Genomic DNA, 143,405 nt, shown 5'->3' on the forward strand with positions numbered 1-143,405 from the left:
AATAAAAATAAGAAGACAGGATTTTGAATGTTTTCCCCACAAAGAAATGTTAAATGTCTGAGATAGACATACGTACCCTGATTGGACATTACAATGCATGCATGTATCAAAACATCCCATGGTTCCCCATCAATTTGTACAAGTTTTATGTTTCTGTTCAAAGTGTTTAAAAATAAAAAAATTGAAAAATGGCAAGTGGTAGCAAATGACTTATGTAAAACACAGAAGGTGAGGCATAATTCGTAAACCCTTGGTAGGCCAACTCAAGAAATTGTTTATAGGCTTCTAACATGAAAACTTAATACTGTTATTATTTTACTTTCAAAAACTATGCCCTCTTGTTGTCTAAAGTACAAGCATTATAGAATGTGGAAAATAAATTGTGTATATATCCTCTTCAACTCTTGCCTATAATTCAGAACTGCTAACTGCCAATTGTTGACAAATGTACCAAAGAACTGAACAGAATGTGACATTCTCTAATATGGGACTCTAGGTGGAGCATCTGACAGTCACACTATCTCCAAAGAGTAACCCCAGGAAGTCACTACCACAGGACAGACATCACAACTACAACATGCCACTCCTTCATGCACGCTGCACTTTCTCATTGGGATTTAGTGACAAACTACTCAGAGGCAAGCCTGACGTATCTGTTAGGGACAGCCAGGTGGAGCAAGGAAATGCAGGGCCTTTCATTCCTGGTCATATTGTTTAATGGTTGGGGCAGATGAAGAGACACACAAGATATAATAATATGAAGTCACTCTTTATTATGAAAAATAAACAACAATATTGAGTGGGAGAAATGCACAGAACAACTGGACTGCTAGACTGTCATGTTACTGGGTCTACAAAAGAACTTTGGCATCTTGGATAGCCAGATCTTTATTTATTTACTTTGACAGGCAGAGTGAACAGTGAGAGAGAGAGACAGAGAGAAAGGTCTTCCTTTGCCGTTGGTTCACCCTCCAAAGGCCGCCGCAGCCAGCGCATTGCACTGATCCAAAACCAGGAGCCAGGTGCTTTTCCTGGTCTCCCATGTGGGTGCAGGGCCCAAGCACTTGGGCCATCCTCCACTGCACTCCCGGGCCATAGCAGAGAACTGGCCTGGAAGAGGGGCAACCGGGACAGAATCCGGCACCCCGACCCGGACTAGAACCCGGTGTGCTGGCGCCGCAAGGCGGAGGATTAGCCTATTGAGCCACGGCGCCGGCCAGATAGCCAGATCTTTAACCCCAGTAATGGGTATGTCCTTAGGCTGGGGAAAAGAGAAACAAAGATGATGTGGATGAAGACAATATCCAAGGGCTCTTTTTAGGGAATTTGCTTGAAGGCCTCCTCCGGGATCCTGCCCTGCCTCTGGAGGGAAGGTGTTGGTACATCAGAGGAGTTAGGTGCCCTAAATTTCATCCTCAGGCCACAGCCTACAACTTCCTATGATCCAAAACTTCCACCTTTTAGCCACTTGCTTCCCAGACCTCACCTGGAGCATAGTAAAGATCTGCGCAGCTGTGGCATAGTTCCACTCGTTGTCTTCAAGGCACCTGGAGTGGGAAAAGAACAGGTGATGTCCATCACTACCACAGCACACAGCGTGCTACTCTTTCACCCATGCTCTTTTTTCACTGGGACACGTGTACCAGAATAAGAACTGTTCTTTTTTTTTTTTTTTTTTTTTTTTTTTGACAGGCAGAGTGGACAGTGAGAGAGAGAGACAGAGAGAAAGGTCTTCCTTTGCCATTGGTTCACCCTCCAATGGCCGCTGTGGCCAACGCACCACGCTGATCCAATGGCAGGAGCCAGGTACTTCTCCTGGTCTACCCATGGGGTGCAGGGCCCAAGTACTTGGGCTACCTCCACTGCACTCCCTGGCCACAGCAGAGAGCTGGCCTGGAAGAGGGGCAACCGGGACAGAATCCGGTGCCCCGACCGGGAGTAGAACCCGGTGTGCCAGCACCGCAAGGTGGAGGATTAGCCTAGTGAGCCGCGGCACCGGCCAATAACTGTTCTAATGATGAAGACCTTTTGAAAGCCACAATGTCTGTCACTAACATGCCCACAAGAATTTACAGCAGAAAAATAGAAGTATTCAAAACAAGGAAGCCTGGTACACATTCTTTAACTGAGAAAACCACAAGTGGAGATTCAAATGATTTCCAGTTCTCATTATAGCTCATTTTTAAATTGAGTTATAAGGCACATAAACAGATTTTACCATTTTAAAGTATACAATTCAGTCATTTTCTAGTATATTCACAAAGACTGTGTAACCATCACAAGTAGTTCCAAAATCTTTTTTGTTACCTGAAAAAGAATCTCCTTAACTGTTAGAGATCATTACCTATTCTTTTTACCCTGGACACTCATGACCACTACTCTGCTTGGAGTTTGTATGGACTTGTCTGTTCATGTATTATACAATATGTGGTCTTTTGTGACTGGCTTATGTTATTCTTTTTTAAGATTTTTTTATTTATTCAAAAGGCAGAATAAAAGAGAGAGGAATGGAGAATGAGAGGGAGAGATAGGAAATTTCCATCTGCTGTTTTATTTCCCAAATGGCTGCAACAGCCAGGGCTAGGCCAGGCCAAAGCCAGGAGCCTGGAACTCCAACCTGGTCTCCCATATTGGTGGCAGCGGCCCAAATACTTTGGCCATCATCCGCTGTTTCCCCAGGTACAATAGCAGGGAGTTTTATTGGAAGCAGAGTGTCCAGTACTTAAACTGGCATTCAGATAGAGGATGCCAGCAATTCAAGCAGAGGCTTAACCCGCTGGTCCACAATACAGGCCCCGTGTGGCTGGCTTATTTCATCTAATACTTTCAAGGTTGATCCACATTATAGCATGCATCAAAACCTCACTGTATTTTATTTCTGAGCAATATCCCACTGTATGAAGATATACCACATTTGATTTATTCATTTATAAATTGAGGGACATTTGAATTTCCATTTTGGGTTATTATGAATAATGGTGTTATGAACTTTGTGTACAAGTTTTTGTGTGAACAAATTTCACCCCAGATGATAGAATTGCTGGGTCATAAGGGTAACCCATATTTAACATTTTGAGAGACTACCAAACTGTTTTACACCATCATTTTCCATTGTCACCAGCAATATATGCAGATTCCAATTTAGCTATATCTTTGCCAACACCTGCTATATTAAAAAAAATAGCCATCCTGGTGTGACTGACATTGCATCAGAGTGTATTTTTGATTGCATTTCTCATTTAATGCTGTTGAGTAACTTTCCTTGTGCTTTTGGACATTTGTATGTCTTTTTTTCATAAATGTATATTTGGACTCTTACTCATGTTAATTCATAGCTTGTTTTTTATTATTGAGTTCAAAGAATTTGTTATATTCTGTATACAAGTCACTAATCAGAAATATAAATTGCAAATATTTTGATTCTTAGGTTGCCTTTTCACTTTATTGATGTCTTTTGATATAAAAATATTTTAATTTTTGAAGTGTACTTTTTCTTTTTTGCTTGTGCTTTTACTCTCATGTGAGAAACCATCTTCAAATTCAAGGTCATGACTATTTACTCTTCCATTTTCTTTTAATATTTCTATTGTTTTAGTTATAACTTTAAGGCTTTTGGTCCTTTTTTAAAAAAAAAAACAGATTCATTTATTTGAAAGACTGCGAGAGATGGGGCCGGGGGAGAGCTTCCATTTGCTGGTTAAATCCCTAAAGGGCCACAATGGCTGAGACTGGGCCAGGTTGAAGCCACAAGCCAGGCACTCCATCCAGGTCTCCCATATAGGTGGCAGGGCTCCAAGCATTTGGGCAATCTTCCACTGCTTTCCCAGGCACAGTAGCAAGGGGATGGATTGGGGGCAGAGCAGCCAGGATCCGAGCCAACACTCTAATATGGGATGTTGGCATTGCAGGCAGCAGCTTAACCTGCTGCATCACAGCACTGGCCTTTTGTTCCATATCAATTTTTGTGTATGATATGATATAGGAGTACAAATTCACTCTTTTGAGGGTTGATATCCAGTTGTCCCTGCACCATTTGCTGAAAATTTGCTGAAAAGGTTCTACACGTTGGCCTTTTTTTTTTTTTTTTTTTGGAATGCTGGTTGAAAAATCAACTGATCATGAAGGTAAAGATTTTTTTTTACTCTCATTTTATTGTATTGGTCTGTATGCTTATTAGTACTGTATCATCTAGCACTGCTTGATTACTATAGCTTCGTAATAAGTTTATAGTGACTTTATAGTGAGTCCTCCAACTTCACACTTCTGTATCAAGATTATTTCTCTATTCGGAGTTCATTATATTTTTTGTTTGAATTTTAGGATAAGCTTGTAAATTTCTATAGAGAACTCAGCTTAGATTTTAATATTAATCACATTTGTCTTGAATGAATATGTATATATAAACTTGTGCTTATTATCATCGTAACAATATTAAGTCTCCCAATCCATGAACAAGGAATATTTTTCCATTTATTTAGATCTTTAAAAAATGTGCTTATACAGTATTTTACAGATTTCAGAGTATTTGTTAAATCTGTAGGTTATTTCTTGATGCTATTATAATGAAATTTTTTTCCTAATTTTATTTTCTGATTGTTCATTACTAGTGTAAATAGAGTTGATTTTTGTATATTGATTTTGCATCCTGAAATAATAACGAACTTGCTTATTAATTTTGATGTTTTTAGTGGTTTCCTTAGGATTTAAAATAAATAATATGTTATCTGAACATTACATTGTTTAAAATTACTTACATTATCACAATAAAATTAGTATGGAAGCATAACATCCAAAGAGTTATTTTTACAAATTACCTTCAAATCTCCATTTTTCATTCCCCTCTCCTCTCAGATCAAGCCTATCCCCTGAGACTCCCAGCACTCACTTCTGAGACCACTCCAAATTCATCCCAGACTGGGTGGAGAAAGCCTTCACCATTTCCATCTTCTCTTGAGAGAGGGTGGGCACAGAGCTGGAGAAGCATGAGGGCAAGGGAGTGGAAAAGGCACTCTGGGTCTCTTTGGGGCTGGCATTCCTCACAATCAGCTTGTCATTCACAATGCATATGCTGTAGGAAAGAGGGCTACTCAGAAAACTGGAGGAACGGGCAACCCCATGCTCCCAACAATGTTCCCATTTCCACTGCCACATAGCAGCCATATTCCTTCCAAATCCCAACTATACCTATACCTACCTCAAAAATGTCCTGGGCTGGTAACCTTTACCACTGCCATGGAGCCTACCTTGGAAACATTTTCTACCAGCTTCACTAGATTCATGTATCTAACCCCAATGCATTTACACTTTACAAAAGAAATGGACCCTCATCCTCATTTTAAAAGGAAAACAAGGGCCGGCACTGCAGCTCACTAGGCTAATCCTCCGCCTGTGGCGCCCTGTTGGGGCGCTGGATTCTGTCCCGGTTGCTCCTCTTTCAATCCAGCTCTCTGCTGTGGCCCGGGAAGGCAGTGGAGGATGGCCCAAGTGCTTGGGCTCCTGTACCCGCATGGGAGACCAGGAGGAAGCACCTGGCTCCTGGCTTCAGATCGGTGCAGCACGCTGGCCGTAGCACCCATTTTGGGGGGGGTGAACCAACTGAAGGAAGATCTTTCTCTCTGTCTCTATCTCACTGTCTAACTCTGCCTGTCAAAATAAAAAAATAAAGGGAGAACAGGGAGTCACAGAGAAGTTTTTTTTAAACTTGATCAAGGTCACATAGCTAATTAGTGAGTGTTGAAGTCAGCAAGATAATTCAGAATTCCGACTCCAGAGACCACATACTTAAGCACTAATCTAGACTTCTCCCTGGATCTACCTGTTGGCCTTCACAGTACTGAGAAGACCCCAAGACTGTACTATCACATTCCTGTATCATTGGCTCCAGGATGAGAAGTGTGTTCTCTTGCAACCCACAACACAGCACTCACCTGGAACTGCTGACAGAAGCCAAGATGAAGATCCTGGTGAAGGCACGAACAATACCCGGGGACTTTCCTTCCACTTCAATGATAACAAACAAAGGTACTCACTTAGAGTCACACACACTTTCCACACTCGCATGGTGGTCCAGATTCATGATCTTACCTGACACTCTTGTGACACCCTGAAGGGGGTCAGATCAGGGCAACGTTTCACTAGTAATCAGAAGGGAGTTTCAGGGACTGAGAGGACAATAGTAGAAATAATCAGCTCCTAATGACAGGATCCTCCCACATGTGTGAAGCATGAAGTCATTTGATTTATTTTTGCAGCTGACTGACTAAGAAATTGGCTTACCAACCCCATTTTGCAAATAAGGGAAGAGAAGGGCTATGTAACAGCCCAAAGTCTGCAAAGCAATAACTTGGAATGAGAGCCATCAAACTACAGTTTGTGTCCATAAAACCTAAGTTATGTGTTGGGGCATGGGAGAAGAAGAAAGATTGAAGGGGAAGGAGCTGAAAGAGTCCTGTGAAGGAGCCCTGGCAACATGAGGAATGGAGGATCTGGGGAGTGGAATGTAAAGATACTCACATTCCTTGAACACACCGCTGACAGAAAAGCAGAGCATCATTTCCTGAAAGTGAAGAATGGTAAACAAGGGCATTCATGCTCTCCCCCAAACTTCCTGCGTACATCTAGGTTTCCTGAGCTGCCTGAGAGAGGAAGCAGGTACTCACTGTCTGAAAACACAGGTCCACCACACAGGAGCTGAAGTCATGCTGAGTTCTGGGCAAGACACTGAGAGAATTCACAATGTCATGCTTTGTGTGCTTCAGCAGCTGCCTCCGCAAGTCTGTGGAGCAGAAATGAAGAGCAGAAGCTGCCATACCCTGGCCCATATACCCTATTACTGATTCTTTTACATCCCCCTTTCCGTGATGGTCTTTCCCCATTATACACTTACATGGGTCCTTGAGCTTCTTCATATTCCTGCTATACTTAAAGTACTCCCATAAGCTGCTTGTAGGGGAAAATAAAAACAGGAGGTGGCATTTTCAGGATCTGACCTGTACCCCTTGGGGAGTTACATGGCTCACATCAGAGTCTGAGCTGCCTTACTTACAATGGATCACCACAGTTGAAGGGGATGGTCAGGGAGAAGCAGGCCTTTTCATGGTAAGCACCAAAGAGACCCCGTCGATCTCCAGAGTCATAAATCACATAATACCTGTTGGGGAGCAATGAAGACAGTCTACCTCTGCGGCCTGGGTTCTCAAAGGACTTTGAAAACTCTGTTCAATTCATAGGCAGCCCTGTTCTTAGGGTAGCCTGTCTTGCCCCAGCCCTTCTCTGCCTTGTGGTCTGAGGGTACATACCGAAGCAGAAATTGCAGGATGAGACTCTTCAGGGTCTCAGATCCTTTATAGCTTTCCTGAAATAAAAAGACACCTTGGAACAACGTGGTTGACAAAACCTCCCTCTAATGCTTTTGAAACATTTACTTAAAGGGAGAAATGTGGGGAGGGGTTTATAATCCACTGATCCACTCAATGCCCACAATGGTTAGGGCTAGGCCAGGCTGAAATCAGGAAACTGGGACTCAATCTGGGTCTCCCATGTGGATAGCAGGGACCCAAACACCTGCTGCCTCCCAGGGTGCTCATTATCAGGAAGCTGGAATCAGGAGCCAAATCCACACACTCTGATATGGAGTGTGAGTGCCCGCAAGTGGCATCTTAACCACTATAACAAATGCCTGTCCCACACATCTAACCTTCATGGGTTCCTCCTCACCTTACAAGGTTTTATTATCTCGGGGACTTCCATATCAATTGCAATTGGTGGTAACTCCTTTCCATCCTGGGAGAAGGGAAGAGGTAGTCATCAGTATACAACAGGGAGGTGGTGTTGGATGAGCAAGGAGATGAACAGGTCTGAGGGGGAAAAGGGCTGGATCAGGTGAGGTGTGAAATAACCTTTGATAGTCAATCAGCAAGACGACAGTTGACATCTTCACCAGTGGATCTTGGGAGTCTAGTATTATATGCAACTTTTGAGTGAAGGGAGAGGGAGACGGAGAGGCAGAAAGAGAGGGAGAGGGAGTTAGTTTATGGTCATATTTTACCAGAAAGAGTCCATTTCATCAGGAATCCGGTTTTCCTAACTTGTTGGGGGGAAAACTGTAAAAATCTAATCTAGGCAGATCCCAGAAAGATTCAGGGAAGTTGTGGAGGTCATGCTTTCAAGAAATGATAATGACGAAGGTAGGTACTTACCAGGCGTAATAACTTGGGGAAACAATTCCGGATGGCCCTGTTCAAAACCAAAAATTGATTGAAATGATTGATGAGTCAGAGTTGCATAGCCTCTCCCTGTCTGCCTCTCCTCTTACACACTGGGTAGCTCTCCCTATAATGATCTAACCCCCTTCTTCCAGGTCATGGTGAACTCCACTGGGCGTCCAGGTTTCTTTCCCCTCGCCGCCTCCATTACTTTCCAAGAAACTTTGGAAATGCTCTTCAGAGAACAAGAAAGGGGTGAGAGCCCAGGCCTCTGCTACTTCTCAGAGTGTCCACCATTCTGTCAAGCATGGACTGGACAAGACCAGCTCATCCCCCAGGGATGGCCCAGGAGGCGGCTGGGTCAGGGAAGGGAGTGAGGCAGGGCTCTGGTGGCAGGAAGAGGAAGGCATAGGGACGATAAGAGAAAGGGAGGGAAGGAAGGTAGGCCAGGGATAGGTGGGGGAGACGGAGAGTAGAGACAAGGGAGGGAGAGGAAGCAAAGAGAAGAGGAAGAGACTTGACCATGGTAGTGGGGGTCAGGGAGGAAGAGAGCAGAGAGTGGCTTCCCTGCTGTAGCCCTTCTCTTCAGCTAATGCTGGGTGGACCTGAAGGCCCAAGATAGGCAAGAAAACAGGCACCTTTTGGGCTGGAGCCCCTGGAGGCAGGTTGAGCCTTTGTCACCTGTATGAGGCCAGTCTGTCACCTGTATGAGGCCAGTCTGAGCTGAGCATGGCCAATAGAGTAGCCACAGGAGACCTTCCTCACAAGCAGTGAGGGGTCAGGGCCCAGGTCAGCACAGGGTAGAGGGTCCTGGAACCTTCTCAGGATCACCATGTTCTCTCCTCCAGATCCCCATGCAGCTGTACTTGAGTCGTTGGTGCCTTACCCTAGGAAACGGACCCATCATGGGCTCCTAGGGATCCCCTGGAGGACGTGGTGAGGAAGAAGGGAGGAGTGGTGCTCTGGACAGGCCTGTCCTTCTCAACTTCACCCTCCACTGCCCTTGACCTCCAACCTGTGCCTTGAGAAGTCCTTTCTTACTGCAGCTGGCCAGCATCTATCTGACCCTTTGACTCAAGGAACCTGAGTTCGTCCTGAAGGACAGCCCAGTTTCCGGCACTGCACCAGAGGAACAGACGTCCTGCTGCCAGCCACCTGGAGCCTCAGCCTTTAGTGTCAGGCATGAAAGCTCCCGTGTCAGCCTGGAACAGGCAGGGAGGACCTCTCTGGAGCAGGGGAAGGAGGGCCCCTCTCAGGACAGGGGAGGGAAGCCAGCCCCGTCTCAGTCCAAGGACAGGAAGCCTGAGTCAGCACGAGGCCCTGGGCTGGAGGACCCACCGGAGTCCATGTCTCCAGCATCTCTGTCCCTGGTGAGGACAGGGAGCCCTGCTTCCCGGAACACAACTACGGGAGGGTGTGCTGGAGGCAGCCAGATGTACAGACGGGAGAAACACACCCGACCAGGTGGAAAGGGGAGCAGCTCAGAGCTGAGGGACAGAGCAGAGGGCAGGGCCATGGACTTCCCAGTGGACCAGGGCTGCCTGCCTACAGGTGGCAAGTGTTGGGGCAGCTCAGGCTGTGGGGGATGAAGGTCCCCACGAGGGTCAGAGGCACCACCACTGACCTTACGTAGGCAGCATGGCTAGGGAAGGTTCTGCACAAGGGGTTCCCTTCCAGCCACAGCTCTTCCAGATCCAGCTCTTTCACCTTCTCCAATTCCCATGCTGTCCTCAGCTGAGAGATACAGGGAGAAAAATGCAAAAGGAGTTCCAGGGAGAGAGAGATCTAGGCCTCTGCTCCTTTAGCTCTCCTCCCTCTCCCACAGGTACTTTTGTCTGCATGTTGTCACCTTCAACCCCTATTCCATCTGGCTCCCTCTTCTCACCTTGTTTGCAGAGAGGTTCAGGATCTTGACTTTGGGCACCTTCCCTATAATGTCAGACAAGCCATCCAGCTGGTACAGCTTGTTGTTACACAAATTCAAGGACAACAGCTTTGTGGGAGAAAGAGTTAGAGTGATAGCAACTATCCAAGAGCCAGGAAGAAAATATTTCCCTTTCACCCAACTCTTCTATCCTTATATCTAATAACTGGGCTTAAGGCCTCACCTCAGAGAAATTCTTTTCAATGATCTGCAGGGCAGCAGTCATACATTTTCTTTCATCCAAGATCATGTCAGTTTCATGGCCTACCAAGTCTTCAGGAAGTCAAGAGAAGGGTATCAGCAAGATGGGGGCAGGTTCTGACTGTACCAGCACCAGCCCAACCCCTCCCCAGGTTGTCATCCCCACATATTCCCTCTGACTTCACACGCCCTGAAATTACTGCTGTCAGCCATACCTCGGTCAAAGCTGAGGCTCTGGAGGTCAAGAGCTTTCTGGGAAACATCATATCGTTTGTTCATGGTCAACTGCAGAGACAGATAGACAGCAGGACTCTGAGATTAAATGGGTGATGGTCACACAGAAGTCAGAAGGGTGGAAGAACATGTGAATCTGGGAAGTGGGTGCACAATGTGCCTTAAATCTGCATTACCATTAGCACCTCCATTTGCTCTGGCTTTAAGTTAGTCTGCACAGAATGAGTTTCAGTGGAAGGTTCAACAAGGATAGATATCTGCAGGAAGGAGAGGCAGAGTAAGCACCAAGACTTCTAATCCGAAAGCAGCCAACCAGCCCTTGGCCTGTCTTCCTGCCTTGGGAATCAACCCAAGGAATGACTTCAGTCCATACCTTTTGATTTTCCTCATCATAAATCTTGTAGTTGATATCCTCCAATGTCGAGGCAGTGCTAGCATCCTGAACAAAGAACTCCACTTGATTTCTGACATACCTGAGCTATGGGGAGTGAAGGCAAAGCAACAGTCTCAGAGTTCAAAACTCCTGCCAAGCCAGGCCTCTCCTCCTCCCCTATGCCCACTCATTTGGCTTCACCATCTTTTCTTACGTTGATTGGGGTGAAAGGGACACTGCAATAGCTCTGGATTGAATTAATTAGCCATGTCTTCTCATACTTTATCCCGTAGGGAATCTAAGTGTTAAAAGAAGGGATGGGAGAGAACAGACAGTATGGAATTAGCCTGGAGAACAGCCCCAACCAAGTGTTTTATCCTGACCTTGCATTTAGTTTTAGAAACTTCTAAGGTAGGGACCACTGACATGATTTCAGTTCTCTTTTTTTGCCAGACATGAGTTTCCTGATTGTTCTTTATCTCCATTTCAACATTTACCTCCCAAATAATGAAATCCAAATGTTCAAAATGATCTTTCTTTTATAAGGTTCCAATAGATTCTATGTACTGAAGACCACACTTGGCCCTCTGACAAGGACTCTAGAGACTGAACATCCCCACATCCAGCTTGATCTAAACTGAGGCATCTAGTGTGGGGCTGCTTCATCTTTGCAGTATTTCCACCTTTACCTTTGGACAATCTTCCCTGCATTCCTGCAATTAGCCTGTTCTCTTTTGTATTTCTTCTGTGTCCCTACCCTTAAATGGTCAGTCCCTGTTTCCCAGCAAAGTACTTAGCATCTTTACATGTGATCAATAGAACTCTCCATGACCTGCCTTTCCTGAAAATTGCCTGGACTCTGTCAGGACACTTACTGTTATCTTGAACAATTTCCTCAGGGCTTCATTATCTGTATTTGCTGTCACAGCTCCCTCTGGAAGAATTCTATCTTGATGTTCATAATGGCATTCCATGCTCCTAATTTTGGGTAGGAAGGTAAAGGTGTTGGTACAATACAATAAAAAGAAGGTATCAATAAATGTGAAGAAATGCTATAAAATCCTCTATATAGTCCTAACTCACTTTTTTTTTGTCAGGCAGAGTGGACAGTGAGAGAGAGAGACAGAGAGAAAGGTCTTCCTTTTCCGTTGGTTCACCCCCCAATGGCTGCTGTGGCCGGCGCACTTCGCTGATCCGAAGGCAGGAGCCAGGTGCTTCTCCTGGTCTCCCATGCGGGTGCAGGGCCCAAGCACTTGGGCCATCCTCCACTGCCTTCCCGGGCCACAGCAGAGAGCTAGACTGGAAGAGGGGCAACCGGGACAGAATCCGGTACCCCGACCGGGACTAGAACCCGGTGTGCCAGTGCCGCAGGAGGAGGATTAGCCTATTGAGCCGTGGCGCTGGCCATCCTAACTCACTTATACAATTAAGACTGTTCAACCTTTACTCCACTTCTGGCATTCTTCAGTTTTTTCAGTGAGAGAAAATCACACACAGTGAAAGAGTTGCATGGTTCCAGGGACTGCTTCATGCCAATGAGGATGCCTGGTCACTTACCGTCTTAGCTGGGGGTTCTCATGGACATCCCTCATCATCCTGTTTCGATCCTCCTGGAGGTTTGAAGACAGAAGCTCACCCACAGCATGTTCATAATGAAAGTTCCCATGGTCAAATTTCCCTTGCAAAGAATCTTCATCATCTTTCTTTTTTCCTTGAGGACAGCCACCACCATTATTGGATTCTGAAATTCGGAACAATAATGCAAATTTAAAGACACATCAGTAACCATACACCGTGAACCGATTCTTGGCCTAGTATCATAGAAAGTACAATTAAACTACCAATCTGCCCTAATGGAACAATCACACAAAAGCAAGTAAGAAAATTCCCAGACTTGACAAGATATGAAAGCCTATTCTCAGAGATGACAAAATTAAGGAAGAGGTCTTGAAAGAGAAGGTAACTGTGTGGAACTCCATTTAGAAAATGGAACAGGCGGGCGCCGCGGCTCACTAGGCTAATCCTCCGCCTTGCGGCGCTGGCACACTGGATTCTAGTCCCGGTCGGGGCACCGGATTCTGTTCCGGTTGCCCCTCTTCCAGGCCAGCTCTCTGCTATGGCCAGGGAGTGCAGTGGAGGATGGCTCAGGTCCTTGGGCTCTGCACCCGCATGGGAGACCAGGAGAAGCACCTGGCTCCTGCCTTCGGATCAGCGCATTGTGCCGGCCGCAGTGCACCAGCCGCAGTGGCCATTGGGGGGTGAAACAACGGTAAAGGAAGACCTTTCTCTCTGTCTCTCTCTCTCACTGTCCACTCTCCCTGTCAAAAAAAAAAAAAAAAAAAAAAAAAAAAAAAAGAAGAAGAAAGAAAGAAAGAAAATGGAACATGGGGCCGGCACGGTGGCGCAATGGGTTAATCCTCTGCCTGCAGCGCCGGCATCCCATATGGGTGCCTGTTCTAGTCCCGGTTGCTCCTGTTCCAATCCAGCTCTCTGCTGTGGCCTGGGAAAGCAGTAGAAGATGGCCCAAGTCCTTGGGCCCCTGCACCTGCATGGGAGACCAGGAAGAAGCTCCTGGCTTCGGGTTGGCACAGCTCCGACCGTTGCGGCCACTGGGGAGTGAACCAGCGGACGGAAGGCCTTTCTTCCTGTTTCTCCCTCTCACGGTCTATAACTCTACCTCTCAAATAAATAAATAAAATCTTTAAAAAAGAAAGAAAATGGAACAGGAATTTATAAAGAAGAGAAGTCATTTAGGAGTTAGACTGGACATTTGCCACATAGCAGGAAAGCATCCAAATTTTGCCTTCTTTCATGCTTCTGTAATCTCACAACCTCACCAAAATTGATAGGCAGAATCTCTCTCACACCTCCGAAATCCATCAGCCATCAAATTGATTTTGTTAACGAGCATCAAGTATAGTTTCTTTTCTAGTAAAAGCTTTAAGGAGCATCAAGTATAGTTTCTTTTCTAGTAAAAGCTTTAACGACCGGATGAGTCAACACAATAGCCTCCTACACTGTCTCCCTGCCACAGTCTTGCCTTCTGTTTAAAATACGCAGAATGGACTTTCTTTTTTTCTCAGCCTGAAATGCCTTTCAGCATTTCTAACTTTCATTGTTCTATAACAAGCATCTGAACAATGAAATGAAGTGACAGGTGTTAACTACAATTTTCAAGTGTTTAGAAATTTTTTTATAGTCAGAGAACATACTCTGAATAGTTTCAGTTCCTTTTGCCTGGTTGAGGTTTCTTTGAAGATCCAGAAGATGTTCTATCCTTGTGAATGTTACCAGACACCTGAAAAAAAGTGTATTCTGCAGTTGCTGGGTCAAGTGCTCTGTACTCATATGAGGAGTCTTCAAAAAGCTCATAGAGGGAGCTGGCCCTGTGGCATAGCAGGTTAAGCCACCACCTGCAGAGTTGGTCATCCAGCATGGACACTGGTTTGAGTCTTGGCTGCTCCTCTTCTGATCCAGCTCCCTGTTAATATGCCTAGGAAAGCAGCGAAGAATGGCCCATGTGCTTGGGCCCTGTACCCATGTGGGAGACTTGGATTAAGCTGTTGGTTTCTTGCTTTGGTCTGACCCAGCCCTGGCCATTGCAGCCATTTGGGGAGTGAACTAGCAGATGGAGGACCTCTCTCTCTCTCTCTCTCTCTCTCTCTCTCTCTTTTTCTGTCTCTCCCTAACTAAATCTTAAAAAAGAAATGAGGTCTATGCTTTCTCTCCTAAAAAAAAACCCCACAGAAACAAATATTTGAACTAAATAAAAACAATAGATTGTATTCAAATGAGCAAAAATAAGATTGATGTATACTTTTTTTTACCTGAAATAATGGCAGGTTCAAACATTTAAAATTATATATCCACAGAAGTAAAGTAAAATGACTGCAGACCTAGAACTCTGTGTTTACAAAATCTTATTTTTCAAAAATTATATTTAAATAGATATTTTAATGCAAATAACACTAGGCAAATTTGTCACCAGACCAGCCAACTTAATAAAAAGTTATCATCAGACCTTAGAAATATAATCCTCCATGGAGGCATGTAGATGCAAGAAAGAATGAATAATAATGACATTGGCAAATACGTAGGAAAATCTAAATGAGTACTGACTGTATAATACAGTTGTAACTTTACTGAAGAATTTAAATCAATAAATAATAAAAATGCACAGCAATAAATTGGGAGGGGTATTAATGGGGTTAAAATGAGTGATGATGTCTGTGTTGTCCAACTAAATGTAAAATAACTAATGTACATTAGTCTGCGATAAGGTAAGAATGCACATAGGAATCTAAAGAGTAAAGATTACAAAAAATGACAAGTCAAATCGAAAAACAGATTATGGGGTGGGCATTTTGGCGCAGAAGGTTAAGCTACCACTTGGGATACATGCATCCCATATCAGAGTGCCTGGTTCAAATTCCCCCTTTCCCCCTCCTCTCATTCTGCTTTCCAAATAAATAAATCTTTAAGAGCAGAAACTATAAGACTAGATCAAAACCATCAATTTAATCAAATACTACTTAAAAGGGACATATATATGCAAAGTATAATACTACAGAGAATCTGAAAGCAATAGTAAAAGACATGCTATTAAAACACTGAACAGGGCCAGTGCTGTGGCACAGTCGGTTAAACCATTGCCTTAGACTCCAACATCCCCTATGAGTGCCGCATCCCCCATGAGTGCCTGTTTTGAGTTCCAGCTACTCCAGCTCTGATTCAGCTCTCTGCTAATGTGACTGGAAAAGCAGCAGAAGACAGCCCAAGTACTTGGATCTTTGCCACCTACATGGGAGACCCGGATGGAGTTTCAGGCTCCTGGCTTTCACCAGGCCCAGCCCCAGCCTTTGTGGCTATTAGGCAAGTAAACCAGCAGATGGAAAATCTCTCTTTTTCTCTGTTACTCTGCCTTTCAAATAAATAAATAAATAAATAAATATTTTTAAAAATATCATTGGTGTAACCAATAGTAAGAAAAATATATATAATATACTTTAGGTAAAAAACACTACTAGACAAAATGAGATATTTCATAATGATATAGATTAAATACTACATTAAGACGTTAAAACAAATTTGCACCCGTCTTTAATGTAACCAGCCAAAACATGCACATCAAAAATTGATAGAAATAAACAGAGAAATTATACACAGTAGAAACTGACAGAAGTAGATGGAGATAGGTATATCCACTGTCTTAGTGGGGAATTTTAACACATCTCACTAAGTGACAGAGAAAACAAAAAGACAAAAAATCTCAGATGAAGGTTTAAACAACATGTGTGACAAAATACACTTAGCAGAATTCTGCATGTAGCAACACAAGCAATAATCAAAAATGGATCATATGCTGGACCTTAAAACAAATCTCAAGAAACTTAAAGGGGTAAAACAGTTGACACTGACTGGTTGCTGTGAAAATTCAAAGGTACTGGTGGCTTCTCTGTTCTTCCTTCACCACCAGTATGAATCCCAAGATTGTCCATTTCCAGTTCTCCCCAGAGCAGAAGATACACCACCCCCAGCAACAACTCAAACTCTGAACTTAGAGTACAACATGGTCCAGACCTTCTCCCTAAGGCAGAAGAACACTCCAGCTCAGCCGTCACCATAGCCACAAGAGGTGAGTTTTTCTAGCTGGGGCTGGGGTGGATGTTTTAAGGCCCTGTGAGTTCACGTCCTCAAGAGAGTGAAAAACTGCCTGGCCCCCTAGCTACTCCCCATTTCAAAGGGAGTCTGTTGGGTGTCCTGTAGGTTGGAGTGGAGCTGGAATCCCTCCCTGCCCTATGGGGGTCCTGAGGCCAGGGCCTCATACTGGTTGACTCACCCATTTTGTTTCCTGAAGGCAGTGACCTGTCACCAGTGTCCTCACCGGCTCTTTTGAGGACAATCTGTGTGGTCCGGAGCTGGGGGCTTGGAGAAGAGTGAAGTGTGGTCCTGAGGGGAACACAGGCGGCAAATCACCTTTCAGGAGCACAAAAACAAGATGGAGTGCTTACAGGAAATTCTGGCCACAAGGGCACAGAGAGGCAAGACCTGGAGGCCAGAGCAAACTTAACTTTCTGTTGTGACTGCCCTCTCAGTTTGCTGCTAGCTTCACTCCCAGGAAGTCTTTTGCTACTGAGCCAACACTGCAAAGGTAGTTAGCTACAAGGAGGAGGCCTGGGCCCCATCTAATCACTACAAATGCAGGGAACTCCCCTGCCAGGCCCTGCCTTGATTTCCTGGCACTGTATTCTTTCTTGGAACACAAAAGAACCTTTTTACTTGAATAACAACTAGTTCCTTGCTCCCCCTGATGTTGCCAAGCCTTCCAGAGATGTAGGAGTTTGTCTGGAGATAATTAAGATGTTACATGGACAGACACACAGTGAAACTGAGGTCTATTGAAGGCAGATAATGCCAACATTCATAACATTAATAAACTCTCCCAACAATACTTAATTTACTTAAAGAGGGTAAAGTTACAGAAAGATATGAAAATAGCCATATGACAGGAAATAATTCCAGCCTATCCCAGAAATATATAAAGAAAATAGTGGGGCCAGTACTGTGGCACAGTAGGTTAATCCTCTGCCTGCAGTGCAGGCATCCCATATGGGCACCAGTTTGAGTCCTGCCTGCTCCACCTCAGATCAAGCTCTCTGCTATGGCCTGGGAAAGCAGTGGAATATGGCTGAAGTCCTTGGGCCCCTGCACCCATGGGAGACCTGGAAGAAGCTCCTGGCCCCTGGCTTCGGACTGGTGAAGCTCAGGCCGTTGAGGCCATTTGGGGAGTGATCCAATGGAAGGAAGAACTTTTTCTTTGTCTCTCCCTCTCATTGTCTGTAACTCTACCTCTCAAATAAATAAATAAAATCTTAAAAAAAAAAAAACAGAAAGAAAATAGCAAGCAAAATTGATGGGCACTGGAGGGAGGTGGGGGAAGCCTTTTACTTAAAAAAAGTAATATAGAGGGGCCGGCGCTGTGGCATAGCAGGTAAAGCCACTGCCTCCGGTACAAGCGCCCCATATGGATGCCGGTTCTAGTCCTGGCTGCTTCTCTTCCAATCCAGCTCTCTGCTGTGGCTTGGGAAAGCAGTGGAAGATGGCCCAAGTCCAAGAAATAGAAGAGGATACCAAAAAATGGAAAAATCTTCCATGCTCAAGAATTGAGAGAATCAATATCATCAAAATGTCCATTCTCCCAAAAGCAATTTATAGATTCAATGCAATACCAATCAAAATACCAAAGACATTCTTCTCAGATCTGGAAAATGTGATGCTGAAATTCATATGGAGACACAGGAGACCTCGAATAGCTAAAGCAATCTTGTACAACAAAAACAAAGCCAGAGGCATCACAATACCAGATTTCAGGACATACTACAGGGCAGTTATAATCAAAACAGCATGGTACTGGTACAGAAACACATGGATAGACCAATGGAACAGAATTGAAATACCAGAAATCAACCCAAACATCTACAGCCAACTTATATCTGATCAAGGATCTAAAACCAATTCCTAGAGCAAGGACAGTCTATTCAATAAATGGTGCTGGGAAAACTGGATTTCCACGTGCAAGAAGCATGAAGCAGGACCCCTACCTTACACCTTACACAAAAATCCACTCAACATGGATTAAAGATCTAAATCTATGACCCATCAAATTATTAGAGAACATCAGAGAAACCCTGAAAGATATAGGCACAGGCAAGACTTATTGGAAAAGACCCCGGAGGCACAGGCAGTCAAAGCCAAAATTAACAATGGGATGACATCAAATTGAGAAGTTTCTGTACTGCAAAACAAACAGTCAGGAAAGTGAAGATGCAACCAACAGAATGGGAAAAATATTTGCAAACTATGCAACAGATAAAGGATTAATAACCAGAATCTACAAAGAGATCAAGAAGCTCCACAACAACAAAACTTAAGAGATGGGCCAAGGACCTAAATAGATTTTTTCAAAAGAGGAAATCCAAATGGCCAGCAGACGCATGAAAAAACGTTCAGGATCACTAGCAATCAGGGAAATTCAAATCAAAACCACAATGAGGTTTCACCTCACCCCGGTTAGAATGGCTCACATACAGAAATTAACTAACAGATGCTGGGGAGGATGTGGGGGAAAAGGGACACTAATCCACTGTTGGTGGGAATGCAAACTGGTAAAGCCACTATGGAAGTCAGTTTGGAGATTCCTCAGAAACCTGTATATAGCCCTACCATACAACCCAGCCATCCCACTCCTTGGAATTTACCCAAAGGAAATTAAATTGGCAAATAAAAGAGCTGTCTGCACCTCAATGTTTATTGCAGCTCAATTCGCAATAGCTAAGACCTGGAATCAACCCAAATGCCAATCAACAGAAGACTGGATAAAGAAATTATGGGATCTGTACTCTATAGAATACTATACAGCAGTAAAAAAAAAAGAAATCCAGTCATTTACAACAAAATGGAGGAATCTGGAACACATCATGCTGAGTGAAATAAGCCAGTCCCAAAGGGACAAACATCATATGTTCTCCCTGATCTGTGACAACTAACTGAGCACCTAAAAGGAAACCTGTTGAAGTGAAATGGACACTATGAGAAACAATGACTTGATCACCCTTTGTCCTGACTGTTGAGGTACAATTTATTATTTTATTCCTTTTAGTATTTTTTTGTTCTACTTAACACCATTGGTTGAACTCTATAATTAACACATCATTATTCTTAGGTGTTTAAATTTAATTGAAAAGAGTTCCCTGTTAAATATGAGAGTGGGAATAAGAGAGGGAGGAGATGTGCAATTCGGGACATGCTCAAGCTGACTTACCCCAATCATAGAGTTAGAAACATGCCAAGGGATTCCAACTCAATCTCATCAAGATGGCATGTACCAATGGCGTCTCACTAGTCAAAGTGATCAGTTTCAGTTCATAATTGATCATAATAATAGGATTAAGTGTCAAAGGGATCACATAAACAAGACTAGTGTCTGCTAATACTATCTGATAGAATTAAAAAGGAGAGAATGATCCAACACGGGAAGCAGGATACACCCAGACTCATAGAATGGCAGATGTCCTAAATAGCACTCTGGCCTCAGAATCAGCCCTTAAGATATTTGGATCTGGCTGAAGAGCCCATGAGAGTATTTCAGGCATGGAAAGCCAAGACACTGGGGCAAAAAAAAGACCTAAATGAAAGATCTCCAAGATTCCAGCGGAAAGAACAGGCCATCAAAGAAGGAGGTACCTTTCTCTGAAGGGAGGAGAGAACTTCCACTTTGACTATGGCCTTGTCTAAATAAGATTGGTGAACTCAAGACGCTTCCATAGCCCTGGCAGCTCATGACAAGAGCCTCAGATGAATATTGTCTTTATAAATAAGAGTATCATTTGTTAAATAAACAATGGGAGTCACTGTGTACTTACTCCCCATATAGGATCTCTGTCCTTAATGTGTTGTACTATGTGAATTAACAGTAAAACTACTACTATAATAGTACTCTATACTTTGTGTGTCTTTGTGGGTGCAGTCTGTTGAAATCTATACTTAGTAAATACTAAATTGATCTTCTGTGTATAAAGATAATTGAAAATGAATCTTGATGGATAATGGAATGGGAGAGGAAGTGGGAGATGGGATGGTTGTGGGGAGGGGAGGAAGGTTATGGGGGGGGAGCCACTATAATCCAAAAGTTGTACTTTGGAAATTTATATTTATTAAATAAAAGTTAAAAAAAGAAAAGTATGTACAAGGCATATACCTAAACTGCCCTTATAGAAAAACTGCATTTGTCCTGCATTTTCATAAACAGCTTGCATCTAATAACACTGACAATGAATTTTGGAGCAAGGCTGAAGTGTGTAAAACAGATTTGAAAGACATAAACTAGCGATTAGCACTGTGGAGTAGCAAGGGAAGCCTCTGCCTGCAGTGCTGGCATCTCATATGTGCTCCTGTTCGAATCCTGGCTGTTCCACTTCCCATCCAGCTCTCTGCAGTGGCCTGGGAAAGCAGTCAAGGATGGCCTAAGCCCTTGGGCCCCTGCACCAGCATGGGAGACCCCGGAGGAGGCTCCTGGCTCCTGCCTTCTGCGGCCATTGTTGCCATTTGGGGAGTAGGACAGCAGATGGAAGACCTCTCCATCTCTGTCTCTGTCTCTATCTCTGTCTCTGTCTCCACCTCTGCATCTTTGTAACTCTGCCTTTCAGATAAATAAATAAATATATTTTTTAAAAAAAGACATTAACTCTAAGACTTTAATGAAGTACAAGACCTAACTTCAATAGCTGTTATGAGTCTTCGTGGAGAAATATATTGAACCTACTACACAGAGTACTCTGTAAAGAAAGAGCTTTGTAAAAGTGCTGGTTGTGTTCCTTCCACACACTTCACAACATATGTAGTATTTAATGACACTTTTAAAAACATGACATTCCTGAACATTCCAGAGTGAAATATTCAAGTCTAGGAACATAATTCCTACTCTCTTAGCTAGCCTACACAGTAACTTTATCCTACCTCTTCCACTGTAAGCAGTTTTTAATCTAAAAATGCTGTGGGAATGTGGATCATTTATACAAGTTGTATCTTTTCATTATCACTTAACTCTGACCATAGCCTGCTTTGGAATTAATTCCTACTATAATTTCTTAAGCTCTGTTGCTTCAGGAAGGAATTTCTAAGCTGATCCAATGATGCTATTAGAAATAACCTTTCATTATTTTCTTGTCCACTGTCTCCCTTTGTTTGAAGTGACCTGGTGAAGTTTGGTTAGCAGGAGCTTTCAGAAACTTCAAAAAACCCATTCAGAAGGTTAAGTTGTTGGAAGGAAAAACTGAGAGCCTAAAAATATGTAGGAAAATTCCATGGGCTTGTTCAGAACTTGCTTATATCCTGGACTTAATTAGCAACAATGATCTCTAAGAGAAATGTTCCCAGGGCCAGCACTGTGGCATAGCAGGTAAAGTTGCTGCCTGCAGTGCCAGCATCCCATATGGGCACCGGTTTGAGTCCCGGCTGCTCCACTTCTGATCCAGCTCTCTCCTATGGCCTGGGAAAGCAGTAGAAGATGGCATAAGTCCTTGGGCCTCTGCACCCATGTGGGAGACCTGGAGGAAGCTCCTGGCTCCTGGCTTTGGATCGGGGCAGCTCCAGCCATTGCGGCCAACTGGGGAGTGAACCAGCAGATGGAAGACCTCTTTCTCTCTCTGCCTCTCCTTCTCTCTCTGTGTAACTCTGACTTTCAAATAAATAAATAAATCTTAAAAGAAAAAAGAAAGAAAAATATACCCTGGTCCACTGTTGGTGGGAATGTAAACTGGTACAGCCACTATGGAAGACAGTATGGAAACCCCTCAGAAATCTGAATATAGACCTACCATATGACCCAGCTATCCCACTCCTGGGAATTTACTCAAACCAAAAGAAATCAGCATAAAAAAGTGTTATCTGTAGCACTATGTTTATTGCAGCACATTTCACAATAGCTAAGATATGGAATTGACCTGATGTCCATCAACTGTTGACTGGATAAAAGAAATTATGGTACATATACACTACGGAGTACTATTCAGTTCTTTTCTCTAATTTGTTTTTTAAAGACTTATTTATTTATTTGAAAGTCAGAATTACAGAAAGGCAGAGGTAAAGAGAGAAAAGAGAAGTCTTCCATTCACTGATTCACTCCCAACATGGCTGCAATGGCTGGAGCTGGGCGGATCCGAAACCAGGAGCCAGAAGCTTCTTCCAGGTGTCCCATGCGGGTGCAGGGGTCCAACCACTTTGGCCATCTTCCACTGTTTTCCCAGGCCATTAGCAAAGAACTGGATCGGAAGAGAAGCAGCTACGACACTAACCAGAGCCAATATGGGATGTTAACCAGCACAACAGGCCAAGACTTAGCATATTATTCCACAACTCCAGCCTCAAGAATTATCTTAACACAACATGCAATCTTTGTTTCCTAGGCCAGTTCTCAGATTTAAAAAACTCTCAAAGTTAGGACACCTAACAAAGGCGAAGTTTTTTTTTTTTTTTTTTTTTTTTTTTTTTTTTTTTTTTTTAACTACGGTATTTAATCTTTTGAGGTTTTAGGACAAAGAAGTGACAATCTTATTTATTTATATTAAATTATATTTATTTATATTAAAACTGCTAGACCTTGAAACTAGGCATTCTGTCTATATTTTTCGATATGCCAGTGTTTCCAACTGTGTCCTGTTATGAAGAGAACAAATTCTTATTGAACTGATGAATAAGCACATTGTTAATTCTTAAGACTTTGTTTTCTAAGCACTCAAAACCTAACAAGGACTACAGAGATTACAAGAGAATATCTTGAAAAAACATTAAATTTCTTTAAGATTATCAGGGCCAGAAGACTCCTAATTAGCCAAAATGCAACTTAGTAGGGAGTTTTTGGGGACTGAAGAGAAATTTCCCATATTAGAATCTTCCTGGAGAATGGCACTGCCTTATAAAGAGACAGTGGATGATTAAAACTTTGACTGCTTTCCTCATCTGGGGTAGAAATAATCCTCAGTTGGGCTTCCCAGTGAAGTCTCTGAGAGGGGCAAGCTCCTTAGCATCCTGAGAAGAGTGCTGGTCCTGATTTGCATCAGTCCCCATTACCACATCTTGGGAGAACCTTGGTGCTTGTCATCCTGAAAGACCTCGAGGCATGATGTCCAATTAATAAATTTGGAATGCCAGCATGAATACCTCACAACTTGTCATTTGATCCCATCTTCCTCATGTCCCCAGACCTCTCAGGACAGTAATGGGTGACAGGGTCACCAAGGAAGGCATCAATCCCTGACATCTAAAAGTGAACTCTCAGAAGGATAATTTGGAATATGACCTCCAATTTACATTCAGACCAGGTGGGTCTGAGGGTTGTGCCCCAGTGGGACATGCAGGAATCAGTAGGGTGACATTTCAGGAGGTGGTCATCAAGCAGACCCAAAGGTAAGGTTTGCATTTTGAACAAGTCATTGAGTCCCAAAATGCTAGATACAGCAAGTGTAGAGTTCATTGCAATGGAGTTGGTAGGACAAGTGGCAGAAAAGTAAACAGAGATTAGGACCCTGTCTCCAAGGGAGGACAGTTAGAAAGTATTGATGCTGGCAAAAGAAGATGCTGAATTTGGTAGTGCCATAGAGGGAAGATGAAAGTAAGCTTAATGAGTTGGCCTCCTACAAGGAATGGATTGTAAACCCCACCAGCTCTTCTAAGACAACTGCCAGATTGTAATTGGGAACCATTTGAATCTAGTGATATAGAGGGAACCTCTCATCACCCCAAGAATGGAGGATCCATGGTACCCAATCAAGAGCAAGATTCTTGCCTGTCAAGGAGGTACATAGGTTAAAATGCACAGCAGAGTAGTGTCTCCAATGTGAGGAATGGGAGAGATCATCACTTACCTATTAACACCCTGTACCCCTCCCCTCCCTTCCTCACTGGCTCACCATTAAAGCTGTTATCAGAAAGTGAGTCCAGGTTCTTGATGCTGCCACAAGAAAGAATTCTAGGATGTATCAGGGTTAAGTGTTAATTGAGCAAGCAAGCCAAGTTTATTGTAAGCAAAAGTGCACTCCCAAAAGTAGGTGAGCAGGCAGGTTCAGGGGAAAGAGCATATATGACCCAGGAGTCTGATGAGGTTTTTCTTTTATGTTTATCTTATAATGATGGGGCAGGAATGGGAAGGAGAGTTCTGAGAATAAGGTGGGATTTTCCTGGAATAGAGATGCCACATATTTTCTTTCCTTATAGGATCCTTTTGGATCTGTCATGGGGATTTGGGAGGCAGGTCACAGCCCAAACAGCAGAGTTCTAATGATATTGTACTAAGCCTAAAGATAACTAAGGTAATGAGATGACTGGACTGTACAGCTACCTTTTCTGGGACATTTGCCAACCTTGTAGTTTCTGAGATTTTATGATATGGAAAGTTCTTGAGACTTCCTGGGACATCTGGCATCTGCTCATATTTAGCTGTGTATCTATTCCAATAGGCTGAGTGCAGTAAGAAGTGAGCTGAACAGGAGTATTTGAAGGGTCCAGGAGGTTTGGTTGTGTCCTCTTACTCTCTGATTTGTCCCCCTGGGCAAACACCACTACAGTTTGTACTTGGCTCAGTGTTCTGTGCAGGCACTGCTACTCCTTTTGCACATGGCATGCTCAAAAATGGGCAGTATTTCTCACTACCACCTCCCCATGAAAGTCATATATCAATTGTTGTGGGCGATTCTGGGCATATGTGCAGGTTGGAAAAACCTGCTAATGGCACTGAAGGGAGTTACTTGTGATTAGAGTTTAGGAGATTCTTGCTCCTGATTGGCTGGGAGTTGGGTAGGGTGGCCTTGTAGTTGCAGGTGGGCAAATGGATACATGGTCACATGGTGAAGTTGGAATTGGAAATGTAGCTGGATGGGAAGATGGAGACATGGTCGTGTAGGGTGGGGCCTGAGTGTTTCAGTCCAATCCTGTTTCACTTGTGGGTATTTATATGTCTGTTTAGGGGTCACTAAGTAAGATGACCCAGTGATTATCACTGGCTTCAAAGAACAAGGCTGGACATATCACCAATAGCCAAATTCCAGAATAAAAGCCAAACTTGTAACTATAAAAGTGAATACCATAATGGCATGAAGCAAGGCACAATAGTCTCGCCTTGTCTGTGGTTTTGCTTTCCATGGTTTCAGTTACCAATGATCAAGTGCAGTCTAAAAATATAAATATATGTCTTGACTCTTTGAAGCGATAAGAACACAATCACATAATTATTGTCGCAGTATATTGTTATAATTGTTCCATTTTTTATTAGTTACTTTGTTAACCTCTTATTGTGCTATCATGTATATGCAAGTGTAGAAACAGGCATAGTATGTATCTTCTCCAAAAAAAAAAAAAAAACAACCCTGTTTACCATTGTACTGAGACTAGCAATAGTCAAGCAGTCACAAAGGTAAAAAATGTAGTTTCAATATACTTCTCACAGAAGAGTAAAATGACAAATTCACAGGAAGTCCCATAGGTTTAGAAGTCAAGCAATAGAAATTTTATATCTGAACTCAAGCCTGAGGTAGTCAATGATTGGAAGCAGTAGCTGAAGAAGTATAATATTTTTCATAAATAATGGACCCACATTATTCTTTCATGAGTATGTTAATATTAAAACATATTTTTCAGGGTTGATGAAAAATGAGATTGAATATGGAAAGTGCTGAGTTCAGTGCAGTGCTTGATACAATGCTGGCATTTCACAAACATCTCTTACCTTTCGCCTTCCATAACTGTCAGTATGCTTCCTTTTTCCATGAAACTGGGACTTACACGGGTCTCTCCCTCAGCTTAAATAATTCATCAACATGTATTTTATTACTGTAACTATGGCTTTACCACTTGCATCTTTAGATGATAACATTTCAAATTAAATTTTCTTGAAACAAAGGCAAACAAAAATACTTCTTATTCTCAGGAGATTCTAAAGCTTCCTGATTTGCACCAACATGAAATTATGGTATAAAGTCATCTTTAATTGATTTTATAAAATCGACATGAATGTGTAACACTGTGATTGACCTATTTGGCTCCTGGATTAAAAAATTGAAACAAAGCACATCAATAGAGCTTGGAGGTTAATGCCAGGCCAAATAAGCACTTCTTTCACTGAAGGAGAGTCCCATTCCATAGAGGAAGATAAAACAGAGCAAGAAACGGTGCTGATTCTAATTTTAGATGAAACAAAATTTTTTGATTGTTCGCTCTATGTCATCCAAATGTTTCCTCTCTTGTGTTTATAGTTTAATCTTTTGTTCTAGCTCTTTGATCTGTTGAGATACAAGAATATTTCTGGGACCGGTGCTGTGGCACAGTGGGTTAAAGCCCCAGCCTGCTGTGCCGGCCTCCCATATGGGCGCTGGTTCGAGTCCCAGCTGCTCCTCTTCTGATCCAGCTGTCTGCTATGGCCTGGGAAAGCGGTAGAAGATGGCCCAAGTCCTTGGGCCCCTGCACCCACGTGGGGGGCCTGGAGGAAGCTCCTGGGTCCTGGCTTAGGATCAGCTCAGATCTGGCCATTGTGGTCATTTGAGGAGTGAACCAGCAGAATGGAAGACCTCTCTCTCTCTGGCTGTACCTCTCTCTCTGTAACTCTCTTTCAAATAAATGAAATAATTCTTTAAAAAAAGAATATTTCTTTTACATTTCTACTTTTCAAAAATTTATTCCCTATTTTTAGCAATGATTTCTTTTTTTTTTTCTTTGACGGGCAGAGTTAGACAGTAAGGGAGATAGAGACAGAGAGAAAGGTCTTCCTTTTTCCGTTGGTTCACCCCACAAGTGGCTGCCATGGCCGGCGCGTTGCAGCCGGTGTGCTGCGCCGATCCGAAGCCAGGAGCCAGGCGCTTCCTCTTCGTCTCCCATGTGGGTGCAGGGCCCAAGGACCTGGGCCATCCTCCACTGCACTCCCGGGCCACAGCAGAGAGCTGGACTGGAAGAGGAGCAACTGGGACAGGACCGGCACCCAGGCCGGGACTAGAACCCGGGGTGCTGGCGCCGCAGGTGGAGGATTAGCCTAGTGAGCTGTGGCGCCAGCCATCAATGATTTCTTTCTTGTTCTCTCAATTTATACAAGTATTTTTCATATCTTGTGACAAAAGGCTTATGCTTGTATTTTCTTTTCTGTTCTTCCTATTAGTTTGCTACACCAAAGCTATTCTAGGAGTAGACTGTCAATATAATATTAGTAAAAATATGGTGAGAACTTTCATGTCAGTTACATGTCTAGATGATACACAAGACCCCACCTGATGCTTTATATGCAGTTCAATCTATGCTTATGGGCTCACTCAGAGGAACTCTAGCTTTTATAAGTGTGCTATTTGCTCACATCCACAATATTATTTTTAAAAATATCTATGTATCTACCTCCCTACCTCCCTATGTGAAAGGCAGAGGGAGAAAGACAGGGAGGGAGGGAAGGAGGGCGGGGAGAGGAGGGGAGAGGAGGGGAGAGGAGAGGAGAGGAGAGGAGGGGAGAGGAGCGGAGCGGAGAGGAGAGGAGAGGAGAGGAGAGGAGAGGAGAGGAGAGGAGAGGAGAATGAGAATCTTCTACCCACTGGTTCACTCCTCAAATGGCTACACCAGCCAGAGCTGGGCCAAGTAGAAGCAGGAGCCAAGAACTCCATCTGGATCTCCCACATAATGGGCAGGGACCCATTTACTTGAGCCATCATCTGATGCCTTCCCAGCCACATTAGCAGGAAGCTGGATGGGAAGTGGAGCAGCCAGGACTCTAACTGGCACTATGATATAGCATGCCAGCATCACAGGTGGCGGCTTAAGCCACTGTGCCACAATGCTGGCCCTCACAATTTTCTTTAGTTTTCACATTTCTAGCTTCTCCAAATTAGCAAGAACAAAAACTTATGAATTTTGTAGAGTAATAATTTAGGACTTGTAACAACAAACAAGTTCATCCCTTCAGTGTCTACCAAACAAAATACTCACCGCAACCTGCTGAATACAATGTGGGCCAATCTCCTAGACTTCCTACAGCTTCATTTTTCTAGTACAGAATTGTATCCTTTCCTGTCAACCATCAGGAAACTACAACGTCAAATCACGGGAAATAAGCAGCAGGGGAATCCCATCATATAAAATGAATTCTGAGTCCTAAGTCACCACGAAAGCTCAAAGGCAAATTTCTATCATTTGCCCCAATTACATCTTGCACAATTGTTAACTGTACAATTCAGAACTCATCACACTTTCCAGTATTAGGAGGAAAGAACTATAGATGCTATCTGATCCAAGCTCTCAGTCAATAAGACAATATTGGTAATATTCATGAGTTTTTTTATTTGACAAGTAGAGTTATAGACAGTGAGAGAGAGAGACAGAGAGAAAGGTCTTCCTTCCGTTGGTTCACTCCCCTAATGGCCGCTATGGCCGGCACTGCGCTGATCCGAAACCAGGATCCGGGTACCTCCTCCTGGTCTCAACTCTTGCCATACTATGCAAACCAAGCAAGCCTCATTTTCTGTTTATCACCTTTCATCAGTCCTATCTTATCTTAATTTCTCTATTCCTGTTAACATTTGTGGCCTAAAGCTTAATTCAAAATCAATACTGTTCACAATTCTAGCCAATATTATTTTTTTAAAAGAGAGTTACAGAGCAAGGTAGAGACACAGAGAGAGGTCTTCCATCCACTGGTTCACTTCCCAGATGGCTGGGACGGCTGGAGCTGCGCCAATCTGAAGCTAGGAGCCAGGAGCTTCCTCCGGGTCTCCCACATGGGGTGCAGGGGCCCAAGGACTTGGGCCATCTTCTAATGCTTTCCCAGGCCATAGCAGGGAGCTGGATGGGAAGAAGGGCAGCCAGGACTAGAACTGGTGCCCATATTGGATGCCGGTGCATCAGGCCAGGGTGTTAACCCCCTGCGCCACAGCGCTGGCCCTGCCAATATTATTGATATAATATTACAAATGTATTAGTATTTCTCACTGTCTTCATTGTTGTAGGCCAATTTCAAAGGATTTAGGATGATTGTTATTCGTCATTACACACTGAAAGTTATAATAAATAACTATTTTATTTCACTTCTTCTTCTTGATTTTCCTTGAAGAAAATCACTCATCAAAGTGATCAGTTTCAGTTCATAATTGATCATAATAATAGGATTAAGTGTCAAAGGGATCACATAAACAAGACTAGTGTCTGTTAATACTATCTGATAGAATTAAAAAGGAGAGAATGATCCAACATGGGAAGCGGGATATACCCAGACTCATAGAATGGCAGATGTCCTAAACAGCACTCTGGCCTCAGAATCAGCCCTTAAGACATTCGGATCTGGCTAAAAAGCCCATGAGAGTATTTCAGGCATGGAAAGCCAAAGACTGTTGCAGTTATCCAGATGACAAATAATGGTGGATTAGACCTTATTCATACCACCGGGGCTGTTGAGAAGTGGTTGGATTTTGGATGCATTTTGAGGTGGAGCCAAAATGATTTCCTGATGGATTGGATATGTAGAGTTAGAGAAAGGAAGGTATTGCAGGTGACGTCAAGGTTTTTGGCCTGAGCAGATGGACTTGCCATCAATCAAGGCAGGGAAAGCTGCAGTGTAGAAGAAATAGATTTTGTAGAAAACATTAAGAGCTCAAGCTGTGACGTTCTGAGTTTGAAATGCCTATTAGACATCCGAGTGGAGGTTCTGAGTACACACTTGTCCATATCAGATTTAAATTTAGGATATAGATCTGGCCTGCAAATGTGAATTAGAAAGTTGTCAACCCAAGAATTAAAAAAATAATGTATTTATTGGAAAGATTATAGTTACACAGAGAGGAGAAGGAGAAGGAAAGAGAGAGAGAGAGAGAGAGAGAGTCTGTCTTCCATCTCCTGGTTCACTCCCCAAATGGCCGCAACGGCCAGAGCTGCGCCGATCTGAAGTCAGGAGCCAGGAGTTTCTTCTGGATCTCCCACGTGGGTGCAGGTACCCAAGGACTTGGGCCATCTTCTGCTGCTTTCTCAGGCCACAGCAGAGAGCTGGGTCAGAAGTGGAGCAGCTGGGACTCGAACTGGTGCTCATATGGGATGACTGCACTGCAGGCAGCGACTTTACCTGCTATACCACAGTGCCGGCCTGTCGCTCCCCCTCTTCGTGGAGGAACGACACAGGACCCTGCGTTGTTCTTTTGTCTGCTCTGCCCTCCCCGGGTTTGCTGCTGGTTCTTCCCGGGTTAGCTACCGTCCTTCCACCTCCGTGGAAGGGCGGTTCCCCCTGCCACTTTCCCCACTTCCGCGGGGGAGTGGCACACCGCCGGCCGGCTCTCTCGGGGGCTGCTCAGATGTCCCTCAGGTGTCCCTGGTGCATGTTGTCTTTCTCCTCCTTTATAGTCCTCTTCCACCAATCCCAACTCTGCTAACCACATGCCGAGCACGCTGCTCTCCTGCAATCAGGAGCAAGATCAGCTCCTGCAGCTCAGTCAATCAAATTGGCGAGAGGCAGCTGCATAGAAGCTGTTTACTCCTCTCCCAGCGCCATATTGTGGGAGAGCAGATGCATAGAATAAGTCTTAATTCCAGTAACTTAGTCTAGTCCGAGTTGCTCCCCACACCGGCCCCCAATTCTTTTTTAAATAGCCATTGGACTGAAGATCATCATCAAGGGAATGTGGCTAGAAATCGCTAGAACAGGGACTGAGTTCTGGGGCACTACTATTGTAAAAGGTCAAGAAACAGAAGAGCTAGTAAAGGAAACTGGGTAGTAGCCAGTGAAGTTGAAGGAAACACGAGAATGGGGTGTTCTAGGAGCCACGTGAAGAAAGTGAACCAATGAGAACTCACCATCTGTGCCCAATGCTGCTGATAGTTAAAATAAGATGAGGGATTCAGAATTGATCATTAGATTGAACAATCTGAAAGTCATTCATGACCCTGGCAAAAATAATTTCAGAGAAGCAGAGGTGGATCCAGGATTGGAATGTGTTCAAGACAGAATTGGAAGAGAAAAATCAGAAATAGTGAAATAAAGGCAACTTACAAGGGGGGGGGGAGAGTATTCAATCTGGGTATCTGGGGAAGACTTTTCCTGAAAGATGGAACAGACATCGCAAAGGTCCAAAGACAACAGTGACAGTGCATTGTTTGAGGAACAGCAGGGAGACCTCAGCTAGGGTAGAGTGAGTGAGGAATAGGACAGGCAGAGAGAGGGGGTGGGGTGGGGAGAAGGATGGCCATCTGGGGCTCCCTCTTGACACCAGACTGATGTAGGTAGAGGGCCTGAGGAGTGCAGTCTCAGGCCAGGAACACTGTTTCAAATGATGCCTTATGTTGTGCATGGAAATGTACATCTATGCCACCACATGTCAACTAACAGGAGACCATGGAGTGCAAGCTAAAGACACAGTACTACCTGCATTTTACCATAATGGCTCTAAGATTCTGGGAAAATCTCCAGAAAATGACCTTGAACATTTAGTTCTTTCAAGTAACTGCTAAATCCCTACTTTTGTCTCCAGACTGTTGAAAAATTGTGTTCAATTGTGGCTTTGTTATTTTGATCTACAAATATGTGTTTATCCAGTCTCCTATTGAGAGAGCAAAGTGCTAGGGTCTGTCTGCTATTATGTCCAGGGCCCAAGAAAGTAAAAAAAAAAAGTGACTTTTACTAGGAGAGCACCACTGTCACAGAAATGCATAGCTGTGGGAGTGGATGACTCTGAATCACCCGTCTTCTCCATGAGCACCCTGACTCCATGACCTGCCAAGCACAGAACAACACTGACTGTGGCTTCCAACCCCCCGTTCAGTCATCACGGCTTACCTGTGCTGCACAGCCTAGAAAAAGCCCAGAGTCTGAGCACAGTTCAATCAGCTTGCATCTCTGAGTTCCAGACGTTCGATGATAACTGAGCACCATGTGTTCTACTTATCACAGAGGCCTTGTTACCCCCGGAAATCAGAAAAGACAGGGACTGGGTGTGGGGGGATGGTGTTGACTATGTCATCACCAAGCCCCTGTAGCAGGGGTTGAGAGAGTGAACTCAAGCCTCACAAGGCTAAAGCAAAGAGTAGGGAGCCCGCCAGTCCCAGTGCTGCTTGTCCGACTGCGGATGCAGCTCCCTGCTTAACGCTCCTGGGAAAGCAGCAAGATGGCCCCTGCCACCCACTTGGGAAATAGAGTTCCTGGCTCCTGGCTTGTGGTCATTTGGGGAGTGAACCAGCAGGTGGAAAATCTGTGTGTGTGTGTGTGTGTGTGTGTGTGTGTCTTTCCCCCCACTTCCTCTCTCTGTAACTCTTTCAAATAAAGAAATAAATAAATCTTAAAAAAATATAGCGGAGGGTGGGGCAGGGAAGAGAGTCTGGGAGCCCTCGGCCAATCAGAGAAGGCTGGGGCGGGGCCTGCCGCGGGCTTTATAAGCAAAGGGTTGCAGGCGGGAACCCAGCCTGGTCCTGAGTGAGCCGCGGTGCACGCCCAGAAGGCCGCTTTTGTCCCTTCTTGCGTCCAGGTGAGGCCGGGCGGCCCCGCCGTAGCCAGATGGGAAGGGGATCGGGAGGGCGCCGGCCCGGAGTTGGGAGCGCGGGAGGGGTCGCACCTTCCAGGCCGGCGGGGCCGAGGTTGGGGGTGGCGTGTCGCGGGCGGCGCCTCCGGGCGGCTGGCGCCTTTGTCTTCCCGTGGCGCCGCCTTGGGCGATGCCGCGCCCTCGCGGGGTCGGGCCCTCGGCGGGGGAGCCCCGAAGCGGGCGGCGGGGCCCTGAGGACGGGGAGGCGCGTGGGGCCTCCCGGCAGCGCTGGGGCCGGGGCCGGGCCCTGGCTTCCCCGCGCGGCGGGCGGGCTGGGGGGCGCGCATCGGCGGTCGCGGTTGCAGGAAGCCGGAGCCCAGCCGCTCCCCACAGACTGGCCTATTGTTCAGCTGGTTCCGGCTTCCTCTGCTGGAGACTGGGTTCCGGCTCGCGGCCGCCCAGGGTCGTGGGGGAATCTCGAGCGCAGGGAAGCGCTTGGGGCTCTCCGGCTGCCTGGGGGCGTCCGCCTTCGGTTCTGGGCCCGCGACGGGACGGCTGCGCCCCGGCCAGGGTGGGGCCGGGCACGCGCGCGCGAGCGCTGCCTGCCGGCGCCTGCCGCCTCCCATTGTCTGTTCCCTCCGGGCCCGGCGCTTCCTGGTCCCCGGCCGCGCTTCTCCGAGCCTCCTCATCGCCCTGCTCGCCCGTTCCAGAGAAAACCTGCCGAGCTAGGACTCGGCTCTGCTCGGTTGACTGCATTCTTTGGGGTCCTGGGGCTGAGCCCAACAGCTGGCCCTTCCTGCAGCGTTTACAAACAAATGTGTGCCACAAGCAGCTAGTAGGAGACGTGCCATCACTTAGGATCAGGGTAAATACTCTCCCTCTCTCACTGCAGCCCCTTAGGCTACTGTCTTTGGGCATTTAGCGTGGCAAGAAATGAGTCCAACTATGCCACGCTTCTTTGTGTGCTGCCCCCATGCCAGCCCCACCTCCACCCAAATCCCCAAGCAGAGTAATTGAATGGAAAGTGAAGATGCTCAAATAGCGTGTCTCCTGCTAGCAAACTCACTCCCTGGTTAACCCACTCTTCCTTTTTCCGTCTATGGCTGTCTGCCCCTGGGCTCCTATCACCACCATTTTACCTTTGCAGACTCTGATTTTAAGAGTCAGACATATTGGCTCTGGGTTTCTGGTGTCTTGGTAGGAACCTGATGCAGTAGCATTGGCTGCCTTTGAGAAATGGCCTACTGATGTACAATTGAAACTGTTCTCATAAAAATATGACTTTTTAAACATATCATGCTGTTTTCCTATTGAGACCAGAAGGTAAAATATACAATAAGTGTGAGAATTATTGGGTTAACTTTTTAATCTGATAATATTTCTACCAACTAAGGTTTACATTTCTTTCAGTCTTTTAGCCAAGATGAGTGACAAGCCAGACTTATCAGAAGTGGAGAAGTTTGACAAGTCAAAACTGAAGAAAACGAATACTGAAGAAAAAAATACTCTTCCCTCGAAGGAAAGTAAGTCATGGGGTTTTCTAGTGGAGACAAACAATAGTGTGAGTTAATAGATTCAGTAAATAAAACTGTCTTCTAGTAAATGTTCCCACAAAGTCAGCAATAGTTAGAGAATTATTATCTTTAATGGAACAGTTAAGACTATTAAATCATTGTCTTATTTGGGTTAAATAAAAGGCTCTCACATGGCAGGCACTAGTAGTAATGGGGGAATAAAAAACTAGCTTCTTGTTATAAAATTGCAAAGAAAACCATTAAAACCAATCTTGGAATCTTGGACTTTAAAGAAATATTAGTTTATCTGACAGTTTGAGTTTGTGATTATATCCCTAAAAAACTCAGGGACATTTTTTTGTCATGTCCGCTTTTGGAGTTCCAAAATTACTAAAAATGTTCTGAAAATATACATACTGCTAATAGTGTAAGGGCAGATAAATCTGAAGAAAATGTTTCATGTGTTTCTCAGTTCTAGAATAATATATGGAAAATGGGCAATGCGTAAACCTACCTCTGAAATGAGGGAGTGGAAAAGTTGATGGGGGATACATACAGTTGATGTGAATTCTGGCTAGTGTTCATATGGTCATTATGCATTCAACATGCCTTTGCATTCTCAATTTTAAAGCACATTTGACAGACTTTAATAACTTACCAAAGAATTCTTTTGGAAGAAACTGAACTTTAATATTAGAAGAATACTCTCAATGATTTTTTTTTTCTTTTTCTCCCTAGCTATCCAACAGGAGAAAGAGTCTGTTCAAACATCATAAAATGAAGATCGCCTCCCAAGAGCAAATTTCAACATTGTCCAAGAGTCTTGGTTTTGGGCTTCTCTTTTGTAAACTTATGTGTTTGTAGAGATTTTAGGCACATTCTGATTTCTTATCACCTATGTTCCCTTGCAAAGAGGTCACAATTGTCCCTTGTTTCCTTAAGTTCGTTTTTAAACTTTCCATTTATTATATAAATTCCAGATGGCACGTGCTGTCATTCTCACCATTCATCTGCACCCCTGTAGGATGAGCCAGTTTTAACCTTCTATAAAGATGCTTCCATTACTTCATAATTTTCAGGAAGTTGCATGGTTTTACAGCTTCTCATGATTTTATGTTCATTTCTAATGTAAGAATTAAAATTCTAACTATAAGCATTATTTGAAACTGTTGTGGTTTATTCTCTATAGTCTTCTAAGAAATTAAAGGTACATAGGGTGCCCTTTTCAACCAAACAAAATGGTTGATGTAAGGCCATTTTTTGCAGGTTATTCATGTGAGAAATATTCTTTGTCCAGGTCCAGGAGTTCCTAATTTAGGGATACTAGGTATTTTTCTCCCTAGAATTGGAATCAAAGAATTCGAAAACCTTAGAAAAGGGAACATAACTCATAACACAGAGATGAAGACAGAAATGTAGGGTTTGAAGAGATCTACTCAAAGTGAATAAGGGCTGAAATCCAAACTGCGTTCCTTTGCCTGCTGGAAAGTGGTTTTCTACTTAATGGAAGGGGGAACATGAGGATAAGGTTAGATGGAAAGTTGGCAGGAGGCACTTGCAAACATGTGCTGTACCAAGCACATTACATTTTCTTTTTTTTTTTTTTTAAGAAAAAGATTATTTATTTGAAAGGCAGAGTTACAGAGAGGCAGAGAGAGGTCTTCCATCCGCTGATTGACTCCCCAGATGGCTGCAACGGCCAGAGCTGCGCCGATCTGAAGCCAGGAGCCAAGACTTCCTTCAGGTCTCCCACACAGGTGCAGGGGCCCAAGGACTTTGGCCATTTTATTCTGCTTTCCCAGACCATAACAGAGAGGTGGATTGGCAGTGGAGCAGCTGGGATATAACGCGCCCATGGGGGATGATGGCACTGCAAGTGGTGGCTTCCTATTGAACATAAACTAGAGTAACTAATACCTATCAGTGACTTATAGCATTGGACCACGTGTTTGGGTCTTTCACTGAACAGAATTTGCTGTCTTAATGAACTACACACTTCTCGTGTTCATGGTGAGTGTATGGACTGAATTATGGCCCTCTCAAGTTCATGTTGAAACCCTAACTCACAATGTGACTATATCTGGACATAGGATCTTTAGAAGGTGGTTAAAAGTGAGGTCATAAGGGTAAGGTCCTAATCCTATAAGAGTGTGATCTTAGAAGAGGGAGGGAGGTGGGAGAGACAGAATGAAATCTCCACCATGTGGGTATACAGTGAGAAGTCTGCAAGACGGGAAGAGGCCCCTCATCAGAACCTGACTGCTAGATCTTTCCCTGGGATTTCTAGCATCCACTGTGAGAAAATTGTCTATGGTTCTTTGATATAGCAGCCCAGGTTGACAGATAAAATAAGGAATACATATAAATGGATGTCACAATCTCTGTCCTTAATACTTTCATCACTTTACATTTATAAAAACCAATTAGAATACCAGCAATTAAAATTGTTAGCATTTGGATGTAGACAGCTTTTGATATCCTTGTGTTCCAAGTCTGTGGATTCAACTAACTGGATAAAAAATATTTGGAAAAAAGTTAGATCTGTGCTGAACATGTACAGGTAGATCTGTGCTGAACACGTACAGGTTTTTGGGGTCACTATTCCCTGAACAATACGGTATAACAACTATTTACATAGCATTTACTGTGCATTAGGTATTATCAGTAATTAGAGGTGATTTAAAATATAAGGGAGGTGATGGACATTGCACCTAGCAGTTAAGACAATAGTTAAGGAACCTAAGTCCCAGGAAAGAGTGTTTGGGGTTGATACCTGACTTTGCCTCCCGACTAATGCTCACCCTGGGGGGCAGTGGTGATGGTTCAAGTAACTGTTCCTGTCACCTATGTTGGAGACGTGGATTGTGTTTCTGGCTCCTGGCTTTGGCTCTGGCTCTGGCCAAACTCCAGCCCTTGCAAGCATCTGGGAAGTGAACAAGTGGATGGGAATATTTCCTCTCTCCCCACCCTTTTCTTCTTTCTTTCCCACTCAAATAAATAAAAATTTAAAAATATACAAGAGATTGTGCATAGGTTATATGCAAATATTGTGCCATTTTACATTAGGGACTTGGGCACCAGTGGATTTTGGTATTTGCAGGGGAGTTCTGGAACCAATCCCCCATGCCTACTAAGGAATGACTGTATAGCCACCCAGACTGTACCCATTAATTTCCTATAAAAAGGATTATGCTTTTTGTACCTTCTTGCAACCTGAAGTATTATCTTACTTCTGTTTTTCTAGGGGTTTGCATCCTTAAATAATCACAGGAGTTACAGGAAGTACAAGCTGCTTTCTCCACTATAGCTTAAAATTTCTCAAGTGAAATGGTAGGTGGGCCAACTTTCACCAAGGGCCAGTGAGGTGACACAATCAGCTTAATATGGCCAGAGACGTTGAGCCTCAGAAGCAGTACCTTACCTCCTTCCTCAAACAGTTGTCCAGAAGAGTCACTCAGCCCTTTGAAGTGTCACGTTACTTGCACTGGGCACCAATCTTTGTCCCTGATGCTTCTATTCAGTTGTCCTAGGACATTGCTCTGAAGACATGCATGGTGTAGTTCACTCATCTTAGAGTATTGGAAGTTAGCTGTCGGGTGCCTGACCCCCTACCTTTAAGTCTGCTCCATGTGAGACTTTTCAGATCCTTTGGACCCATGTTACATTGGTGGGGAGCCATCTTGGATGCACTTTGCATGTGTTTAAGTTTGTTCATTATCAAAAGTCTTTGGATCTTGATTGTGTCATTCAACACTTTTTTCTCCTTCCAGCATCACCATTAACAAAACTGAAAAGGTTGTTGTACATCCATGGTAGATTTGCAACCTCAGTAATTGTGCATAATACAATTTAAAGGAAAGCATCAATTTGTCAGGTGAAGATGGGTTTAAACAAAAACTTGTGTTCTGGGGCCGGTGCTGTGGCATAGTGGATAAAGCTGCTGCCTCAGTGCCAACGTCTCATATGGTCACTGGTTCGAGTTCCAGCTGCTCCACTTCCCATCCAGCTCTCTGCTATGGCCTGGGAAAGCAGTACAAGATGGTCCAAGTCCTTGGGCCTGTGCACCCATGTGGGAGACCCAGAAGAGGCAGCTGTTGCAGCCAATTGGGGAGTGAACCAGTGGATGGAAGACCTCTCGCTCGCTCGCTCTCTCTCTGCCTCTCCTTCTCTCTCTGTGTAACTCTGGCTTTCAAATAAATAAACAAATCTTTAAAAAAAAACACTTGTGTTCTGTTGCATCTGATAGCCATCTTTTTCAGTAAAACGTTGATTGCACCCTGGGCAGTATAAATGCTAAACTGAGAGGGAGCAGCTTAGAGGTACATGACGGAAGGTGATGGAGATAGTCGTGCCCTGTATTTTTTTAAATAAATAATGTGGAGCTGCCCTTCTAGCTACAAGTTTCACTTTCCTTTTTCACCAGATGGAGATTTTTCTCTTATGCCTACTACAAGCATAAATACAGATGTGCACCCTGAATTCACTCATTCATTGTAAAATCTGCAGTACTAAGGCCTTGTTGTAGCAATTAATTTTGTGGGGAGAAGACAAAGAGGTAACTTGATGACAGAGCCTAGAGGAGAATTAGAACATGCTACATTGTGGACTTGGATTTGGTAGGTGAAAAAACGGAGGCTCAGAGAGTAAAAGAGAGGTTTTGAAGTCATGAAGAAGGTCCTGCTCAATACATCAAGAAGATAACTTAAGATGGTGAGCCTTCACTTTGGTGTGTGATGGTTATTTGTGAATATATCCAGAAAAACTCAAAATGTGGTTCCTGAGCCAAGAGCATCAGGAGTGTCCTTGATTATTAGTGTGTGTTCCCAGGCCTGATTCCCCTGAGATCCAGATTCAGTGAGTCCAAAGGATATTCTCTTGTCATATATCATCTTGCAAAGTTATGATGTAGGTATTCCTATATGCTTCCTTTCATGCTCATCTTTTGTATCCAACATCTGTATTCTGAGTCTCTCTCTCTCTCTTTCTCTCTTTTTTAAAGATTTATTTATTTATTTGAAAGCCAGAGTTACACAGAGAGAGGAGAGGCAGATAGAGAGAGAGGTCTTCCATCTGCTGGTTCACTCCCCAGATGGCTGCAATGGCCGGAGCTGCGCCGATCCAAAGCCAGGAACCAGGAACTTCTTCTCTCATGTGGGTGCAGTGTCCCAGGGACTTGGACCATCTTCTACTGCTTTCCCAGGCCATAGCAGAGAGCTGGATCAGAAGTGGAGCAGCTGGGACTCGAACCAATGCCCATAAGGGATGCTGGCACCACAGGCTTTATCCGCTACGCCACAGCACTGGCCTCCTGAATCTCTTTCGTGTAGAATGTTTCCTTCCTCAAAAGTGTTATGACTGATGTCTTGAGAGGAAAAGCAGAGTAATTAATCTGCAGGACTCCAAACGTTGTCCCCGGAATGGCAGAGTAGCATCACCTTGTTAGAAATACAAATTCTTGGTGGTAGAGCATTTGACTGCAGAAATACAAATTCTCGGGCCTTGCCTCAGGCCTAATGAATCAGAAATAGGGGGAGAGGCCCAGCAATTGGTGATTCAGATGAACCTTCAAGTTTAGAAACTAGTGGTTTAGAGAAGTGTTTCATGATTGAAAACACTTTCAGCCCTGGGATATGATAGGGCAGGTTAAGTCACACACCATAAAAGGAGAGAGTACAATGTCACTGTGAATGGCATGTCCTGGGAAATTATTAAATCTGGGAAAGTCTGTTATTTGAAAAACAAAAGGCAGAGTTCTGAATTGTCAGAGAGAGATTGCAGTGGTTCCCTTCTGAATAAGTGTGCTTCCAAGGTAATGCAGTACATTTCTTTACCCCAAGCACGTAAAAAGTGGGGGACTACAGTCAGGTTGTGTATGAACCTCCTCCTGATAGGGAGGAAGTAGGCAAGCTGATTAGGTAGGAATAGTCAAGTGGCATTTCTCCCAGACCTGCATTGTAATTCTGCCCCCTTACCCATCAATCTAGTACACTTGGTTTCCCTTAATGCACATCTGTCTCATCCAAGAGCAGGAAGGAGGAAACGCTATAATGGCTACATGGAGATTAAACTGCATGTGGAAAACTGGGAAGCCTCCAGAAAGCCTCAAGCACACGAAAATCCGCCCTGATTGTATATTCAATCAGGGAACCACTCCCTGTCTCATAAAAGAGACTGATGGTGTTGGAAGGGCCCTTCATTTCCCTTTTGGCCTCTGGATCATGCTTATGGATCCTCCTCTGACCTTTTTCCACTCTCTGTACTCATAGGCAACTCTCTGGCCCACTCATGATGGGTATATCTTCATGTGGAGTGGCCTATGCTCACATGTGAGTGTATATTCACTATCTCAACTCTCTCTGCTTTAAATAAATCCTGCTCTCATTTGTGCACTGTGTTTATACCTCTGCTTTGAATTCTTATCTCTGTGGAGACAGCAACCTAGAATAAAGGCTAAGATACATAAGCCCATAACACTCCCAAGGGACCAGGAGGGAGAACCAGCCTAGTTCTTTTTTTATTTTTTATTTATTTTTTTTGACAGGCAGAGTGGACAGTGAGAGAGACAGAGAGAAAGGTCTTCCTTTGCCGTTGGTTCATCCTCCAATGGCTGCCGCGGCCAGCACGCTGCGGCCGGCGCACCGCACTGATCCGATGGCAGGAGCCAGGTACTTATCCTGGTCTCCCATGGGGTGCAGGGCCCAAGGACTTGGGCCATCCTCTACTGCACTCCCTGGCCACAGCAGAGAGCTGGCCTGGAAGAGGGGCAACCGGGACAGAATTCGGCACCCCGACCAGGACTAGAACCCGGTGTGCCGGCGCCGCAAGGCGGAAGATTAGCCTAGTAAGCCGCGGCGCCGGCCCAGTCTAGTTCTACTTTTACCTGCCAAGACCGCCTAAGAGTATTCTTACCTGGCCCAATATCCACTGGAGCTGCAAGGGGCAAACTGCACTCCATGAAGATCCGATGTTGGCTTCCTGGGTTAAAATTTGCAGCTGTGTAGGGGCTGCAGAACAGGTACTGCAGTCTTCAGCTCTTTTTGTTGGCTCTCTGCTTCCCACATCATTTCCCCTCTCAGAAATTTTCATCTCTTAATTTTTGTTGGGGGTCAGGGGAGGAAAGTCTGTCTTCTGTAGCTTCTTCTTGCTGTGTCAGAGTGTTGTCCCTGCCTAGCCACAGAATGGAAATCCCTTATTTTTAATATAGCAATTCAGTTCAAGGAGCTAGAGGTTTGTCAACAGTCATTGGCAATGGCTGGAATCCTTGCACGAATATAATTTTTAAATGAAACTCGAATTCTGGAAGAGACAAATTTGAGAATTAGGATGAATATACATGGGCCAAAAAGGAGCAATAAAGAACCATATCTTCATTAGGCGTTCTAGTAGCACCTGATGGGGTCTTTCCATTTAGGTTACAGTTCCTCAGAGGGGGATCCTTCTCCCCAAGGGTTTTTTTTTTTTTTAAAACAATGCTCTTTCTCCTGGAGAGATTGGCTGTTCGTGATGTTTGGAATCTGGCACCAAGAGAAACTTGTTGTCATATTCTTTTAGGGCCTTCTGCACCTGACCTAAATTGATAATGTTGTCAGAGATGAAGAAGGCTTTCCATAAATACATATTGCAAGGGGTAAGCTGTCAGGTAGCTTAGGGTGCCATTCTCTTCCTAAGGAGGGCAATAGGTAATAGATTGTTATATAGTCTGGGGTATTAGAACTATTTCCAAAACCTCCTAAGTGGCAGCTTTCTTTGCTGCTCTGTTAAGTGCGTTTCCAGGCACTTTAGCAAGTGGTTTATCAATGAATGGCATTTTCCAACTTTTTAAGGAGGCAACCTAGGGGTGAGTCCATGTGAGTGGATTTTTGAGTTAACCATAGCTGAAAAAGCCCCCTTGTGACCTAAGAAGAGAGTGAATTGGGTCGAACCTGGCGTCCTAGGGTCTTGACCATGTCCCTCAGCTTCCGGGGAATCCCTGGGGGCCCCCTTGTGGATCAGTTCAGGCCTGGCATCCCAGATCACAAATACAATCCGTGATGCCTGCGTATTCATAGGCCCCTTCATGGTGCGTGTACGTGGTGGGTGTATGGGATTGATCATGAGATTTTCAGGACTCAACTTTAATACCTTAGTAAGGTAGCAATCAGCTTAGCTCCCCAGGTTCTGCCAGTAGCAGACTGATATGATGTTTCTGAGAGCCACCAATTAAAGAAAGGTTTAGAAGGCATACAATAAAGAGAGTTTAGCCATAGGAACAAGGAGATCTTCTGGGCAAAGAAACCAAAACCCTCAAGCACAAGGGAGGGGACAGTGAGGAGAAGCTCACCAACTGATGTCTGGGTGGGATTCCAACTCCTGTTTCAGGCTCTTGGCTGACTCACCACTTTGCAAGGTGATCCCCAGTATACAGCCAGCTCAACATGTGGCTGTGGGTCCAGTGAGGTAGGCTGTAGGGCCTCTGGAGCCGGGCCCCATCGCTAGTGCTGTGACCAAAGCCAAGAGGGAAAGTGCTCTTCCTCAAGAGGAGTTGCCTTCACCGTCACCATTGCCCCCTTCTGCCCCATAACTCCAGACCTCAAAACATCTGACAATTTCAACAAGTGCTTTGAAGTGGTCCATATTAACTTTTGTACTTGTTATGCTTTTTTATTCTTTGGGGATCAGTTGGAATCTTTTTTCTACTGACAGCTGTTTTCGTAAGCCCACCAGCACAGTTATTTATCTATCTTGCCAGGATCAACCTCTGTCCTTAGTAAATCTACACACATTTTCCTTGTAGAAAACTTCACTTTGTGATCTTAGACTATTTCATTTTTTGTACCCCTGCTGTCTGGGCTGCTCTCCATGTTGGAGTACCTACTCCTTCTCAGCCCTTTATTATTAAACACCTGAAATGCTATATCTAGCCTTTGATTCATGAGAATCTGGGGTCCCATGGCTAGTTTCTGAAGCAGCACCTTTAGGGTGTATGAGTGTGAATGTGTGTGTGTGTGTGTGTGTGTGTGTGTATAAAAGGACATAGAATTACCTGTAGCTGAGAGTCTTTTGGTAAGCTGTGGAGAGAAAAGGCATGGCTCCGCGTGAGTGCAGTTGTGTTCAAGCACTGGCTTAAACCCTGACATTAGGAGCGATCTGGCATTCCAAGGTCTCCTTCTTGTAACCCATGTTAGGGGTTTCCTGTAGATCTACCTCGCAGCCCTTGCCAGGCTCCCCATAGGTTGATCTAGATCTGAGATCTCCGGATCTCATATTTAACTGCTCAGGGTTTTTTTTTTTTTTTTTTTTTTTTTTTTTTTTTTTTTTTTTTTTTTTCCCCACCACACCTAGGGCTGCTGAGCTCTAGGGGGCACTCTACAGTAAATACGGCTTTTGGACCACAGGGGCTTCCAACATGCCTACAGGTCAACTTGAGGTAAGGAAACATTAAATTATGTCCAGGTGTTCTTAAATCCCAAAGCTTCACTGTATTTGGGGTCTGGGTTGTACCCCCAGGGCAATAACCCACATCCAAGCATCCTCAGGTGGTGGGGTTATAACTTGTGCTCAAGGTTCACTGGAACCTCAAAACTGCCCCACAAGTGGGGATGTGGAGTTGGTCATCAGAGATACCAAACCCCAGCTGAACAGCACCAACCTGACCCATAAGCCAAGAACCGGCAGTAAGGTACACCTACATGTGCCTCTGTGGTCGCAGACTGCAGTCATTCCAGAGAGGAGCAACCTGCACCAACTGCGGAGCCAATAGCCACAGGGCCCCTGGCACATCTACTGCACTAGTCACATGGCCCTGTGCAGACAGCAAGCAAGCCATGGAAGTTTGAGCCTGCTGACGAGGCAAAGGCGGTGGCAGTGTGCGCACCTCAAACATGTCTGCACATCAAGCGGACTATTTCATGCCCAATGGGTGAGTTGTAGTGAATGTGCAGGTTTTGCTGAAACAGGAAGACAGGTTCTGCAGTCCAGTCAACTCTAAAAGCTGGATACTGGATGTTAGGACCGGCCTATGGAAACCAGATCCATGAAAGCAAGACCAGAACTTCCGACTTCCTGGGAATCCTTACAGCCCTAGGAACCAGTTCCGTAAACTCCAGCCCAGAACTTCCGGGTGCTCAAACTTTTTCCTCCATCCCCCCCTCTCAACTACCCCCTCCCCTCGTCTCCCCTCCCCTCCCCTCCTCTCCCAGGAACACCAGCCGGAAGGAGCCATTGGAGAAACTTGTACTGAGGGCAGGAAGAGAAAATATTTAGATCGACCACGTGGGGTTCCGCCCTTGGGGCTCCACCCTAGGAGAAAGCGCTAATCCGCCCTTGGGAAGCCAAAAAATGCCAGCTCCAGGAAAGCACGCCGCCAGGTGTGCTGAGGGCTGGGCGCCCTTGTACTTTGCCTGTGGCTAATTGTGTGTAACTATGCCCATGCACTTTCCCTGCCCGCAAGGAGGTGCTGGAACCGATTAGAAGCCCGCGCTAGCTGCAAGGAGACACGAAATTGGTAAGCATGGTATTAATGGAGTCAGAGATAGATGTGGAGGAGAACAGAAAAAGGAGCTGTAGTGTTACTTTTATCATGTGGATAAAGACAATATTTGGAGTCTGTTTTACAAGCATATTAGGGGCAGGAAAAATGATATAGATTTGTCTTTAAAAAAAAATATGGGCCAGTGCTGTGGCGTAGCGGGTAAAGCCGCCACCTACAGCGCCAGCATCCCATATGAGTACTGATTCAGGTCCCGGCTGCTCCCCTTCTGATCCAGCTCTCTGCTGTGGCCTGGGAAAGCAGGAGAAGATGGCCCAAGTCCTTGGACCCCTACACCTGCGTGGGAGACCTGGAAGAAGCTCCTGGCTCCTGGCTTCGGATAGGCCCAGCTCCGGCTGTTGTGGCCATTTGGCAAGTGAACCAGCGGATGGAAGACCTCTCTCTCTCTCTCTCTCTTTAACTCTGCCTTTGAGAGAGAGAGAGAGAGACACCGACCTTCCATCTGCTGGTTCACTCCTCAAATGGCCTCCAGGTACTTCCGTAGTGCACGTGGGAGACCTGGATTGGGTTTTTGGCTCCTGGCTTTGGACTGGCCAACCCCTGGATGCTGTGGGCATTTAGAAAGTGCATCAGGATGAGAGTGCATTCTGTCCCACTCTCTCTGACCTTCAAAGAAGATAAATGCAATATTTAAAAACACCAAAATAAAATTACCACAGGATCCACTAATCTCACTTTTGGGTATATATGAAAAGGAATTGAAATTACCATATCGAAGAGATGCCTGCATGCCATTGTTTATTGCAGCACTATTTACAGTAGCCAAGATATCAGATCAACCAAGGTGTCCATTGATGGACCAGTGGATAAAGAAATTGTGGTACAGATTATACAATAAGATAATACTCATCCATAAAAAATATGAAACCCTATCAGTTTTAAGAAAATTGATGTGTAAACAGAAGACTTTATTTTTTTAAGATTAATTTATTTATTTGAAAGGCAGTTACAGAGAGAAGGAGAGACACAGAGAGATCTTTATGCTGATTCACTCCCCAAATGGCTGCAACAACTGGAGCTAGACCACGTGGAAGCCAGGAACCTGGAACTCCATCCGGACCTCCCATGAAAATGGTAAGGGCCCAAGCACTTGGGCCAGTTTTCGCTGCTTTCCAGGTACATTGGCAGGGGGCTAGATAGGAACCAGAGCAGCTAGGACTCAAACCATCACTCATGGGATGCTGACTGTGCAAGCGGCAGCTAAAACTGCTATGTCAACAATGCCAGCCCTGGAAGACATTTTTTAAAAGACTTATTTATTTATTTGAGAGGCAGTATTACAGACAGAGGGAGAAAGGTCTTCCATCTACTGGTTCACTCCCTAAATGGCCTCAGTGGCTGGAGCTGTGACGATCTGAAGCCAGGAGCCAGGAGCTTCTTCCAGGTCTCCCACCTGGGTGCAGGGGCCCAAACACTCAGGCCATCTTCCACTGCCTTCCCAGGCCATCAGCAGAGAGCTGGATTGGAAGAGGAGCAGCTGGTTCTAGAATCGGTGCCCATATGCGTTGCTGGCACCACAGGCAGAGGATTAACCACAGCACTGGCCCCAGGAAGACTTTAAGTGAAATATAACAGACACAGGAAGACAAATGCTACATATTCTTTTTTATTATAGGGAAGCTTCAAAAGTTTATGTCCAAGTGGAAGAGAGTAAAATTGTGATTACTAGAAGCTAAGAGTGAGAGGTGAGTGGGAGGATAGAGAGAGGTTGGAAAGGGGTACCAAAATACAGTTAGATTGGAGTATTAAGTTCCAGTGTTCTTTGCACAGAAGGGTGACTATATGGTAACCTGTATTATCTTTGAGAAGAACTGGATGACAGGAGCTCAAAGACTCCATATGTGAAATAATGATAAGGAGACAGAAATGTTAATTACCCTGATTGAATCACTGCACATTTTATTTATATATGTTTATATATTTTCATTTTATTTATATATATATATATATATATAAAATCACTGCACATTTATATGTGTGTGTGTGTGTGTGTGTTGAAATACCGCACTGTGACACTTTGGGCTGTGGTTACTCAGTGCCATCTTGCATGCAAGTGAGTCAGGGAGTGATAGAAAGCAAGAGTGAGAGTGAGAGATTCTTCACCCAGGAATAGGCCTCTTTCTGAATTGCTCCTGAGATACTGCTGCCCTTTACTGTTCTGTCCACGGCTCTGGGGAAATGCTTCTTTTACAGGACCCAATGTCTTGTTTTCTCAAGCGAATGTTCTTTTCTTTGTCAGTGTGTTAGTTTTGCTGGTGCAGAAATAAAGATCAACCAAATGAGAACAAGCCAAGTCAATGTATTCAGAGCTTGCTATAGCAAGGGGTCAGCCTTTGTCACTTGTGTTTTGACAGAAACTCAAAGGCAGCTGAGGAATAGGGAGGTTTTATGGTGGAAAAAGGGAAGGCTTTAGGAAAGCCTTGATTGGGGCCCATTGACCTAGGGAAGCTATAGGTGGGCTGATTAGAAGGGTGACAGTCTATAGGGTTTGTTAGAGGAGCGTATTTGGTTTGCTCTGTTTGATCTGAAGGTGGAAGATGGAACAACTAGGGAAGCTGTCATTATTAATCAAGTCCTGACTATTTGGGTCCAATTGTTACAGAATTTATTGCTTAACTTCTTGGATTGTTACTACAGATAGCAATATGGTTCCCTGGAAGCCTGATTTTTAGCAGGCCACTATCCTGGGTTGTTTATTACAGAATATCTGATTGGTTTCCTGGGAAGGTTGTGGATCACAGTTCTAATTTTGTACAAAGATTATTTTGTAAAAAACCATTTATTTATTTATTTGAAAGTCAGAGTTAAAGAGAGAGAGAGAGAGAGCGCGTGTATCTTTCATTTGCTGGTTCACTCCCCAGATGGTATTAATGGCCAGGCCTGGGCCAGCCCGAAGCCAGGAGCCAGAGGCTTCTTCTGAGTCCCTCACATGGGTGGCAGGGGCCCGAACACTTGGGCTATCATCCGTTGCTTTTTCCAGCCATTAGCAGGGAGCTGGATCAGAAGTGGGGGGGCTGGGACACAAACTGGTGCCCACATGGGATGCCGGCATTGCAGGCTGTGGCTTTACTTGCTAGCCACTTTACTTGCTAGCTCCTTTTTTTTTTTTTTACTTACAATGGGGTTAGATCCCAATAAACCCATCACAAATTGAAATTGAAAGTGCATTTAATACACTTAACGTAGCAAATATTATAGCTTAGCATAGCTTACCTTAAATGTGATCAGAACACTTGTACTAGCCTACAGTTGGGCACAATCATCTAACACAAAACCTATTTTCTAAAAATGTGTGAAATATTGAGTATAATGAGTTGAATACTGAACTGAAATTGAAAACCAGAATGATTGAGTGGGTATACTTTCACACCATTATAAAGTCAAAAAAATATAAGTCAAGTCATCGTAAGTTGCAGACAGTCTGTATATGGTCTGGCCATTGTGCATTGGAAGCCAAGAAGTGAAAGAAAGAAAGACAAAGGAAGAAAGGTTGACTCCAGTAACTAAGAGAGGCCCAACCAGTTTGGCAGGGGAATGTGGCCCATTTTATGTCATTCATCCAATACTGCTGTTTTCCTTTGTAGTTAAGATATTTATGCATATTCACTCATTCACTCATATTTATGCATAATATGTTCTTGGAACAGTAAAGAACAAAATGCACATGGCTCCTACCGTGAGAAACCTTGGTCTCATAGCAGTGTTGAATATTTGCTAAATATCATTTATGCAAATAAATTCCCAACTATAAACTGTGATCATTTTTATCATTTACAAAAGTACAGAATGTTAAGAGAGATGCTAACAGGGAACTCTCCCTAGAAGATTCTCTGGGAAACTCAAGATTTAGAAGTTGAGACTTGAACAGTGAGAAGCCAGTCTGGGAAAGTGGTTTAAAGAAGGAAGAAAGCATCACAGGGAGAAAGAAAAACATGCACGAAACCCTGAGGTGGGAAGGCACACGGCCTGTTAAAGATAATAAAAGGCCAGCATTCCTGGGAACGAACAGAGTGAGATGCGAATGTGGAGATAGGCACTAAATGCTGCTGCCAGAAGCTTCCTCTTCCACTGCTTTGAAACGCCTTTCCTTAAAGATATGTAATGGCGACTTGTCAAGGGAAACACAAACACAGAGACGCTGCGGGTACCGTCTTGATCCTGCCACTGAGATCCAGTAAAAAGGAACAGTGAACACCACGAAATCAGCATGAAAGCCAGGCAGGCCTCGGCTCCAAACTGGTCATTGGAATTTTGAGGTGGAGGTCACCGCGACATTTGCAAAGACGTTTCCCTTGAGTTGTTGGGGAAGGCCTGGAGATTTAGAGGAGTGGTGGGACAACGATGACGCGTGAGCACCAGGTTCCAAGCGCTTAGTCGTGAAAAGGAGAACACAGGGGTGACAAGGTCAAGCCAAGAACTTGAGGAGGCAGAAGCTTCAGCTGTGTGTGCTGAGAGCAAGGGGACATGGTGGCGTTGGACGGACCGCGCACAGCCACTTGTGAACCCAGGGCCAGGGCGCTACCTGCCTGCGCGCACTAGATGACAGAAGCGGGGCCCTTTCGGCTCGCTTCTCGGTCCTATAAGGTGCTGCTTTAAGTACAGTCTCATTTAGTTGGAGCTGCAGGGCAGTGAGGGAGAGGAGGGTAGAAGAAAAAAAAAAGATATTTAATGGCTTCTCCATCCCTGATGCCTCACTTCTAACTTCAAACATTCCCTTCCAGGCTGCTCCCAGATTACCTAGAACCTTCTGATGTTCCTCTTCTATTCTGGGAAGAATATAACCCTACCATTCAACCCAGCCATCCCACTCCTTGGAATTTACCCAAAGGAAATTAAATTGGCAAATAAAAGAGCTGTCTGCACCTCAATGTTTATTGCAGCTCAATTCACAATAGCTAAGACCTGGAATCAACCCAAATGCCAATCAACAGTAGACTGGATAAAGAAATTATGGGATCTGTACTCTATAGAATACTATACAGCAGTAAAAAAAAAAAGAAATCCGGTCATTTGCAACAAAATGGAGGAATCTGGAACACATCATGCTGAGTGAAATAAGCCAGTCCCAAAGGGACAAATATCATATATTTCTCCCTGATCTGTGACAACTAACTGAGCAACTAAAAGGCGACCTGTAGAAGTGAAATGGATACGATAAGAAACAGTGACTTGATCAGCCCTTGTCCTGACTGTCGAGGAACAGCTTACTACTTTATTCCCTTTAGTATTTTTTTTGTTTTGTTTTGTTTTACTTAGTACCATTGGTTTAACTCTTTAATTAACACACAATTATTCTTAGGTGTTTAAATTTAACTGAAAAGTGATCTCTGTTAAATATAAGAGTTGGAATAAGAGAGGGAGGAGATGTACAGTTCAGCACATGCTCACTCAGACTTACCCCTAATGGTAGAGTTAGAAACATGCCAGGGGATTCCAATAGAATCCCATCAAGGTGGCATGTACCAATGCCATCTCACTAGTCAAACTGATCAGTTTCAGTTCATAATTGATCATAATAATAGGATTAAACGTCAAAGGGATCGCATGAACAAGACTAGAGTCAGCTAATAATAACTGATAGAATTAAAAAGGAGAGAACAATCCAACATGGGAAGCGGGATACACAGCAGACTCATAGAATGGCAGATGTCCTAATCAGCACTGTGGTCTCAGAATCAGTACTTAAGGCATTTGGATCTGGCTAAAAAGCCCATGAGAGTATTTCAGGCATGGAAAGCCAAGACACTGGGGCAAAAAAAAAAAAAGACCTAAATGAAAGAACTCTGTGAGTGAGATCCCAGCGGAAAGAATGGGCCATCAGAGAAGGAGGTACCTTTCTCTGAAGGGAGGAGAGAACTCCACTTTGACTATGGCCTTGTCTAAATAAGATCAGAGTTGGCGAACTCAAGAGGCTTCCATAGCCCTGGCAGCTCATGACAAGAGCCTCAGATGAATATTGTCTTCATAAATAAGAGTATCATTTGTTAAATAAACAATGGGAGTCACTGTGCACTTACTCCCCATGTAGTATCTCTGTCCTTAATGTGTTGTACTATGTGAATTAGTGGTATAGCTAGTACTCAAACAGTACTTTTTACTTTGTGTAAAAGTAAACTGTTGAAAACTGTTGAAATTTTTACTCAGTATATTTTAATTGATCTTCTGTATATAAAGATAATTGAAAATGAATCTTGATGTGAATGGGATGGGAGAGGGCGTGGGAGATGGGATGGTTGTGTGTGGGAGGGTGGTTATGGGGGGGGAAGCAGCTATAATCCAAAAGTTGTACTTTGGAAATTTATATTTATTAAATAAAAGTTAAAAAAAGAAAAATAAGAAAAAAACATTAGAGATGAAGATACTTCAGAGTTTGTGGACAATGGAATTAAAAAATACATTTCTTTTGGTTCAGAAATGTTTTGAATCCAGGCCTGCTTAGAACATTCACTTTCCTTTACAGTTATTTAAATGTTATTTTTTTTTCCTGGGGGAATGGAGATAAAAGCTTCAAATAGTTCCCTGCATATGGGAGAATAGGGCTTGAGAACACTAATCTCAAGCTCCTGAGATACTTGACATCTACGAGGGAAGATAGGAGCTAGAAGCCTTAGGTGGAATCTGCGCTTCCTGCCTTTTTCATCTATTGGTTTGACCCTGCTTGCTTTTCTGGCTTTGGAGGCTCCAGAGGCACCCTGAGCACATGATCTGATGTATTACACAGGAAAGTAACTGTCCTTTGTTTATGCGCTTTGGGCTGTACTACCTGGTATCATGGGTAGGGGTGTGCTCTAAGTAGCCCCAAATCATTTCAGTGGTTTCATCTGACCTCCCTCCTGATGACCCCCCCCTTGGTGTTCCTGCAGTGGTATGTCCCAGGACAAGGTTGAGTGGGCCACAGGGGCTTCACTAGCAGACACAGCCGCTGAACAGCAGGTCAAGGACGGGGAAGAGGTGAGGAGCCAGTGATTTGAGTTTCTTGGGGGCTTCCTGCTGCCAGAGTGCTGGCCACTGGTCCTCATCAGGTAGATAGAAGCTGAAGTTGGGAGGAAATGGGTATTCTGAGATCACTTACATGTAGTGGGAGTCAAGGGAGATTCCTCTTCTAGGTTGGCTGGTATTGTACAGGGTGGTATTGTACCTTTGGGTGAGTTGGCCGTCTCTGGACCTTAGTTTCCTGTTCTGCTTGACCAACACTAAACTTCTTTAGTTTCAGTAAAGATGGTCTCACTAGTCCTGCGTTCCTCTTACCCCACCTGGGCCCCTGAAGAACTTGTCTCTAACGCTGTCCAACTGGGAACAGTGAGTTTAGTCACCAGGGAACACAGTTGAAGAGCCCTCTTTTCCCTTTTCCCTTGATCACAGATCTTACACAGCTTACCTCTTTTCTCTCCAATTACAGATAACATCAAGATGCCAAAAATCAATGAAGAATCTGTGCTCCAGAATGACTCCAGTGAAGCAGAGAGTAGGGCTCCTACCCCTAAAACACCGGGACAGACTCAGGAAGATCAGAGCAGCTCTACAGATAACCACCCTCCCGGTAGGTTCAGAATGGTGTAATCACTTCCTTGGGTTGTCCCTGAAAGTAGTGAGGTTAAAGGAAGAGGCAGAAAGCCTGTGGTTTAAGTGTCTTTAAAGAACATAGAAGTTTGATAGGGGCCGGCATGGTGGTGCTAACCAGGGTGTGGGTTGGAGTCCCAGCCATTCAGTTTTCAACCCAGCTCCCCGCTAATGCTTCTGGGAAGGCAGCAGATGGCCCCCAGGTCCTCGGACCTCTCCTAGCCTCTCCCATCCACACAGGAGACCAGGAGTTCCGGGACCCTGGCTTCTGTGGCCTTTTTGGGGAGTGAACCAGCGAGTGGAAGATTCTCTCTGTGTTTTTCTCTCTCTCTGTCTCTCTCTCTCAGTCTGTAATTCTGCCTTTCAAATAAAGAAATAAAAAAGAAACCTTTGTAGTGTTGCATCTTTGCTTTCTTATTGTTCTGCTAGTCCACCTGGATTATTATTTTCCTTGTCTTTTTTTACACTTATCTTTGCATATAGGACCTGACTGGTAAGTACAATTGAAAGATTTTTGGCTGAAAGAAAGAGATCAAAGCATAATTCCTTTTGTTTGACAAGACTTGAGAGTGGTTGTGGCATTTCAAAACATGGGAAATAGATAGCATTTTTGTACTTTGAATTTTAGAATGTGGATGGTAGACCTTGGATAGATTATAAATAATCCAAATTATCTGATGCTGGGATTATGTTCTCTCCTTTTCCAGGGGTGCTTTTGTTGACATAAGAATTATCACTACTCTGAGATAAAATCTTTAGATCTGTAATAACAGAATTTTTATGCAAACTTTGGGACACAATGACTTTTTGACATCTTATGTTAAACATTTGAGGTTTTTATTTCATCCAAATTCACAGAGGCTCAGATTTTCAGGCCCCCTATTAATATTCAATTACTTTTACTAATTATTAATCTGCATTCCTGTTCAACTCGATTTTAAATCTTGAAAACTGAAATTGGGAAAGACTAGTTGGAGATTGTGATGGTATTAAATAACACTTTTCTTTAGTGGCCACTTGAGGTCACTGCTATTAAACAAAATGTCATAATTCTTAGTTTGTAATGTTTTTCAAAGGTCTTAATGAACTGATTGGATGATATATTTTAAATTAGTTGATTATGTATTTGAAAGGCAGATACAGAGGTCTCTTATTTTCTGGTATGTGCAGACACACAGGGAGAGAGGGGGAGAGAGAGGGAGGGAGGGAGGGAGAGAGAGAGGAAGAGAGAGAGAGAGGGAACTCATTTGCTGGTTCACTCCCCAAATGCCTGAAATGGCCAGGGCTGGACCAGGCCAAAGCCAGGAGCCTGTAAACCAATCTGGTCTCATATTGGTGGCTTGGACCAATGTACTTGGGCCATGGCATCCCAGAGTGTGCATTTGCAGGAAGCTGGAATCAGAAGTGGATCTGGGGCTTGAACCCAGGTGCTGCCTTATGGGATATAAATGTCCCAAGTGGTGTCTTAACTGCTAGGCCAAACATTCACCCCTTGATGCTATGTACTAACATATGCAGCTTTTTACTTAAGCTAGAAAATACTCTGTTGGGGGACTGACATTGTGACATAGCAGATAAGGCTGCCTTGTGTGTTGCTGCATCCCATTTGAGCATCCCTTTGAGTACATGCTGCTCCCACTTCCCGTCCAGCTCCCTGCTTATGAGCCTGGGCAAGCAGTGGAAGACTGCTCATTTATTTGGGACCCTGCCACCCACATGGAAGACCTGGGTGATGTTCCAAGCTCCTGGCTTAGTCCTGGCCCATATCTGGCCATTAGGTCCGTTTGGGGAGTGAGTCAACAGATGGAAGATATATATTCCCCCCCTCCACTGTAACTCTGCCTTTCAAATATGGAATAAATCTTGAAAAAATTACCCTATATTGAAGGGCAAATGTCAGCTGGTGAGATTTTTGTTTAATGACTTTTTTAAAATGAAAAATGCAAGTAAGTAAACCATCTTCCTAGAGTATTAGGATTCTTACATGTGAATTTTATTATGTTTTGGGGACAAATAGTTCTCCCTGTATTATGAATTATGAAACTACTTGAAGGTGAATGAGGACATAGTTTCATTGCATGTTTTATTTTAACTTATCAGAAATACCAAGTAATTATTATAATCACTACATATGCTTTTTATGTATTACTGCTGCAAATAGTTTGTCTAATGAACTTAGAACACTGGTTCCCAAATTCCAATGCTAGTTTCTGATATACTTCTTACCAATATTGAATGCAATGAAATAATAAAGATGTGATAATACGTTTTTAAAATAAAATTTAGTTGATTTATTTTAAAGGATTACTCTTAGTGCTGACTTTATTTTCTTTGTGCCTTTTGGAGTGTTAAAATATACTTAGTTTATTAAATGTTTGATGATGATTAAGCTTGGATTTTTGTTTGTTTGCCTTAATTCTATAGGTAAAAAAATAAAAATTGGCAAATAATTGTCAATCACTCATTCTTTTTGAAATTTCCTTTGTCTATTGAATCCCTAGATCCAAAAACAGCTTCAGAAGGATGATTCAGATTTAGAGCCATATAGTAAGATTTGTGGTGTTACCTGTAAGGAGACTTTAGCTCTCATTTGTATGTAGTCTTGGAGGTAGGAAGAAGATAGTAGGAACATAGTAATTTGTAGGTAAATGTCTATTTTGTAAAACACAACTTTATTCCTTGTTTCTTCGCTGCATTTTCTTTACTGTTTTGACATTTCAATGGAAGATTTTGAAATCACTTTGAATTTTTCATAAAGTAACTTCTTGCCATGCCTGACATCTGAGAGTTTGCAGTACTTTTGAAAGGCAAAGAAGTCAGAACACCTCAAATGCTAAAGGAATTGAGTGAGTCTGTGTAAGGTGTGTTTGATGAATCTAAATCTGAGGGCCTAACTTGACTGAAGTGTTGAATAAAATAGAAATTTTACTTGGGTAGGCTCCCTGCTGATGATGGCTATGCCTTTTTCCAGAGAGCCGATCTGCAGCACTTTCTGTCACAGAGCTGATAGAGACAATTAATGAAGTTTCCAAGATGAGCATTGCTCACGAAATCATGGTCAACCAAGATTTCTACATGGAAGAGAGAATTTTACCTCCAAATAGGTAGATTCTACTGCTTTTTCTATTTTACTCTTCCTTGCAGAGGTATACAGCACAAATAGCTTTTAATCATGTTTGACACATTTTATTAATAAATGTAATATTCAGGTATGTCTAAAGTTGTACCATTAAATAAAATGCAAGGATACTTAATGTATTTACTAGTTTAAAGGAATAAAAGTTACAAATTATATTTAAACCAGGAATAAACCAATGCAACTATTGAAAAACAATAAACCAATGCTGCTATTTTCAAAATGTTCATTTTAGGATCTCAGTTATAGTGAAACATAGCAATCTTTTCAGAAAGACTTGAAGGAAGTAGCTCCTAGCAGTTACTCTTTAACTGTCTACGGATTCAGACAGGATAAAGATGAATAACTTATGTCATGATCAGACTTGTATCTTACAAAAATCACTGATTTTAGCTAGAATATATGTCATCTTGGGGGTTAAGACTGTGGGACAGGGTTGCCGTTTGACTATTGCAATAATCCATGTAAGTGGGGTTGGATTCCAGAGATATTTAGGAAGCAGAGTCTCTGGAATTTGATGACCACATGGATAAAAAAGATGAAGGGGAAGGAATTAAGGAGGGTTTCAGTAAACACCAGATAGTTGGTGACCTCTCACAAGTTAGATTGGTATGGTGGGAGAGCTACTTTGCCTGTTTTTTTTTTTTATATTTTTGTATATTTTAGATTACTTTTATATTTCATATTGTTCTTTTATATTTATGTATGTTATTTATATATTTTAAAGGAAAAAGTCTATTGTTTCTGGTTTATGGGGCCAAATATACACAAGAAACAGGTTTGAAGGTTTGGGTTGGATGAATTTGAAGGATCTTAGAGACTTTTAGCTGTCAGCAAGAAGAAAAATGCTTCTAGTTTTCAAGCCTAAAGTGAAGTGATCAACTAGTCTATGGATTAAGCCTATGGAAATGGAAACTAAGTCACCCATCTAGGCTAGACATAGAGTCAGGATTAGAACTTACGGTCTCAACTCTAAGCCCATGATTCTTCCTACTGCAGAGACTTAGCTTCTTTGGAACCAAGGGCCTTTTGAGAGGATTTTTCCAGTGCTTTTGTATCAAACTTAGGTTGATTTAATCATTTTCAGATTTAAATGTGACTTCTCCTGTCATGTCAATTTAATGGTTTCTCATGATTTTAAATGTTCGTTGTGAGATTATGAATCTGTATCAATTATCTAGGTAAAGGGTAATTTTCTCATTTAATCTTCCTGTAGTGTGGAAGGCAGATTTGTGGAGACAATGTACAATGCTTTTTGGGACCATATGGAAGAGCAACTGTCAAGTGCTCCACCCAACTTTGCATGTGCTCTTGAACTACTAAAGGAAGTTAAGGATGTGAGTAACCAACCTTCTATTTGTTGATGTGAAGTTGATGGGCATCCCAGACTCTTGGATTGTTGATGATCACTAATGTGCTAATTAGCACATTCCATAAATACTGTCCACTATGTAAGCAGCTTTCATTTTGCTTGTATAAGGTGAAGCTTCACAATTAGGATATTGCTCTAACAATCCAATATGTCATTAAATTAAACAATTTTCATTTAACTTCTGCTATGTTTTAAGTGTTTCAGAAGCATAAAGGTGAATAAAAGCGTTCTTGGTCACCAAGAGCTTATACTTTTGAGTCAAAAGCTGTATCCAATGACCTTTGATTCTTTGCTAATTTCATCCTTACCATTTGAGTAAAAATAAAAATGTCCTTCTTCTTCATTAAGAACCTCATATCCCTTATGGTGGTGTGTACTTTATACTTCTGCTATCCTACACTTCTTTTTGTCACACTCTTGTTTTTTATATCTTTATCTCATTCTGCCTAGAAAATAATGACTGCCACTATAAATGATCCCAATAGAATGTTAAATTATAATTGTCCTCTAAACAGAGGATAATAATACTTTAGGATATTTAGAGACCCAGTTTCCTGACTCTCAGAAGACATGGCCTGGGGTACCTTTCTCATTGGAGAAAGTTAAGTGTTCAAAACAGAACTTAGCTCTTTTGATTTCTCTGTCCGGCAGATCTTGCTGTCACTGCTATTACCTCGCCAGAACCAACTAAAACGTGAGATCGAACAAGCTCTAGACCTGGGTCTGCTCAAGCAAGAAGCAGAGCATGGGGCCTTGGATGTACCTCATCTCTCTAGCTCCATTCTCAGTTTGATGGGCATGTTATGTGCACCAATTCGAGATGAAGCAGTGCAGAAACTGGAGAGTATAACAGATCCAGTAGAATTACTGAGGTGAGATTCGACATGCTATTCCTTAAGTCGGTCTTAAATACTATGCAGACAGCTCTGAACTAGGTATTGTGACATAGCCTGTGTGTTGTCTAGCTCTTGTTTACTGAACACCCAAACACTTCTTTCCTCCTCCTTGAATTATTGATTTTAATTTTCCAAGGACAATTACTCAAGGTTCCGATGATTACCTTTAGATCATTGGGGCCCCTTTATTTATGACACGTTCCAAATGTTCTCCTATTTGTCCTAAGTCCATAGAAACATAGAAACAATGATTGCCCCCGTCCCAAGACCCATACAAATAAAATGAGTTGTCTAATGAGTTTGAAGTGCAATTACACACATTCTTACTAACCACAGCAGATAACACTTTTGGTGTTCCACTGACGACCTTTTTATTTCTTTTTAAACTATTTTTATTTATTCATTTTGACTGTGTTTGAAAGGGAAAGGGGGAATAGAAGTCTCCCATTCTCTGGTTCACTGCTGAAATGTTCACAACAGCTGGAGCTTGGCCAGGCCAACGCTGGGAACCTGGAACTCAGTCTGGATCTTCCACGTGAGTGACAGTGACTCAAGTGCTTGGGCCATCACCTGCTGCTTTCTGGGGCACATGTTAGCAGAAAGCTAGAAACAGGAAGCTATATTAAGGAGTGGAGGGAGCCAAGACTCACACCCAGTTGCTCTAATGTAGACATGAGGCATCTTGTGCGGTGTCTTCATCTTTCTGCCAGATGCCTGCTCCTCATAGTATAAGTATTCTATTTCTTCCTGTGACAGGGGTATTTTTCACGTTCTGGGCCTGATGAAAATGGACATGATGAACTACACTATCCAGAGCCTTCGACCTTTTCTGCAGGAACATTCTGTCCAGTATGAACGAGCTAAATTCCAGGAGCTGCTTGACAGGCAGCCCCGTATGTATAAAATTTAAGGGCATGAGAGGGGAGGTTTGACTTTGGGCCTACCTTCTTACCAGGAAGTAGAATCTTTTTTACTTTTTGAATATAAAGTTTCTTCCTTGTGTAAGGAGTAGAGAAAAAGAAAAAACCTACAAAATTACTTTTTTTTTGACAGGCAGAGTGGACAGTGAGAGAGAGAGACAGAGAGAAAGGTCTTCCTTTGCCGTTGGTTCATCCTCCAATGGCCGCCGTGGCCGGTGCGCTGCGGCCAGTGCACCGCGCTGATCCGATGGCAGGAGCCAGGTGCTTCTCCTGGTCTCCCATGGGGTGCAGGGCCCAAGGACTTGGACCATCTTCCACTGCACTCCCTGGCCACAGCAGAGAGCTGGCCTGGAAGAGGGGCAACCGGGACAGAATCCGGCGCCCCGACCGGGACTAGAACCCGGTGTGCCGGTGCCGCAAGGCGGAGGATTAGCCTAGTGAGCTGCAGCGCTGGCCACAAAATTACTTCTTAACAAGGAGTATATCTTAAAGCAGGGAGTGGGGAATCTTTTTTCTGCCAAGGGCCATTTGGATGTTTATAACATCATTCATGGGCCATACAGATTCATAGACTTAAAAATTAGCCTGCTGTGGAATTAACTGAATTTTGAGTCTCACCAGTGGGTCTTGGCAGGGCCAGACCAAATAATTTCTCAAGCCTTAAATGGCCCACAGGCTGAGGTTCCACATTCCTGTCTTAAAGCCTTGGTTTGCAAGACATGGAGTTTGAAGATACATATTCCCTTCTTTCTAATAGATCTCCTTGTCTTCACCACCAAATGGCTCACTAAAGCAGCCGCAGACCTCATTACACCATCTGCAAGTTCTGACTCTCCTAGCTCCTCATCAAGCAAGACCTATTCACCCGGAAGTCAGGAAGCTAACAGCTCAGAGATTCCCAGTCCCACAATGGTGTTATACCAGGGCTACCTGAACCTTCTTCACTGGGATCCTGAAAACGAAGAATTCCCTGAGGTAGGCACACATGGCGGAGTGTCGCCCTCTTGTTTTGTATTCACTGCCTCCATTGGAATCCTCGTCCCCTGACACCCTGTTCTTTCCTGCCTCACCAGACCTTGCTGATGGACAGAATCCGGCTGCAGGAGATGGAATCAACAGTGTGCCAGTTAACCATCCTGACTTCAGTCTTGCTAGTGGCCAGAAGTTTCTCTGGTAGTGTTTTATTCAGGTCACCTGAATTTGTGGATAAACTGAAATACATAATCAAGGCCCTGACAGAGGAATTTAACTCCAGGTGAGATTTGTAGAAATCTTTCTTAGCATTGAAAATAATATGTGGTATTTGAGACATAGGTGAGTAGTAATAAATTATTGCTTCTTTTTTTAAAAAAATCATTTGTTTATTTATTTGAAAGGCAGAGTTACAGAAGAAGAGGGGGGGATAGAGAAAGAGATCTTCTATCTGCTCGTTCAATCCCCAAATCGCTGCAGTGGCCTGGGCTGGGCCAGGCTGAAACCAGGAGGCAGGAACTCCATCTGGCTCTTCCACATGGGTGGCAGGGACCCAAGTACTTGGCCATCTTTAGCTGCCCTCCCCAGGTGCATTAGCAGGGAGCTGGATCAGAAGTGGAGCAGCTAGGTCATGAACTGGTGTCCATATGGGATGCTGGCACTGCAGGCAATGGCTTAAACTGCTGTGCCACAGTGCCAGCCCCTGGGCTTACTGTTTGCCACAAAGTACCCAAAGGTCCTTTGGAACCATCTCCAATGATTGCTGGTGTCTTTGATTAGTTGTATTGGGGCTTGAGATAAAGAAAAATAAAACCCTCTGTCCAAAGAAGAAGATGGGAACGTTAGTTTGCTACAAATGTTTATTGTCATGTTTCCTAAAAATGAATCAATCATTGGGGATGGCTCTGTGGCGCAGTGAGTTAAAGCCCTGGCCTGAAGCGCCAGCATCCCATGTAGGTGCCGGTTCTAGTCCCGGCTGCTCCTCTTCCAATCCAGCTCTCTGCTATGGTCTGGGAAAGCAGTAGAAGATGGCCCAAGGTCTTGGGCCCCTGCACCCGTGTGGGAGACCTGGAAGAAGCTCCTGGCTCCTGGTTTTGGATTGGTGCAGTTCCAGCTGTTGCGGCCATCTGGGGAGTGAACCAGTGGATGGAAGACCTCTCTCTCTCTCTGTCTCTACCTCTCTCTGTAACTCTTTCAAATAAATAAAATAAATCTTTTAAAAAAAATGAATCATATGCTCTATAAGATGATAGTTGGTTTGTGTTATGTATGTTCAGAAGTTGATCATTTGATCAGTCATATTTATTGATCATTCATTACATGCAGGGATACCATACCAAAGTAAAAAAAGGAATTAGAGGTCTAAGTCTCTTAATAAATTTTCAAATTTATTGGTGATGTAGGAAAAACAACCAGGAAAATTATCCAAGAGAATCTTAAAATAAAAGTTATGAGACTAAAGAATGCTAAGAGCATCCAATGATGAAAGCATATGGATTAGTTGGTACTTTGAGGGTCACAATGAAACTGTTTCACCTGCCCACTGGCTCCAGTATTACTGGGCTGTAATTCACCCTTAAATGGACTTAGCTTGTGGTATCCGGCTCTTTGGGCTTTGCCCCTGTGCTAGGGCCATTCTGATTTCTGTGTTTCATTATCTAGACCTGAAGAGGCTATGCTGAGTGTGAGTGAACAAGTGTCTCAGGAAATCCACCAGGGCCTTATGGACATGGGCTTCACTGCTTTGAGCAACGAAAATAAGAAATCTCTTGTAGGTCAACTCCAGAACATTGCCAAGAAAGAGAACTGCGTTCGTAGCATCATTGGTAAGAGTGTCTGTAGTAACAGTGGGAAAGAGTGGCAAACATGTAGGTGGTAGAGAAAGGTAGATCTTACTATGGAAGTGAGTTATTCATTTAAAATGAAAAAGTATGTTCATTTGGAAAGGGTTTTGTTTCCTCATCTATATAATATAGACCTCTTTTGGTTTTAAGTTGAATATGTAATTCACAGGTGTGGGGGGCACTGGCCTACCAACACCACTAAGTTATTTCTGGCTATTCTTTAGCAATAGTCTGAGATCTATGGTGCAAAACACTCTCTTTATTCCATGATTTAAGTTACCATGTGGACCTCTACTCCCTTTCATGGAATTGATTGTGAGGCTGTAGGACATGTTCCATGCTAGAATGGAAGCAGTGAATTTCATCAGCTGGCTTTTAACTTTAATGTCTTCCCATATTCTGGTGTGGGTGTCTGACTACGAATTTGGTGCACTGGCTGTAACACGTGTCCTTAGAATTTCAGGTTGTGTCTAGGATCCTCTTGTGAGGTCACATGCTTATTGTTACAGCAATAAGAAAGTGCTACAGTGTATAGCTAAACTAAGACTGAATTATTTCACAAAAACCAGAAAGTTCTTGGTTTAGAAAGAACTAAATCCAGAAAATAAATTAAACAGCGGAAAACCAAAAAATAAGTTATTTTAATATATATATTAAATTTACTTATAGCCCCATGTTCCTGTTCAATAGTTACCAAATGTTATTATCCACCATTTTTTCTGGAAGTTCTCCATCAGGGAGACCTGGTATTTGGGCTCTGTGTTTCAGCAAGGTGGGCCATGCATCTTGTGGTTCTCAGTGGAGGTCATGTCCAAAGTCTGAATCCAGAGGCATTCACTTTTCATGAGGTTCTGTTCAATGGCAGAGAGTATCAGCTCCATCAGGGGGATTGCTGGTTCCCAGGAGCCTCTGCTTTTCTCAGGTGTCTGGAACAGAAGGCTGGATTTCTGGCAAGGAAAGCCAAGAAAAAAAAATGGGATCTCACTTACAGCTATGTAAAGCAATCATATGAGCAACTAGAAATTCTGTAGCTCACCATCTGTTGATCACTTATTATCTTTGGGAGCTTGATAAGATTCAGTCCTTCAAATCGAAATCAACAGTAACATTGTTTATATGGTTTACCCAAATGAGTAGTAGGTCATTGAATAACTCATTTAACTTAAAACTCTGGTGAACAGAGAGTGCAAGGGCACTGTGAATTTCTTCTGAAATCTGTTTCTTCCCCCTTTCCACTGTTTTCCCTGCTCACAGATCAGCGGATCCATCTGTTCCTCAAAAGCTGTCTAGTTCGTGGCATGCAAGAGTCTTTACTAGACTTTCCTGGAGGCCTTATTTTCATCGAAGGGGAATTGGCAGACCTGGGCTGGAAGTTTGTCAATCTGATGCATCACAACCATCAGGTGTTCAGCCCATACTATACTGAGATCTTAAAAAATGTCATTCCTCCAGCTCAGGTACAAGAAACAGAAAAGGAGCCTATTTAATAGTGCTAGAGCCCAGTAACGGCTGTAAGGACCCAGGAAATAGGGCTCATCATGTTCCTGGAATAACATCACCTGTGGCCACCAAAATAGGGTTCCCTCTTTACCACTGCAGCCAGAATACAGGGTTGTGGGAGTCCAGCATATAAACATCACCTGACCATATCCCCTTCATTAATAAACTTCTGAGCTGCAACAAAGCCTCAGTGCCTTCTGAGTTATAGCTGAATTCATGTCCTGTACCTTTATTTCCTGACTAGTTGATAAACCAGTCGGCCCTCTGTTTCTCTTTCATTGTTCTGGATTAAGTAAGCATCAGTGTATCAGTTGGTAACAGTTTTTTTTTTTAATGTAAAATCATTTCATTGAGGGCTATGAAATTTCTGTGATTATCCAGAGTGAGTATAAGGTTTTTTTTTTTTTTTGACAGGCAGAGTGGACAGTGAGAGAGAGAGACAGAGAGAAAGGTCTTCCTTTTTGCCGTTGGTTCAACCTCCAATGGCTGCCACGGCTGGTGCACTGCAGCCGGCGCACCGCGCTGATCCGATGGCAGGAGCCAGGTGCTTCTCCTGGTCTCCCATGGGGTGCAGGGCCCAAGGACTTGGGCCATCCTCCACTGCACTCCCTGGCCACAGCAGAGAGCTGGCCTGGAAGAGGGGCAACTGGGACAGAATCCGGCGCCCCGACTGGGACTAGAACCCGGTGTGCTGGCGCCGCAAGGTGGAGGATTAGCCTAGCGAGCCGTGGCGCCAGCCAAGAATAAGGTTTTTTGAAAGTTATAAAATCACTTAATTGCAGAACAAGAGGGGATATAGAACCTCATTTGCCATAGCAAATCTCTCTGTGATTTTAAAGCCTAGATAGCACAGCAGTACGAGTCGTTTCCTCATGTGTGTGGTTTGAAGCAGTATGAAAACTGGGGACTGACTGAAAGTTGATACACTGTCTGCTAACAAGCATTTAGCTGAGAACAAACCTCAGCTTCCATGGGATTTCTCTCTGAAGTAATCCTAGGGGTCAGGCGTGGAGTGTCTTATATTGTAAACAAACCCAGGCAGTTGAGTCAGTGACTGAATTGTATCAAGGTCACTCTTGGTTCTGTTCTTTTTTTTTCTAACTTATTTATTTTTACTTTCAACTAGTTTTTTTTTTTAAACAGATTCAATATAGTTTGCAGATACAGTTCTAAGAATGTAATGATACTCCCTTCCTTCTTCTCCCCCTCCCTCCTGCTCTTTCCCTCCTACCCTTCCACCCGCCTTCCCTCTTGTTTGTTTGTTTGTTTCCTCCTTCCTCCCCTTGCATCTCTCTCCCTCTCTTCTTTCCTTCTCCTCCCCTCCCCACCTCTCTTTTAGCTTTTGAGATAACATCTTTTAAAGTTACATTACTGTAAAAAGTCTTAATGCTTTACCAAATAAGTTTAGCAAAAACAAAAAGATCCTAATTAAATGGGAATGTGGACAAATGATCATTTCATCCATATACAGTAAATTTTAAAGTAATCACAGGGCATTAAAACTATAATAATATATATATTTTTTGACAGGCAAAGTTAGACAGTGAGAGAGAGAGAGAGACAGTGAGAAAGGTCTTCCTTCCGTTGGTTTACCCCCCAAATGGCAACTACAGCCATTGCTGCGCAGATCCAAAGCCAGGAGCCAGGTGCTTCCTCCTGGTCTCCCATGCGGGTACAGGGCCCAAGCACTTGGGCCATCCTCCACCACCCTCCTGGGCCACAGCAGAGAGCTGGACTGGAAGAGGAGCAACTGGGATAGAACCGGGGCCCCAACAGGGACTAGAACCCGGAGTTCTGGTACCGCAGGCGGAGGATTAGCCTAGTGAGCTGCAGCTCCGGCCTATAATAATATTTTTAACCATTGGTTTGACAAATATATAAATATAGTTTTACAAAATTATGTTTGCAGTAGTACTGTTACAGACATTTCTTTTTTTCTTTTTTGATTTATTTTTAAAAAATTAATTAATTTTTAAGGAATACAAATTTTATATGTACAACTTTAGGAATATAGTTTTCTCCCCACCATACCTGCCTACCACCCACACTTCCACCCCTCCTCCTCCTCCACTTCCAGGCCCTTTCTCAAGATTCATTTTCAATTAGCTTTGTACACAGAAGACCAACTCTATACTAAGTAAAGATTTCAACTTGGCACACCCATGCGCACACACACACAAACTCTTTGAGAACAAGTATCACATTTAACTTTCTTTTTTTTTTGACAGGCAGAGTGGACAGTGAGAGAGAGAGACAGAGAGAAAGGTCTTCCTTTTCCATTGGTTCACCCTCCAATGGCTACTGTGGCCAGTGTGCTGCGGCCAGCACACCGCGCTGATCCGATGGCAGGAGCCAGGTACTTATCCTGGTCTCCCATGGGGTGCAGGGCCCAAGGACTTGGGCCATCCTCCGTTGCACTCCCTGGCCACAGCAGAGAGCTGGCCTGGAAGAGGGGCAACTGGGACAGAATCCGGCACCCCAACTGGGACTAGAACCTGGTGTGCCGGTGCCGCAAGGCGGAGGATTAGCCTAGTGAGCTGCAGCGCCAGCCTACATTTAACTTTAATAATACAACTCATTGAGGACAGAGGTCCTGCATGGGGAGTTAGTGCACAGTGACTCCTGTTGTTAATTTAACAATTAACATTCTTACGTATGACGTCAGTGACCACCCGAGGCTTTTTACGTGTGCTGCCTAGGCTATAGAAGCCTTTTGAATCCACAAATTCGGTCAGTATTTAGACAAAGCCATAAGCAAAGTGGAAGTTCTCTCCTCCTTTTAGAGAAAAGTACATCCTTCCTTGATGGCCACTTCTTTCATTTGGGATCTCACTCACAGAGATCCTTCATGTAGAGTATTTTTTTTTTTTTTTTGCCACAGTGTCTTGGCTTTCCATGCCTGAAATGCTCTCACATGCATTTCAGCAAGACCAGGAAGCCTTAAGGTCTGATTCTGAGGTCAGAGTGTTACTTAAAACAATTTTCATTCTGAGTCTGCTGTGTGGACTGCTTCCCATTTTGGAACATTCTCTCCTTTTAAATTCTTTCTACTATAATTACCCCACACTTGATCCTATTAACATGGTCATTTTAACACTTAATTCTATCTATATGTTCACTTTAACACTTAATATGATCACTTTAACACTTAATATGACATTTTTATCACCCAGCTTAATGGGATTTGAAGTCCAATGACAAGTTTTTAAACTGTATACTTAGAAGTTAGTCCTTAGGAATGTTTGCAGAACTATACAGCATTACAGTTACAAACTTCCTCCTCCCTCTCTTATTCCCACTAGTCTTTCTTACTGAGATTCATCCTCAATTGACTTTTTTCCTTTTTTATTTAATGAATGCATTTTTACATAGATACAACTTTAGGAATACAGTGGTTCTTTCCCCCATGCCCTCCACCCCACTCCCATCCCACCTCCCATTCTCTCTCCCATCTCTTTCTTCATTATGGATCATTTTTAATATGACTCTATATACAGAGGACCAACTCTATGCTAATCATAGATTTCAACAATTTGCCCCCATGCCCACACACAACATACAGAGTACAGTTTGGGGAGAGCATTTGCAGTCCGTTCTCATATTGCAGTTCAATAGGGACAGAGGTCCTACTTGGGGAGCAAGTGCACAGTGACTACTGTTGTTCCTTTAACAATTAACATTCTTTTTTTTTTTTATCATGTCAGTGAGCATCCAAGGCTCTTGTCATGAGCTGTCAGGGCTATGGAGGCCTTGTGTGACCAAAGACTGTGTCGGTATTTGGACATGGACATAAGCAAAGAGGATGGTCTCTTCTCCCTTCAGAGAAGAGCGTCCCCTTCTTTGACTCTTCCTTTCCTCTGAGGTCTCACAGAGTTCCTCCACGTAGGATTTTATTCCACAGAGTCTTGTCTTTCCATGCCTAAGATGGTCTTGCAGGCCTTTCAGCCCGACCAGGAAGCCTTATTAGTTGATTCTGAGGTCAGAATGTTATTTACTGCAAAAGCCATTCTAGGAGTCTGCTGTGTGGACTGATTCCCATGTTGGTCCTTCCTTCCTTTTTTAATTCTATTATTTTTACCGGGTACATGATGTTGCTTATTTCATCACTTTTAAACTTAGACTGGTCTATCTGTTGCCTTTAACATTTAATAGGATCATTGTAACAGTGAAGATGGTGTTTATACCACTGATTCTTATGGGTTTGGAGCCCCGTGATTAGTTCTTAGGCTGTACCCTGAGAGGTAAGTCTATATGCCTCTATGCAGAACTATACTGTTTTACAGTTTTAGACTACTTCCTCCACATCTTATTCCCTCCCTTGTTTTTAACTGGGATCTTTTTTCAGTTGCTTTAAAATACACGTAATTGGCCGGCGCCGCGGCTCACTAGGCTAATCCTCCACGTTGCGGCGCCAGCACACCGGGTTCTAGTCCCGGTCAGGGCACCGGATTCTGTTCCGGTTGCCCCTCTTCCAGGCCAGCTCTCTGCTGTGGCCCGGGAAGGCAGTGGAGGATGGCCCAAGTGCTTGGGCCCTGCACCCCATGGGAGACCAGGATAAGTACCTGGCTCCTGCCATCAGATCGGTGCAGTGCGCTGGCCACAGCGTGCCGGCCACGGCAGCCATTGGAGGGTGAACCAACGGCAAAGGAAGACCTTTCTATCTGTCTCTCTCGCTGTCCACTCTGCCTGTCAAAAAAAATACATGTAATTAATTCTGTGTAATATAGAGAGTTCAACCTATAGAGATGAGAGAGAGAGAGAGAAATAAAACAGAGGAAAGAAAACCGACAACACAAAACAAAAAGGATATACACAGTATAAAGTAACAATAGTTAACTGTCTCTCGACAATCAGGTCAAGGATTCTAGAAGACATTAGTTCTAAAAGTGACTATTTCGCTTCTATAGGTTTCATTTTAGCTGCACTATTAATTCTCCCAAATAAGGGAGAACATATGGTGTTTGTCTCTTTGGTACTGGGTTATTTCACTAAATATGAGGTTTTCCAGATTGCTTCATTTTGTTGCAAAGGATCAGATTTCATCCTTTTTTACTGCTTTGTAGTATTCTATAGTGTACATATCCCACAATTTCTTTATCCAGTCTTTGGCTGATGGACATTTAGGTTGCTTCCATATCTTAGCTATTGTGAATTGAGCTGTGATAAACATGGAGGTGCAGATAGCTCTTTTGTTTACTGATTTCATTTCCCTTGGGTAAACTCCCAGTAGTGAAATGGCTGGGTCATACAGTAGGTCTATATTCAGGTTTTTGAGTTATGTCCATATTGTTTTCCACAGTGGCTTTACCAGTTTACATTCCCACCAACAGTGGGTTAGGGTGCTCTTTTCCCCACATCCTCTCCAGTATTAGTCATTTGTTGATTTCTTATGAGGGCCACTCTAACTGGGATGAGGTGAAACCTCATTGTGGTTTTGATTTCCATTTCCCTGATGGCTAGAGATCCTGAGTGTTTTCATGTGTCTGTTCGCCATTTGCATTTCCTCTTTTGAAAAAATGTCTGTTAAGGTCCTTGGCCCATCTTTTTATTCGGTTGTTTGTTTTGTTGCTGTGGAGTTTCTTAATCATGTTATAGATTCTGGTTGTTAATCCTTTATCAGTTGCGTAGTTTGCAAATAATTTCTCCCATTCTGTTGGTAACCTCTTCACTTTCCTGTTTCTTTTGCTGTACAGAAACTTCTCAATTTGAGGTAATCCCATTTGTTCATTTTGGCTTTGACTACCTGTGCCTCTGGGGTCTTTTCCAGGAACTCTTTGCCTGTTCCAATGTCTTGAAGGGTTTCCCCATGCTCTCGATTAATTTGATGGTGTCGTGGCATAGATTTAGATCTTTAATCCATGTTGAGTGGATTTTTGTATATGGTGTAAGATAGGGGTCTTGTTTCATACTTAAATATGTGGACATCCAATTTTCCCAGCACCATTTGTTGAAGAGGCTGTCCCTGTTCCAGGGGTTAGTTTTAGCTCCTTTGTCGAATATGAGTTGGTTGTAGATGTTTGGATTGATTTTCAGTGTTTCTATTCTGTTACATTGGTCTATCCATCTTTTTTTGTACCAGTACAAAGCTGTTTTGATTATAACTGCCCTGTAATATGTCTTGAAGTCTGGAATTGTGATGCCTCCGGCTTTGTTTTTATTGTGTAGGATTGCTTTAGCTATTTGCATTCTCCCATTCCTCCATATGAATTTCAGCATCATTTTTTCTAGATCTGTGAAGAATGTCTTTGGTATTTTGATTGGTATTGTGTTGAACCTGTAAGTTGCTTTTGGGAGAATGGACATTTTGATGATACTAATTCTTCCAATCCATGAACATGGCAGATTTTTCCATTTTTTGTGTCATCTTCTATTTCTTTAATATTTTGTAATTTTCATCATAGAGGTCTTTGACATCCTTGGTTAAATTTATTCCAAGGTACTTGATTGTTTTTGTGGCTATTGTGAATGGGATTGATCTTAGAAGTTCTTTCTCTCTCTCTCTCTCTCTCTCTCACTGTCCACTCTGCCTGTCAAAAAAAAAAATAAATAAAAAAAAAGAAGTTCTTTCTCGGCCATGGCATTGTCTGTGTATACAAAGGCTGTTGATTTCTGTGCATTGACTTTGTATCCTGCTACTTTATCAAATTCTTATATGAGTTCCAATAGTCTCTTAGAGGAATATTTTGGATCCCCTAAATATAGAATCATGTCATCTGCCAATAGGGATAGTTTGACTTCCTCCTTTCTCATTTGTATCCCTTTAATTTCTTTTTCTTGCCTGATGACTCTGGCTAAAACTTCTAGGACTATATTGAATCACAATGGTGAGAGTGATCATCTCTGGTGCCAGTTTTCAATGAAAAGGCCTCCAACATTTTCCCATTCAATATAATGCTGGCCATGGGTTTGTCATTAATTGCCGTGTTGAGAAATGTACCTTCTAAACCCAATTTGCTTAGAGTTTTCATCATGAAAGGGTGTTGTATTTTGTCAAATGCTTTCTCTGCAAATATTGAGATAATCATACGATTTTTGTTTCTCAATTTGTAAATGTGATGTATCACATTGATTGATTTTTGAATGTTGAACCATCCCTGGGATGGTTCAACCAGGGATAAATCTGACTTGGTCCAGGTTGGATTCGGTTGGCCAGGATTTTTTTGAGTATTTTTGCATCTATGTTCATCAGGGAGATAGGTCTATAGTATTCTTTCTCTGTTGCATCTTTTCTGGGTTTAGGAATTAAGGTGATATTGGCTTCATAGAAAGAATTTGGGAGGATTCCCTCCCTTTTAATTGTTTTGAATAATTTTAGAAGAACTAGGATTAGTTGTTCTTTAAATAACTGGTAGAATTCAGCGGTGAAGCCTTCCGGTCCTGGCCTCTTCTATTTTGGTAGTGCGTTTATTACTGATTCAGTTTCTTTCATGGTTATGGGTATATTTAGGTTTACTTTTCTTTTTATTTATTTTTCTTTTCTTTATTTTTTGACAGGTAGAGTGGACAGTGAGAGAGAGACAGAGAGAAAGGTCTTCCTTTTCCATTGGTTCACCCTCCAATGGCCGCCACGGCCGGCGCGCTGCGGCTGGCACACCGCACTGATCCGATGGCAGGAGCCAGGTACTTATCCTGGTCTCCCATGGGGTGCAGGGCCCAAGGACTTGGGCCTTCCTCCACTGCACTCCCTGGCCACAGCAGAGAGCTGGCCTGGAAGAGGGGCAACCGGGACAGAATCTGACGCCCTGACCGGGACTAGAACCCGGTGTGCCGGCACCACAAGGCGGAGGATTAGCCTAGCGAGCCGTGGCGCCAGCCTGTTTAGGTTTTCTATATATTCATGTCTCAGTTTTGGAAGGTTGTATGTGTCCAGGAATCTATAGATTTCTTCTAGGTTTCCCAATTTGTTGGCATACAGCTCTTTGTAGTGGTTTCTGATGATTCATTTTATTTCTGTTGTGTCTGTTGTTAAATTTCCATTACCATCTTTAATTTTACTGATTTGAGTCTTCTCTCTCCTTTTTTTGGTTAGTTGGGCCAATGGTGTGTCTATTTTGTTTATTTTTTCAAAGAACCAGCTCTTGGTTTTGCTGATCTTTTGTATTGTTTTTTTTTTTTTTTTTGGTTTCAATTCTGTTTATTTCTTCTCTAATCTTTATTATTTCTTTTCTTCTGGTGGATTTGCCTTTGGTTTGCTGCTGTTTTTTAGATCCTTGAGGTTCATAGAGAGGTCATTTATTGGGTACCTTTCCAGTTTCTTGATGTAGGCACCAATTGCTATAAACTTTCCTCTTAGCACTGCTTTTGCTGTATTCCACAAGTTTTGATAAGTTGTATTGTCATTTTTGTTTGTTTTTAGATATTTTTTTATTTCTGTTGATTTCTTCTATGACCCACTGTTCATTCAGAATCATGTTGTTCATTCTCCATGTGTTTGCATATGATGCAGTGATTCTTGAGTTGTTGACTTCGAGTTTCATTGCATTCTGGTCTGAGAAGATGCATTGTATAATTTCAATTTTTTTGAATTTACTGAGGCTCCCTTTATGGTCTAGCATGTGGTCAATCCTAGAGTAAGTTCCGTGTATTGGGGAGAAATATGTGTACTCTGTGGATGTGGGGTGGAAGGCTCTGTAGATATCTACTAGGTCTATTTGGTCTATAGTGTCAATTAGCTATGTTATTTACTTGTTAGTTTTCTGTCTGGTTGATCTGTCCATTGGTGAAAGTGGAGTATTGATGTCCCCTGTTACTATTGTACTTGAGTCTATATCTCCCTTTAAGTCCTTTAGTAATTCTTTCAAGTAGTCAGGTGCCCTGTAATTAGGTGCATATAAATTTATAATAGTAATGTCTTCATGTTGGATTGATCCTTTAATCATTATATAGTGTCCTTCTTTGCCTCTTTTAATAGCTTTTGTGTTAAAGTCTATTTTGTCTGATATTAGGATGGCCACACCAGCTCTTTTCTGGTTTCTGTCAGCTTGGAGTATCTTTTTCCATCCTTTCACTTTCAATCTGCGTGCATCTTTCCTGGTGAGGTGTGATTCCTGAAGGCAATATATAGATGGGTTTGCTGAAGCTGCCCTGCTGCAGCTGCCCCAGTGGCTACCATATTTCACTGGTTCTTTGTTGTGTTCTCTTTCTGCAGTTTGGGCACCTCTACCTTCCCTGGTGTGGTCTCCAGCACTCTCTGGTGTACTCCCGTGCCACCCTGCGCCAACCTTCCGTGGTTCCGTCGCCTGACTGTCCCATCTATTCATCAATCTCCCTCTGTGTGACTCGGCACATCTTGCTTCTATACCGCTGTCTTGGCTTCTCCCTCAATTGACTTTATACACCTATGGTTAACTCTATGCTAAGTAAAGGGTTCAACAAATAGTATGAAGAGCAAAAAAACGAACAAACAAAAACCAAAGCGGTTCCTTAATAGTCAAGACAAGAGTAGCTCAAGTCATCCCTTCTTGAAGTGTCAGTTTCACTTCTTTAGGTTTCATTTTCAGTGCTCTATCCATTCTTACAGATCAGGGAGAATATATGGTATTTGTCCCTTTGGGACTGGCTTATTTCACTAAGTATGATGATTTCCAGATCCATCCATTCTGTTGTAAATGACTGGATTTTTTTTATTACTGTGTAGTATTCCATAGTGTACATATCCCATAATTTCTTTATTATTCTTTGGTTGATGGGCATTTAGGTTGGTTCCGTGTCTTAGATAGTGTGAACTGAGCTGCAATAAACATGGGGGTTCAGATAACTCTTTTATATGCTGATATCATTTCCCTTTGGTAAATTCCCAGGAGTGGAATTGCTGGGTCATACGGTAGGTCTGTATTCAGATTTCTGAGGTATCTCCATACTGTCCTCCAGAGTGGCTTTACCAGTCTACAATCCCACCAACAGTGGATTAGGGTACTTTTTTCCCCACATCCCCACCAGCATTTGTTGTTTATTGATTTATGTATGAAAGCCATCTTAATTTGGTGAGGTGAAACCTCATTGTGGTTTTGATTTGCATTTCCCTGATGGCTAGTGATCCTGAATATATTTTCATGTGTCTGTTGGCCATTTGGATTTCCTGTTTTGAAATATGTCTGTTTAAGTCCTTTGCCCATCTCTTAAGTGGGTTGTTTGTGTTTTGTTGTTGTGGAGTATCTTGATCTCTTTGTATATTCTGGTTATTAATCCTTTATCAATTGCATAGTTTGCAAATAATTTCTCTGATGCTGTGGGTTGCCTCTTCACTTTTCCGAGTGTTTCTTTTGCCGTTTAGAAACTTCTCAATTTTATGTGATCACATTTGTTGTTTTTGCTTTGACTGCCTATGTCTCAGGTATTCTCCAAGAAGTCTTTGCCTGTGCCTATATCTTGCAGGGTTTCCCCAATGTTCTTTATTAATTTGATGGTGTCGTGTCATAGATTTCAAAATTTAATCCACGTTTAGTGGATTTTTTTATTTTTTTATTTTTATTTTTTTGACAGGCAGAGTGGACAGTGAGAGAGACAGAGAGAAAGGTCTTCCTTTGCCGTTGGTTCACCCTCCAATGGTCGCTGTGGCCTGTGCGCTGCGGCCAGTGCACCACGCTGATCTGATGGCAGGAGCCAGGTACTTCTCCTGGTCTCCCATGGGGTGCAGGGCCCAAGTACTTGGGCCATCCTCCACTGCACTCCCTGGCCACAGCAGAGAGCTGGCCTGGAAGAGGGGCAACTGGGACAGAATCCGGCGCCCTGACCGGGACTAGAACCCGGTGTGCCAGCGCCGCAAGGCAGAGGATTAGCCTAGTGAGCCGCGGCGCCGGCCTTGAGTGGATTTCTGTATAAGGTATACGGTAGGGGTCTTGCTTCATGCTTCTGCATGTGGAAATCCAGTTTTCCTAGCACCATTTGTGGAAGAGAATGTCCTTGCTTCAGGGATTGGTTTTAACTCCTTGGTGAAATATAAGTTGTTTGTAGATGCTTGATTGATTTCTCGCAATTTTGTCCTATTCCATTGATCTGTCTATCTGATTTTTTATCAGTACCAGGCTGTTTTGATTATAACTGCCTCGTAGTATGTCTTGAAATCTTGTATTGTGATGCCTACCGGCATTGTTTTTTTTTGTATAAGATTGCTTTAGCTCTCTGAGGTCTCTTATGTTTCCACATGAATTTCAGTATTATTTTTTCTATATCTGAGAAGAATGTCTTTGGTAATTTGATTGGTAGTGCATTGAATCTGGAAATTGCTTTCAGAAGATTGGACATTTTAATGATGCTTATCCTTCCAATCCATGAACATGGGAGATTTTTTCATTTTTTTGTATATTCTTCTATTTATTTCTTTAATGTTTTCTAATTCTCATTGCTGATATCTTTGACATTCTTGGTTAAATTTATTACAAGGTATTTGATATTTTTAGTAGCTGTTGTGAATGGGATTGATCTTAGAAGTTCAGTCTCAGCCTTGGCATTGTCTGTACAAATGCTATTGATTTTTGTGTATTGACTTTATATCCTGCTACTCTACCAAACTCTTCAATGAGTTCCAATAGACCCTTCATGCAGTCTTTCAGATCCCCTATATAGAGAATCATATCATCTGCAAATAGATATATTTTGACTTCTTCCTTCCCAGTTTGTATCTCTTTGTTTTCTTTTTCTTGCCCAATGGCTGTGGCTAAAACTTCCAGGACTATATTGAATAGCAATGGTGAGAGTGGGCATCTCTGTTTGGTACTGGGTCTCAGTGGGAATGCTTCCAACCTTTCCTCAATCAATAGGGTGCTGGCTGTGGGTTTGTCATAAATTGCCTTGAATGAGGAGGAATGTCTATATCCAATTTGTTTAGAGTTTTCTTTTTTCTTTTTTTAAAGATTTTTATTTATTTATTTGAAAGTCAGAGTTACACAGAGAGAGGAGAGGCAGAGAGAGAGAGGTCTTCCATCCGATGGTTTACTCCCCAATTGGTCGAAATGGCCGGAGCTGCGCTGATCTGAAGCCAGGAGCCAGGAGCTTCTTCTGGATCTCCCACACCGGTGCAGGGGCCCAAGTCCTTGGGCCATCTTCTACTGCTTTCCCAGGCCATAGCAGAGAGCTGGATTGGAAGAGGAGCAGCCGGGTCACGAACCTGTGCCATATGGGACTCAGGCACTTCAGGCCAGGGCGTTAACCCACTGTGCCACAATGACAGCCCTTCTTTAGAGTTTTCATCATGAAAGATGTTGTATTTTATAAAATGCTTTTTTTCTGCATCTATTGAGATAATCATATGGTTTTTGTTCTTCAGTTCGTTAATATGATGTATCACATTGATTGATCTGTGAATGTTGAACCATCCCTGCATATTAGGGATAAATCCCACTTGGTCTGGGTGGATGATCTTTCTGGTGTGTTGTTGGATTCCATTGGTTAGAATTTTGTTAAGGATTTTTGCATCTATGTTCATCAGGGAAATTGTTATGTAATTCTCTGTTGCATATTTTTCAGGTTTAGGAATTTTGTTGATGATGGTTTCATAGAAAGATTCCCTCCCTTTCGACTGTTTTGAATAATTTGAGAATTGGAGTTAGTTCTTTAAATGTCTGGTAGAATTCAGCAGTGAAGCCATTCTGTCCTGGGCTTTTCTTTGTAGGGCTGTCCTTTACTACTGATTGAATTTCCAGCTTGGTCATGGGGCTGTTTAGGTTTTCTATGACTTCATGGCTCAAATTAGGTAGGTTGTATATATCCAGGAATCTATCCATTTCTTTTAGGTTTCCCAGTTTTTTGGCATACACCTCTTTGTAGTAATTTCTGATGATTCCATTTATTTCTGTAGTGTTTGTTGTTACATTTGCTTTTTCATTTCTAATTTTATTGATTTGGGTCTTCTCTCCTTTTTTAGATTCTTGGGCCAATGGTGTGTCAATTTTGTTTATTTTTTTCAAAAAACCAACTCTTCATTTTGCTGATCTTTGTATTGTTTTTGGATTCAATTTTGTTGATTTCTTCTCTATTTTTAATTATTTCTTTTCTCCTACTAGTTTTGGATTTGCTTTGCTGTTGTTTCCCTAGATACTTGAGATGCATTGATAGCTCATTTGTTTGGTGCCTTTCCAATTTCTTGATGTAGACACCAATTAATATAAACTCTCGTCTTATCACTGCTTCTGCTGTATCTCATAGATTGTGTTGTCAGCACTTGTTTACTGTAATATTTTGATTTCTCTTTTTTTAACTTCTATTTAATAAATATAAATTTCCAAAGTACAGTTTATGGATTACAATGGCTTTTTCTGCCCCATAACTTCCCTCCCACCTGCAACCCTCCCATCTCCCACTCCCTCTCCCATTCCATTCGCATCAAGATTCATTTTCAATCATCTTTATATACAGAAGATCAATTTAGTATATACTAAGCAAAGATTTTAACAGTTTGCACCCACACCGAAACACAAACTGTAAAATACTGTTTGAGTACTAGTTATAGCATTAAGTAACATTGTATAACACATTAAGGACAGAGATCCTACATGAGGAGTAGGTGCACAGTAACAGCTGTTGTTGACTTAACAAATTGACATTCTTGTTCATGGCATCAGTAATCACCGATCAGTTGTCACCGATCAGGGAGAACATATGATATTTGTCCCTTTGGGACTGGCTTATTTCACTCAGCATGATGTTTTCCAGATTCCTCCATTTTGTTGCAAATGACCAGATTTCATTTTTTTTACTGCTGTATGGTATTCTGTAGAATACATATCCCATAATTTTTTTATCCAGTCTACTCTTGGTGGGCATTTAGGTTGATTCCACATCTTAGTTATTGTGAATTGAGCTGCAATAAACATTAAGGTGCAGACAGCTTTTTTGTTTTCCAATTTAATTTACTTTGGGTAAGTTCCAAGGAGTGGGATGGCTGGGTTGTATTTTAGGGTTATATTCAGGTTTCTGAGGAATCTCCAAACTGACTTCCATAGTGGCTTTACCAGCTTGCATTCCCACCAACAGTGAATTAGTGTCCCTTTTTCCCCACATCCTTGACAGCATCTGTTGTTGGTAGATTTGTGTATGTGAGCCATTCTAACCGGGGTGAGGTGAAACCACATTGTGGTTTTGATTTGCATTTCCCTGATGGCTAGTGATCTTGAACATTTTTTCATGTGTCTGTTGGCCATTTTGATTTCCTCTTTTGAAAAATGTCTATTGAGATCCTTGGCCCATCTCTTATGTGGGTTGCTTGTTATGTTGTTGTGGAGTTTCTTGATCTCCTTGTAGATTCTGGTTATTAAACCTTTATCTGATGCATAGTTTGCAAATATTTTTTCCTATTCTGTCAGTTGCCTCTTCACTTTCCTGACTGTTTGTTTTGCAGTATAGAAACTTCTCATTTTGATGCAATCCCAATTGTTAATTTTGGCTTTGACTGCCTGTGTTTCCGGGGTCCTTTCCAGGAAGTCTTAGTCTGGGCCTGTATCTTTCAGGGTTTCCCCAATGTTCTCTAATAATTTGATGGTGTCGGGTCATAGATTTAGATCTTTAATCCATGTTGAGTGGATTATTGTGTAAGGTGTAAGGTAGGGGTCTTGCTTCATGCTTCTGCACATGGAAATCCAGTTTTCCCAGCACCATTTATTGAATAGACTGTCCTTACTCCAGGGATTGGTTTTGGATCCTTGATCAAATGTGAGTTGGCTGTAGATGTTTGAATTGATTTCTGGTGTTTCAATTCTGTTCCATTGGTCTATCCATCTGTTTCTGTACCAGTACCATGCTGTTTTAATTACAACTGCCCTGTAGTATGTCCTGAAATCTGGTATTGTGATACCTCTGGCTTTGTTTTTGTTGTACAAGATTGCTTTAGCTATTTGAGGTCTCCTGTGCCTCCATATGAATTTCAGCATCGTTTTTTCCAGATCTGAGGAGAATGTCTTTGGTATTTTGATTGGTATTGCATTGAATCTATAAATTGCTTTTGGGAGAATGGACATTTTGATGATATTGATTCTCCCAATCCATGAGCATGGAAGATTTTTCCATTTTTTGGTATCCTCTTCTATTTCTTTCTTTAAGATTTTGTAATTCTCATCGTAGAGATCTTTAACGTCCTTGGTTAAGTTTATTCCAAAGTATTTGATTGCTTTTGTGGCTATTGTGAATGGGATTGATCTTAGCAGTTTTTTGTCAGCCATGGCATTGCCTGTGTATACAAAGGCTGTTGATTTTTGTGCATTGATTTTATATCCTGCTACTTTGCCAAACTCTTGTAGGAGTTCCAATAGTCTCTTAGTAGAGTTCTTTGGGTCCCCTAAGTAAAGAATCATATCATCTGCAAAGAAGGATAGTTTGAGTTCTTCCTTCCAAATTTGTATCCCTTTAATTTCTTTTTCTTGCCTAATAGCTCTGGCTAAAACTTCCAGAACTATATTGAATAGCAGTGGTGAGAGTGGCATCCCTGTCTGGTACCAGATCTCAGTGGAAATGCTTCCAACTTTTCCCCATTCAATAGGATGTTGGCCGTGGGTTTATCATAAATTGCTTTGATTGTATTGAGGAATGTTCCTTCCATACTCAATTTGCTTAGAGTTTTCATCATGAAAGGGTGTTGTATTTTATCAAATGCCTTCTCGGTGTCTATTGAGATTATCATAGGGTTTTTCTTCTGCAGTCTGTTATTGTGGTGTATCACATTGATTGTTTTGCACACATTGAACCACCCCTGCATACCACAGATAAATCCCACTTGGTCTGTGTGGATGATCTTTCTGATGTGTTGTTGCATTCTATTGGCCAGAATTTTATTGAGGATTTTTGCATTTATGTTCATCAGGGATATTGGTCTGTAATTTTCCTTCAATGCTGCATCTTTTTCAGGCTTAGGGATTAAGGTGATGCTGGCTTCATAGAAAGAATTTGGGAGGATTCCTTCTTTTTCAATTGTTCTGAATAGTTTGAGAAGAATTGGAGTTAGTTCTTCTTTAAATGTCTGGTAGAATTCAGCAGTGAATAAATCCATCTGGCCCTGGGCTTTTCTTTGTTGGGAGGGCCTTCATTACTAATTCAGTTTCTGTCTCATTTATGGGTCTGTTTAGGTTTTCGATGTCTTCCTGGTTCAATTTAGGTAGGTTGTATGTGTCCAGGAATCTATCCATTTCTGATAGATTTCCCTGTTTGCTGGCATACAACTCCTTGTGGTAATTTCTGATGATTTTTTTTATTTCTGTGGTTTCTGTTATTATGTTTCATTTTTCATCTCTGATTTTATTTATTTGGGTATTTTCTATTCTTTTTTTAGTTAGTTGGCCAATGGTGTGTCAATTTTGTTTATGTTTTCAAAAAACCAACTCTTCGTTTGCCTGATTTTTTGTATTTTTATTCAATCATGTTGATTTCTTCTCTGATTTTAATTATTTCTCTTCTACTAGATTTGGGTCTGGTTCGCTGCTGTTTTTCTAGATCCTTGAGATGCATTGAAAGCTCCTTTATTTGGTGCCTTTCCAATTTCTTGATGTAGGCACCTATTGATATAAACTTTCCTCTTAACACTACTTTTTCTGTATCCCATACGTTTTGATATGTTGTGTTGTTATCCTCATTTATTTCCAGAATTTTTTGATTTCTTCTATGACCCAGTGTTCATTCAGGAGCATATTGTTCAGTCTCCATGAGTTTGCATATGCTCTAGGGATTCCTGAATTGCTAGTTTCCACCTTCATTCCACTGTGGTCTGAGAAGCTGCATGGTATGATTCTAATTCTTTTGAGTTTGCTGAGACTTGCTTTATAGCCTAGTATGTGGTCAGTCCTATAGTAGGTTCCATGCACTGCTGAGAAGAATGTAAATTCTTTAAATGTGGGATTGAAAGTTCTGTAGATATCTGTTAGATCCATTTGGGCAATAGTGTCAATTAAATCTGCTGTTTCCTTGTTGATCTTCTGTCCTGTTGATCTGTCTATTTTTGAGAGTGGAGTATTGAAATCCCCCAGTACTTTGTATTGGAATCTAAATTTCCCTTTAAGTCCCTTAACATATCTTTTAAATAAACTGGTGCCCTGTAATTAGGTGCATATACATTTATAATAGTTACATCTTCCTGTTGAATTGAACCCTTAATCATTATATAGTGCCCCTCCTTTTCTCTCTTAAGAGTTTTTGTGTTAAAGTTTATTTTGTCTGATATTAATATGGCTACACCTGCTTTTTTTGGTTTCTGTTGGCATGGAATATCTTTTTCCAACCTTTCACTTTCAGTCTGCATGCATCTTTGTTGGAAAGATGTGTTTCTTGTAAGCAGCAAATAGTTCCTTAATCCATTCAGCCAGTCTGTGTCTTTTAACTGGAGAGTTGAGGCCATTTACGTTCAATGTGACTATTGATAAGTAGTAATTTTGCTCTGCCATTTTCCCAAAGATATTTTCTAATATATGCTTTGAACTTGCTGTGATCTTTTACTATGAGGTTTTTTTTCTTTATCTTCTTTTTGGCCGTGTTTCTGTGTTTCTGTGTGTAACACATCTTTAAGCATCTTTTGCAGGGCTGGACGAGTGGCATCAAATTCTTTCAATTTCTATTTACTGTGAAAGGTCTTTATTTCACCTTCATTCACAAATGATAGCTTTGCAGGATATAATATTCTGGGCTGGCAGTTTTTCTCTCTTAGCACCTGGGCTATGTCTTGCCATTCCTTTCTAGCCTGTAGGGTTTCTGATGAGAAATCTTCTGTGAGTCTAAATGGAGATCCTCTGTGAGTAATCTGGCATTTCTCTCTTGCACATTTTAGAATCTTTTCTTTGTGTTTCACTGTGGTGAGTTTGATTACAACGTGTCGTGGTGAGGATCTCTTTTGGTCATGTTTACTAGGGGTTCTATGAGCTTCCTGTACTAGGATGTCTCTGTCCTTCTCCAAACCCAGGAAGTTCTCTGCAAGTATCTCACTAAAAAGGCCTTCTAATCCTTTCTCTCTCTCCATGCCTTCAGGAATTCTAGAACCTGAATGTTGGTTTTTTTAAATAGTATCCTGTAGATTCCTGACAATATTTTTTAAATTTCTAATTTCCTCTTCTTTTCTTTGGTTTGACTGTATACTTTCCTGTGCTCTGTCTTCTAAGTCCGATATTCTCTTTTCTGCTTTACTCATTCTGTTTTTAAGGCTCTCTAATGTGTTTGTCATTTGATCCATTGAATTCTTCAATTCATTATGATTTCTCTTCATTATCACAATTCCATGTTCTACTAGTTTCTTCATTTCATTTTGATTCCTCCTTAAGATTTCATTTTCACAGGAGGGATTTTCTATCCTGTCCAGTAAGGATTTCTGTAGTTCAAGAATTTATTTTTGAGAACTTCTAGATGTTTGTATCATAAATTTTTTGAAATCCATATCTTGCATTTCTTCTATCTCCTCATCTTCATAATCTTGAATTGGGGTGTCTAGTTCATTTGGGAGCATCATAATGTCTTCCTTGTTCTTGTTTCCTTGGTTTCTGTGTTTGTTGCTTGGCATTGTGGAGATATTCTTTGGTTTCTTCTTTTTTCTTTTTCTTTTTCCCTCGCTGTGGTGGATTTTCTCGGTATACTATTTCCCAGATTAAGTGGACTGTCTGCTTTTGATGGATCCTTAGAGGCTTGTGATGGGTGTGGCTAGCGAGCTCTGTTCAGTTCTTCAGTGTTAAGGGTGTGCCAAAGGTGACACACCCAGGTTAGGCATGGTAAATCTCTTTCTCTTTATTCAGAAGGGAAGTAAATCTGCACAGCTGAGCAGAGTTGAAGGCAGTACTGAGCTCTGAGCTCTGGTCTCTGTGGGTATAATATTTGTCTTCTCTGTCCCTAGGACCACACAAAGGATCTGTGCAGTCTTCAGTGTAAGCTCAAATTCCCGTGTACTCCCCCACTGGGTTGCCAAGGTTACCGAGATTGTGGCGTCTGGAGAGTACTCACTTCTCCAGTACTCCATGAATCCTCTCACACACTCTAGGTCTTTTTTTTTCACTTTTAGTTCATTAGTTCCACACATTCACTAGGTCCTAACCTCCTGTTATTTCTCTGCATCAGAGTTGGATTTTTCTGTTGGCTGATTGCAGGCGCAGCTTTTACATATATCCAAAATGGCGCCTGCTCTTTGTTTGCTCGCCTTTGTAAGGTGACTGGAGAGAGAGAATTGTGTCCGTACCAGTCCCTTTAAATTTATTTATTTTATTTATTTATTTTTTTCCTCTCCTCTAGTTAGCCTGGTGAACTTTCCCCCACGGGGCTTCAAGCCTTGTTCCCTCTAGGCTCTTCCTGCTGCTTCCCTGCCAGTGTCTCTGGCTACTGCAGTTTTGCCTCACCTCCCTTTCCAGCGCTGGTGCACAGACTCTGCGGCTGGGGTCCCAAGCCGTGGGAACCCGTGTCCTCCATGTATGTCCACCTTGTCCACCAGTTTTGGAAGAGTTTCCTCTGCAGAATTTCCCTAACTTTTCCACGAAACTACAGTATTTCCACTTTTATTAAAGTATCTTTTCCCAGACTATCAGTGTGCTCCCTCCCTATTCATCCATCTTGGAGGACTCTCACTTGCTTTCTCTTTTGATTTCTTCTGTGACCCACTGTTCATTCAGGAGCATGTTGTTCAGTATTCATGTGTTTGCATATGTTTTAGACATTCCTGAGTTGTTGATTTGTAGCTTCATTCCATTGTGGTCAGAGAAGATTCATGCATGGTATGATTTTGATATTTTTGAATTTGCTGAGACTTGCTTTACGGCCTAGCATGTGGTCAGTCCAAGAGGAAGTTCCATGTACTCGTGAGAAGAATGTGTATTCTGCAACTGTAGGTTGAAAAGTTCTGTAGATATTTGTTAGGTCCATTTGGTCTATATTGTTGATTAACACTGCTGCTTCCTTTCTGATATTCTGTCTGGTTGATCAGTCCATTGCTGAAAGTCGGTTATTGAAATCCCCCATTAATATTGTATTGGAGTCTATGTCTCCCTTTAGATCCTTTAACATATCTTTTAAATAAACCGGTGCCCTGTAATTAGGTACATACATGATCATCATAGTTACATCTTCCTGTTGGATTGATCCCTTAATCATTACATATTGCCTTCTTTGTCTCTTTTAACAGTTTTTGTGTTAAAATCTATTTTATCTGATATTAGGATGGCCACACCAGCTCTTTTTTTGGTTTCCATTAGCATGGAATATCTTTTTCCATCCTTTCACTTTTAGTCTGCGTGCATCTTTGTTGGTGGGATGTGTTTCTTGTAGACAGCAAATAAATTTTTTAAATATTTATTTATTTATCTGAAAGTCAGACTTATACAGAGAGAGAAGGAGAAGCAGAGAGAGAGAGAGAGAGAGAGAGAGAAAGAGAGAGAGGTCTTCCATCTGCTGATTCACTCTCCAACTGGCCAAAACACCTGGAGCTGTGCTTATCTGAAGCCAGGAGCCAGAAGCCTCTTATGAGTCTCCCACATGGGTGCAACGGCCCAAGGACTTGGGCCATCTTTTACTGCATTCCCATGCCACAGCAGAGAGCTGGATTGGAAGTGGAGCAGCCAGAACTCGAACCAGCACCCATATGGGATGCTGGCACTGCAGGCAGCGGCTTTACTTGCTACACCACAGTGGCAGCCCCAGGTTTTGTTGTTTAATCCATCAAGCCTGTCTTTGTCTTTTAACTGGAGAGTTGAGGCTATTTACATTCAACGTGACTATTGACAAATAACAATTTTTCCCTGGCATTTTTCCAAATATATTCCTATTTTTTACTTCAAATTTCCTTTGTACTTTTGTTGGAAGATTTCCTTCCTTTATGTTTTTTTTTTTTTGTAGTGATGACCATATTTCTGTGTTTCTGTGTGTAGCACATCCTTACACATCTTCTACAGGGCTGGATGAGTGGTGACAAATTGTTTCAATTTCTGTTTGTTATGGGAGGTCTTTATTTCACATTCATTCACAAATGAGATCTTTGCAGGGTATAGTATTCTGGGTTGACATTTCTTTTCTCTTAAGACTTGTAATATATCTCGCCATTCTCTCCTAGCCTGTAGGGTTTCTGATGAGAAGGCTGCTGTGAGTCTAATTGGAGATCTTCTGAAATTAATCTGGCATTTCTCTCATGCACAGTTTAGAATCTTTTTTTTATGTTTTCGGTGGAAAGTTTGAATACAATGTGTTTTGTTGAAGATCTTTTCTTGTCATGTCTACTAGGAGTTCTGTTTGCTGCCTGTACCTGGATGTCCCTTTCTTTCTCCAAATTAGGGAAGTTTTCTGTTATTATTTCACTAAAAAGGCCTTCTAATCCTTTCTCTCTTTCCATGGCTTCAGGAACTCCTAGAACCCGTGTGCTGGGTTTTTTGATAGTATCCAATAGATTATCAACAGTACTTTTTAGTGTTCTAATTTTTTCTTGTTGTGTTTGGTATGACTGTATAATTTTTTGTGCTTTTTCTTCTAAGTCAGATATTCTTTCTTCTGCTACTGATTCTGCATTACATTTGTTATTCTATTGAATTCTTCATTTCATTTTGATTTCTCTATAAGATCTCAATTTCCTGGGAGGAATTTTCTTTCATGTCATGTACAGAATTCAGTAGCTCATTCATTTGCTTCTGATTAGTTCTGTGTAATTTTATGATCGATGTTTTTTAATTCCATTTCTGGCATTTCTTCAATATCATCTTCACAATCTAGTATTAAAGTGTCATGTTATTTTGGGGGCATTATGTTGTCTTCCTTATTCTTGTTTCTTGAATTGGTGCATTTGTTGTTTGGCATTTGTGGAGATTCTCATTGGTTTCTTTTTTTCTTCTTTGTCTGTGGCGGCTATTATTTATTTTTTTAAAGATTTATTTTATTTATTTGGAAGACAGAGTTACAGAGTGAGGTAGAGAAAGAGAGAGAGGTCTTCCATTTGCTGATTCAGTCCCCAGATGGCACAATGGCTGGAACTGCACGGATCTGCAGCCAGGAGCCACTTCTGGGTCTCCCACATGGGTGCAGGGGCCCAAGGACTTGGGCCACCTTCTACTGCTTTCCCAGACCATAGCAGGGATCTGGATCAGAAGAGGAGCAGCCGGGACTTGCACCAGCACCCATATGGGATGCTCGCCCTCAGGCCGGGGCTTTAACCCACTGTGCCACAACCCCGGCCCCTCTGTGGCGGCTTTTATCTTTGTACTATGACTCTGTAAATAAGTGGAATGTCTGCTTTCAGTGAATCTCTAGAGGCTTGTAGTGGGTGTAGCCAGGGAGCTCTGTTCAGTTCTCCAGGGTGAAGGGTGTGCCTAAGGTGACACACTCAGGTTTGGCATGGTAAATCTCTTCTTTTTATCAGAAGGGAGATTTATTCTGCTCAGCTGAACTCCTCTCTTCAAAGGAGACCAGTGCCTTAGCACTAGCCCCAGTGGGTGTAATATTCGTCTGCCCTATCCCAATTACCACAAAAAGGATCTGTGTAATCTTCAGTGTAAGCTCAAATTCCCCAACAATGTACCTTATCAGGTAACTAGGAAGCCCTGGAGTCTCCTACAGTGACTGCCCAAATCCCAGCCACACTGTGAGTCCTGCCACATAGCCTATTCTGGCACACAAGTCTCCTACATTCAAGAGCACTCATCTCCATGTTAGTTCTCCCCACTAGAGTCAGGAGTCTCCACTCAGCTGATTGCTGGGCTTTGACACTGGCTGGTGCAGCTGCAGCTGTTATGTGTGTCCAAAATGGCACTGCTCTATCTGCTTGTAACAGGACACCATTGTAAGGTGATCAGGGACGGAGAAATGTGTCTCTCCCCCACTTTTTTTCTCTAGTTTGGTAGGTACACTATCCCCCACGGGGCTCCAAGCCGGGTCCCCTCTAGGCTCTTCCTGCAGCTTTATTGCCAGTGGCTTGGGCTGCTGCAGTCTGGTCTCACCTCCCTCTCCCACGCTGGTGCAGAGGCTCTTAGCTGCTGGAATCCTGAGCCATGGGCATGCACGCCCTCCACCCTAGGTCCACTGTGTCCCTCTAATTTGTGTAGTGTTTCCTCTGCTGTTCTCTCCCTAACTCTTCCCTGAGACTGCACTCTCTCCACTTTTTTTTAAAGCTGTCTTATCCTAGACCAGAGCAGTAGGCTCCCTCCCTACTCTGCCATTTTGGAACCTCTCTCTCTCTTTCTTTTAATGAATGAATCTTCCACTTCCACATCTCTAGGCTTAAAACACCCCATGAATGACAGAGTGATGTGATTTGTTCAAGGGTGGGGAAGCCCCCATGCTTTTTCACACTCTAGTCTGGGACTCTTAACTGCTAGGTTTATTATTGTCTGTTAAATTACCATCACAAATGGCAAAATACTCTAGGTCCATAAAGACCTGAGCTTATTTTTCTGAGATTATTGAGATTTATACCCTCATTCTCAGGTCAACTACAAAGACCAACAGTAATCTAGAAAATTAAGAAGATTCGGGTTTGTATTGAGACCTCATTAGAATGAATAGGGGAAAGTAGAATTTTACTTACAGGTTATCCTAACTGGGTGAAAAAAACTATGTCTTCACCATTTCAAGGGATAGGAGAAGAGTAGAGTATAACTTACTTACCCCAAGAAAAAGAACAGACAATATTTGAGTTCCAGTAGTCTCAAGGTAACTTCCTAATTGATTTTTCTGGAAGGTGGATTCCAGATGGGTGACACTGCTAGGTTTTACGTTAGGCAGAAGTAAAGCATGCAGATAAAGCTGAATAATGGATTATTAAAAGTATTCTAATTTTGTGATTAGGTAGTCTTGGGAAAGAAACTGAGGGAAGTGAAAGTTGTATATATAATCAATATATAGTGAAGCTTGCCCAGGTGGATTTTCTAGTATGATTGCCCAATTTTAGTATAATTCTTAAGGATTTATTTTATTTATTTGAAAGGTTAAGTGACAGAGGAGAGACAGAGATCTTCGATCTGCTGATTCATTCCCTGAATGGCGACAATTGCTGAAGCTGATCTAGGCCACAGCCAGGAGCCCGAAACACTATCTGGGTCTCCAAAATGGGTGGCAGGAGCCCAAGAAATTGGATCATCTTCCCCTGCTTTCCCAGGCACATTAGCAGGGAGCTGGATTAGAAGTGGAACAACTAGGAGCCAGCATTGTGGCATAGTGGGTAAGGCCACTGCCTGCAGTGCTGGCATCCCATATGGGTGCCGGTTCTTGTCCCAGCTGATCCAGCTCTCTGTTACGGCCTAGAAAATCAGTGGAAGAGGTCCCAAGTCCTTGGGCCCCTGCACCCATGTGGGAGACCTGGAGGAGGCTCCTGGCTCCTGGCTTTGGATTGGCACAGCTCTGGCCTTTGTGGCCAATTGAGGAGTGAAACAGTGGATGGAGGATCTCTCGCGCTCTCTCTCTGCCTCACCTTCTCTCTGTGTAACAATGACTTTCAAATGAGTGAATAAATATTAAAAAAAGAAGTGGAGCAACTGGGACTCAAACTGGCATTCAGATTCGGTATGCTGGTAGCACAGATAGCAGCTTAACCTATTGTACCATCATATTGGCCTCAAGAACAATTTTTAAAAATCATAATTTTGGAAGCCAAGTTGTGTAAGAGATAAATGTGTTCGGAAAGAATCCCTATGAAGACAGCTGAGTAGTTTATTACACATTCTGAGCTGAAATGGAACTTGCTTTATACTTTATAACTGAAATATGACATGTTTCATTTCTTTAGATTGGATAGTTCTCTTGTGCTTCCACTTGATGGAGATAGGAATTCTTATTCTAAAAAGGAAAGATATCCTATACACCTCTTAGGGAGGAAGGAAGGGGTGGGTGGATGTATAGGTGATAGATGGAAATACACATGGTTTAAAATGACATGTAGTGAAAAATTGGTTTCTCTTTCACCCCTGTATCTAATTTCCTCTACCCACATGAAACTATTACTATATTTTTGTGTATAATTCCAGAGATAGTCTATGCATATGCAAGTACATAATAAAGTCGCTCATACTTATGAGTGTATATATGTCACTCACTTTTGTTTGCTCTTCATATATTATTTATCTTATCCAACAATTTGTTTCAATCTACTTCCCAATTCTATAGCAGTGTGGCACAAGGAGCTCCATTTGTGAATAAGAATCTAATCTATGTTTTACTTATTTTTTTTATAAGTGAAAATCATTTAATTTCAGGGGAGCTTTTTCTAAATCTATAAAATTGTGTATTTGACTAAATTTTTGACTTTATTAATCTCATAAGATCATTTTTAAGAGCAATTTCAAGAAGGCCATGAATAAGAGATCATAGCTAGGCAGCTTGAGTTCAACTAGAGCTGGAAGAAGGATTTTTTAAAAATTAGTTTATTTGAAACTCAGAGTTACAGAGAGGGGGAGAGGCAGAGAGACAGGGAGAGAAAATCTCCCAGTAAAAGTGCAAAGAAAATTCAAAGTAAACACTAGGAATGCTTATGGAAAAGTGGCAGGGCCACGTCCTTACTTACCAGTAAAAACCTTGAATATAAATGTCCTCAACTCTCCAGTTAAAAGATACAGGTTGACTAAATGGATTAAAAACAAGACCCATCTATTTGCTGCCTATGAGAAACACATCTCACAAAGATAGCTGCAGACTGAAAGTGAAAGGATGGAAAAAGATATTCCATAATAAAGGAAACCAAAAAAGAGCTCGTGTGGCCATCCTAATATCAGACAAAATAGACTTTAACACAATAACTGTTAAAAGAGACAAAGAAGGACACTATATAATGATTAAGGGATCAATTCAACAGGAAGATGTAACTATGATAAATGTACCTAATTACAGGGCACCTGGCTATTAAAAAGAAATGTTAATGGATCTAAAGGGAAACATAGACTCCAATACAATAGTAATGGGGGACTTCAATACTCCACTTTCAGCAATGAACAGATCAGAAAATCAACAAAGAAACAACAGAGTTGATTGACACTATAGACCAAATGAACCTAACTGATACCACAGAACTTTTTATCCCACAGTTGCAGAATACACATTCTTCTCATCAGCGCATGAAACTTTCTCTAGGATAGACCACATGCTAGGCCATAAAACAAGCCTCGGCAAATTAAAAAAAAATCAAAATCATACTATGACTCTTCTCTGGATCTAGGACATGGCTACTTTCAGAGTCTATATTCAGCTTACCATCCTTTGTCCTCTGATTCCCAAAAAATGCATGTCCATTCTACTTGGAAAATATATTCTTCTCATCCCAATATCCCTTAAATTCTCAACACATTACATATCAACTCATGGCCAAAGTCTGCTTTGCAAATCATCTAAATCAGATAGGAGAGAGGATCTGGATATGATCTTTCATCGGGCAAAAATTCTCTTTACCAGAGGACCTGTGGACTAGAAAAAACATTACCCCTTCTTTGATTATAGTGGTGGCACAGACATAGAATAATAGTAACGTTCTCACTCCAAATGGGAGAAAATGAAAGGGTGAAAAGTATAACCAGCTTCAACTGATCCTGAAATCCAGTTGTGTAAACTTCATTCGATTTCAAGGGCTGGAAATACTCTTCTGTAGCTAGAGGCCCTACACTCTGTGCTTGAGTCTTCACCATTTACATCTAAGGCTCTATCCTCAGTCATCTTTCCATTTTTCTTGAAGGGGGGTGTACATGTTTGCAATGGTGCACTTTTATCAGCTTGCTTACTGCCTGTAGAGTTTTGGGAGTCCAACAGCCTTCCTTTATTACATCCTTTCTCTTTCAGTTCAAGTTGGCAGTATTTCTGCTGGCATCGTCTTTAGAAATCTAAAATCTGTATGTTTTGAGAATAAACTCCATGTGACAAAAAGATCCTTCACAGATAATCCCATTGCTATTTCTGGATAGTGTTGAGATAGTTGAAGGGATCCATGAGTCGCCTGCTTAATTTCAAAGAGACCTCTGTGTTAATGACTATTCTGATCTTTTCATCTTTACAAAAATCTTGAAAAATATAGTCCAGCCATATCCTTGGCTTTCTCTTTAGGGCTTGCTTTGCTAATAGTAAATTTCATAATTTTAGCATGTTGTGCAATCTGTGTGGACTCAGAATTTCCCAAATCATGAAGCCTTCCTTCCTTTTTACTTAACAGCTCTTAAAATTTATCTCTATACTCTTATATTTTACTATAAACAATGAGAAAAAACCATGCCACATCTTCAGCACTTCACTTGGGAATCTCAAATATTTAAGTTCATTCCTTACAAATTCTTCTCACATGAATGTAGGATACGATGGAGCTGATCTCTCTGCTGCTATGAGAACATAATTTCTTCTGGTCAACATAAACTTGTTTTCTGATTTTCTTCTATAAAGTAACAGTATAATCAGGAGTGCCTGTTACATGCATATTTCTACCAACAGTTTGTGACAATTTAGATATCATCTAGGACAATACAGACTCACTGCTATGCAATTAACTTACTTCTGTGATTTTTATTGAGCTATAATTCATGTAACATAAAATCTTCTATTTAAAAATGCACAATTCTGTTTTTTAGTATATTCACTGTGCTGTGCAATCATTACTGCAGTAGACTTCAGAAATATTTGTATCACCCTATAAAGATTAGCAATCAGTCTTAATACCCCTCTGCCCCCATCCTTGGCAGCCACTAATCTATATTTCCAGAGGCACCTCTGTGAGCTGTGTTCCTTGTGGCCTCATAGTGGCTTAGACCTGGGATGAGCCTAGCAAAGAGAGGTATGCAGAGCAAAGTACTACGCCTGATGGCTGTCTACCTTGTGTGGGAGTGGTGGACCGCCAAAAGCTAAGGACTTCAGCAGCAAGATAAGTAGTTAAGAGGAAAGTTTTCAGAGGGCCTATCTCTCTGGAAGTGTAAAGAGACCCTCATTGTATGTAATCCCATCTCAAGACCTCAAATCCTAGGGCTAGAGAGCCTTGGTAACTGAAATCTATATATCTCTTCCTACCAACTTGAAGTGAAGCTCTGGTTTGGAAGATTTTGTTTCAGTTCCCAACTGCAGAGTTTCCAGTTGGCCTGGACTTCTGGACCTTTTGGGCCTTCTGGGTTAGCTGATAGGCCAACTTAAATACCTGCCCTGAAGTCACAATGGTTTCTTATGTCAGATCCTGAGAGGAGACAGATAACAATAAAAAGGATCTGAGATTCGAGAATTGATTCTTCTATTTCCAATGCCCATACTGATACCATACAGTATACATACTATACAGAGCATCAGGCACTACCTTTACAAGAGAGATTACATGAGCTGTGTCAACTATACTTACATGATATGTAATTAAAATATTTAATACAACCCCATAAAGTCAGCTGTATTACATTAATCTTTTTACAGATGAGGAATTATCACAGGATAAGGATAAGTTGCACAAGATCATAACAGCTAGTTTGTGGCAGAATCCAGAATCAAATAGAGGTACTCTGTTATTAGGGTCTGTATGCCATGCTTAAGCATTACACAAGTGGTAAAGTTTGGGGCATACAAGGTCCCAATGATGCTAGGTGTCCCAAGAGTGTTCTGGATTCTGGAACCACAGATCTTTTGGAAAAAGTTATTTTCTTTGATACTGAACAGCAACATCCACCAAACACTCAGGAGAGAAGCCTGCCAAAAAGGTGGATTAGAAGGTGGATACAAGGGCCAGTGTTGTGGTGCAACAGGTTGGGTTGCTGCTTGCTTGCAATGCTGGCATCCCATCTGAGTGCCAGTTTGAGTCCTGGCTGCTTCCCTTCTAATCCAGCTCCCTGCTGATGTTTCTGGGAAGGCAGCAGAAGATGGCCCAAGTACTTGCTCCCCTGCCACCTATGTAGAAGACCCAAATGGATTTCCAGGTTAGCAGATAGAAGATATCTCTGTCTCTCTCTCACTCTCACTTTGCCTTTCAAATAAAGAAATCTTTAACAACAGAAGCTGTATCCATTTTCTAGGGTACCACAATGAAGTACACAAACTGGGTAGCTTATACAACAGACATGTATTGTTTTGCAGTTCTGGAGACTAGGTATCTGAAATTGTTATGTCAGCTGGGTTGGTTTCTTCGGAGGGTTGTGAGGGAAACATCTTTCTGAGGCTTCTCTTCTTGGTTTATAGGTGGCTATCTTCTCCCTATGTCTCTTCATAGCATCTGCACGTTAGCATCACTCTGTACAAATTTTCTCATTTTATGAAGACGTTAGTCATATTTGTTAGGGGCTCATCTAAATTAATTACAGTTGCCACACCTGTATTTCATAATAAGATAATATTCTGAGGTGCCTGGGGGTTTGAATTTCAACCTCTTAATTTTTCAGAATATACACTTTAACCTATAAACAGAAGACATCTTGCTTCATGAACACTGTTGTTATCATTCTTCCATCTCACTGTAATGTGTGTAACTCCCTCTTCAGAGATTGGTGGCATTTATAAACAAGCTGGAGCAGAAATTTGGTGAAAGAAAACCTGTTGCAAGAGAAGGAAATCTATGTCCCAAAGAAGAAATTTGGGGTGTGTTTCAGATAAGCAATCAAACTGAAGGTTTGGTGAAATAGAGCCAGTATGTTGCCAAAGAGGGAGGCTAAGCAAGATAAAGGCCTTGCCAGATCTAGGAAATTATCGTGTAGAAACTGGAAAAGTTGTCACTAAAATGTTGAGTAAGCCCCTTCTTTCTTCTGATTTTAATGTCATCAGTTGTTATATACTGATAGCATTTCTATATTGAAACAGTCATATCTTGAAATGACATATGTTGAAATCCTAACTCCCAGTGTCTCCCAGTGTGACCGTAATTGAAGTCGGGGCTTTTAAAGAGGTAATTATGTTAAAATGAAGTTATAAGGATGTTTCCTAATCCAATCTGTCTACCGTTCTTGTAAGAAGATGAAATTCAAACAAAGATTGGACACACCAGGGATGAACACACACAGAATGACTACCATGTGAAGAGGCAGCAAGAGAGAGGGCATGTGAAAAGAAAGCCAGGAACAAAGATCTTCAAAGAAACCAAGCCCATTGACCTTGATCTTGGATTTTCGGCTTCTGGAGCTAACAGAAAACAAATTTCTGTTACTTAAGTCTGTGGAGAAGCCGGTGCCATGGCTCACTAGGCTAATCCTCCACCTGCGGCGCCAGCACCCCAAGTTCTAGTCCTGGTCGGGGCGCCAGATTCTGTCCCGGTTACTCCTCTTCCAGTCCAGCTCTCTGATGTGGCCCAGGAGGGCAGTGGAGGATGGCCCAAGTGCTTGGGCCCCTGCACCTGCATGGGGGACCAGGAGGAAGCACCTGGCTCCTGGCTTCAGATCAGCGTGGTGCGCCGGCCACAGCGGCCATTGTGGGGTGAACCAACGGAAAAAGGAAGACCTTTCTTTCTGTCTCTCTCTCACTGTCTAACTCTGCCTGTCCAAAAAAAAAAAAAAAAAGTCTGTGGAACTTTGTTGTGGCATTCCTAGCAGACTAATACACCATGGAATACAAAGGAATTGGATTGAGTTATAGCCAGGGTTTCTTTTATGCAGGCAAAAGTGCTGGTGATGAGACCATACTGCAGGTATCATGCTCAACAACGGCACTTAGGGAGCAATCAGGATCTTGGATTCCCTGGCTGCTCACCTTCTTCGGGGCATCCCTTTATTACAGTCCTCTTCAGTGTCTATACAGTATGCCCTGCTAATATTACATCACTCCCTTTCCTTGATGCAGGTTAGGGTAATGGCAGCAGATAGATACCACTTCTCTCTATTTTATTCCAGTAGGATTTGGGGGAACAATGTCTAACCTTGCTTGCTCTGAGTTTGTGGTTCCTGCCTTTGGATATGCTCACTGAGGAGGTGAAATGTTCATATTCAACCACTGGCTTTCTGTGGCACAGGTTACTGGAGGGTAAGATCAAAAGACACAGTGCATATAGAGGTATTTGGTGGTTATTAAGGAATTATGCCATTTCAACTTCATGAACAGCCAGCTGGAGTCAGAGGAATCCTTGTTTAGGAATATTATCAGCAGTTATGCACTAAGGTTGGGGGGAGAGGCTATAGGCAGGGGCCTTGGAGTGACCAGAAAATGGAGATATCAGCCGATGGTGCAGGTTTCCAGACCACAGAGTGGTTGGCCCATAGTGCTGCAGATCTAGGGTAGGAGTTCTTTGTGGGAAGAGGAGGTGGGCTCCTTTGGAGGTGTGATTTTTATCCACTTTCCTAATAGTGCTGACATTACCTGGGGCCCACTGTTTCTTTCAGGGGTTATATTTGGCTCTGTGCCTCTGTTGCTGAGCAACAGCCTGCCTCTGAGTTATGACCATGATTCAGGGAAACTGGTCTGGACATCTGTGTCCATAGCAACCTGGGAAGATGATGACAGGTGGGCTGGGGAGATGGTCTGGGGAGCTTTGCAGGGGTGGGCACCTGGAGTCTTGGATGGCCTGCTCTGCAGTGTGTACATGTCATCCAACAGTGGTGAGGGAAGAGTGAGTAAAGGAGAAGGTCAGTGAACAAAATGTAGATGATCAGATGAAGCTCATCTTTAGTCTTTCAAAGCAAATAGGAGTTTTCCAGAGTTGACAGATACCCCCCCCCCAGTTTCATGAATTATGTAGCTTTGGTGCCCTTGTCAAAAAATTAGCTTTCTGTATATGCTTGCTTTATTTCTGGAATCCTGTTAGGTTCTTTTATTCTATGTGTCTGTTTTTTTTTTTATTTGACAGGTAGAGTTATAGACAGTGAGAGAGAGAAAGAGAGAGACAGAGACAGAGAGAAAGGTCTTCCTTCCATTGGTTCACTCCCTAAATGGCTGCCATGGCCGGCGCTATGCTGATCCGAAGCCAGGAGCCAGGTGCTTCCTCCTGGTCTCCCATGCAGGTGCAGGGGCCCACGCACTTGGGCCATCCTCCACTGCCCTCCTGGGCCACAGCAGAGAGCTGGACTGGAAAAGGAGCAACTGGGACTAGAACCTGGCACCCATATGGGATGCTGGCACCGCAGACGGAGGATTAACCAAGTGAGCCCCGGCACCAGCCCCCTATATGTCTGTTTTTATGCCAGTACCATACTGTTTTGATTACTATAGCTTGGTATTATATATATTTTAAGTGAATCCCTTGGCATCATTTGTCCTCATCTATGTTGCTTCTTAAATGTGCTTTGTATTTCAGGCTAATCACTTTCAGCTTGATAGATATTTACTAGGTGTCACTATGTTGCACTCTAGAGTGGCTACACTCTTACTAGGGGCACATTCCAGTTTTCATTGCTCAAATCATGCATCTACAAGGTTAGTTGTGGTCCTGGTTCTAAACATGGGCCCTGGTGTCAAACAGGGATGTGATACTGGGTCTTAGTGGCAATATGAACCTGAGAAATTTGCTTAATCTTTGATCCTTACCTTTCTCATATATAAAAGGAAATTACCATATCTGAAGGTGGCTTTTTGAGGGTTTAACTGGAAACCTTGGTCCAGATCCCAACACATTATTTGGTGAATCTTCCACAAGGACAATATTTACTTCCTTTCCACTCTGACTTCTCTGAATTTTAAAAGGGATGTTGTTTATTAAAGTCAGTGTCATCAGGATTTTGTAGTGAGTGAGAAGATAAGAAGAGGGGAGAAGAAGGGAACCACATACACTTACGTGCATTACGTAGGAAATTCAGTGCCATCTCTGGGTTGTGCAGTGTAATAGTGTTGGGCTGGAGGAAGGGTCCTTACCACTTTCCATTGAATTATTGTGCTTTGCCTATTCTCATTTGGGGATTCTGAGTTCCCATTAGATGTGTACATGATCTGGGGCTCTGGAAAATTCTTGGAGCTCCAGGAAGAGGTAACTGTGGATGTGCAGGGAGATACAAGAATGAGTCAAGGCCGGCGCTGCGGCTCACTAGGCTAATCCTCTGCCTTGCGGTGCCAGCACACCGGGTTCTAGTCCCGGTCGGGGCGCCGGATTCTGTCCCGGTTGCCCCTCTTCCAGGCCAGCTCTCTGCTGTGGCCAGGGAGTGCAGTGGAGGATGCCCCAAGTGCTTGGGCCCTGCACCCCATGGGAGACCAGGATAAGTACCTGGCTCCTGCCATCAGATCAGCGCGGTGCGCCGGCCGCAGCACACTGGCTGCGGCGGCCATTGGAGGGTGAACCAACGGCAAAGGAAGACTTTTCTCTCTGTCTCTCTCTCTCACTGTCCACTCTGCCTGTCAAAAAAATTAAAAAAAAAAAGAATGAATCAAGAGGTTTTCCTGGTTCCCAGTGTCTGAGCCTTTCCACGATGAGTTCCTTCTTCCTGGATCTTGACGATCACACAGGTGTTCACTGAGTATCTGTCACTCTTCACATTTCTAGGGACCAGAGGTTGGGGAGGTCAAGGCAATTACTGTACAAGAACCACCTTAATATATAAGAGCATGACATCCTCACTGGAGTCATTAGAGACTCAATGAGGAGCTGGGCCTGATACCATGGCAGGACTTGTGGGGGCTGAGTAAGAGGGAGAGGATTGGGGTTTAGCCTGACTTGCAGAAGGAAGTGGTGGCCTCCCAGAGGAGCAGACATGGCTCTGACATAACTGACCGGATGTTCCAGAGTCTAAGGCCATACAGATCTGGTACAGATTGAAGGACTGTTATTCATTTATTCTTTGTGATTTTGTAGGGCCAAGAAGTCTGTGTGCAACCAGACTTGCCTCATTTGGGAGACATTTTCTTAGAAGTGTGTCCTGCTAGCATTATGGCAGTAGCTTTTCTGATGCAGGTTGAGATACCAACATCTTCCAGACTACTTCTCCCCACTTTATTTTACTTTGTTGAGTGTAAGGGACAGTGTCTAACCTTGTCTGCTCTAGGTTTAAGGTTCTTGCCCAGGATATGGCTCCTGGGATAACATTTCATAGTTAACAATGGTTTTTCTCCAGTAAAGGGATTACAGGAAGATGGGTCCACAAAGGCCAGAATACAGAGGGAAATTCTGTCTTCATTAAGAGAATAATGCCATTTAAACCTCACAGGCATCCAAATAGGGTCAGTGGAATCCATATTTAGGAAGATGAGTAGAAGTCATACATGAGGGTTGAGGGTGAGGTCTAAAATCAAGGATCCCAGCATTTAGAGCATCAGTTCAAAGACAAGTTCTGGGACAAAGAGTAGAGGGTGGGGATGTATACACAGGACCCTGAGACAGTCTGAGGAATACAGTTTGTTGGCGATGAAGGCTGGCAAAGGGCATCATCAAGGCTCCTCTTCTGGAGTTCCTGCCATTGCTTCTGGGGATTTGCCCATGGAGGCTCTGATGAGGATAAAGAGGGGTCCAACTCCACCACATACACTCTACCACAGTGCTTTAAAGAAGTATACCTTGGGACTGGCACTGTGGCATAGCAGGTAAAGCCGCTGCCTGCAGTGCTGGCATCCCATATGGGTGCCAGTTCAAGTCCTGGATGCTCCACTTGTGATCCAGCTCTTGGCTATGGCCTGGGAAAGCAGTGGAAGATGGTCCAAGTGCTTGGGCCCCTGCACCCACGGGGGTGACCCAGAGGAGGCTTCTGGCTCCTGGCTTCATACCGGTGCAGCTCCGGCCATTGCAGCCAATTGGGGAGTGACCCAGCGGATGGAAGACCTCTCTCTCTCTCTCTCTCTCTCTTTCTCTGCCTCTCCTTCTCTCTCTGTGTAATTCTGGATTTCAAATAAATAATAAATAAAACTTTTAAAAAAGAAAAGATGACCCAAGTGTTTGAGTCCCTGCACCCACATGGGAGACCCAGAAAAAGCTCCTGGCTTTGGATTGCCACAGCTCCAACCATCGCGGCCACCTGGGGAGTGAATCAGTGAATGGAAGATCTCTCTCTCTCTCTCTGCCTCTGCCTCTCTGTAACTCTGTCTTCAAATAAATAAATAAATCTTTTTTTAAAAAGAAGTATACCAATGGGTTGGTGTTGTGGCATAGTAGGTAAAACCACTGCCTATTATGCTGGTATTCTGTATGGGTACCAGTTCATGTCCTGGTTGCTCCACTTCTGATCCACTTCTGCTAGTGGCTTTGGAAAAGCAGAGAAGATGGCCCAAGTACTTATCCCTGCTACCCCTGTGGGAGACCAGGATAAAGCTCCTATCTCTTGGCGTTGGGCTGGACCACACTGGCTGTTTTGGCCATCTGGGAAGTGAACCAGTAGATGGAAGGTCTCTCTGTCTCTCCCTTTCTTTCTGTAACTTTGACTTTCAAATAAATAAATAGATTTCTCAAAAACAAAAAAGTATACATCATTGGAATTACATGTTCTTGATACATTTGTGTGTGATAGGCCATAAGAGAAATGACATATTAGAAATGATGCCATTTCTTAGTGCTAAGCCCACATAAATTCCATATCTGTTCTCCTATATCAACAAGAGTGTGCCAGGACGAAATGAACAGAGCAGGTATTGCTGGATCTTTCTGGCCATGCCTGCTATTTGATGCCTTCCATCCTCATCAGCCCTCCCACCCCACACTCCACACCATACCGCAGTGTTCTGCACCTTGATGCAGACACCCATGGCATTTTCTGTCACTCACAGATCTGTGATAAACATGGAACCCAGACACCGAAACATGATTAGGAGACCCTGCATTACTACCCAGGTGTGGCCAAACATTTCAGAACCATTTTGCTGCCAGTGTACTCTAAAGACTATCAATGACACACTTGTAGTCAAAGTTTTTTATTTTCATAAAGAATAAAATGTTTGCAGGTATCTCTGAGGAATCAATCAATAGAATCTTTATATATACATTTTTGGATGGGGGATGGCAACTTTTGAGAAGGATCAGGACAAGATCATAAAACTGGGATCAGACATGGGGGAGTCTCACAGTTTTTAAAGTGGTTATGACTTCTTTAGAGTTCTGGAATAGTGGTGAGACAAAGACGTGGGTGTCAGGATTTGAAATAGCCACTTCATTGGGATCTTATCTTGGTTGTTACCTTCCTCGGTCGGGACAAGTTTTACCTAGAAAAGTGAGTTCAGATGGGTTGAGGGTTTTTACATACAGCCAATCCCCTAGGCTAACCCAGGGGTCTGCCTGACTGGAATGAATAACTAGAAGTCACAAAATGGTTGGGATCTCAGGAGAGGGGTTAGTAATACAGTACAGACATTTACAGTTCTACTTTTTTTTGAATTCATTTTTTTATCTTTTATTTAATGAATATAAATTTCCAAAGTACGACTCATGGGTTACAATGGCTTCCCCCCCATACCGTCCCTCCCACCCACAACCCTCCCCTTTCCCACTCCCTCTCCCCTTCCATTCACATCAAGATTCATTTTCGATTATCTTAATATACAGAAGATCAGCTTAGTATACCTTAAGTAAGGATTTCAACAGTTTGCTCCCACACAGAAACATAAAGTGAAAAATAATAGATGATTTTTTTAAATGATGATGAAATTAGATCAGACCTATTGTCATGTTTAATCCCAGTGAGAGTCAAGTTGGGAATTGATAATTTCTTTTTTTTTTTTTTACAGAAGATCAGTTTAGTGTACATTAAGTAAAGATTTCAACCGTTTGCACCCCCATAGAAACACAAAGTGAAATATACTGTTTGAGTACTCGTTATAGCATTAAGCCTCAATGTACAGCACATTAAGGACAGAGATCCTACATGAGGAGTAAGTGCACAGTGGCTCCTGTTGTTGACTTTACCAATTGACACTCCTGTTTATGGCATCAGTAATCTCCCTATGCACCAGTCATGAGTTTCCAAGGCTATGGAAGCCCCTTGAGTTCTCTGACTCTTATCTTGTTTAGACACGGTCATAGTCAATGTGGAGGTTCTCTCCTCCCTTCAGAGAAAGGCACCTCCCTCTTTGAAGACCTGTTCTTTCCACTGGGATCTCACTCACAGAGATCTTTTTGCCAGAGTGTCTTGGCTTTCCATGCCTGAAATACTCTCATGGGCTTTTCAGCCAGATCCGAGTGCCTTTAGGGCTGATTCTGAGGCCAGAGTGCTATTTAGGACATCCGCCATTCTATGAGTCTGCTGAGTATCACACTTCCCATGTTGGATCACTCTCCCCTTTATTTATTCTATCGGTTAGTGTTAGCAGGTACTAGACTTGTTTATGTGCTCCCTTTGACTCTTAGTCCTTTCATTATGATCAATTGTGAACTGAAATTGATCACTTGGACTAGTGAGATGGCATTGGCACATGCCACCTTGATGGGATTGAACTGGAATCCCCTGGTATGTTTCCAACTCTACCAATTGGGGCAAGTCAGCCCGAGCATGCCCCAAATTATACATCTCTTCCCTCTCTTATTCCCACTCTTATGTTTAACAGGGATCACATTTCAGTTAATTTTCAACACTTAAGAATAACTGTGTGATAATTACAGAATTAAACCAGTCATATTAAGTAGAACAGACAAAAAAAAAATACTAAGAGGGATAATGTATTAAGTTGTCCATTAACAGTCAGGGCTATGCTGATCAAGTCACCATTTCTCATAGTGTCCATTTCACTTCAGGAGGTTTCCTTTTTGGTGTTCAGTCAGTTGTCACCGATCAGGGAGAACATATGGTATTTGTCCCTTTGGGACTGGCTTACTTCACTCAGCATGATGTTTTCCAGATTCCTCCATTTTGTTGCAAATGACTGGATTTCGTTGTTTCTTACTGCGGTATAGTATTCTAAAGAATACATATCCCATAATTTCTTTATCCAGTCTACCGTTGATGGGCATTTAGGTTGGTTCCAGGTCTTGGCTATTGTGAATTGTGCTGCAATAAACATTAGGGTGCAGACCGCTTTTTTGTTTGTCAATTTAAACTCCTTTGGGTAAATTCCAAGGAGTGGGATGGCTGGGTCGAACGGTAGGGTTATATTCAGGTTTCTGAGGAATCTCCAGACTGATTTCCATAGTGGCTTGACCAGTTTGCATTCCCACCAACAGTGGGTTAGTGTCCCTTTTTCCCCACATCCTTGACAGCATCTGTTGTTGGTAGATTTCTGTATGTGAGCCATTCTAACTGGGGTGAGGTGAAACCTCATTGTGGTTTTGATTTGCATTTCCCTGATTGCTAGTGACCTTGAACATTTTTTCATGTGCCTGTTGGCCATTTGGATTTCCTCTTTTGAAAAATGTCTATTGAAGTCCTTGGCCCATCTCTTAAGTAGGTTGTTGGTTTTGTTTTTGTGGAGTTTCTTGATCTCTTTGTAGATTCTGGTTATTAACCCTTTATCTGTTCCATAGTTTGCAAATATTTTTTCCCATTCTGTCGGTTGTCTCTTCACTCTCCTGACTGTTTGTTTTGCAGTACAGAAACTTCTCAATTTGATGCAATCCCAATAGTTGATTTTGGCTTTGACTGCCTGTGCCTCCCGGGTCTTTTCCAGAAATCCTTTGCCTGTGCCAATATCTTGAAGGGTATCTCCAATGTTCTCTAATAACTTAATGGTGTCAGGACGTAGATTTAGGTCTTTAATGCACGTTGAGTGGATTTTTGTGTAAGGTGTAAAGTAGGGGTCTTGCTTCATGCTTCTGCACATGGAAATCCAGTTTTCCCAGCACCATTTATTGAATAGACTGTCCTTGCTCCAGGAATTAGTTTTAGATCCTTGATCAAATATAAGTTGGCTGTAGATGTTTGGATTGATTTCTGGTGTTTCAATTCTGTTCCATTGGTCTATCCATCTGTTTCTGTACCAGTACCATGCTGTTTTGATTACAACTGCCCTGTAGTATGTCCTGAAATCTGGTATTGTGATGCCTCCGGCTTTGTTTTTGTTGTACAAGATTGCTTTATCTATTCGAGGTCTCTTGTGCCTCCATATGAATTTCAGCATCATTTTTTCTAGATCTGCGAAGAATGTCTTTGGTATCTTGATTGGGATTGCATTGAATCTATAAATTGCTTTTGGGAGAATGGACATTTTGATGATGTTGATTCTTCCAATCCATGAGCATGGAAGATTTTTCCATTTTTTGGTATCCTCTTCTATTTCTTTCTTTAAGATTTTGTAATTCTCATCGTAGAGATCTTTAACGTCCTTGGTTAAGTTTATTCCAAGGTATTTGATTGTTTTTGTAGCTATTGTGAATGGGATTGATCTTAGCAGTTCTTTCTCAGTCATGGCATTGCTTGTGTATACAAAGGCTGTTGATTTTTGTGCATTGATTTTATATCCTGCCACTTTGCCAAACTCCTCTATGAGTTCCAATAGTCTCTTAGTAGAGTTCTTTGGATCCTCTAAGTACAGAATCATATCATCTGCAAAGAGGGATAGTTTGACTTCTTCCTTCTTGATTTGTATTCCTTTGATTTCTTTTTCTTGTCTGATGGCTCTGGCTAAAACTTCCAGAACTATGTTAAATAGCAGTGGTGAGAGTGGGCATCCCTGCCTGGTGCCAGATTTCAGTGGAAATGCTTCCAACTTTTCCCCATTCAATAGGATGTTGGCTGTGGGTTTTTTATAAATTGCTTTGATTATATTGAGGAATGTTCCTTCTATACCCAATTTGCTTAGAGTTTTCATCATGAAAGGGTGTTGAATTTTATCAAATGCTTTCTCTGCATCAATTGAGATAATCATATGGTTTTTCTTTTGCAGTCTGTTAATGTGGTGAATCACATTGATTGATTTGTGAATGTTGAACCATCCCTGCATACCAGGGATGAATCCCACTTGGTCTGGGTGGATGATTTTCCTGATGTGTTGTTGTACTCTATTGGCCAGAATTTTATTGAGGATTTTTGCGTCTATGTTCATCAGGGATATTGGTCTGTAATTCTCTTTCAGTGCTGCATCTTTCTCTGGCTTAGGGATTAAGGTGATGCTGGCTTCATAGAAAGAATTTGGGAGGACTCCCTCTTTTTCGATTGTTCTGAATAGTTTGAGAAGAAATGGGACTAGTTCTTCTTTAAATGTCTGGTAGAATTCAGCAGTGAATCCATCTGGTCCTGGGCTTTTCTTTGTTGGGAGGGCCTTTATTACTGTTTCAATTTCTGTTTCAGTTATGGGTCTATTTAGGTTTTCTATGTCTTCATGGTTCAATTTTGGTAGATTTCATGTGTCCAGGAATCTATCCATTTCTGATAGATTTCCCTGTTTGCTGGCATACAGGTCCTTGTAGTAATTTCTGATGATTCTTTTTATTTCTGTGGTGTCTGTTGTTACGTTTCCTTTTTCATCTCTGATTTTATTGATTTGGGTCTTTTGTCTTCTTTTTTTAGTTAGTTGGGCCAATGGGGTGTCAATTTTGTTTATTTTTTCAAAAAAACCAGCTTCTCGCTTGGCTGATTTTTTGTAGTGTTTTTTTGGATTCAATCCTGTTAATTTCTTCTCTGGTTTTAATTATTTCTCTTCTCCTACTAGATTTGGGTTTGGTTTGCTGCAGTTTTTCTAGGTCCTTGAGGTGCACTGAAAGCTCATTTATTTGGTACCTTTCCAATTTCTTGATATAGGCACCTATTGCTATAAATTTGCCTCTCAATACTGCTTTTGCTGTATCCCATAAGTTTTGATATGTTGTGTTGTTGTCTTCATTTACTTCCAGAAAGTTTTTGATTTCTCTTTTGATTTCTTGAATGACCCAGTGTTCATTCAGGAGCATGTTGTTCAGTCTCCATGTGTTTGCATACTTTCTGGGGTTTCCTGAGTTGCTAATTTCCAGCTTTATCCCGCTGTGGTCTGAGAAGCTGCATGGTATGATTCTAATTCTTTTAAATTTGCTGAGACTTGCTTTATGGCCTAGTATGTGATCAATCCTAGAGAAGGTTCCATGCGCTGCTGAGAAGAATGTGAAGTCTGTAGATGTAGGGTTGAAAGTTCTGTAGATATCTGTTAGATCCATTTGGGCAATAGTGTCAATTAAATCTGCTGTTTCCTTGTTGATCTTCTGTCCGGATGATCTGTCTATTTCTGAGAGTGGAGTATTGAAGTCCCCCAGGACTATTGTATTGGAATCTAAATCTCCCTTTAAGTCCCTTAACATATCTTTTAAATAGACCGGTGCCCTGTAATTAGGTGCATATACATTTATAATAGTTACATCTTCCTGTTGAATTGAACCCTTAATCATTATATAGTGTCCCTCTTTGTCTCTCTTAACAGTTTTTGTATTAAAGTTTATTTTGTCTGATATTAATATGGCTACACCTGCTTTTTTTTGGTTTCTGTTGGCATGGAATATCTTTTTCCAACCTTTCACTTTCAGTCTGCATGCCTCTTTGTTAGAGAGATGTGTTTCTTGTAGGCAACAAATAGTTGGGTTGTGTTCTGTGAGCCAGTCAGCCAAACGGTGTCTTTTAACTGAAGAATTCAGACCATTAATGTTCAATGTGACTATTGATACATTGTGACTTTGCCCTGCCATTTTCCCGGAAATATTTTCTAGTATATGCTTTGAGCTTCCCATGCTCTTTTACTGGTAGGTGTTCTTCCTTTCCCTTCTTTCATATTGATGGCCGTGTTTCTGTGTTTCTGAGTGTAGCACATCTTTAAGTATCTTTTGCAGGGCCGGACGAGTGGCCACAAAGTCTTTCAATTTCTGTTTGCTATGAAAGGTCTTTATTTCACCTTCATTCACAAATGAGAGCTTGGCAGGATATAATATTCTGGGCTGGCAATTTTTCTCTCTTAGCACCTGTGCTATGTCTCGCCATTCCCTCCTAGCCTGTAGTGTTTCTGATGAGAAGTCAGCTGTGAGTCTGATTGGAGATCCTCTGAGAGTAATCTGACGTTTCTCTCTTGCACATTTTAGGATCTTTTCTTTATGTTTCACTGTGGAGAGTTTAATTACCACATGTCGTGGTGAGGATCTCTTTTGGTCATGTTTATTGGGGGTTCTATGAGCTTCCTGTACTAGGATATCTCTGTCCTTCTCCAAACCTGGAAAGTTCTCTGCAAGTATCTCACTAAAAAGGCCTTCTAATCCTTTCTCTCTCTCCATGCCTTCAGGAACTTCTAGAACTCGAATGTTGGTTTTTTTAATAGTATCCTGTAGATTCTCAACAATATTTTTTAGATTTCTAATTTCCTCTTCTTTTCTTTGGTTTGACTGTATGTTTTCCTGTGCTCTATCTTCTAAGTCCGATATTCTCTCTTCTGCTTCACCCATTCTGTTTTTAAGGCTTTCTAATGTGTTTGTCATTTGATCTATTGAGCTCTTCATTTCATTTTGATTTCTCTTCACTATAACACTTTCCTGTTCTGCTAGTTTCTGAGTTTCATTTTGACTCTTCCTTAAAATTTCATTTTCACGAGAGAGATTTTCAATCTTGTCCATTAAGGATTTCTGTAGTTCAAGGATTTGCTTTTGAAAACTTCTAAATGTTCTTATCATAAATTTTTTGAAATCCGTATCTTGCATTTCTTCTATCTCATCATCTTCATAATCTTGGCTTGGGGTGTTTTGCTTATTTGGAGGCATCATAGTGTCATCGTTGATCTTGTTCCCTTGATTTCTGTGTTTGTTACTCGGCATAGTTAATTCTTCTTGCGTCACTGTGCGTTTTTTTTTAAATTTTTTTTTATTTTATACTGTGTCCGTGTTAAGTGGACTGCCTGCTGTTGGAGGAGCCTTGGAGGCTTGAGATGGGTGCAGCCTGAGAGCTCTGCCTGGTTCTTCCTGGTTAAGGGTGTGCAAAGGTGACACCCTCAGGTTATGCGTGGTAAATCTCTCTCTTTTTATTTATTTATGTATTTTATTTATTCAGGGGGTAAGTAACACCGCAAGGCTCCCAGTCTTTGGCTTCTACCGGCAGAGTCCCAGAGTCCGTTAGGCTCCTCTGGACTCCCACTGGGTTGCCTAGGCTACTGAATTGTAGTGACTCAGTTCCTTAGCTCTCCCCCATTGGTATGTAAATCCAGAGAGGAGGCCTGCTCTTTGTCTCTTGGGAATTCTTCAAGCCTTGCAGCCTTGTAACCTTTGCAAGGTTAGGGGGAAGAGAAACCCCGAAGCTTTTTTTTCCTTCTTTCCGGTAGTGAGTTTGCTGCACTTTCCGGCCCCCCTCTAGATTCTGACCCCCGTTTCCCCACCAATGTCTCGGGTTATTGAGCTCACCTCCCCTTCCAGCGCCGATGTGTGGACTCGGAGCTCTGAACGTCCCAAGTCTCCCCGCTGTTGTCTGTGTGGCATGCACTCCCCTTCGAGCACTGGCGCACAGACCCTGGGGCTTCTTCCGCGGCTCGGTCCCGCGGCTTGGCTTCCGCGCGGTGGGCGACCTTGTTCTCCCAGTAGGTCCTCCGATTCACGGCCACTCGATCCAGAAGAGTTTCCCCTGCAATATTTTCCTGGTTCTTTTTTCTGAGGCTACCGTAACTCCCCTTTTATTAAACTAAATTTTCCCGGACTATCGGTGCGCGCCCTCACTATTCCGCCATCTTGGCTCCAACAATGACCTGGTGCCATCCTCCCATTAGCAATACTGGGCTAAATGAAGGGCTTCTGTAGTTTATGGCCAACAGGTTTTGGGATTAGGATCTGAGAGTCCTTTAACCCTTGGAACAGTCTTATTTTTAGTGGCCACGTTTCTGGCAGAGTAGGCAGGGCCTCCTTGGAAGCCAGCCTCTGTCACAGTAACTGGTTGTCTGATGCTGTAGCCTTTAACATTGAAAATGGGTGCCATTTGGAAGGTGAACTGGACTTGATAGGTCTCTTTGATAGCTGATCACTGCATAAAGCAGCTATTATCTGAACCTTTTTTCTTATGTCGGGAGTGACCTGGGCCAGAAATCTACAGTCATGGGCATGAGTTAAAACAGTACCCATGAGGAAAACTATGTGCTTTCAGGTAGGGCCAGGCATGTCAGTCACCTTAAGCCATGCATCTATCTGTCCATTTATTAGGGTCCTCAGGGAAGCGTACCATCCCCCCTTTTATCTGATTTTAGCCTTGTGTTGTAAAAGGGATTCATATTCTGACAGTGCCATTTGGTCCTGCTCTCTCTGGTAGTGATGTGGGATAAGGCAGGTAGCTAGATTAGGACCATGAGCTGGAAAACACCTCATCCCACCTAGGTAATCTTATCTGCCTCCCTGTCAGTCAAATAACCTCTTTCCCAGGACTTGGGGGTGTCATGTAACCACTCCCCTTTCCAACCTCATAAGGCTGGCATTGTGGCTCCCTAGGCTAATCCTCTGCCTGCGGTGCTGGCACCCTGGGTTCTAGTCTTGGTCAGGGCGCCAGATTTGTCCCGGTTGCTCCTCTTCCAGTGCAGCTCTCTGCTGTGGCCCAGGAGTGCAGTGGAGGGCCTAGGTCCCTGGGCCCTGCACCCGCATGGGAGACCAGGAGGAGGCACCTGGTTCCTGGCTTTGGATTGGCGCAGCGCGCTGGCCGCAATGCACCAGCCATAGCGGCCACTTGGGGGGGTGAACCAACGGAAAAAGGAAGACCTTTCTCTCTCTCTCTCTCTCTCTCTCTCTCACTGTCTAACTCTGCCTGTCAAAAAATAAAAAAAAAGCCAGCAACTGAGAGGGACCCCATCCTTTTCCCTTCCTGGCCCATTCTATTCCTAAGCAATGCCCACATGTGTGTGTGTGTGTGTGTGTGTGTGTGTTCTTCACCTTTATCACTTTGTGCACCATATTTGTGCCTGTACTTAGAACACTTCTCCAGGTAAAAGGCAAGGTCCTGGAATAGGAATTTAGACCCCACCTCGCCCACAACATTGGGAGACGGGGAGCACATTTCAATGGCTTTTACTATCAGGGCCAAGGACAGACTCTTAGAGCAAGGGAAAGCAGCTGGCAGCTTGAATGGGGTAAAAATGCCTGTTTACAACTTTCTCTTTATCTGGCCATGGTGCACAGCTGGAAAGACATATGTATGCCTCTCCTATGGCTGCTAGGTAAAACTCTGATGTGGGTGTACTGCTTTAGAGGTAGAGACTCCCCAGGAATGCTACACTGACAGCAGAATCTTACCCCCAGGATTTTAACCATTGGTGCCAGGATGTGCTAGGTGGAAAAGGGTCGCAAGCAAGGATGAGACTATAGTGGGGTAGGGGTAGTTAACTACCTGTCCCAGCACCAACTGTGCCCTAGGTTGGATGCTGAGGGTGGGGGAGAGAATGTACATTCCCACTACCACCATGATCATGCAACCAACATAACATGCAGGACAAGCTATGTCTGGTGTAAAGTCATGGGACGGAATAACATCCCATGACCCCAGAGCACAAAACATGCGACTTTTATATAAGCACACATAAGTTTGGCATTATTGTATTGTCAAAGGTTTAAACCTCTTGATCAAAACAAAAATAATTCATTTAATCTGAGTGTTTTAAACAAAGCTGTGAGCCAGAATTCATCAGAGTTAAATTGATCACTCAAAAGCTTTAGAATAGGCAAATAATATTAACTTCTTAAAATTCAGTTTTTAAGCAATTAAGACTCAATAAATTCAGCAGAAAACATGGAATCATATATATATGTATATATATATAAAACCTATGTAATTATGAAAACAGAAAAATCTTGATGGGAAGGATTAGTATGCAACATCAGCTTATGAACTGAGAAAATCAGATAATCCTGTTATCTGGACTTTTAAGATATAAGAGCTAACTTTAAAATAATTTTCCTTTAAAAGAACATATGGAATTTTAGCCCGTATTTATTTTAAAGCAGTTTTTGAATTTTGGAGGAATTAAGTAGAAAACAGGTATACAATTATACTTTATCAAAGTGTGTGAACTCAGTGTTACATCTTTGTCATGGGAATCTGCTTCCCCTGCTCTGTGGACTTGTTGCTCAGTATAGAAATAAAGAGAATAGCCCGAAACAGAGTGCAAGAGTGAAAGCGAGTTTATTTGGTAGAAGTGGCAAAAGTTCTCCCGTGTGTGGCATTCAGGGGGAAGGGCCCCAGAACTGGGAATCTGGTGGTCCTGCAGGGCTGGTCTCCTTTATGATTTTTCTTTCTCTCTCTGCCCTTAAATGTGATATACTGTCCCTTCACTTAGGCCATCTGTTACTGGTCATGGTCATGGAGGGGAGGGCGGTTGCTGCAGCAAGTTTCCTGGGTTCTTTTCCTCAGTTCAGTATAGAAATAAAAAGCTGGGAAACAATTGGCAAAGAAGCAGAAACTTTTATTTGATTGGCAAGCGACAGAAAAGCATCTGATCCGAGATGAGACCAGGCAGAGTGCCTGAATGGGATATTGGTTTTCAGGAAGTGCCCAGGGTTTTTAAGGCATTATTTGTTTTTTCATTGGGTCATTCTATTGAACATCCATTGGACGGGAGGGGGTTATACATACTGTTTGTTGTTTGGCTTGGGGCTCATGGAGATAATGGGAATCTCTTGGAGACAGTCTGATTCTCCTTAGGGACTAAGACCCCTCCTCTGCTAACTCTGTGTGGAAGATTGCAACCAAGCTGAAGATGTGATTTAAAACCACAAGGTCACACATGCAGCACAAGAAGCTATAGTGGAAGATATGCCAGCAGGTCTGGAACAAGCTTTCCAGCCACAGCTGGTGGCCTACTTGTGAAGGACATTCTACCTACCTCTGAGGGGCCCACAAACCACTCAGTCCCACTGGATGGCCTCAAATCCCCACCCATTTTAATTCATACCCTACTACTCTAAGAACTTGGGGTGTTCATGTCATTCTGGCTACTTGCTGCTGACAGGGGTGGTCATCCTAGGGGCCTTTAAGGTGTGGGAAGTCAAGGGTTGTGGTGGTGGTCATGTGGAAGGCTCCAAGCGGGGTTCCATCTGAAGGAACATTTGCAACTTGATGGATTGTAAACTTTGAGAGACAAATTTGACATGGAAGTTAAGGATACATGGGACAAATGTTAAAGAAAGAAGTAGTGGGGATGGCGTTGTGTGGTAGCAGACAAAGCAGTAAAGCTGCTGCTTGCAGTGCCGGCATCCCATATGGGCTCCGGTTCAAGTCCCAGCTGCTCCATTTCCTATCCAGCTCTCTGCTATGGCCTGGGAAAGCAGTAGAAGATGGCCCACGTCCTTGGGCCCCTGCACCCACCTGGGAGACCAGGAAGAAGCTCCTAGCTCCTGGCTTTGGATCGGCGCAGCTCCAGCCATTGCGGCCAACTTGGGAGTGAACAGCAGATGGAAGACTTCTCTCTCTCTGCCTCTCCTTCTCTCTCTGTGTAACTCTGACTTTCAAATAAATAAATAAATCTTTAAATAAATAAGTATCACACGGAATAGGCCCAGCAGAGAAAGTACCCATGCTGTGGATGGTAACCAGGATTTCATTTGTTCCCAAACCTGACCTGTCAGGTGGGTTTTAACTGACAGGCTTTTTATCCACATCGCATTTTGTAGGATATGATCAGTCCATGTGTCTGCAGCTCCTGAGGTATTTATATAGAAGCAATAAGAGGTGTCTGCTACCACACATATTCCTCCCTGTTGAGCTAACATATTATCCAAAGGAAGTCTGTGGTCTGGGACCATCTGGGCTTGTGAGTTTAGAGACTTTTATAAACCTCTGAAATTGAAGCCAACTTCACCCACAGTGGTGGTGATATCTGAGACATGCAGGTGAGTACTAACCACGCCATACATCGGCCCAGCCATGGATGCCACCAGGCCAGTAACACCTAGTGCAATCAAGGTCACTGGTTCTCTTTTTACTGTGATTTTAGAGTTAGTATTGAGAGGGCCTGATAAGTCTCTTCAATCACTGTTTGATTCAGAAAGAAGAATCCATCTGAGTTTGGCACCAATTGGCCTAGTGACCAACATCCTTGAGTGTTTCCTGGATGTAGACATCTTACACCATGACCTTTTTGACTGGCTGTTATAGCCCACAAAGAGCATTCTCAATGGGAGGCAGATGAGTTTGTGTTGCTTTGGGCCTATGGCCCTGGGTTTTAGGTCACCAGTGATGTTAAGGAGTTCAGCTACCTTATTGTTAAGAATGTTATTGCCTCCTTCCCCTAGGGTATTTCTAAGGTATTGGTTTTTCTTTGAAAGTGTGTGGTTTATATTATCCCTGCCTTCACTGTTCTGAAACATTTTAGGTACTGTTTCACTTGTCAGGTGAGTTGTAGTTTAATTTTCAAAAATTTTGTTGCATTTTGATGGGCCAAAAATAGAAGTATAGCAATACAGCCCTCCTATAACTACACAGGAAGTCATTTCCCCCTTCCACGAGAGCTGTTCTATGAGAATGATAGGGTTAAGAAAGGACAGGCCGGTGCCGCGGCTCACTAGGCTAATCCTCTGCCTAGCGGCGTCAGCACACCGGGTTCTAGTCCCAGTCGGGGCACCGGATTCTGTCCCGGTTGCCCCTCCTTCAGGCCAGCTCTCTGCTGTGGCCAGGGAGTGCAGTGGAGGATGGCCCAAGTCCTTGGGCCCTGCACCCCATGGGAGACCAGGATAAGTACCTGGCTCCTGCCATTGGATCAGCGTGGTGCGCCGGCCGCAGCACGCCTGCCCCGGCGGCCATTGGAGGGTGAACCAACGGCAAAGGAAGACCTTTCTCTCTGTCTCTCTCTCACTGTCCACTCTGCCTGTCAAAAAAATAAAAATAAAAAAAAAGAAAGGACAAATATTTTTGGTTACAGAAAGGGCAGATCCATTCCAAGGTCGTACTTTAAACTACCAGGGCTCAGTTGTTGTTCATAGAGAAGAAAAACACATCCAGCGATTGCTTAGGTTAGCAGCTACACTTGCTAAATGGATGAGGGAGTAGTGCTCCACCCTGTTTGGAGAGTGCCAGCAGCTAGTGAAACAGCATTAAACAGAAGACAGAGAGCACGGGAAGCAGTGTGCCCTAACGTGAGTCCCCCTAGCAATCCCATAAGGGATGTAAAGCATGCAGCCAAGAACAGCTTTAGAGGGTATCCCCAGTTTTTTGTGGCTGCCTCAGCCAGGCTGAGAGATAAGAATGATGAGTACTATCACCAGCCCCCAGGAGAGAAGATGGCATAGCATGGGGTGGCAGTTAAGGTATTTATCACTCAGGTGTCTTTTTGAAGAGTAGCATTCGGCCTTCCAGCAATTCACAGGTGTAGGTGGACTCTGGAGGGTTGAGCTGATCCAAGGCCTCTGGCATTGGAGTGGTCTCAGTAGCCGTCCACATTTTCACTCTGGAATGATGTATCCAGGTGTCTATTCCAGGGATCATAATGGTGGTGGAGGTGGACAAGGTGACAAGGAAGGGCCCCTTTCAAAGTGGCTTTTATGTCCCCTTTTCTACTGCCATTATCAGGACTAGATCTGTGGGGAGGAAAAGAGGCTTTCCTTCTCCTGGTGGGGGACCCTCATGTAACTCACTTAATGCCTGCTGAAAGGCTGATAGTTGAGTAACATAGTCAGTCATCCATTGGACCGCTTTATATAGGACTATGTCATTAGTAAGAAAAGGTCTCCCAAAAAGTTACCTGAAGAGGATGAGGCTTAGGCTTCCAGGGATGTTGTGACTCCAGATTAGGGTTAGAGGTAGAAGCTGCCACAAGGGGTTTTGTACCTTCTGAGCTAACTTAATAATATGTCTCTTTAGAATGCTTTTGGCCTTTTCAACTTTCCTTGAAGACTGAGGGTGCCATCCATAGTACAGATTAAAGTCAACACCTAAAGCCTGAGTTATTCCCTGGGTAACCTCTGATTTATAGCTGAACCACTATTGCTCTGCAGGGAGCGAGGAATCCCAAAACGTGGAATAATCTCATTTAGCAAAACTTATATTACCTCAGTTGCCTTTTCTTTTTTATTACATTTTATTTAAGTTATACAAGTTTCATGTATCTCATATATACAGATTGAGGAACATAGTGACACCTCCCCCTACCCTCCCTCTCACCCATGTGACATCCCTTCTTACTCCTCCCTCTCACATTCCCACTCTTAAATTTTACAAAAATCTATTTTCAGTTTACTTAAAGATCATATAGTTAACACTACACTTATTAAAAGAGGCAACAAATAGTATGAAAAAACAAAAGACATTGTTCCTCAACAAAGAGAGAAGGGGTATAAAAATCATTGAATCTCAAAATGTCTACTTTGTTCCAATACATTAGATGTCAGGTATTCTATTAGTTACCTCAGATCAAGGAAAATATATGATATCTGTCTTTTGGGAACTGGCTTATTTCAGTAAGTATAAGGGTTTCCAGTTGTGTCCATTTTGTTGCAAAAGATAGGATTTCATTTTTTACACCTAAGTAGTACTCTAAAATGTATATACACCATAATTTCTTAATCCAGTCAACAGTTGATGGACATATGGGTTGATTTCATGTCTTCACTATTATGAATTGTGCTGTAATGAACATGGGGGTACAGATAACTCTTTCATATGCTGATTTCTTTTGGTTTGGGTAAATTCCCAGGAGTGGTATGGCTGTATCATATGGTAGTTCTATATTCAGATTTTTGAGGTATCTCCATACTGTTTTCCAGAGTGGCTGTACCGGTTTACATGGACAAGGGTACATTTTCCACCACATTCTCACCGGCATTTGTCATTTGTTAATTTCTATATGTTATCCATTCTAATTGGAGTGAGGTGAAACCTCACCATGGTTTTGATTTGCATTTACATGATGGCTAATGATTCTAAGCATTTTCTCAAGTTGGACATTTGAATTTCCTCTCTTGAAAAATGCCTGTTCAAGTCCTTTGCCCATTTCTTAACTGGATTATTTGTTTTGTTGTTGTTGAATTTCCTGAGCTATTTATAAATTCTTGATGTTAATCCTTTATCAGTTATGTAGTTTGCAAATATTTTCTCCCATTCTGTTTGTTGCTGTTGCCTCTTCGCTTTGTTGAGTGTTTCTTTTGCAGTGCAATAGCTTCTCAGCTTGATGTAATCCTATTTGTGATTTTGTGCTTTGAATGCCTGTGCTTCTTGGGGTCTTTTCCAAGAAGTTTTTGCCTATGCCAATGTCTTGCAGAGTTTCCCCAGTGTTCTCTAATAATTTTATGGTGTCAGGTTGTAGATTTATGTCTTTGATACATTTTGAGTGGATTTTTTTAATATGTAAGGTATGAATCAAATTCCATACTTCTGCATGTGGAGATCAGTTTTCCTCAGCACCATTTGTTAAAGAGACTTTCCTTGCTCCATGGATTGGTCTTAGCTCCTTTGTCAAAATAAGTTGATTGTAGATGCTTGTATTGATTTCTGCAGTTTCCATTATGTTCCATTGGTCTGCAAGTCTGTTTTGTGACAATACTAGGCTGTTTTGATTATAGCTGCCTTGTAGTATGTCTGAAATCTGGTATTGTGATGTCTACAGCTTTTGTTTTTTATTGTATAAGATTGCTTTAGGGGCCAATGCCATGGCTCACTTGGTTAATCTTCTGCCTGTAGCTCTGGCCGTAGCCGCCATTTGGGGGGTGAATCAATGGAAGGAAGATCTTTCTCTCTGTCTCTCTCTCTCTCACAATGTATATCTCTACCTGGCAAGTAAATAAAAAAATTAAGATTGCTTTAGCTATTCGAGGTCTCCTGTGTTTCCACATGATTTTCAGCATCGTTTTTCTATATCTGAGAAAATGTCTTTTGTATTTTAATTGCTGTTGCATTGAATCTATAAATTGCTTTTGGGAAAATGGACATTTTGATGATATTGATTCTCCCAATCCATGAACATGGAAGATTTTTCCATTTTATTGTATCTTCTTCTATTTCTTTCTTTAATGTTTTGTAATTCTCATTGTAGAGATCTTGACATCCTTCATTAAATTTATTCCAAGGTATTTTTGTAGCTGTTGTGAATGAGATTGATCTTAGAAGTTCTTTCTCAGCCATGGCATTATCTGTGTATACAAAGGCTGTTAATTTTTGTGAATTTATTTTATATCATGCTACTTTACCAAACTCTTCTATGAGTTCCAATAGTCTCTTGGTAGAGTCTTTTGGATCCCTTATATATAGAATCATGTCATCTGCAAATAGGGATAGTATGACTTCTTCCTTCCAAATTTGTATTCCTTTGACTTCTTTTTCTTGCCTAATAGCTGTGGCTAAAACTCCAGGGCTATATTGAATAGCATAGTGAGAGTGGGCATCCTTTTCTGGTTCTGGATCTCAGTGGCAATCCTTCCAAATTTTCCCCCTTCAATAAAACGCTAGCCATGGGATTGTCATAGATTACTTTGTGTTGAAGAATGTTCCTTCTATACCCAATTTGCTTAGAGTTTTCATCGTGAAAGGATGTTTTATTTTATCACTTTCTCTGCATCTATTGAGATACTCATATGGTTTTTGTTCTTCAGTTTGTTAATGTGCTATATCACATTGATTGATTCGCAAATGTTAAACCATCCCTGCATGCCAGGGATAAATCCTACTTGGTCTGGGTAAATGATGTTTCTGACTTGTCGTTGGATTCAATTAGATAGAATTTTGTTGAGGATTTTTGTGTCTATGTTCATCAGGGAAATTAGTCTGAAATTCTTTTCCAGGTTTAGGAATTAAGGTGATTCTGGATTCATAGAACGATTTTTAGAGGCTTCCCTCCCTTTCAATTATTTTGAATAACTTGAGAAGAATTGGAGTTAGTTCTTCTTTAAATGTCTGACTGAATTCAGCAGTGAAGTCATCCAGTCCTGGGCTTTTCTTTGCTGGGAGGGTCTTTATTACTGATTCAATTTCTGTCGTGGTTACGGGACTGTATAGGTTTTCTATGTCTTCATGGCTCAATTTATGTAGGTTTTTTTGTGTCCGGGAATCTCTCCATTTCTTCTAGCTTTCCTGGTTTGTTGACATACAGCTCTTTATAGTGATTTCTGATGATTCCTTTTGTTTCTGTGTTGTCTGTTGTTGCATTTCATTTTTCATCTCTAATTTTATTGATTTGGGTCTTCTCTCTCCTTTTTTCGTTAGTTGGGTCAATGATATATCAATTTTGTTCATTTTTTTCCAAAACCAGCTCTTTGTTTCGCTGATCTTTTGTATATTTTTGTTTCAATTTTGTTGATTTCTTCTCTAATTTTAATTATTTCTTTTCTTCTACTAATTTTGAGTTTGGTTTGCTATTTTTTCCCTAGATCCTTGAGACACATGGATAACTCATTTATTTGGCGTCTTTCCAATTTCTTGATGTAGGCACCAGTTGCTATAAACTTTCCTTTTAACACTGCTTTTCTTGTATCTCATAAGTTTTGGTATGTTTTTTGTCATCTTCATTTGTTTCCAGTAATTTTTTGATTTCTTTTTTTTTTAAGATTTATTTTATTTATTTGAAAGACAGAGTTACAGAGATAGGTAGACAGAGCGAGAGGTCTTCCAACCACTGGTTCACTCCCCAGATTTCTGCAACAGCCAGAGCTGTGCTGATCCAAAGCCAGGAGCCAGGAGCTTCTTTGGGGTCTCTCACTTGAGTGCAGGGCCTGAGGACTTGGGCCATCTTCTACTGCTTTCTCAGGCCATAGCAGAGAGCTGGATCGGAAGAGAAGCAGCCAGGACTAGAACTGGTGCACATATGGGATGCCAGCGCTTTAGGCAAGGGCTTTAACTGCTGCACCACAGCACTGGCCCCAATTTTTTTATTTCTCTTTTGAGTTCTTCAAAGACCCACTGTTGATTCAGGAGAATTTTGTTCAGTCTCTATGTGTTTGCATATGTTCTAGAGATTCCTGAGTTACTGATTTCCAGCTTTAATACATTGTGGTCTGAGAAGATGCATGGTATGATTTTGAATTTTTTTTAATTTGCTGAGACTTGCTTTATGGCTTAGCATGTGGTCAGTCATGGAGAAAGTTCCATGCACTTGTGAGAAGAATGTTTATTCTGCAACTGTGTGTTGATAAGTTCTGTAGATATCTGTTAATTCCATTGGGTCTATAGTGTCAATTAACTCTGCTGTTTGCTTGCAGATTTTCTGTCTGGGAAATTGATATATTGCTAAAAGTAGAGTACTGAAATCCACCATTACTATTGTATTTGTGTCTATGTCTTCCTTTAGATCCCTTAAGTTTTCTTTTAAGTAGCCAGGTGCCCTATAATTACATGCATATATATTTATAATTCTGACACCTTCCTGTTTGATTGATCACTTAATCAGTACATAGCGCCCTTCTTTGTCTCTTTTAACAGTTTTTATGATAAATTCTATTTTGTCTGATATTAAGATGGCCATACCAGTTCTTTTGGTTTCTGTAAGCATGGTATATCTTTTTCCATCCTTTCACCTTCAGTATGCGTGCATCTTTGTTGGTGAGTTGCGTTTCTTGTGGGGAGCAAATAGTTGGGCTTTGTTTTTTAATCCATTTATCCAGTCTGTGTCTTTTAACTGGAGAGTTGAGAGCATTTATATTCAAGGTGACTATTGATAAGTAACGACTTTGCCCTGCCATTTTTCCATAAAAATCCTGTTTTTTTTTTTTTTTACTTTGGATTTCCTTTGTACTTTTACTGGGAGATTTCTTTCCTTTTCCTTCTTTCATAGTGATGACCATATTTCTGTGTTTCTGTGTGCAACACCTCCTTTAGCATCTTATGCAGGGCTGGATGGGTGGTTACAGATTCAATTTCTGTTTGCCATGGAATATCTTTATTTCGCCTTTGTACATAAATGAGAGCTTTGCAGGTTATAGTATTCTGGGTTGACATTTCTTTTCTCTTAAGTCTTGGACTATATCTTGCCATTCTCTCCTAGCCTGTAGTGTATCTGATGAGATGTCACTTTGAGTCTAATTGGTGATCCTCTGATAGTAATCTGGCCTTTCTCTCGTGCACATTTTAGAATTATGTTTTATTGTGGTGAGTTTGATTACAATGTGTCGTGGCGAGGATCTTTTCTGATCATGTCTATTAGGAGTTCTGTGTACTTCCTTTTCTTGGATGTCTCTTTCTTTCTCCAAATTGGAGAAATTTTCTGTTATTATTTATTGAAAAGGCCTTCTAATCCCTTTTCTCTTTCAACGTCTTGAAGAACTCCTAGAACCTGTGTTTTATAGTATCCTGTAGATTATCAACAGTATTTTTTAGTTTTCTAATTTCTTCTTCTGGTGTTTGGTATGACTGTATAATTTCCTGTGCCCTGGGGGGGGATGTAATGATGGGAGGGCAGACCTGGGCTGTGGATGGACCTCAGGATGAATCCTGGATCCCCAGCTGGTATTAGCTTCTATTTTCTCAAATAAGAGCAGCAGTAAGTCTACCTGGGTGGTAGACATAGACATAGCATCTACACACCTACACAGAGGGCTTGGGGGACCAAGATGCAAAAATGCTTCTGATGTAACAAATGTTATAGGGATGTCATTTTCCTTTCTCCCGCCCTTTAGTAGGAGCCTGAGTCTTCACAACCAGCCCCAGCATTCATCTCTTCTCAAAGGCTCTGGCCTCAGTTTTCACTTCAGAAACATTGGGGTAGAAATGACAAGCAGAACAGCAGTGGACAGCTGCTCAGGCAGTGCACTGCATGATTCCAGGAGATATTATCTGTGAGAGGCACCCCTGGAGCTGACAGAGCTCTGACCCTTGGTACATAGGTGTACTATGAGAATTTCACCAGATTGTGTTAAAACACTTGGGGAGATGTCAAAGACTATGTGAAGATTGGCCACCATCACAACAAGTATTTAAAGAAGTTCTAGGGGCTTGTGCTTTGGCGTAGAGGGTAAAGCCACTTCCTAGAGTGTCAGCATCCCATATGGGCACTGGTTCAAGAACTGACCGCTCCACTTCCCATCCAACTCCCTACTAATAAGCCTTGGAAAGCACTAGAAAATGGCCTAAGTTCTTGGGCCCTTGATTCCATACGGGAGACCCAAAGGAAGCTCCTGGCTCCTGGCTTGGGATCAGCCCAGCTCCAGCCATTGTGGCCATTTGGGGAGTGGACCAGCAAATGAAATATCACTGCCTCTGCCTCTCTGTAACTCTGCCTTTCAAATAAATATATAAATATCTTTAAAAAAAAGAGAAGAAAAAAGAGAGATCACGATGAGGGAGATGTGTTGAAGTTCAGTGGGCTAGGCCTCCACCGACAGCACCAGAATACCATGTGGGCTCTCGTTCTAGTCCCGGCTGCTCCACTTCTGATCCTGCTCTCTGCTATGGCCTGGGAAAGCAGTAGAAGATGTCCCAAGTCCTTGGGCCCCTGCGCTCACTTGGGAGACCCGGAAGAGGCTCCTGGCTCCTGACTTTGGATCAGCCCAGCTCCAGCTCCTGCAGCCATTTGGGGAGTGAACCAGCAGATAGAAGACCTCTCTCTTTGACTCTCCCTCTCTCTGACTGTAACTCTACCTCTCAAATAAATAAGAATCTTCTTAAAAAGAGAGATAAAGAGATCATGATGGAGAAATATCCAAAAGATCAATCTCCTAGTGCAAGCCCCTCTCTCTTTTCTTATTTTCTCTTGGAATGTAGAATATCCTGAATTCTAGTCTCTCAGGAAGTGAAACTAAATGAGGTTTTTCAATTTTTTTTTTTAAATTGGGGGTTGGTGTTAGTGTAGCAGGTTAATCCACTGCCTGTGACACCAACATTCCATATGGGTGCTGGCTTGTGTCTCAGCTGCTGCACCTTTTTTTAAAGATTTATTTATTTATTTGAAAGTCTGAGTTACACAGAGAGAGAAGGGGAGGCAGAGGCAGAGAGAAAGAGAGAGAGAGAGAGAGAGAGGTCTCCCATCCACTGGTTCACTCCCCAGTGGGCCGTAATGGCTGGAGCTGCGCCGATCCAAAGCCAGGAGCCAGGAGTTTCTTCCTGGTCTCCCAGGTGGGTGCAGGGGCCCAAGGACTTGGACCATCTTCTACTGCTTTCCCAGGCCATAGCAGAGAGCTGGATTGGAAGTGGAACAGTGGGGACTCGAACTAGTGCCCATATGAGGTGCTAGCCCTGCAGGCAGCAACTTTACCCATTATGGCACAAGGCCGGCCCCAAGGTTTTTCAATATTTTTATAACTCTGTTATGTTTTCATCTAGATTATAAAAAGCAGCTATTTTGCCTCATTAGCCATAATACTTCTTTAGGAATTTGGTTTATTGCTCAGAACATTCAGCTGAAGCACAACCATCAGGTTAATTCATTTCAAAGAGTATGGGGCCAGCATGTCAAAATGTCAGCTTATTTTCCCAGGGAAGTAGGACAATTAATCTAAAACATTGCAGTTTGGGCATTCATCCTTCATCCCACCAGAAGCAAGAAGGATATGTGACATTGGTTGATGTCCAGGTGGGCTTCTGTGTAAGAGAGTGTCTATTCACATGATTGCAATGTAAGCAACAGAACAGGTAGCCCTGTATTTATATCATTTTTGCTTTTTCAACTTGTCAGAATGAGGAATACTATAAACTGATTAATATTTGGGAAAGCTTGATCATGGCTGTGGTAACAGTGGAGCAAACATGACTAGAAGACTTTCTTAGCATTCATGAACTTCATTCTCTCCACCTCACTCACTATCTCAAGTTATCTTCCCAAAGGAGAGGCTAGTGACTTTTCAAGGCCATGCCCATGGTAATATGTAGAGAGACAAAATTCCTCCAAAGAGAGACGTGTAAGAGAACTGGCAGGATGCAACCTCAGGGAGCCAGTTTGAGATTACAGCAAATGATTGGGAAAGTAAAAGGAATGCATAGGGATAGTGAGTCAGAGAGTTATACTGATCTCATGTGGGGATATGTGGTGCCCTGATGAGGGCAGGGGAGTTTGTAATCTTGTCCATTTATTACTAGAGTTAATATACCCAACTATCAAAGGGCAAGTACAAAGAAATAATAATGAGAACAAGCTTACTGCAGGAAGCCTGGGAAAGGTTATCCAAAAAGATTGTTGGTGCTTCACCTTCCTGGATTGTTACTATGAGGAAAACAAGCCGTGTTCTTTGTCTAGTAGGCTAGCACTGAATTGTCACTGAAGGATGTGAGCCACAGGATTTCTGATGATGAAATCTGAAAGGTGTGTGCTGAGAATATTGCCTCTACTGATTCCTGAGGCCAGGGGCTGATGGTCTTCTTTGGTATTAGAGGCCTTGGTGTTTACCAGTTCCTCTTTTCATAGACAGCTATCTTCATCAATTGCTCTGCTATCCCCTACTCCATGCAGAATAATTTGAAGCTGGAAGAAGTGGTGCAGTTAAGTTAACGCATACCCAAGGCACACACCCCATACCCAACTCTTCTGCTTACAGCCACAGATGTCGGTGTCATCAGCACCCCCACAGCCTCAGAGTGTCCTTTCCACACCTGTCTCTGCAGCTTACCATGAACAAAGAGTATGATGTCTCCCAGAAAGCTCTTACCTCCAGAGATCCTGCTTTTTATTTTTTCTTTTTCAACTTTTATTTAATTTCCAAAGTACAACTTTTGAATTATAGTGGCTTTTTCCCCCCTTAACATCCCTCCTACCCACAACCATCCCATCTCCCACTCCCTCTCCCATTCCATTCACATCAAGATTCATTTTCAATTATCTTTACATACAGAAGATTAATTTAGTATTTACTAAGTAAACAATACACCCACAGAGACACACAAAGTATAGAGTACTGTTTGAGCAGTAGTTGTACCGTTAATTCGAATAGTACAACACATTAAGGACAGAGATTCTATATGGGGAGTAAGTGCACAGTGACTCCCGTTGTTGATTTAACAATTGACACTCTTATATATGATGTCAGTAATCTCCCAAGGCTCTTGTCATGAGCTGCCAAGGCAATGGAAGCCTCTTGAGTTCACAAACTCTGATCTTATTTAGACAAGGCCATAGTCAAAGTAGAAGTTCTCTCCTCCCTTCAGAGAAAGGTACCTCCTTCTTTGATGGCCCGTTCTTTCCACTGGGATCTCACAGAAATCTTTCATTTAGGTCATTTTTTTTGCCACAGTGTCTTGGATTTCCATGCCTGCAAAACGCTCATGGGCTTTTTAGCTAGATATGAATGCCTTAAGGGCTGATTCTGAGGCCACAGTGCTGTTTAGGGCATTTGCCATTCTATGAGTCTGCTGTGTATCGTACTTCCCATGTAGGATCATTCTCTCCTTTTTAATTCTATCAATTATTATTTGCAGACACTGTTCTTATTTATGTAATCCCTTTGACACTTAATCCTATCTTTTTGATCAATTATGAACTGAAACTGATCAGTTTGACTAGTGAGACGGCATTGGTACATGCCACCTTGATGGGTCTGAATTGGAATCCCCTGGCACGTTTCTAGCTCTACCATTAGAGGTAAGTCTGAGTGAGCATGTGCTGAACTGTACATCTCACTCTTATATTTTTTTTATTTTTATTTTTGACAGGCAGAGTTAGACAGTGAGAGAGACAGAGAGAGAGTTATGGACAGTGAGAGAGATACAGAGAGAAAGGTCTTCCTTCCGTTGGTTCACTCCCCTAATGGCCACTATGGCCAGTGCTGCGCCGATCCAAAGCCAGGAGCTGGGTGCTTCCTCCCTGTCTCCCATGTGGGTGCAGGGACCCAAGCACTTGGGCCATCCTCTGCTGCCCTCCCAGGCCACAGCAGAGAGCTGGACTGGAAGAGGAGCAACTGGGACTAGTACCCGGTGCCCCAACCAGGACTAGCACCCAGGTTGCCAGCACCGCAGGCAGAGGATTAGCCAAGTGAACCACAGCACCGGCCCCCACTCTTATATTTAACAGAGATCACTTTTTAGGTAATTTTAAATGCCTAGAAATAATTTCATGTTAAATAATTTAATCCATTCAGCCAGCCTGTGTCTTTTAACTGGAGACTTGAGGCCATTTACATTCAATGTGACTGTTGATAAGTAGTGACTTTGCCCTGCCATTTTTCCAAAGGTATTTCTAATATATGCTTTGAACTTCCTGTGATCTTTCACTGAGAGATTTGCTTCCTTTACCTTCTTTGGTATTGATGACTGTGTTTCTGTATTTCTGTGTGTAACACATCTTTTGCAGGGCTGGACACGTGGTGACAAATTCTTTCAATTTCTGTTTGCTATGAAAGGTCTTTATTTCACCTTCATTCACAAATGAGAGCTTTGCAGGATATAATATTCTGGGATGGCAGTTTTTTCTCTTAGTTCTTGGGCTATATTTTGCCATTCCCTCCTATCTTGTAGTGTTTCTGATGAGAAGTCTGCTGTGAGTCTAATTGGAGATCCTCTGAGAGTAATTTGGCATTTCTCTCTTGCACATTTTAGAATCTGTTCTTTATGTTTTACTGTGGTGAGTTTGATTACAATGTGTCATGGCGAGGATCTCTTCTGGTCATGTTCATTGGGAGTTCTGTGTGCTTCCTGTACTTAGATATCTCTTTCTTTCTCCAAACCCTGGAAGTTTTCTGCCAGTATCTCACTAAAAACAGCTTCTAATCCTTTCTCCCTCTCCATGCCTTCAGGAACTGCTAGAACCCAAATGTTGGTTTTTTAAATAGTATCCTGTAGATTCCCAACAATATTTTTTAGATTTCTAATTTCCTCTTCTTTTCTTTGGTTTGACTCTATACTTTCCTGTGCTCTGTCTTCTAAATCCAATATTCTCTCTTCTGCCTCACTGATTCTGTTTTTAGGGCTCTCAAATGTGGTTTTTATTTGTTCTATTGAATTCTTCATTTCATTTTGATTTCTCTTTAATATTTCAATTTCATGTTCTACTAAATTTCTCATTTCATTTTGATTCCTCCTTAAGATTTCATTTTCATGAGAGAGATTTTCTGTCATGTCCTGCATGGATTTCATTAGTTCTTGCATTTGTTTTTGGTAACTGCTAGATGTTCTTATCATAAATTTTTTGAGTTCCATTTCTTGCATTTCTTCTATCTCATCATCTTCATAATTTTGTATTGGAGTGTCATGTTCTTTTGGGAGCATCATGATGTCTTCCTTGTTCTTGTTTCCTTGGTTTTTGCTTTTTTTGTTTGGCATTGTGGAGATATTCTTTGGTTTCTTCCTTTTTTTCTAGCTGTGGTGGCTTTTCTTGTTATACTATGACTCTATATTAAGTGGACTGTCTGCTTTTGGTGACTCTCCAGAGGCTTGTGGTGGGTGTGGCCAGAGAGCTCTATTCAGTTCTTCAGATTAAGGGTGTTCCAAAGGTGACACACTCAGTTTTGGCATAGTAAATCTTCATTCTCTCTCTCTTTTTTTTTTATTGAGAAGTGAAGTAATTCTGCTCAGCTGAGCTCTTATCCTCAATGGCAATCGGTGTCTGAGCACTAGCCCCAGTGGGTATATTTGTCTGCTCTGTCCCAAGGACCACACAAAGGATCTGTGCAGTCATCAGTGTAAGCTCAGATTCCCCTGCAATGTCTCTCACCGAGTAACCAAGGCCACCGAAGCTTGTGGTGTCTCCCACCAAGATGTGAATCTCAGCCACACTGTGAGTTCTCCCACATACCCTCAGTTTTTTTTTTTTTTCACAGTCCCGGTTCATAAGCTCCACACATTCACTAGGTCTTAAGTCTCCTGTTATTACTCCCCACCAGAGTCAGGTTTTTCTGTTTTGCTGAGGGCGGGCACAGCCCCGAGCTGGCACAGCTGTTACGTATGTCCAAAATGGTGCCTGCTCTATTGTCTTGCACGCCTTTATATGGTGAGTGGAGAGAGAGAGAGTTATGTCCATACCGTCCCTTTTATTTTTTTCTCTCCTCTAGTTTGGCTGGTACGCTTTCCCCCACAGGAAAGCCTTGTTCCCTCTAGGCTCTTCCTGCCACTTTTACGCCAGTGTCTTGGGCTACTGTGGTTTCACCTCACCTCTCTTTCCAGCGCTGGTGCATAGACTCGGAAGCTGGGGTCCTGAGCCATGGGCACTCGTGCCCTCCATGTAGATCCATCGTGTCCCTCTAATTCCAAAAGAGTTTCCTCTGCAGTTTTTCCCCTAACTCTTCCCTGAGACTACAGTATCTCCACTTTTATTAAACTATCTTTTCCTGGACTATCAGTGAGCTCCCTCCCTATACTGCAATCTTGTAGCTGACTCCAGACCCTGCTTTTAAAAAAAGACTTATTTTATTTGTTTGAAAGGCAGAGTGTCGCTCCCCCTCTTCGTGGAGGAACAACACTAAACCCTGCCTAGGCTTCATATCCGAGTCACGGCACCATTATGTCGCTCCCCGTCTTCATGGAGGAATGACACAAGACCCTGCGCTGTTCTTTTGTCTGCTCGGCCCTCCCCGGGTTTGCTGCTGGTTCTTCCCGGGTTGGTTACCATCCCTCCCACCTCCGTGGAAGGGCGGTTCCCCCTGCCACTTTCCCCACTTCCGCGGGGGAGTGGCACACCGCCGGCCGGCTCTCTCGGGGGCTGCTCAGGTGTTCCCTCAGATGTTCCCCTTAGATGTTCCTGGTGCATGTTGTCTCTCTCCTCCTTTATAGTCCTCTTCCACCAATCCCAACTCTGCTACCCACATGCCGAGTACGCTGCTCTCCTCCAATCAGGAGTAAGTCCTACAGTTTATTGGTTGAACTGGAGGCAGCTGTGTAGAAGCTGTTTCTCCCTTCTCAGCGCCATATTGTGGGAAAGCAGATGCATAGAATAAGTCTTAATTCCAGTAACTTAGTCTAGTCCGAATTGCTCCCCACAGATCCCCCTTTCTTTTTATTTTTTTGGCGTTGATATGCGCCTGTCTTCGGTGCCCCGCGGCACACACTCTGCTCTGCTTGCTAGAGTTGCCCACAGGTGCTTACAAGCCCTATCAATCAGGCAAACCGAATCTGGGTCCTCTCTTCGCCATGTTGTGAGGAGGTTTTTAGGCGCTGATGTGTGCCTGAGTTCGGTGCCCTGCAGTGCATGCTCTGCTCTGCTAGAACTGCCTGCAGGTGCTTACAAGCCCTACCAATCAGGCAAACCGAATCCAAGCCTTCTCATTGCCGTATTGTGGGGAGACTTATTGGTGTTGATAACGTGCCTGTCTTCGGTGACCTGCAGCCGCCCACAGGTACTTATCGTCTTACTAATCAGGTAGACCGAATCCAAGCTCTCTCATTGCTGTGTTGTGGGGAGGCCTTATTTTTCTCTATTTCTCTATCTCCGGGCATTGCTATTTCTCCCATTTTACTTCTATCTGCCAGCATTCCTATTTCTCTCATTTTACTTCTAAACTTCTGTTTCTCTTATCTTCGCGGTTTCCCGGCGCCTGCCCCAAGGCTGCTTCTTGGCGCCTCGCCGCCCCATGGCGGCTTCCCGGCTTTGCGCCGCTTCAGCCCACGCTTCTCTCATCTGCGCGGCTTCCCAGCGCCCGCCCTGCGGCGGGCTCCCGGCTCTGCGCAGCTCGGCTTTGCAAGCTCCGCGGTCTCCATGCCCTTCGTGCCCGCACCACGGCCTTCGCGCCAGCCCTGCGTTCCCTATCTATTCATGCCCCGTGCTCTCTCTGCACGCAGTGGCTTCCGCGAGTCACACAGCCCAGCTCACGTTTCCGCCACCGGCATTCAGTCCAAGTTCCCAGGGCTAACCTGGCGAATTCAACCTGGCGGCCCACGTCTCTGCCTCTGGTTCCAGATTTTCACCTTTTGCTCCCCGGGCTGACTTGAAGAATTCCAAGATAGCTTACGTCTCCACCTTGGCCTGCCCCCGCGGCTTCAATTTCCCTAACATTTTTCTCTACCCGGTATGTTTCCCTAAGTTTTCTTCCAACAATATTCCTCCCTCATTTCTCCTGGCTTCTCCCCACAGTCCGTATCCGAGTCTAAGTTTCTTCTTGCTTTCACTTTAAATCCTAACTTCTTTCCCACAGTCCGTATCCGAGTCTATGCCTAGGCTTTCAATAGCTTCTTCCGGCACCTTTTCCGTCCGGCTTTTCCCTAGGCTCTTTGCTAGTCTCTCTCCGGTATTTTCCCGCTTCTTCCCGTTTCTTCCCTCCTAGGTTTCCTATCCGAGTCACGGCACCATTATGTCGCTCCCCCTCTTCATGGAGGAACGACACTAAACCCTGCCTAGGCTTCATATCCGAGTCACAGCACCATTATGTCGCTCCCCGTCTTCGTGGAGGAATGACACAGGACCCTGCGCTGTTCTTTTGTCTGCTCGGCCCTCCCCGGGTTTGCTGCTGGTTCTTCCCGGGTTGGCTACCATCCCTCCCACCTCCGTGGAAGGGCGGTTCCCCCTGCCACTTTCCCCACTTCCGCGGGGGAGTGGCACACCGCCGGCCGGCTCTCTCGGGGGCTGCTCAGGTGTTCCCTCAGATGTTCCCCTTAGATGTTCCTGGTGCATGTTGTCTCTCTCCTCCTTTATAGTCCTCTTCCACCAATCCCAACTCTGCTACCCACATGCCGAGTACGCTGCTCTCCTCCAATCAGGAGTAAGTCCTACAGTTTATTGGTTGAACTGGAGGCAGCTGTGTAGAAGCTGTTTCTCCCTTCTCAGCGCCATATTGTGGGAAAGCAGATGCATAGAATAAGTCTTAATTCCAGTAACTTAGTCTAGTCCGAATTGCTCCCCACAGCAGAGAGAGAGAGAGAGAGAGAGAGAGAGAGAGAGATTGTTTCCATCCAGTGGTTCATTCCCCAAATGGCCACAATGGCCAGGGCTGCGCCAGGCCAAAGCCTGGAGGCAAAAGCTTCCTCCAGTTGTCCCATGTAGGTGGCAGGGGCCCAAGCAAATGGACCATCCCCCACTGCCTCCCCAGGTGCAGTAGCAGAGAGCTGGATTGGAAGTGGAGCAGCCGGGATTCCAAGGTGGAGGTTTAACCCATTACACCACAATGCTGTGCCCCAGAGACCCCTGCTTTGCCCCAGATGTCACTGACAGCAGCAATTCCATGGCAGGTGAAGGCAGGGGGCCTGCCTGGGTAGTAGACATAGCAATGATAGCTTGGGAAGGAGTTGGTGCTGGCTCTGGTCCTGCTGGACCCTTCTCCTTCTGATTTCCTTCTCTTGGCTTCCCATGATATTGGGCCATGATATTGACATGATACTGAATCAAAGACACTGCATGGCTGCCACCCTGCAGATCATTGAAAAGGAATTCCCTGCACTGAGGTCCTAGGTCCAGGCCTGCTATTTAGGTCAAGGGGGTGATAGGGTTCCCTGTAGATAGTGACCATCATTCTAACTCTTCTTTCCCAAAAAGTCATCTTTGAACTTGTGCAACAGGAGACTGTACCAGCTGGAGGACCTGTATGACAATATAGAGGAGGCTCCTAAATGCATGAAGGTGGTGGGCATGCACATTGGGTGACAATTACATGCAGATAAAGGTACCTGTGGATGACGGTGGGGACTGGTGCATGTTCCCAGATGTCTCTCTCTCTCTCTCTCTGATTCATTTTCCAGTTTCCTCTGTTTTTCTCAGCTGAAGACAGCATAGGAACTGGACAAGATGAAAGAGCTGAAGCTTGAAGAGTGTGGCTTGAAAGAACCACCTGTGTAACACCTTCCTTGATCACAATGCCTATGTAAGGCCACTGGGTGTGCCTGTCACTCTTCTGTGGACATTCATCCCTTGAGAGCCTGAGCCACCCCTGAAAGTTCCAGTGCAGGAAGAGGCAATCCCAATTCTCTGGGAAGTCCATAGCCCTACCCTCTCCTCTCTATTCCTCAGTTCTGCTCTGAGATCTCCTTTCCTTCTGGTCTTCTCCCCTTTCCCCCTTCCCTCTTGTCAGTGGGCTTCTGGAAGCAGGGCTCTGTGTCTTCACCATGGACAATGGTATTCAGTGTTGAACCAGATGCTTGTGCCCTGGACTGAGACAGGTTTTCCATCACAGAGCCTCATGGCTTACTCAAACCTGCCTGCCTCAAACTGGCTTCCTGCCTCTGTCCTGAGAGGAATCCACCTAGTGTGCTGAGGGGGCTCGTCCCTGGGTGGCTGTCATCATGAGATTTATTTCACTGACCCAGTGCCGGAAGCTAGGCCCTTCTTCAGTGGGCCAGATGTGGGCAACCAGCAGTGACATAAGGCAGAAGAGATTGAGGATATAGAAGGAAAGGCCTGATGGTGTGCTGCCCCTCCCTTCCTCCTCACTCTGTCAATCTGCCTGGGCCTCCAGAGGAGACCTGCGTAGTCTGTGTTGGATGTGATTCCTCAGGTAAGGCACTGATGACTCAGGCACAGTTGCACAGGGACCATCAGGACAGAATAGGGTGATCCTAAGACCACACCACTGACCCTGAATCTCATGCTGAGCTGGGCTCTAACCCTTCCCTCCTGGCTTTTGTGGATACTGGGGAGTGAACCTGTAGATGGGAGATCCCTGTCAGAATTTCTCTTTGTATCCTTCAAGTGAATAAAAATAAATAACCAGAGCCAGTGCTGTGGCATAGCAGGTAAAGCCGCCACCTGCAGTGCCAGCATCCCATACGGGTGCTGGTTTGTGTCCTGGCTGCTCCACTTCCCATCTGTATCTCTGCTATAGCCTGGGAAAGCAGTGGAAGATGGCCCAAGTCCTTGGGCCCCTGCACCTTCGTGGGAGACCTGGAGGAAGCTCCTGGCTCCTGGCTTCGGATCTGCGCAGCTCCGACCATTGCAGCCATCTGGGGATTGAACCAGCAGGTCTTTCAAATAAATAAATAAATCTTTAAAAGAAATAACCAAATTTTAACAAAAATACTCAGCCACAATATTTGTTTTGTAATGATCTTCATATGAAGAGGGTTTTCCCACTACACTGGAGAGTCGTGTCCTCACAGAGGCAAAGCTCTCGATTAAACACCAAGTATGTAATTGTGCCAGCGCCACGGCTCACTAGGCTAATCCTCCGCCTTGCGGCTCCAGCACACCGGGTTCTAGTCCTGGTCGGGGCGCCGGATTCTGTCCCGGTTGCCCCTCTTCCAGGCCAGCTCTCTGCTGTGGCCAGGGAGTGTAGTGGAGGATGGCCCAAGTGCTTGGGCCCTGCACCCCATGGGAGACCAGGATAAGTACCTGGCTCCTGCCATCGGATCAGCGCGGTGCGCCGGCCGCAGCCCGCTGGCCGCAGCGGCCATTGGAGGGTGAACCAACGGCAAAGGAAGACCTTTCTCTCTGTCTCTCTCTCTCTCTCACTGTCCACTCTGCCTGTCTGAAAATAAAAAATAAAAAAAATAAAGAAACACCAAGTATGTAATTGTAATCCTGACCTTCTTACTCGTCTCCTCCTGTGCCTGAAGGAAGATTTCATTGTGGATGGAATTTGGTTATTTGCAAGGTCTAGTCGTCCACTATAGCTAAAGCTGAGCCTATATGCTAAAGCTGTTGAATTTTACATTAAATCAAGGGAGGGCTTTCTGGGCATTTTGACAGGGAGCAATATCTGCAACTGTTCTTTTGTTTTCCATTGCTTAACACTGACATTATAGCTTCTTTTAGCCAAGTTAATGAAATTTACAAAGAAATAAGGAAATATGCTTTGAATAATTTTTCTATAGTGATAGAACCCCATCCGGTGGTTTTCCCTGTACGTTATTGCTAGACAAGTCAAATTTTCTTTGTGAAAATAAATTTACACAGGACATCTAACTAAGTAGTACATTTGTATGTTCAAATTAAAAGCATTTGGAATTTTATCTTTAATTTAACAGCATCATGACAGATGTTACCTATTTTATAGATTTATTTTTATTTGTTTGAAAGACAGAGTTACAGCAAGAGGTCGAGCCAGAGAGAGTTCACTCCCTAGATGGTTGCAATGGCCAGAGCTGCGCAGATCTGAAGCCAGGAGCCAGGAGCTTCTTCCAAGTCTCCCATGTGAGTGCAGAGGTCCAAGGACTTGGGCCATCATCTGCTGCTATCCCAGGCCATAGCAAAGAGCTGGATCGGAAGAGGAGCAGCCGGGACTAGTACCAGCACCCATATGGGATGCTGGCACTTCAGGCCCAGGACTCTAACCCACAGCACCACAGCACCAGCCCCAAGATTGTTACTCTTTGTTACTCTTCTCTGCTAGGTTAGACCACTCTTCTTAAATGCTAATCTCCAAAATTTCCATCATAAAGGAAAAAGGTGAAGGAGAGAAAAGTCGTTCCAATTAAACCTTACTAAATTACATGCAGGATAAAATGGCTTCTCTAACCTGCTTCACATGAATAAATGCAGTACCTAAACTGGGCGCCAGACACAGATCTTTATTCCCACTCACCCTTTATATAATAGAGAGAGCAGATGGGCCCCCACTGATATACTTTTTAAACAAAACCTTTAGAAACTGGATCATCATAGGGGCCGGCGCTGTAGCGTAGTGGGTAAAGCCACCTCCTGTAGTGCCGGCATCCCATATGGGTGCCGGTCCAAGTCCCGGCTGCTCCACTTCTGATGTAGCTCTCTGCTATGGCCTGGGAAAGCAGCAGAAGATGGCTCAAGTCCTTGGGCCCCTGCACCCGCGTGGGAGACCTGGAGGAAGCTCCTGGCTCCTGGCTTTGGATGGGTGCAGCTCCGGCCATTGCGGTCATTTGGGGAGTGAGCCAGCAGATGGAAGACCTATCTCTCTCTCTCTCTCTGCCTCTCCTTCTCTCTGTGTATAACTCTGACTTCCAAATAAATAAATCTTTAAAAAAAAGAAAGGATGGCTCCAGCTTGACTTTTTTTTTTTTAAAAAGAAACTCTGGATCATCATCTCACAGAGAGTGAAAGGTAGGAGTATCAGCTCTGACAGAGCGAAATCTAACATAAAAAAGAGTTACAATTAGAACTCTAGGATTTCTCTTTTGGTGAAAAAGACGTTGACCCCAGTCACTACTAATTAAGTGTAAGTCCAGTTGAGCATAGGTGGGCTGGATGCAATTCCTCTGTGTCTTTCACTGAGGATTTATTCATATGTGTGTAGTTATAGAAACCAGGATTAGGACAGATACTTGCTCTTGTAGCAGGAGTCTATCCTGTGACTCTAATTGATGATTTATAAATCCAACTTGAAAATTCCTTATTGTGCATTTACTTGCGTCTCATACATAATTCCTGAAGATTGTCTAAGATGATCTGATTTTTCCAAATACTGTCTTCTCTTCCTAGTCTTCATTCCAGTAATCCTGGATATCTTCAGTAGGCTTAGGACCACATATACAGTGTGATGTCCTCACCAGTATATTCAATTTCAGCTGTGGTGGGAATATTTGTGCAGTTTTCCTCCGTTGTTTCCTTTACATAACCATGCAACATCTACCAAAATAATCTCGAAGTTTGTGTAGCATCATTTACCAAAGCAAACAAACCAGAAGGACCTCACTGGAATTATTTTGGACATACAAACCCAACTACAGTTTCCCACGCCAATCAGCAGAAGAACTGTTTGTGAATTTCTATCAAAATACTCTGAAGTATGTATTCTCCTTCTCCTTTCTCTGTCCTTTCTAGGAATTCACAGAAATAATATAGACACAGCAAAATCAAATTCTGGGAATTCACAGAAATATACATTCAGATGCCACTCATTTATATTTCCCCTAATTCAGATAAGAACCAGTTATGATGCTTAAACAACTTGCTAATGTTTCTCTTTTCAATGCTTTTGTTTATCATTTTTATGGAACCTAATAGTTTTCAGTTAACTTTTAGTGTCTTATACCATCTTTTATACACAAATATTTTATATATTGATGATAGGTTTATATGTATACATTAAAATAAATGTTCTTCTGAGGTCTTTAATTAGATTGTATGTTGATTGGCGCTAATTACTAATAGTATTTGAAATTATTCCAGCAGTATTTCAAAGAGAACTTTCACAATGTCAAATCAGGGGCTGGCTTCAAGTTCTTGTGACGTAGTAAGACTGAGTTAATTTGAATTTCCTTTGGGGAATCTGGTGGGTATCAAGGACACAGTCTGGTGCCAGACTGTCTGGAGGAGCTATTTGGTTCTCTACCTAAAATGCCTAGGACCTCCTAAGAAACAGAATTTCTGTGCTTTAACTTCCTTACCTGTAAAATTCTATCATAGCATCTAATTCAAAAAGTTACAACTCTTAATCTCATTTACCCTTTGAAGTTTGTGGCCCATAATAGTCACTATACACATTTTCCTTTTCAAACTAATGACTTAAATTCAGTAGGTTCAATTTCCTTTGACTCTGTATGAAATTAAGTTAAAATATATATTTGTGCTGCCTGTTTAGGCTCTTAATGTTGTTTCTAAAACTATGGTTTTAGGGAGGAGATATCTCATTGTCAGGTATTAATTTGTTATGCATTAAATGTCATGTGTTAGAAAGAAACAAAACAAACAAATGAAGCTTTGTACGGCAAAGGGAGGAAACTAAAAGCCCAAGTTTGTGTGCTGCACAAGGTCACCCAGGGATACCACCATCAGTGAGGAGCCCAGGACCGTGGGCAATGTCAGATTTCCAGTTCTCATCCAGAGCCTGGTCTCTTGATTACATGCAGATTACGGAAATCATGCTGTCAGCAAACCCTACTGGAAAAAGCTGGCTCAACCCTCACAGGCACATGATTATAAATATTGTACGTTCCAAAGGCTATAGGTCTCATGGGTGCTGCCATCACATGGACACTACAATTATGTGCCAAGCCCAGCCCTATTGGTCTTGTCAGCACTACGGGCTCTTAAATGCTGAGGTGATGTCATCTGTCTGGTTATGATGTCCCTTCTATGGTTGTGAGGTAACACCAATTCTTCCATGTGGGTTCTTCCTTTATGTGGCTTTTTCTGCACTCCAGCATGTGGCATCCTGAGCACTCGAAGACATTAGAGGCGACCTATTATGTAGGTCATGTGTAGGCTATAGACACATAAGCCCTCCACATCCCCACCCCAACACAGGCACGTTAGCAAGCCCAGCCTCTCAACCAAGGGAACATTTGTTTTTGAACTGCTGAACTCTGTGGACGTTCGCATGGACAGTTACTTAGTTACAAACATCACGCGGTAAGGTGGGGCTGTGGCATCCACGTGCGCACCACAGCCCTGCTACGGAAGTTATTCCTATTGGTTGCACGCGACCTTTGGGTCACGTGAGGCTCCGCCCTCTGCGTAACGTAAGGACTGAGCGTGAAAACGCTGAGTGTTACGTAGTTCGTGAGACCGCGAGAACAAACTACGAAGTAGGAGGAGCCGCCATTGACGCAAGTGGAGAGTCCTGTTAACTTCACCCCCGAGGTATCCGACTGCGGGTGCAGAGGACATTCAGAACCCGGGTGGGCGTCGTGGCTGGGGCGGCAAAGTGCCCCCAGAACGCACCTGCCTGGCCGTTGACTCCCTTCCTGCCGTGGTGGGCGATGTTCTGGTAGGAGGGGCACGAACTAGCCGATACTGGACGTGTACTCTGAGATGTGGCTTTAGGGGCAGGCAAGTGGCTTCCGAAGGGCGGAGGGCTCCAGAGGGTGTGCGTGGATATAGGGGGTGCGTGGATATAGGGGGTGCGTGGATATAGGGGGCGGGCTTGGCTTCCCGAAGCGACCGAACGTTTGTTTCCTCACAGAGAAAATGGGGGTTGGGGGGCTACGTCTCAGCCTCGACGCCTGGGAACCTGTGGTGGAGCAGGTGTAAGCACAGGAGCTGAGGTGGGGTGAAATGTGGCGGGAGAGTGGGGGCGAGGGGTACGGTGTGGCGGCTGCGAGTGGGCAGAGCAGGGAGAAAGTTTTGGGGGGAGGGGAGGCGGCGAGGTTCCTGAACTTGTAAGTTTTCTCTCCGGGCCGGGGCTCTGGAAGTTATGTAAGACCGCTTCCCACCTTCGCGCTCTCACTGAAGCCCTAACCTGGCCTCTCACCCTGCCTGTTTCGCTGTCTCTCCTTGGCTCCTTCCTGCCGATGTTGTTATTAGGGACACTGCAGAATTCCTAGGTGCCCGCTGATGGAGGTGACTGCGTATGCGGTCCTAATTTGTCTCTTAATTGGTTGTGTAAATGTTTTCTTCCCTTTCTTGGTTTATTTTCTCAGAAAACATTATTTTTTAAAGATTTATTTATTTATTTGAAAGAGAGAGAGACACGCATTTGTAGAAAGATGTTCCATTTGCTGTTTCCCTCTTCATGTGGCTATCTGGAACTCCATCCGGGTCTTCCACGTGGCTGCAGGGACCCAGTTACCTGAGCCATCTATAAAGGCTGCTTTCCCAGGCACTTTAGCAGGGAGCTGGATAGGAAGTGGAGCAGCCGGGACTCGGGACTCGAACCGAAGCCTATATGCGATGCTGGCAGCACCGGCCCCCCAGAAAACATTCCAAACCTGATCAGGGGAGATGCAGGAGAGAGAGGGACTGGGGAGACACTGGGTTTCTTCCACATAATTTGATATTTCTATAAAAGCTGGATAGCTTCAACGATATGAAGATTCAGAATTTATTTGTTATGCTTTATTTAAGGTTCATACAAAATGCATTTGGGAGTGGGGGCAGTTGTTTTGTGCTTAAATCTCAAAATGGCTTCAAATAGTCCAGCCAGGCACCATTTCTTTCTCCACACCTCCTCCCCTGAATTTCTATGCGTTGCTTCTAAACTTCTTTCCTGTGTGCTCTCTCCTCTTCTTCATATGGCAATAGTGAACATATTAAAGGGGAAAAAAAAAAAACAAGTGAAATCGTAGTTGATAGATTTGATGTACCCTGGCAGTGGCTTTGTAAAGTTGAGCAAATACTGAGATTGTGCTTACATTTATGAGGCTTTGAAGATTGCTTGACTGATGGTAGAAAAAAATTGTTCTTGTTATTTTAGCCTCACATTATATGTACCTTAATCTATTTTTCCTCAGCTGTGCATTTTGGAGATCTACAAAACACTCCAGCCAAAAGACAGCAACGACAAACATGTCATTTACTCAAAGGAAGAGTGGTGCAAACCAGCGTGAAGGTAAACAAATTTCCATACTATAGAATTTTTTTAGGATAAAGTGCTAACATACAGCATGAATCTCAAAGGGAGGGATAGTTTCCCTAGCTTACATGGAATGCACTATTTTCCCCACAGAGCATTTAAAGTACTAGTGTTCTTCACTATTCAAATTAAGTAGTCTGCCACTTCAGTGTATGTGCTGCCAACATCAGCATGGTCTCTACCACTTTCAAACCTTGTACCATTGTGCAGGACGAAGAATGGCATGCATCTTTATAATAATTATTGTATATTCAAAAAATAAAAAAAAATTATCGTATAGTCTTGTCATAAAGAAAGTGTATATTCTCTGCAATTCATTTTATATCAGTTGTCTTTCTGCTAATTGAAGCTTTGCACATTTTCATTACTCAGTGATAACGCCCAAGTGTTAAGCATGTTTCTGATATCATTGTGGCAGAAACTATGTATTAAATGTACCATTAGGAAACGTTGATCTATAACAAAAAATAAAGTGCCCTACTCCTGATAGCAGGATAAATCTTACCTGTTAAGATAAGCAGAAACAATACTTTTCATTTTATACAAATAATTCACAGGTTTCTTTAAAAAATTATTTAATAATTATAGCTGCCATGTTTTGAGTCCTTATGATGTGGCGTGTACTTGATAACCTTGTCATGTAAGTTTTCTCATTTAACTCTGAGAAAAATCGTGAGAAGGCACTATATTAACCTGAAAATGAGACGAGTTAGCAGAGGTCAGGTAGTGCTGGACTTCAGCATCCTATTTCCCACTCCTGGTACATGTCCAGGGCAAGTTCATGTCCTTCCTCGGATGATGAATATTAGGATTTATTTATTTTTCAGGACAAGTTGCATTTTTTAAAGGTTTATTTATGTGTTTGCAAGTCAGAGTTACACAGAGAAAGAGGCAGGGGGAGAGAGAGAGAGAGAGAGAGAGAGAGAGGTCTTCCATCCAATGGTTCACTCCCCAACTGGCCGTGATGCCCAGAGCTGTGCCAATCTGGAGCCAGGAGCCGGGAGCCTCTTCCAGGTCCTCCACGTGGGTGCAGGGGCCCAAGGACTTGGGCCTTCGTCCACTGCTTTCCCAGGCCATAGCAGAGAGCTGGATCAGAAGTGGAGCAGCTGGGACTCGAACCGGCACCCATATGGGATGCTGGCACTGTAGCTGGCAGCTTTACCTGATACACCACAGCACCAGGTCCATGACTTATTTTTGATTTGCAAATGTTGCCATACCCTTGCATTCCAGGTAGAAATCCCATTTGATCATGATGTGTGATCTTTTTGATGTAGTATTTTATTCAGTTTGCTAATATTTTGTCGAGAATTTTTGCATCTATGTTCATCAAGCATATTGGTCTGTAGTTTTCTTTTTTCCGTCGTCTTGATTTTGTCTTTGTTTTTGGTATCAGAATAATGCTGGCCTCATAAAAAGAGTTAGGTAGAGTTCCATCTTTTTTCAGTATTTTGAAATATTTTGAGAAGTATTTGAAACACTCACCCTTTAAGTGTTTTTAGAACTCAGTTGTAAAAGCCATGGGTTCTGGAATTTTCTTTGATGGGATACTTTTAATTACTGCTTCAATATGAATACTCTTGTTAGTGTGCTGTTTAGTTATATATCTTCTTGTTTTAATCTTTTAGGTTGTATATATTCAGAAATTTGTCCATTTCTCCCACATTTTCCAATTTTTAACATATAATTGTTCATACTAGTTTCTTATGATCTTTTGTATTATGTGGTATCAAATGTAATGTATCCTTTTTCATCTCTAATTTTATTTGAGTTTTTCCCTTTATTGTTTGTTATTCTGGCTAAAAGTTTCTCCATTTTGTTTATCTCTTTTAAAACATTAGCTTTTCTCTTTATCATTTTTATTACTTTAAGTTTTGGTTATTTCTGCCTCTAATTTTGGGAGCCAGAGTTCTTAACTGCATTGTTAGATTGTTTATGTGAAATCTTTTTTTTTTTAAAAAGTGTACAATTATTGGGGTAAACTTATCTCTTAATACTGCTTTGCTGTGTCCCACAGATTTTCATATGTTGTATGTTTCCAATTTGATTAATTTGAAGAAATTTTTATTTCCTTTTTAATTTCTTTAGTCATACATTGGTAATTCAGGAGCATATTTTTCATTTTTCATGTATGTCAATGTTCTATTTTTCTTATTGTTGATATCTTGTTTTATCTCTGTGGTCTGAGAAGATATGTGATATGATTTCGATTTTTTAAAAATTTGCTGAGACTTGATTTGTGGCTTAATATATGGTCTATCATAGAAAATCTTCCTTGTGCAAATGAAAAGAATGTGTATTCTGTAGCTGTTGGGTAAAATATTCTATAAAATTCTGTTTGGTCCATTTGATTCCTATTACAGTTTAATGCTCACATATTTTTGCTGATTTTCTGGATGATCTGTCTATGATGACAATGAGGTGTTGGAGTCCCTTATTATTGTATTGGGGTCTATATCTCCCTTTAGGTCTAATAATATTTGCTTTATATATCTGGGTGGTCTTGTGTTACATGCATCTATATTTTTGATTTTTATTATTTTCTTGCTGAGTCAATCCTCATCAATACATAACGTTCTCCTTTGTAAAAAGAGATTTTTAATGATTTCTTTTTGTTGAATTTTTCATTTAGAATATCATGTATTATTTTCCTCACTTCCTAAACAGTCTGTATTCTCCTGCATCTCATTGAGTTTTTCTAGGATAATTATTTTGAATTCTTTTTAAAAAGATTTTATTTATTTGAGTGGTAGAGTTATACACAGAGAGAGGGAGAGACAGAGAGAAAGGTCTTCCATTGGCTGGTTCACTCGCCAAATATCCACAATGGCCAGAGCTGAGCAGATCTGAAGCCAAGAACCAGGAGCGTCTTCTGGGTCTCGCACGCAGATGCAGGGTCCAAAGCACTTGGGCCATCCTCCACTGCTTTCCCAGGCTGTTAGCAGAGAGCTGGATCAGAAGAGGAGCAGCCGGGACACAAAATGGTACCCATATGGGATGCTGGCACCATAAGTGGAGGCTTAGCATACTATGCCACAGTGGCAGCCCCTTGAATTCTTTTTCAGACATTTCATAAATTTCCTTTGAATTAAAACCTGTTTCTGGAGAACTGTTGTATTCTTTTAGAGGTGTCATGTTTCCTTGTTTCTTCATGTTTCCTTTCTCCCTGCATTTACATCTGAATATCTTGTGTAATATTTCCTTCTTTATGGAGTATGTTTTATTGGGAAATACTTTTGTTTATATGGAATTGAGGGTATAACTTGGGTTGTTGTTTTGCTTTTAGTTATACATGAACCCAGAAGTATAACATTTAAGTGGTTTATTCAGCAGTAATCAGTGTCAGAAGTGTCTGTGACAACCACAGTTGTCTAGTCTGCAGCAGTTCATGAGGGAAGAAGTATGAATTTGAAGCGAGTATATGCATATCTTCCTAGTATGTATAGCTTTAGTGCCCAGAGAGAGGGGTGTCAGCCAGACTAGGGTTTGTGATGGCTGGAGCCTCGTTCTTGGAGCTGAGGAACACAGAAGGGGCTATGTGCTTGTCCTGCCAGGCAATCTTGAATGATGCTGGGGTTTGTGACACCAATATCTGTGAAACTGATGGGACCTTTCTCCTTTCCTGTTGGGAGGGTATGACTGATGCTTGCATTTAGCACCCCAAATTCCTATTCCTGTCATTGATGGATGTGAAGGGGACCTTTCCCCAATCCTATGGGATTAATACAGATTATCCTGGAAATTTTGCACTGCAGGTGTTGGTCTGGAGTGCTGAAATGCTGACAGTTCTTCCCTAGGTCCTATAGGATAGAATCAGGAGAACCTGAAGAACCTAGTACAAATAGTCACAATCTTAAAGCTTTACAGTGAAGTGGGATCATTACCTAGATCTCACATTGTGAGAACCAGTATATACAGGGGATTGTGGACTGGGAGGCACTAGACAGAAGCAGAAGAATGCAGGTAGCAATCCCTGGAGACCACAGGTGACTGTGTATTACTCCTGAGGTTGTAGTACTGACAACAATATTTCCAGAGCTATATAGGACAGGGAAAACTACCATGTCCTGTAGATCATGAAATATTGACTCTGGGATAGTCAGCACCGTATGGACACCGGTTCTAGTCCTGGCTGCTCCTCTTCTGGTCCAGCTCTCTGCTATGGCCTGGGAAAGCAGTAGAAGATGGCCCAAGTGCTTGGGCCCCTGCACCTGCGTGGGAGACCAGGAAGAAGCATCTGGTTCCTGGCTTCGGATCGGCACAGCTCTGGCCATTGCAGCCATTTGGGGAATGAACCAGTGGATGGAAGACCTCTCTCTCTCTTTCTCTCTCTCTCTGCCTCTCCTTCTCTCTCTGTGTAACTCTGACTTTCAGATAAATAAATAAAATCTTAGAAAAAAGAGAGAGATGAAGATGGAGGCTTCCTTATGTCTGTTCCTCTGGGATTTTTTATGGGGTTTTCTTGGTTCAAAGCCCTGAGAAGCCAAGGAGAACTTTCCCCAGATCACATAGAATGAGTGAGCGGCTGGCGCCGTGGCTCACTAGGCTAATCCTCCACCTCGCAGCACCGGCACACCGGGTTCTAGTCCCGGTCGGGGCGCCGGATTCTGTCCCGGTTGCCCCTCTTCCAGGCCAGCTCTCTGCTGTGGCCAGGGAGTGCAGTGGAGGATGGCCCAAGTGCTTGGGCCCTGCACCCCATGGGAGACCAGGATAAGTACCTGGCTCCTGCCATCGGATCAGCACGGCGCGCCGGCTGCGGCGGCCATTGGAGGGTGAACCAACGGCAAAGGAAGCCCTTTCTCTCTGTCTCTCTCTCTCACTGTGCACTCTGCCTGTCAAAAAAAAATGAGTGAGCATGGCTCTGGGGCTTGGAAAATCCCTAGGCTGGTGCTCAGAAATCCTACAGGGTGCAGGGTGCCTACTCTCTGCCCTGCAAAGCACCTTGTCTATGGATCTGGTAAATTCTGGTGACAACGGGGCTGCTTGCTATCTCCAAATCAGAATAGAGTTTAGCAGTGGCTAAACCACAGCAGCTTGAATTTGGTACTTTGCAGATGGAAGGTTAGAATGTGGATTCCTTTTTTGGAGTAAAGTGGCTGCTCGACCAGCCCTCTACACTGGATTTAAAGTCTGTGAGGACAGTTCAATTTTCCTGCAGTTATGGTTGTTGGTCTGTGGCAGTTGTGGGGATCATGGCATTTTGAGCATACCTTTTCCCCCATAACATGGTGTTCCTGCAACCAGGGAGACAGCATAGGAGGTGGGGTGGCAGTGGAGTGTTTTGTGTTCTCCCTGTTGCCTTTTCAAGTCTCTGTGCTGTTTGACATCCCTATCACTTCTTTACTGAAATTTTCCCTCAGTCAGTCTCCTAAAAAGATAGGTCTTCCTTTTTTCTGGTATTTTTCTGTGGCTAAGGTGAGTGCAGATCTCTATTTAACCATCTTGAACCTGCCTTGGGTTCCAGTTTTGTGTAGCCATGCATTTACAAACATGGATGAATGTATCTTTAATGCATATACCTTTAATTATAAAAACATAACTTAAAATGGGAACTCATGCGTGTGCATGCTACTGCACACACACACACACACACACCCTTTCCTTTTTCTGAGACAGGGGAATGCTTCTATCTGTCACAGGGTTGAATTACCACAGACATGCCTGCAGGACTTCTCCTCATTTCTGCCACCACTGTTTGTAGAAGACCCCTTTGATATCATCAAAGATTCAGTTTCAGCATTAGTGTGCAAGGAGCTTCTTGGTCATGTTTCAAAGGGTATGCTAACCAAACACATTAACTCTGCAAAACCAGAATTAAATTTGTAATAATTTTTACAGGCAAGTTACAAAACAGTCTGTAGCACAATTGTGTCTAGAAGAAATAAATAAAGTAGAAATGGTTGAGATGCATGTACTCTCAAAAGTGGTTTTGTTGATGATTCAAACTTGCATCATGTGCATTAATTCAAGACATATTATTTAGGCTCTTATTCTATGCCAGACCCTGTCAGTCAACAGTGATCCCTAATATGCAAATATCGTGTCCCAAACAGACTTACCTTGTTTGTGACAGGTATCTCCACCTGGTCTTATCGACCTGCTCCCCATCTCTACAGGACTGTAGCAGAAAACATTTCCCTAGCCTGCTTATTGAAACCTGTCTGTGAGATGGAAGCTCACTAATTAGAACAACCAGTGCAGTCATGAGGGAAGCACTCAGAGTGTGGGGGGCAGACAAATGGATGAGGAAACACATTCTATTCTGCCACATTTTGACTAAGACATGCTGGGAGATATACCTAATGTTATAAAGGATGTTCATTACTGTTTCTTTGTGGGAGGATCAACTGACACATGGTAGACCCTGAGGGAGCATTCAGGTAGTTCAGGCAGTTTAGGAGAGGGCCACTGGCAACTTTCCAACAGTGTTGGTATCATCCTTGATTCTGACAGCACAGCTTTGGGACAAATATTGTACCGAGATGCAAGAATTCGGTATGCAGATGTACCAGTCCATATTTTGTTTTTGGAGTCTATGTCCTTTGGGTCTCTCTCTGGCTTTGTATCACTTATACACTGTCCTATGTGATTGTCTTTTTTAATGATTTATTTATTTATTTGAAAGTCAGAGTTACACAGAGAGAGAAGAAGAGGCAGAGAGAGAGAGAGAGAGAGAGAGAGAGAGTGTCTTCCATCTGCTGGTTCATTCCCCAATTGACTGCAGTGGCCGGAGCTGCACCAGTATGAAGCCAGGAGCCAGGAGCTTCCTCCAGGTCTCCCACACGGTTGCAGGGGCCTAAGGACTAGAGCCATCTTCTGCTGCTTTCCCAGACCATAGCAGAGAGCTGGATTGGAAATGTAGCAGCCAGGACTTGAACTGGCACACATATGGGATGCCAGCACTGCAGGCAGCAGCTTTTACCCACTGTGCCACAACTCTGGCCCCTTGATTGTCTTGCCTGAGATTGTAGCTGTTGGCTGTTCGGTAGTTCATTTTCACGTTTTTCCCTCAGGAACATTATTTCTGAAAGAAAGTTGGTTCCTTCCTATACTCCATACTGTTATCATGTGCCCTTAGCCATCACTTTAATATTCGAATTTTTTCATTTCATGGAAATGAGTTGCTTTCCTGGGACTCTCCAAACGTCAGAAGTGAGGTCCTTTGTTGTTGTTTTTGAGAATCATATGGACGTACGGCTTTTGAACATATTGAAGGGAGCTTCAAATCCCTATTATAGGACTTTGAGCAGGGGAATGGAAGGATTTGACTTAAATTTTAAAACAACTCTCTGCCTGCTGTGTTGAAAAAGGATATTAAGGGAGTATAAAAGCAGAAGTGCTTTTTGAAGGCAGTATAGTACAGGGCAGGGTGGTATCAATGGAAGAGCCAAAAAGTAGGTGGACTCTGGATATGGTATGAAAGCAGACCTGCTGAGAGATGTAAAATATAAGGGAAAGGGCACTCCAGGCCACTTCCAAGTTCTTGAGAGCTAACAAGTGGAATGTGTGGGTTAAATATTCCATTCACATTTTATTTCGCTTTCGCTAATATACTGGGAAAGTCCCAAAAGTTATGAGTAGCAGAATTGTTTTGGCCATATGTCACTCAGTCAAATTAATGGTTCACCCCAACACACACTCTACCACCACTACCACCACCAAGGAGTTAATCTGAGATCTGGATGTAATCAGCACATTATAAAGTGATCAGGAGTGAACCAAGGTTTCTTCACAAGTGTGCCCTG

General features: G+C 42.8%; 4 protein-coding genes across 7 annotated transcripts in view; 3 read left to right on the top strand and 1 right to left on the bottom strand.

Annotated features, from left to right (window-relative positions):
* Positions 1-753: 753 nt before the first annotated feature.
* Positions 754-32,757, bottom strand: LOC100339773 (nuclear RNA export factor 2). Its single transcript, XM_089324516.1, has 22 exons — positions 32,271-32,757; positions 16,776-16,912; positions 12,494-12,677; positions 11,812-11,914; positions 11,151-11,234; positions 10,937-11,041; positions 10,740-10,820; positions 10,545-10,614; positions 10,313-10,401; positions 10,090-10,197; positions 9,829-9,938; positions 8,199-8,235; positions 7,717-7,782; positions 7,299-7,354; positions 7,046-7,150; positions 6,887-6,942; positions 6,660-6,775; positions 6,514-6,556; positions 5,928-6,000; positions 4,886-5,068; positions 1,487-1,547; positions 754-1,362 (listed from the first exon to the last, which is right to left on the bottom strand). The coding sequence occupies exons 2-22, from the start codon at positions 16,777-16,779 to the stop codon at positions 1,318-1,320; spliced, it is 1,779 nt and encodes a 592-aa protein (XP_089180642.1). The 5' UTR covers positions 16,780-16,912; positions 32,271-32,757; the 3' UTR covers positions 754-1,317.
* A 133-nt stretch (positions 32,758-32,890) lies between these two features.
* On the top strand, positions 32,891-35,622 carry TMSB15A (thymosin beta 15A). Its single transcript, XM_070066456.2, has 3 exons — positions 32,891-32,955; positions 34,360-34,472; positions 35,202-35,622. Exons 2-3 carry the CDS (start codon positions 34,373-34,375, stop codon positions 35,237-35,239), a joined length of 138 nt encoding a protein of 45 aa, XP_069922557.1. The 5' UTR covers positions 32,891-32,955; positions 34,360-34,372; the 3' UTR covers positions 35,240-35,622.
* A 16,779-nt stretch (positions 35,623-52,401) lies between these two features.
* TCP11X2 (t-complex 11 family, X-linked 2) lies at positions 52,402-63,279 on the top strand. Of its 3 annotated transcripts, none has more exons than XM_002720340.5 (9): positions 52,402-52,531; positions 55,523-55,655; positions 56,904-57,024; positions 57,711-57,931; positions 58,712-58,848; positions 59,633-59,850; positions 59,949-60,130; positions 61,510-61,673; positions 62,946-63,279. In XM_002720340.5, the coding sequence occupies exons 1-9, from the start codon at positions 52,402-52,404 to the stop codon at positions 63,176-63,178; spliced, it is 1,539 nt and encodes a 512-aa protein (XP_002720386.4). In that variant the 3' UTR covers positions 63,179-63,279. The 3 variants fall into 3 exon arrangements, with proteins under 3 accessions (XP_002720386.4, XP_089180763.1, XP_089180764.1); XM_089324637.1 differs by having other exon boundaries at positions 55,553-55,655; XM_089324638.1 differs by lacking the exons at positions 52,402-52,531; positions 55,523-55,655 and having other exon boundaries at positions 56,929-57,024; positions 57,741-57,931.
* A 70,529-nt stretch (positions 63,280-133,808) lies between these two features.
* The window catches only part of LOC100340535 (nuclear RNA export factor 2), a 20,314-nt gene continuing 10,717 nt past the window's right edge, over positions 133,809-143,405 (top strand). The window contains exons 1-2 of one of the 2 annotated variants that reach the window (XM_051827439.3): positions 133,809-134,076; positions 135,539-135,636. In XM_051827439.3, coding sequence (XP_051683399.1) covers positions 134,069-134,076; positions 135,539-135,636 — 106 coding nt within the window. In that variant the 5' untranslated portion in view covers positions 133,809-134,068. The remainder of the gene's footprint in view (positions 134,077-135,538; positions 135,637-143,405) is intronic. The other variant, XM_008273104.5, reaches the window with a different exon arrangement.

The sequence above is a fragment of the Oryctolagus cuniculus genome, chromosome X, assembly GCF_051225735.1.
Source record: "Oryctolagus cuniculus isolate XC-2025 breed Fujian yellow rabbit chromosome X, ASM5122573v1, whole genome shotgun sequence".
NCBI classification, from domain to species: Eukaryota; Metazoa; Chordata; class Mammalia; order Lagomorpha; family Leporidae; genus Oryctolagus; species Oryctolagus cuniculus.

Excerpts from the sequence above, each read along its gene's own strand:
- TMSB15A (XM_070066456.2), top strand. The coding sequence starts at position 34,373 with ATGAGTGACAAGCCAGACTTATCAGAAGTGGAGAAGTTTGACAAGTCA. Across the intron at positions 34,473-35,201 it reads TACTCTTCCCTCGAAGGAAA|CTATCCAACAGGAGAAAGAG; the intron begins GTAAGTCATGGG and ends TTTTCTCCCTAG.
- TCP11X2 (XM_002720340.5), top strand. The coding sequence starts at position 52,402 with ATGCCAAAAATCAATGAAGAATCTGTGCTCCAGAATGACTCCAGTGAA. Across the intron at positions 57,025-57,710 it reads TACTAAAGGAAGTTAAGGAT|ATCTTGCTGTCACTGCTATT; the intron begins GTGAGTAACCAA and ends TCTGTCCGGCAG. Across the intron at positions 59,851-59,948 it reads AAAACGAAGAATTCCCTGAG|ACCTTGCTGATGGACAGAAT; the intron begins GTAGGCACACAT and ends CTGCCTCACCAG.
- LOC100339773 (XM_089324516.1), bottom strand. Across the intron at positions 11,042-11,150 it reads TCCCTTTCACCCCAATCAAC|CTCAGGTATGTCAGAAATCA; the intron begins GTAAGAAAAGAT and ends CACTCCCCATAG. Across the intron at positions 6,943-7,045 it reads TTCAACTGTGGTGATCCATT|CAGCTTATGGGAGTACTTTA; the intron begins GTAAGTAAGGCA and ends TTCCCCTACAAG.